The sequence below is a fragment of the Sturnira hondurensis genome, unplaced genomic scaffold, assembly GCF_014824575.4.
Source record: "Sturnira hondurensis isolate 20B ecotype Veracruz unplaced genomic scaffold, ASM1482457v3 Scaffold0010099, whole genome shotgun sequence".
Taxonomy (NCBI): domain Eukaryota; kingdom Metazoa; phylum Chordata; class Mammalia; order Chiroptera; family Phyllostomidae; genus Sturnira; species Sturnira hondurensis.
The window spans coordinates 201,634-345,812 of NW_028082730.1; the positions used below are offsets into that span (position 1 = coordinate 201,634).

General features: G+C 39.4%; 1 protein-coding gene and 2 pseudogenes across 1 annotated transcript; 1 reads left to right on the forward strand and 2 right to left on the reverse strand.

Moving 5' to 3' along the window:
• Positions 1–16,564: 16,564 nt before the first annotated feature.
• On the reverse strand, positions 16,565–72,770 carry LOC118995247 (lys-63-specific deubiquitinase BRCC36-like; annotated as a pseudogene).
• Positions 72,771–112,835: 40,065 nt separating this feature from the next.
• Positions 112,836–120,334, forward strand: LOC118995248 (histone-lysine N-methyltransferase PRDM9-like). The gene is made up of 8 exons (XM_037058199.1): positions 112,836–113,010; positions 114,058–114,095; positions 115,410–115,566; positions 116,190–116,291; positions 116,519–116,790; positions 117,201–117,268; positions 118,307–118,467; positions 120,078–120,334. The coding sequence occupies exons 1-8, from the start codon at positions 112,836–112,838 to the stop codon at positions 120,332–120,334; spliced, it is 1,230 nt and encodes a 409-aa protein (XP_036914094.1).
• A 16,520-nt stretch (positions 120,335–136,854) lies between these two features.
• LOC118995249 (lys-63-specific deubiquitinase BRCC36-like) lies at positions 136,855–137,785 on the reverse strand (annotated as a pseudogene).
• Positions 137,786–144,179: the final 6,394 nt, after the last annotated feature.

Sequence of the window (144,179 nt, forward strand, 5' to 3'; positions counted from 1 at the left end):
ATGAGAAATCATCTGCTCATCTTATCAGGGTTCCTTTGTTAGGTATTTCCTGTTTCTCTCTTGCTGCCTTTAAGGTTCTCTCTTTGTCTTCAAATTTTGCCATTTTTATAAGGATCTGTGTTGTAGTAGACCTCTTTGGGTTATTCTTCTTTAGAATACTGCTTCCTGAATTCATGTGACATTCTTTTCTCATCAAATATGGAAAGTTTTCCATCACTGATTTTTAAATAGATTTTCAATTCCTTTTATCAAGAAATAGCCCTGGTGTGTGTAGCTCAGTGGATTGAGCACGGGCCTGTAAACCACAAGATCATGGTTTGATTCCCAGTCAGGGCATATGCCTGGTTGCAGGCCAGTTCCCAGCAGGGTACTCATGAGAGGCAACCATATATTGACATTTCTCTCCTATCCTTCCCTTCCCCTCTAAGGATAAATAAATCAAATCTTTAAAAAAAGAAATAGAAAGTTCCTCTTCTGCTATTATCCCTATTATACTACAGGAGAAAAGGAAGAGGCAGAAACCCTGTCTTCAAATGTAATGAAGAAAATTTTTCTAATTTGATGAGGGAAAAAGTCACACAATCTAGAAAACACGGAGCTTTCCAATCAAGGGGAACCATAGGCAGCCCACTTCAAAACACATAATAATTAAATTGGCAAATAACCAAGACAAGGAGAGAATATACAAGGCAGCAGAAGAAAAAGGAAGCATCATACAAAGGAACCCTTTGAAGACCAACAGCTGACTTATCAACAGAAATGCTATCATGCAGAAAAGTCAGAAAAGGAGTATTCCAAGTGGTGAAAACAAAAAGAGTGCAACTGAGACTCCTTCATTCAGCAAGGCTTCAAATAAAAAGGAAGGCCAAATAAAGATTTACCAGATAAAAGAAGGCTCAAAGCATACTCATCCACAAACCACCTTTGCAAGACATGCTTAAGGGTCTGCCTTCAGAAGAGAAAGGAAAAGGAGTGTGAGAAACACAGATGTGAAAAGCTGGCAATGAGGAAGCACCCATCTATAGTAACCTTCAAAATAAATGGATTCAATGCTGCCACCAAAAGACAAAGAAGAGCTGAATGGTTAAGAAAGCGTGACTCACAGGTATGCTGCAGTCCAGAGACCCACCTCAGAACCAAATACCTACACAAACTGAAAGGGAAGAGTTAGAAACAAATATTCCAAAAAAATCAACAGGAAAGAATGGCTGCTAGCAATACTCATGTCAACTGGAATAGACTTCCAAAAAGAGGTCAGAAAAAAAAGAATCACAAGGCCAACACATAGTTCTGAAGGGATCAATGCACTAAGAAGCATTAAACACTGTACATATACACACACCCAACATGGGAGAAACAAATGTAAAACAGAAATCTTGGAGGACTTCCAGAACGATATTGATGGCAGTGCAGTTATTGTGGAGGATTAAACACATCACCCCCCACAATGAAATGTATAGATCTTCCACACAAAACATCAACAATGGTATTGTGACATTGAACACTGCCCTGCATCAAATGGAATTAACTCACATGTAGATGACCTTTCATCCCAGAAACACAAAATGCACGTCCATTTCAGATGCACAGGAACGATTTTCAAAGATAGAACACATGACAGGACAAAAAACAAACCTTAACAATTTGCAAAAAAAAAGGAAATTATATCAAGCATTTTCTCTGTCCACAAGGAACTGAAAGTAGAAAGAAACCTCAAGGAAAACACTCAGAAAAACTCAAACTCATAGAGGTTCTATAGCAGTGAAGGATCAACAATGAGAGGAAGGAAAAAAGCAAAAACGTTCTGGAAACAAATGTGAATGACCGCACAAAAAAAACAAAGCTTATAGCACACAGTTGAGGCAGTCCTGAGAGGGAAGTTCATTGGGGTACAGGGTTACTGAAACAAGACAGAAACTTTTGAAGTAAAGAGCCTCACCCTATACCTACCAGAACTGGAATAACAATTCAAAAGACAGCCCAGACGAAGTAGAAGGGAGGAAATAACCAAGATCAGAGTAGACTGAAATGACACAAAGATGAAAAGCACATTCTGAAGGATCAATAAATGCAAGAGCTGATTGTTTGCACACATAAAAAATTCCAACGAGTCTTCCAACAGCCCCATCGGAAAAAAAAAAAGGAAGAGGACACATAAATATGATCACAAATGAAAGAGAAGAGACTATAGCTGGTGCCACAGAAAGTTGAGGGTCAAAGTTGTTGTGGCTATTTAAGGTCATTTATCATTCCATATGAATTTTTGCAATATCAATTATATATCTGTGACATATATCATTGTTTTTTGATAGGGATTGCATTGCATCTCTAAATTGCTTTGAGTACTAAGAACTTTTGACGATGTTGATTCTTCCAATTCTACAAGCAACCTTCAGTGGGTGTCTTCCTCAACTTCCTCCTTCAATTATGTGTAGTTTTCTGAATACAGGTGTTTTACTTGCTTGGCTAATCTTATTCCTAGGTATTTCATTTTTTTTCATGTCATATCCAGTGAGATATTTTTCTGTAGTTTCTGTTACTGACATTTTGCTGTTGGTGTATAAAAATGCCTTTGATTTCAGTATATTGACTGTGTCTTCTGCTTTTTTGTCAAATCCACTTATTAGGTCAGGTTGGGTTTTGGTAGATTCTTTTTTTTTTTTGATGGTTTTCTTTTTGAAAAGTGTTTATGTTATTTATTTATTTATTTGTTTATTTAAATTACTTTATTGTTGTTCAATACAATTGTCTATGCTTACCCCCTCCACTACACGAGCTAAATCCATCTCCTTCTCTAGCTTCCACCCACCCCTTTGGTTTTGTCATTGTGTCCTTTATAGTAGTTCCTTTCCCCGCTCCAATGTCCCTTTCCCTCTCCCTCGGGCTATTGTTAGATTATTCTTAATTCACAGTATCTGGTCATATTTTGTTTTTGTTGTCGTACTTGTTGTTTCTGTTGCTGTTTATTATGTTGCAGCTAAAGGTTAGTTCGTATTGCATTTGTTCCTCACTGCCTGGCTTACTTCACTTAGCATTATGCTCTTCTGTCCCATCCATGCTGAGACAAATGGTTGGAGCTCCTTCTTTCTCTCTGCTGCATGGCATTTCATTGTGTACATGTACCAAAGTGTATTGATTCACTCATCTACAGATGAGTACTCAGGTTGTTTCCAGCACTTGGCTATTGTAAATTGTGCTGCTAACATTGGGATACATAGGTTCTTTGGATTGATGTTTTAAGGCTGTTAAGGTATGATCCCTAAGAGTGGAATTTCTGGGTCAAGGCAGTTCCATTTTTACTTTTCTGAGGAAATTCCATGATATTTTCCAGAGTAACTGCACCCATCTTCATTCTCACCAACAGTACACTAGGGTTCCCTTTTCTCAGCATCCTCTGCAACACTTGTTTGTTAATTTGTTTATGATCACAACTCTAACTGATATAAAGTGGTATATCATTGTGGTTTTAATTTGCATCTCTATGATGGCTAATGATGCTGAGTATGTTTTCATGTGTCTCTGGGCTGATTTCCTCCAAAGGAGCTGCAGGAATCTGCTCATAGGATGAGACCTAGAGAGGAAATGAAACCATACACAATTCCAAAGACTCTTTCCACATAATCCCTCTGAGCATTGATTCAGTTGGTTTAGTGGTGAGTGTTCCATGTATTGAGACGTACTTTCCACATAACTTTTCCACAGCAGTTAGAATAGGTTTTCTGATGAAATTTTTTAACTTCTGCATTTTCTTAGAACTATTGAACCATGTGACACAGGAGAGTGCTTGGCCATCTTGTATTGTTTTGATGTATACATTACTACAATTTTACTTTCTATCTTTCTTCTTTTCCCCTTCATCAGAATATATCTACCCACTGACTTATGTATCCAGTGTTATTGCTTAGTTGCTTATTGCCTTATCTCTGGATCTTGCACCTAATTTTAATTAAATTTAGAATTGTTCTTCCCTGGCTGGTGTAGCTCAGTGGATTGAGCGCTGGCCTGTGAACCACACGATCGTGGTTCGATTCCCAGTCAGGGCGCATGCCTGGGTTGTGTGCCAGTTCCTGGCGGGGGGCGGATGGGAGGCAACCATACACTGATATCTCTCTCTCTCTCTCCTTCCCTTCCACTCTAAGATAAAGAAAATCTTTTTAACAATTCTGTTAGAATTGTTCTAACAGCAGCTCCCTATGTGAAAACAAAAACTAATTCAAAATCTCTAGTCCACCAACAAAAGAACAAGCCACATAAAAATAATTAGTTTAGTTTGTTGGCTCACCTTAATGTCATCTAAAATTAAGACAAGTATGGAATACAAAACAAGCATAGTATTTTGGATTCATATTGGCATTTTGATAATATTTTTAGCACTTGACAAACTAAGATGACTGCCAAGTCTCAAAGTAGGGGCAGCTTATGTATATGAAGATGCCATTTGTCAAGAAACTGGGGTTTGCAGGCAGGTCAGTGGACAAAGAGGAGCAATATTTACATGTCTCAAAATGTTGTCCTGCTTTAGTTTATGTTAGATAGATGTCTAAGGAAAAAAATTGGTAACAGGGCTTTGCATTTAGAATGGGCAAATTTCCCAACATGGCGATTTCATTCCTTACTTCTTTCAATGCCTAAAAGCTACATTTTTTTTTAAATTTCAATGTTTCTCTCACACTTACAATCTAAAATTGGTTAAAAATGCAAAATTATCTACTAGAGAAAAGAGCCAAGAATCTAAGTAAAGTGTAAACTTCCACAATAATCAACAGTCCAGACAGAAGAGGTAATGTATGAGAAATCTGACTAAATGTAATGCCAACATTAGCAGAATCAAAACATGCCGCCCCCTCGACAAGCTTTTATGTGTCTCCCTTGGCTATCAAAGGAAATTTGGGGCCTAACTCTTTGCATAGGAGTCAGGATAGGTGACAGAGTTATAATTCGACTTGGAATTGATCCTAGTCATCAGATTGTACCAGGACCCAGCTGCTGCTAAGTTTTTAACACTTTACAAAGATGGCCCATTACACTTCTTTGTCACTTGTTTTGTGTGGAAGGTAAATCCTGGATTGAGATCAATGTGGTTGACTGAACTTGGTCTATCAATTGTTTTGGTTGCACTGGGTATATTAGATAATATTGTGTGAAATAGACTTTACAAGGATCTAGCTTGTTTGAGGAGTTTTTCTTTCCTTGTTAGCAAGCGGAGAAAGGTGGGGTCAGGTAGGGATCTGAAAAAATCATTCCCTTCTAAATGACTTGTATCATGCCCAGTATCTATTGTATTCTTCACCTGGAGTTAGCAAACCAGGACTGCATCTGGCTAGTCCTGCCTTTACCAGGGTATTTAAACAAATCTCAGATATTTGATATCTGGTCCTTTGGCAGCTATTGTTTGAAAATACAGTAGCTTGCCAAGGTAAGGTTTACATGCCATGATCAATTAAATTGTGAGCATTTGTTCCATTTTGTGGGAAGTTCTAGAGTTTTAAAATTTATAGTGGTAGTGGGTTTCAAAGTAGGGAAATCAAAATGGGTGTGAAAGAGCAGACTGTTTCATATTCCGAGATACAGAAATACATTACATGATTCATGAGTCATTTTTTTTGTTATTAGTAAATAAAGACATACAGTCACTACCATAAGATATAGTCACTGTCTTATTACACCAGTCATCATGGTTCACTTCCATAGGACTCATTTTCAAACTGTAAATGAGAATAACCAAAATAAAAAACAAAAAGAAAGGGATGCAGTACTACCTACACTGCCTTATTTTTACAGCTCATGCAGCTTTCATAGACATAACTAAATTGATGAGGCCGCCTTACTTCATTTTGCAAAGATATGTTGTACATTATATTGACTAATACAAATTTTGTTTTATTTTCTCCGTTAAGATTTAGTAACTGTGTAATAATTAACTTAATAGCCTCTCTGCATTTCTTATATTTAATTACTTTAATTGAATCACCCTCAAGTTCAAACATAATGACTTTTCTAGTTTTAAAATCTAGTTAATTATAGCACAATTTGGATAAGCAGTGGTAGAGGAATGTACCCTCAGGTTGTCTGGCAAAAGTCACTTAGCCTGAACTCCCAGCATATAAAAAAGCTGGAAGAATAAGGGTATTTTTGTTGTTGTTTGAACCTTATGCAAATTGTAACAATTACAGACAAAAGCTCTTTATGTTTGATATTTGAAATCTCTTCTTTTTTATTTATTTATTTTATTTACTTATCTTTAGAGGGGAAGGCAAGGAGAGAAGGAGAGAAATATCAATGTATTGTTGCCTGTCGTGAGTCCCCTGCTGGGAACTGGCCTGCAATCCAGGCATGTGCCCTGACTGGGAATCAAACCACGATTGTGTGGTTCGCAGGCCCAAGCTCAATCCATTGAGCTATGCCAGTCAGGGTGTGAAATCTCTTCTTAAAGAGTTAGACAGCATATTGCTAGAAACACTTGCACATAGAAACATGAATATACATGCTACAAATTGAATGACTTTTACATTTTATTTTCAAATATACTTCTACCTAATTTATTGTGCTGACATTGGTTAATAAAGTTATATAGCCTTGGGGTGTGCAGTTCTTGTAAAATATCATCTATATATTGTATTTTGTCTTCTCCACTGCAAGTCAATTCTCCTTCCATCACCATTTATCCCCCTTTATCTTATTTTGTGTCCACACCACACTTTTCCCCTGGCAGTTACATTACTCTTGTCTCTGTCTGTTACTGGGTTTTTTAATTTTTTGATTTTGCTTCAGTTCCTTCACTGGTTTCACTCAGACCCCAAATCCCATCCCCTCTGATAGCTATCAGTCTGCTCTCTATATCTATGCATATGCTTTTCTTTTGTCTGTTTTGTTCATTACACTCCACGTATGACTGAGATCATATGGCACTTGTCTTTCTCTGACTGGCTTATTTCACTTAGGATAACGCTGTCCTAGTCCATCTACTCTGTTGTGAAAGGTAAGCAAAATTCTATGTTCTAGCTGAACAGCCTGGGAGAAGGCTGATGATTTGTTTGAGTGCCTAGTTTAGGCACAGATGAAAAGAAGTCAAGAGTAATGTAATGGTTCCACATAGAGGTGAAGTCACATGATGTTTATCTTTTACTCCCTGGATTATTTTACTCAGCATATGCTCTCAAGTTCTAACCATGCTGTCACAAAGGATCCTGTATTTCTATCTGCTATGCTATTGTCCATCATGTAAATATACCACAGTTTTGGAATCCACTCCTTTACTGATGGGTGCTTATGCTGTTTCCAGCACATACACACACACACACACACACACACACACACACACACACAGAGCAAGCAAAATATATGAACAAATACATCCACCTCACCCTGTTCATGGGTGGCACACCTAGCCAATTTTCTGAGGAACTGAGGGAACAGCTAATGGTATCCCAGCATACATGATGATGGAGACCACAAATTGTAGAGGACATTGAAAACTCAGGGGGTAAGGAGAGTACTCCAAGTCAATAAGGTCCCTGGGACCAGTGTGGGGACCAGGTCAGCTGCTGAACCAGACCCGGCACCTGCTGGGTCTGCCCCAGGTTTCCAAGGAGAGATCCAGGTCAAGAGCTCCCACCCCTGCCAAACAAGGTTTGAACAGCATGGGGCCCTCCCACCTTCCTTCCAAAGTAGCCTCCCTGGGCGCTGGTTCCTAGAATTTGCAGGGTGGGAATGAGGATGAAGGGGCAAGCACTCAGGGGCGGTGTCCACCCTCTGAGACTGTGGGCACCGGCTAGGAAAAGTTGAACCTCGAGGGACCCTGCCCAGAACTGTTTTGGGTCTGGTTGGAGAGCTGGGCTGGGAGAGAGGCCAGGTACTTGTTTGGAGAGGCAGGCATGAGTAGGAGTGATTTTTCAAAAGCAAAACCAGAAAAGAGGTACTTGGAGGCTGTTTGGGGAATTTTCCTGTAGCAGTTGCCCCTGGCCTCCTGGATTTCTACCCAGGCCAGATGCATGGTGCTTCTGAAGTGACACAGAAGGTCCAAGCTCACCCCAAAGCCAAGAGGAGGGTGAGAACCTGCACCTTAGGAACAGATGGCTGACCCTACTGCCCCAATAGCAGTAGCCAAGTGCTCATGCCCACAGCCATGGCTTGGAGTGAACCTGACCTCGCCTCCCAGAGGTACATCAAACCCAATCCTTTTACCCTGGGGGAAGCCACAGAAGAGGCACATACCTGCATCCACAGCAGCAGCCATGGTGGTACCCCTGCCCTGCAGTGCCTCCTGATTTTGTAAGAGGAAAGGAAAGACATTCCCACAGAAAAGAACTGTGGGGCTCAGGGAGTCAGTAATCCCCAGAAAGACTTAACTTTGTGGGGGAGGGGCTGAACTACCCTGAAGGGACTCTGAGAGTCCCTAGTATCTAGTACAAGAAAGAGGGAGAAGGTGGTGTATGAACTACCCCCAATGGGTGCACCTCAAAGACAGCACCACTGGTAGACTGAAGGTGTAAGCTGGGCTCAGAAGGGCAATGGGGACCTGACAGGAAACTAAGGAACTGGACTGGAGGCTGGGCAAACTTGAAGAGTGAAGAGTGTGGTTAAGGAAGGCAGAAAAACCCAAAATGATTTCCCCCTCAGCCTGCAACAGGCAGACTACCAGCAGAAATGGCCTGGCCACTTTGAAATCAGCAGGAGCATTTTTTATTTTTTTATGTAATTTGTTTTTCTTTTCTTTGAACTCCTTCCTTTCTTTCCTTTTTTAAATTTTCTCTTCCTTCCTTCCTTTTCTTCCATTTTATTTCTCCCTCCCTTCTTCCAAATTTCTCTTTAAATTACTGCAAGTAAGACAGTAAAACCTGGAGCTGTGAAGGCCCAGAGTAGGACCCACAGAGGCGTCATTCAGTTAAGACACTGAGACAAATTTCACTTTGCAATTTATTGTATATTTGCATTATTTTCATTATTCTCACATCTCTTAGTTTACTAGTGTTTTGGTAGTTCTCTTTTTTCTGTATAGTTTGTGCTGGTCTTGTTAAATTTCATTGTTTGACTGGTTTCAGTTGTTCTGTTTTTCAAGATGTATTTTTAATTTTCTGTCTTCCACTTCACTTGTGATCCAATAGCACACATGTGGTCTTCCTTTCATCCCTATTGTTCTTATTCATATCATAGAGATTCTGTTGTAGGATATGTGATCCTTTACTATTGTAAATAATTGCCGTTTCATACAATTGTAAATTCTACACAACAACCCTCACTAATCGTATCCCGCCTCTTTCTTTCCTGAACTTTATTACTATTGTGGTTAGCTTTATTCTCTCACAAATTACACCTACACTCTATCCTTTGCTCTCACTTTACCTCATAACCTGACCTCCCACAAGTTCACTGCTTTCTACATCCAACTCAAAATCCTTTCAATCTCCTAACAAGAATCTAATCATTTTTCCAGGCTTTATTAAAAAGTGTCAAGTTGGCTGAAACTTCATGGTTAACACTATACATATACAAATGACCTTCTATCTCTTCTCTACAGGATGGCACTTTAAATACCATAGAATACACTCCTGCTGTCTTAAACCATTTTGCCTTCACCTTCAAATTGTCCACACAACAAAAGAGCTCGCAGGAGCTGTTAACACCAGTATACCTTGCAGGAGAGGAAACCCACCAGCAAAACAAAACAAAACAAAAGACCAACAGATAACAATGGTACAAGGTAAAGGAGAAAGTGGAAGTCACACTACCATCCACCCAGGACCAATCTGGAAATACAATTAAATGGTGGACAAATTACCCAGAACAAACAACTGAACAAGAGTGATAGAGAAGCCAACAAACCTGGTGCACATAGAAGAAACAGATTCAGAGCAACCTGTCCACACCTGCACATCTGAGTAGCAGACATGGTGAATGGAATGACCCTCAGTTAGTCAACTAAAGAGAAGAATTCACCAAAGAAGACCCAACAACAATCAAAACCCAAAGACATACAGAGAGCCAACCCAAATGATGGCCCAAAATAAGTGAGCTAAGGACATCAAGGAGTCTGCACCACTGAATCATACAGGTTTTATACTATAGAATTTCACACCACAAACACAGGGAAGTCATAATGGATCAATTTAAGAAGCAGAGGTTAAAAGAAGAGTCTCAAAAGCAATGAGAAGACAAAGCAACAATCCCAAAATATAAAAGGCAGTAGGAAGCTTCATAAAGAATTCTCCATCAAACAGAGGCAAGTCAATACCCAGATATTGAGTTCAAAGCAATGATTACAGGGAGCTCACAAATTATACCTACACTCACAGAAAACTACCTAAACCTACAGGGAAACTACAATGAACTCACTGTACATAATATTAACACGAATAGGAAAATGCAAAACTATCAAAAATACAAACTATCAACAAGGACCAAGAGGAAATGAAGAATAGAGTTTCTAATTTGAAGAACACAATAAAAGGAATCAGAGGCCAGTTGGATAAGCACAGAATCATAGTGAGCTACAGAAAAGGTTCGGGAAAAAAAACACCCAGAAATAGCAAGAAATGGAATAGAGGCACAGAAAAATGAACAGGAGTTAAGGGAATTACAGGTCAGAATGAAAAAAAAAAACACAGATGGACCCAATGAAGGTGAGGCATAAGGGGTCCAACCCAGAACACATACTAATTAAAATGGCCAAAATCAAAGAGAGACAGAGAGAGACAGAGAGAGAGAGATAATCTCCAAAGTAGCAAGGCAGAAACAGAAAGTAACATACAAGGGAGCCTCCATAAGACAGCATCTGACTTCTAAATGAAAACACTACCAGTCAGAAATATAGGCAAGAAACATTCTGAGTAATGAAAACCAGAGGCTTGCAACCAAGACTACTTTATACAGTGCGGCTCTCAATTAAAATGTAAGGCCAAATAAGAAGCTTCCCAGACAAAAGAAGTCTCAAAAATATACATTATCCAACAACCTCTGCAAGACATGCTAAAGTGTCTACTTTAAGGACAGGAAGAAAAAAAGTGCAAAAAATGGGCTAAATGCTCCCATTGAAACACATAGAGTAGATGAATCAATAAGAAAACATGACCCATACATATACTGCCTACATGAGACCCACCTGAGAACAAAAGAACTACAAAGACTGAAAGTGAAGGGCTGGAAACAAATATTTCCAGAAAGGGACAGGAGAAAGGAGCCAGGGTAGCAACACTTACATCACACTAAATAGAATTTAGAAATAGATCCATAAGTACAGACCCAGAAAGTCACCCCATAATACCCAAGAGAAGAACACATCAGGAAGACACGAACATTTAAACATATATGCACCTAAAGTGGAGCTCCCAAACACATAAAAAATTCTTGGAGGACTTCAAGATATGTATTGACAGCAACACTCTTATATTAGAAGATTTCAACAGCCCACTGTCAAAAATGAACAGATTTTTCAAACAAAATATCAACAAAGATATTGTTGCATTGAACAATGCATTACATCGAAGGGACTTAACTGATATATTAAGAGCCTTTATTCCCCCCAAAACAAATTCACTTTCTTTTGAAATGAGCATAGAACTTCATCAAATATAGACCACATGATAGGACACAAAAGGAGCCTCAAGAAATTCAAGGGAATTGAAATTAGAAAAAAAGCATTTTCTCTGGCCACAAGAGACTGAATCTCAAAAAAAAAAAAAAAAAAACCTTCAAGGAAAAAAAAAAACAAACACTCAAACACAGGGAGATTGAATACCATACTATTAAACAATAAATGGTCAGGAATGAGATTAGGGAACAAATCAAAATTTCTCTTAAAAACAAAAATGAACTCACAACAATCCAAAACTTACAGTGTTAGAGAATAACAGCAGACAAGTTCTGTTATGTCTGCAGCCTTATAGGAAAGACACCTCTCAATGCCAGAGATTTGTGAATAGAAAAGGAAATGTTTATTTAATGCTATAGAGACTTACAGTAGTGGCCTAACGTCTTCATTTCAAATATCGAAATCCTTTAAAGTATGCAATCAGGTACAAAATGCTTTCTTATCCTCCTGACCTAATGTGAGTGAGTGTACCATAACCCAGGAAAAGAAACAAACATCCGGCATTGAGACTCCTGTGACTGTCCACTGTGCTACCATCAGGCATAATTTCTAAATATTCTAAAGCCATGTGACACTTTTTCATGGACTACTAACAGAAATTGTTTGTACCCATTTTCCAAGCAGAGTCTGCCCTGCTCCGCAGGCCATATGGCTAAAGGGTGCACCATAAAAGCATGTAGTCCTCTTCTACCAAAGCTGCAATAGTTTGCAATCTGGAGAAAGCACGTGGATCTCTTTTACTGGCAAAGTCAAGAGGGGTCCCCCACTCTGACAAGGCCTCATGAGACTTTCTCTTGTTACATGGCTGCAGGGATCCCCACTCTGAAAAAGCCTCATGGTACTCTCCAGTAGCTCTCATGTCTGGGTTTAAATCCCCATGCCCACCTTCCTCTGTACCCCCTTTTCCAACTCCTCTTACAATGAGCTACACCTTCCAGCATTTCTGTATTAGTCCAAGTTTACTTGCTGCCATAGAGATTCTGGAAAGGTATGTCCCAGGTCATGAGTAAAAATTCTCCAAGCTCCCACACAGGAACTGTAATTCAAGGGACCTGCCACAGTTACATATTGGGGGGAGAGTTTCTTTCCATCCCCCAGCTCAGACCATGGCCACAGATATTTAACATATCTAAGCAACTTGCCAAAGCCTGTATATTTGTTAAATAGCCATGCCATGAATTGGCTGCAAGGCTCTGGCTTTACAAAAAAGACCTGCATGTTCCAGCTTCATGTGTGCTTTTTCCAAATCACACCTGTGCAAGAAGCGGGGAGGACATCTTATATGTCTTTCTAATATTTCCTAGACACCTTGAGTTCTGCACCTCTTTCCAAATTACTGTTTGGGGCCTGCCTCTTGGTTGACCCAGTTTTAATGGGAAATAGAGACGTGACTTTTGTGAGAGAAGCTCATACCAATACAGGCATACCTAAAAAAATAGAAACATTTCAAATAAACAACCTAACACTACGCCTACAAGAACTCGAGGAACAACAAGAAAGACTGCTCATAGATGGTAGGAGGAACAAAATAATCAAAATCAGAGAAGTATTAAAAAATATGAGAAACTAAATGACCAATTCTAAGTGTCTATTAACCCTGCAATGTTCCTTTGTAAAAGTAACCAAAATTGCCCTGGCTGGTGTAGCTCAGTGGATTGAGTGCGGGCCTGCAAACCACATGATCATGGTTCGATTCCCAGTCAGGGCACATGCCTGAGTTGCAGGTCAGTTCCCGGCAGGGTACTCACAAGAGGCAACCCTACATCGATATTTCCCTTCCTCTCTCCTTCCCTTTCCCTCTAAAGACAAATAAATAAAATCTTTTTTAAAAAGCAACCAAAATCAACAACCCTTTAAGCAGACTCAAAGAGAAAAAGAGAGAGAGGACCACAATCAGAAGTGAAAGAGGAGAGATTACCACTCACACCACAGAAATACAAAGTATTGTAAGAAATTACTCCAAAAAGCTATATGCCAACAAATTGGAAAACCTAGCTGGAGTAGACAAAGTGTAGAAACACATAATCTTCCAAAACTGGGTGAAGAAGAAGAAGAAAACCTGAAGAAAGCAATAACAGTTGGTGATGTTGAAGCAATAATCAAAAGGCTTCCAACATATAAAGTTCTGGACCAGATGGATTCATGGGAGAATGTTACAAAGCACTTAAGGAAGAGCTAGCCCACATATATCAGATTATTTCTAAAACTTCAAGAAGATGGAAGACTTTGAAACTCATTTTACAAAGCCAGCATCATCCTAATCCCAAAACTAGATAAAGATATAACAAAGGAAAAAAAACGTGAGGCCAATATTGCTGATGAACATAGAGTTTAAAATCCTCCACAAAATATCGGCAAACTGCACCCAGCAATACGTTAAAGAGCTCAGACACCCGCTAAAAGGAATATAACCCAGGGATACAAATATAGTACATTATTCACCAGTTGGTAAACATAATACATCACCTAAACAATACAAGAGACAGAAAGTACATGATCATGGCAATAGATTCAGAATAATCTTTGATAAGTCACAACATGCATTTATGATAAAAAAAAAACACTCAGCAAAGTGAGAAGAGAAGGAGCATTCCTTGACATAATAATGGCCATATAATATATGACACAACTATATCTAACCTCATGCTGAAAGGGGAAAAAAAAACAACCTTTCAGCTTTCTCACTAAGATCAGGAAGAATTCAAGTATACCGATTTTCACCACCGCTATTTAACATAGTATTGGAGGTCCTAGAAACAGCAATCAGAAAACGCAAAGAAATAAAAGGCATCCAAATTGTGAAAGAGTGAGCAAAACTATCATTTTTGCAGATAACATGATAGCGTACATTGAAAACGCTATACACTCCACAAAATAACTGATCAAACTTATAAATGAATTTGTCAGAAAAGCGAAATACAAAGTCAATATTTAGAAATCAAAGGCATTTTTGGACACCAACAACAAAATATCAGAAACAAAAATCAGGGAAATATCATTTGATATAGCAAGAAGAAAATAAATTGCCTAGGTGTAAACCTGATGAAGGCAGTAAAAGATGTGTACTCAGAAAAGTACACAACACTGAGGGAAGAAATGAAGAAAGACCCCCAACTAATGAAAGCATGACCCATGCTCATGGATTGGAAGAATGTACATCATCAAAATGTCTATACAACCCAAAGCCATTTACAGAATCAATTAAATACCTATGAAAGTGTCAATGACATATCTCAGAAATATATAACAGATATTGCAAAAATTGTATGGAAGCATAAACTATTCCAAATAGCTGCAGCAATTTTGAGAAAGAAAAACAAAGTAGGAGAAATCAAAATACCTGATACCAAAGTATATCAAAAAGGCCACTGTAATCAAAACAGCCTGGTACTGGCATAAAAATAGGCTCATAGACTAGTGAAACAGAACAGAGAGCCCAGAAATAAACCCAAGTGTCTATCGTCAATACATATTTAACAAAGGGGACAGCAACATTAAATGGAGTAAAAATAGCCTCTTTAACAAATGATGTTTACTTGTTGGCAGATCTGGACAGCTACATGGCAAAAAATGAAGCTCATCAACCAACTTACACCATACAGAAAAATGAATTCAAAGTGGATCAAACCCCAAAATATAAGTCATGACACCAAACAAGTCTTCAAGAAAATCATTAGCAGGAAAGTCTCAGACATTCCATGCAGCAACATCTTCACTATATGTTCCCTCCAGATAGGGACATAAAGAAAAGTTTAAACCAATGAGATCTCATCAAATTAAAAGGCTTCTGAATGGCTAAAGAAAAAAAAACACTACAATGAAAAGAGAACCAAATACGTGGAAAAACATATTTGCCGATGATACCTCAGACAAGTGTTTTATCTCCAAGATATGTAAAGAACTCACATGAGTCCACTCCACGAAGACAAAAAAATTTTCAAATGGGTAATATATATATATATATATATATATATATATATATATATATATATATTTGTTTTTTTTTTTTTTAAAGATTTTATTTGTTTATTTATCTTTAGAGGGGAAGGAGAGAGGGAGAGAAACATCAATGTATGGTTGCCTTTTGTGCGTCCCCTGCTGGTAGTTAGCCTGCAAGGAAGCGGCCTGCAACCCAGGCATGTGCCCTGACTGGGAATCAAACCGCGATCCTCTGGTTCGCAGGCCCGTGCTCACTCCACTGAGCTACGCCAGCCAGGGCAATATATATATATATTTGGCAGGGCAATTTTTTTTCATTTTGAAGCAGTCCAATATGTCAACTTTTTCTTTTAGGACTGTGCCTTGGGGTGAGAGCTGATAACCCATTGCCTAGCCCAAGCCAATGAAATTTTGTCTATGATTTTATTTTTAGGATTTTTGGAAAGTTCCCATTTATTAAAGCTCTCATGTATTAATTTTATATATCAATCAATGTATATATTTATTTATTCATGTATTAAGGAAGGGGAAAGAGAGAGAAAAAGAAACATTAATGTGTGAAGAATATATTGATAAGCTGTCTCTTGCATGACACTAACTTTGGAAAATGGCTGGCACCACAGGCATGTGCCCTGAAGGGGAGTCAAAGTGACAGCCTTTTGGTTCACAGGCCAGCACTCAATCCAGCCAGCCAGGGCTATTTCTAAAATTTTTATAGTTTTACATCTTACATCTAAGTCCATGACACATTTTGAGTTAAATGTTTATATAAGGTGTGCATTTTATGTCACAGTTTGTTTTCTTGCCTTTGTGTGTCTGGTTACTCCAGCATCACTTGTTGAATAGACTATACTTCCTCTGATGAATTGCTTTTGCAACTTGGTCAAAAAGAAGTTGGTTATATACTACGCCATCATTATTACTCCAGTAGTCTTGAAGTCAGGTAAGGTGAGTCCTTCCAACTTTTTCTTCAAAACTGATGGAGCTTACTTAATTTTGTACATGGACCCTTTCCATTCCCCCATTTTGTCTCCCACTTTATTCTAGAGCACTTTGTTCTAGAGAAGAAAGTTCTTGCATAAACTCTTCCTTTCCTTGTTGCAACTCCTGTAAATGCTGTTGGTTTTGCTCCAGTCTGTCCTCCAACCACTGCAGAAGAGTCACACTGATTGCTGACCTGACTGCACAGATTCTTGGTAAACACTGAATTATTATGGATCTTGGTTATTGAATCCAGATGTGTAAGACCATGATTACTTTTATAAGCATCCTGTTCCTCTTGGCACAGGATCTTGGGCAGATCAACTGCTGATTCAAGGCACAGTTTCCCAATGGTTACATGAGGTACAATATGGATTGGGATTTAAATTTTCTTACGCTCTGAGTTCTTTTGAGCCTGTATGGATAGAAAGCAAGTGTTGAGTTTCCACCAGGCTTTTTTGTTTGTTTGTTTTCTATCTTCTAAGAAACAAGAGAAAGTAAGTCCTACCAAGCCTGGACCCATCATCTGGTACTTGGCTTGTTTTGAAATATCAACACGAGCAGGCCAAACACTTATGTGATATCAGTCCACTATTCTCATGGGATGACCTGTTGGTTCAGCCACCTTCTCTGCCTCTGCTGAGGCTGCAAATAGCATCTCTGGAGAAATTTCAACTCGATATCTCCTCTCATCAGAACATTGCATGATGATGACAGAATGAATGTGAACAGTGTCAACCTTTTCAGCAATGGTGTGTATTTTATTTCTGGCACGTGTGAACTTAGAGTTATTTTTTGTGTCATCACTTATCTCTCCTATACACAGTCCCATCACCTCCTCCTTTTCTGTGCTCAGAGCATGGTTGAGACAAACTAGGAAAACATACAACTCAAGATGAACCACCTGCACCGCCGTCTCAGTCTGAATGACCTCACCTCTGCCTTCAGGACCACTCAAGCCTGATCGATCCAGAGGTCCGGTCACTCCTCTACTCTTCAAATTAGGTACTGTTCTCTATTCAGCTTCATATACCCTGAAATACACAAAATAGATTACACATTAGATTTTTGAACACTCTTGGAAACCTTCCCCATTTTCCTTACTAGGAAACCTTCAATTTAAACCAATTTAAAAGCCTCCACCACATGTGTGGTTCTCAATTCCGACTCTGTACCACATAGGAGCTGTTGGATTGATTAAATGTAACACAGTGTATCTACTCAAGGGGAATATTATACTGCATTAACGTAGCAATTAGGGAGGAGTATGTAGCAACACCATGAAATGTATAGAGTCCAGAATAAAAAGATACCAAAATATGTGCATTATTTTTATAATTAAGCAAAGGGTACTTATCATCAAACTCCAAAACACAATAAACAACATAAGACAATGGATGACCATTTAGGACTCTAGATCCTTTTCTGTTACTAACCATCTGTTTTGTATAAACTTGCCAGTCATTCCAAATTTACAAATGGATATACACTCAGGGTATAGTTTACACTTCTTTGGAGATTATTAGATAGCAGCACCTAGTATTCCTATTCAGTAATAGAAAAAAAAAACACCAAATAACCAAGGAAACAAAAAAATAAACCCTGAAAAAGTTCTGACAGCCTAAGAGACTCAAATGCACAGTTTTAAAAAATTAAGATTTCCCTTGGTTTCTAACCCAGGCTCCCATAAAAGACCTACATATTGTTCCTGGACAATCACATGTTGAAAGACAAAATAATCCTTGTGTGATACAGAGATTTGAGAAATGCTAATTTGGTAGATGCATCTCCACCATGGTACAGCCAAAAAGTCAAGCATTATTTGTGATGTGGAAGTAGTTTATCTTATATTGTGATATACAATATATGAGGTAGCAATATATTGTCAAAATCCACATTACTTTGGAAAGCAAACTGGAGATCACATGAACGGGTTTAGAAGGGAAGGGGGGCAATGGGGGAAAAGTGTTGGTATCAAAATGCATATTTGGCCCTGGCTGGTGTGGCTCAGTGGATTGAGAGAGGGCCTGCGGACCACACGATCATGGTTCTATTCCCAGTCTGGGCACATGCCTGGGTTGCAGGCCAGTTCCCGGTTCCAGGTGGGGGACAAATGAAAGGCAACCATACACTGATGTTTCTCTCTCTCTCTCCTTCCCTTCCCCTCCAAGATGGATGAATAAAATCTTTTTTAAAAATGCATATTTGGCAGGTACAAAGTAGACAGGGAGCTGCTGAGAAAAGTATAACAAATGGAAAAGCCAAAGGATTCACAAGCACAACTCAAGGACATGAAGTCATGGGTGGGACTACTGGATAGAATGGGAGTACTGAGCATAAGGTAGCAGGAAAGGGGGTAAAATAGAAATAATGGTAATGGCACAATCAATGCAATATTTAAAAATAGAAAAAGGAACACGAGATTTGCTAGTGAAAGGTCACCTCTTATACAATCTATTCCAGGATGTCCAGAGAGATATACACAAGGTAAATATGAAATTCTATAACTAAAAAAATGTTTTTAACAACATTTTCTAAATTTCACAGAATATTTTTAGAATTGAACCTATTAGACTAAAGTTGGAAAAGGAAGCTGGAAGAATTTTTTCATAGAGGTTAGAGATTTAACAGCATTTCTTCTAACAACAAAGTAAACTGGGAATTTTATTTTAGAGATTTGTGGTGTGGTCCAACAGACTCATGGACACAGAGAGATATGGCCAGATGGCTGGGCAAGAAGGAGGGTCCCAAAGCAGCACAGGAGAGGCTGTGTCTCTGGGTGAAGGGTAAACAAGAGTCACATTGGCCCAGTAACCAATGTAGTGCAGCATCTGGGATTTCTCCAACCTCTCCAGAGGTGCTACGGGAAGGGGTCCCTGCATGGAGTCTGCACAATGCAGAGTGTGATGAAGGGGAAATCCCTCCTATCCCCTTCTGGTTCCTGATTTAAGGAATAAACCACAGGTCACGCCATCATGTATATCTAAAGGTTAACACAATGGCAGGGAGCAGTGCTGACCTTCCCATCTAATTTGAGAAAATGAGGGTTTAGCTGTAGAGCACACAGAGGGGCTAGCCTCCAGGGGATTTAAATGAAGGGAGGGCAGAAACTTGCTGCTCTCTGTCTGGAACCCACAGGCACAGCCCCTGCACTACCAGGTACAAAAGATGGAAGAGGTCCTGCCCACCCCCTCCAGGTAGGAGGCTGCAGCTCAGGACCATTCGGATTCAAGGGAGGGAGCCTGAAGATGGAAAACTGCCCCCTTAGTAGCCTTGTGCTCCAGAAGAGCAGGCAGATAAGGATAGAGTGGAATTCTGGGGCCTGATTTAGGGTTTCAGCCTCTTGGGGGACAAACTGATCTTGTCTATGCTTTGCAGAAGTCCCCCATTTCCCCAAGTTGTGCAACATTTAATTAGAGACCTTTTTCCTTCCCCACCAACCTTTCTCCTATGCTTGTGTTTGATGGCAGGCAGCTGAACCCCACTTTTTTTCAGTAACAACATGACTAGAGACAGTTGGGAATAGAAACCAACCCTGTGAGATATTTGCAAACAGTTCTTGATCATAATGCTTCCAAAAGAGGTGCACCACAATTTTTTAAACTTGAAACATGTTCCATTTAGCCACAGAAAAGTGCTTACACTTTAAGCATATTATTTTTAAAAAGCAGTAATCTGACTAAGAAATCTACAGAAACCTAAAATCATTCAGCATCTTAACTTTTAGTATTAATCCACTTTATCTACATTCCCAAACACTTAATCCTAATATTTTATGAGATATAGTAAACAACTTATAGCAGTAATCAAAATTTAAAAAAAAGATTAGAAAAACAAAAAAATACATTCAAATTTGCTTCCATCCTTACCTAGCTACATTATTGGGAACAAATGATTCATCTCTCTGAACCATATCGTCTTTTGTAAAATGATGGACTATAAATAGTACCTGTTCTATTCTAGCTATAAAATTATCTAGTTGTGCTCTTGCTGAAAGGAGCACATAATTTCCACCTTGATCCCTTGTGATTCCTCAATACTTGCAGAGGTTGATGATGAAGGTCTGACCACACACTGATGCCACTAGGGTCTCTACAACTCTGGAGTTAAGTGAAAGGCCATGGTGAAGTCCAGTTAATTATTCACAATGTATTTAAGTGTCACACACAACAGTCTCCATGAGGGATGTACATACCTCAGTGGGGCAAGCACTAGGAGTTCTGAGTCAGAGGCCTGGGATTTCAGTCGAGCTGTGCCACTTAAGGTGTGTGGCCTTGGGGCAGGTCTCTTAAATCACATTGCCTCTCATTTTCCTCTCTTCGGAAATGCAGATCAGGGGAAGAATTAATTTAACCAAGTATTTGACAATGCTTTTGAAAGTGATAAAATATTAAATAAGGTACATTGTTTCTGACATGAGGAAAACACCAATATTTGTGTATTCCTTTACACAAATATTGTTTATTACTGTTTGTTTATATTTTTCATATTCATGATTGCTTATATTTGTTAAATATTGTTTAAAATATGTTTATTATATTGTTTTTCAAGGCAAGTTATGCTGACTTAACTTGAATTTTTAAGTACAGAAACATATTTGTTGTGAACATTCAAGCAATGCAGATATATAGAATAAAATTAAAGTATCTTATTCTTGCATCTCTATCTGTTCCCATCTATTTCCCCATCCACAGATTTTATTCACTAATAAAATAATAGGGGGAAGTAAACACAGACAAAAACACAGCTCAATTATAGGGCCAGCAAACACTCTTTAAAACTGGAGAGAAAATATAAGAAAACGAAAAAGTAGAAAATATGGCAAATAAGTAGTGAATGTTTTGGTAATTGTAACCTATAGTATGAATGCCTTCACTAAGTTATTACAGTCCATACTTTTATACAGAAACCATGGATACTTTTGGGGGGAGCTGAATATCAATAAACTTTTTCTAGATAAAATACAAAGTATGTTTTAGCAATAGCAGAATAGCTTTTCTGTGTAACACAGTGTAAAATTTTCTTGATGTACTGTGTGAGATTTTTTGTATAAAAAATGAGGCAGAATCTCTAATACTACCTTTACATCTGTCTAATATCTAACTTAAAAAACAAAATCCTAGACTTCCACTTAATCCAGTAAAGAAAGAAAAATCCTGGTACAAAGGGTAACCACAAATTAACTCTACTTGCAGGTTGTTAGAATCACCCATGAGCTCCTAGAGAATGAAGACCATATCTCATAATTTATCAAAGCCCTCTGCAGACATTTAGCCAAGTTCTCTTAGCAGAACATTCAATAACTCCTACTCACCAACATTTTAGTGTCTGCAGGGACTGGGAAGTTTATCATATTCTGCTTCACTTAGTTGGTGAAAAGTGACAAGATATTTATAATATTAAGTTCTGACAGACCTAGTTTAAATGTTATTTATTTATTTATTGAGAGAAGGAAAGGGAAGGAGAAAGCGAAGTAGGGAAACACCACCGTGCAAGAGACACATAGATTGGTTTCCTCTTGCATACTACAACTGGGGACCTGGCCCACAACGCAGGCCTGCACCCTGACCAACAATCTAACCAGCAATGCTTCAGGTTACAGCCCAGCACTCAGCGCACTGAGCCACATTATCCATGGCAAAATGCTCATTTGATCAAGTATTCATCCACAGGCACAGATTTTAAAACACGTAGAAACAAACAGTGGGAATTTGAATAGCAACAAAGTGTTGGGAATTGTTCTGCTTGGTTTCAGGAGTTGTAACTGACTCCATGGCTAAGACTGAGTGGTCGACCTCTGGAATGTGAGCCACAAGAAGGCAAAGCTTGTCTCTGCTTCATCCTCCTGTCCCCAATGCATGGTGGAATAGTCAATGACCCCTTAGAGCAGGGGCAACCTAAGCCACACATGATCACTTGGGAGGCCATCATGGAAGGACTCAGGGGACTGAGACAAAGAGGGAGCAATGGACACTCACCCCCCAGCTATTCTGACATAGCCCAACTCCCTATGTCCTCTGGGAGAAGCTCTTCCTGGCTCTAATCTACTTAAGCCTGAAAACCTGTGATGTGGGAGGTGGTGCAGCTTCTTGCAGCTAGAGGGGGATCAGGGGTGATCTGGGATAAGAAAGAATTCCTAAAATTCCTGAGAATCCAGCTTTGTTAAGAATGCTTTCATCCATATGTTAAGGGACTGAGCAGAAAATGAGTGTGTCTCCCAAAGTTTCTGCAACCCCTTTCCTGACAGATGGACTTAGACTAAGCCCTCAGAGTCCTTTGAAATGTTACCAACTATTTGATACTTACCTCCTGTATTCCTGTTTATTACAACTGAATAAAAGCCATTGAAAAGAGGGCTCTTGAGCTTTCCGCATTGAGAGATTGGCCACCACTCCTCCCTAGGTGGATGATGTGTTTGTAGTTTTACATTCATCCATGGTGGACTGGGGGAGTTGCTGGCAAAGTCGCCCCCACAGCAAAGTACAAAGCTATTAACTATGTCCAACAAATCAAAACTCTTTCTTTCTAAATGAAGGTGTGCCTTATTTTTGCAAAGTTCACCTAGGTGAGATTTATTCATGACCCCTCCAACCAGTGAATGATGCTGTTAATTTATAAATACTGACTTCTAAAAGACAGGTATATGGTAACCTCTGATAAAAATGGTGTGATTTCCTGACAGCTTTTTAACTTTAATTTTCAGGTTAGAATTTCTAACATTCATAAGTTAAATTGACATTAGGTATTTTACACTTCACACACTGAAGAATGTAGCTAATAAAAGTTGTGTGTATTTAGTTGATTACATAATTTCTAAATTTTGAGAATTTATTTCATTGATCAAAACCTATAAAGTCTTCTTTTTTCAATTTTTACTTTTTCATTTTATTTTTATTTCTTTCTTTATTTATTTATTTAGACTATTTATTTATTTATTTATTTATTTATTTTTTGGTCTATTACTCCTATCCCGTCCCACCCCCCATCCTCCCCCCTCCCTCCCATTTCCACCCTTCTCAGTTGTTGTCCATGTATCCTTTATATAGGTTCCTCTAAATCCCTCCCTTATTTCCCCTGAAATTCCCTCCCCTCTCCCCTCCGGTCACTGTCAGCCTGTTCTCTATTTCAGTGTCTTTGGTTATATTTTGCTTGCTTGTTTGCTTTGTTGTTTAGCTTCCTGTTAGAGGTGAGATCATATGGTATTTGTCCTTCAACACCTGGCTTATTTCACTCAGCATAATGCTTTCCAGTTCCATCCATGTTGTTGCAAAAGGTAGGAGCTCCTTCTTTCTTTCTGCAGCATAAAATTCCATTGTGTATATGTACCATAGTTTTTTGATCCATTCATTTACTGACGGGCACCTAGGTTGCTTCCAACTCTTGGCTATTGTAAATTGTGCTGCTATGAACATTGGGGTGCATAGGTTCTTTGGGATTGGTGTTTTAGGGTTCTTAGGATACAATCCCAGCAGTGGAATTGCTGGGTCAAAAGGCAAGTCCAATTTTAGTTTTCTGAGAAAATTCCATACTGTTTTCCATAATGGTTGTACCAGTCTGCAATCCCACCAACAGTGGACCAGAGTCCCCTTTTCCCCACACCCTCTCCAACATTTGTTGTTTATTGCTTTGTTTATGATAGCCATTCTCACCGGTGTAAAGTGGTATCTCATTGTAGTTTTAATTTGCATCTCTCTGATAGCTAGTGATATTGAGCATCTTTTCATGTGTCTCTGGATCCTCTGTATGTCCTCCTTGCAGAAGTGTCTGTTCAAGTCCTTTCCCCATTTTTTAATTGGGTTAGTTGTCTTCTTAGAGTGAAGTCGTGTGAGTTCTTTGTATATTTTGGAGATTAAACCTTTGTCTGAGGTATCATTGGCAAATATGTTTTCCCATACAGTTGGTTGTCTTTTTATTTTAATGCTGTTTTCTTTAGCTGCGCAGAAGCTTTTTATTTTGATGAGATCCCATTTGTTTATTCTTTCCTTTATAGTCCTTGCTCTAGGGGACATATCAGTAAAAATGTTGCTGCGTGAAATATCTGAGATTTTCCTGCCAATGTTCTCCTCTAGGACTTTAATGGTGTCATGGCTTATATTTAAGTCTTTTATCCACCTTGAATTTATTTTGGTGTATGATGTAAGTTGGTGCTCGAGTTTCATTTTTTTGCATGTAGCTGTCCAGTTCTCCCAACACCATTTGTTGAAGAGGCTATCTTTACCCCATTTTATGATACTGCCCCCTTTGTCGAATATTAATTGACTGTAGAGATTTGGGTTTATTTCTGGGCTCTCTATTCTGTTCCATTGGTCTATGTGCCTGTTTTTATGCCAGTACCAGGCTGTTTTGATTACAGTGGCCTTGTAATACAGTTTGATATCAGGTATTGTGATCCCTCCTACTTTGTTCTTCTTTCTTAACATTGCAGCTGCTATTCGGGGTCTTTTATGGTTCCAGATAAATTTTTGAAGTGTTTGTTCTATGTCTGTGAAATATGCCATTGGTACTTTAATAGGTATTGCATTGAATCTGTAAATTGCTTTGGGTAGTATGGACATTTTGATGATGTTAATTCTTCCAATCCATGAACACGGTATACGTCTCCATTTGTTTGTGTCTTCCTTGATTTCTGTCTTCAGTGTTGTGTAATTTTCTGCATACAGGTCTTTAACCTCCTTGGTTAGATTTATTCCCAGATATTTTATTTTTCTTTTTGCTATATCGAATGGGATTTTTTTCTTGATTTCTGCTTCTGCTGATTCATTGTTAGTATACAGAAATGCCTTTGATTTCTGGATATTGACTTTGTATCCCGCTGTTTTGCCAAATTCATTTATTAGTTCCAGCAATTTTTTGGTAGAGTCTATAGGATTTTCCATGTACACTATCATGTCATCTGCAAACAGTGACAGTTTTGTTTCCTCCTTTCCGATTTGGATGCCTTTTATTTCCTTTTCTTGTCTGATTGCTGTGGCTAGAACTTCCAATACTATATTAAATAGAAGTGGTGAAAGTGGACAACCTTGTCTTGTTCCTGATCTTAGTGGAAAAGCTTTCAGTTTTTGCCCATTCAGTATGATGTTGGCTGTAGGTCTTTCATATATGGCCTTTATTATATTGAGGAATGCTCCCTCTATTCCCACTTTGCTGAGTACCTTTATCATAAATGGGTGTTGTACCTTATCAAAAGCTTTTTCCGCGTCTATTGATATGACCATGTGGTTTTTGTCCTTGCTTTTGTTTATGTGGTGTATTACATTTACTGATTTGCGGATATTGAACCATCCTTGCATCCCTGGGATGAATCCCACTTGGTCATGGTGTATGATCTTTTTGATGTATTGTTGGATGCGATTTGCCAATATTTTGTTGAGGATTTTAGCATCTATGTTCATCAGTGATATTGGCCTGTAATTTTCTTTCTTTGTTGTGTCTCTCTCTGGTTTTGGAATTAGGATAATGCTCGCTTCATAAAAAGAGTTTGGGAGTTTCCCATCATTTTGGATTTTTTGGAATAGTCTGTGAAGAATAGGGGTTAGCTCTTCCTTAAACGCTTTGTAGAATTCTCCTGTGAAACCATCTGGTCCGGGGCTTTTGTGTGATGGGAGTTTTTTGATTACTGCTTCAATTTCATTTGCTGTTATTGGTCTGTTCAGGCTTTCTACTTCTTCTTCATTGAGTTTTGGAAGATTATATTTTTCTAGAAATTTGTCCATTTCACCTAGGTTTTCAAATTTCTTGGCATACAGTTCTTCATAGTAATTCCTTACAATCCCTTCTATTTCTGTGGTATCAGTTGTAATCTCTCCTCTTTCATTTCTGATTGTGTTTATTTGTGTCCTCTCTCTTCTTTTCTTAATGAGCCTACTTAAAGGCTTGTCTATTTTGTTTATCTTTTCAAAAAACCAACTCTTGGATTCATTGATCCTTATAATTGTGCTTTTGGTCTCTATGTCATTTAATTCTGCTCTGATCTTGGTTATTTCCTTCCTTGTACTTGCTCTGGGCTGTCTTTGTTGTTGTTCTTCGAGTTCTTGCAGGCGTCGGGTTAGGTTGTTTGTTTGAAATGTTTCTATTTTCTTTAGGTAAGCCTGTATTGCTATGAACTTCCCTCTCAGGACTGCCTTGGCCGTGTCCCATAAGTTTTGGGTTGTTGTGAGTTCATTTTCATTTGTTTCCAGAAACTTTTTGATTTCTTCCCTAATTTCAATCTTGACCCATTCGTTGTTTAATAGCATACCATTCAGTCTCCATGATTTTGGGTGTTTTGGGTTTTTTCCTTTGGGGTTGGTTTCTAATTTCAGTCCCTTGTGGTCAGAGAAAATGCTTGGTATGATTTCAATTTTCTTGAATTTGTTGAGGCTCATTTTGTGTCCTATCATGTGGTCTATCTTTGAAAATGTTCCATGTGCATTTGAAAAGAATGTGTATTTAGCTTCTTTGGGATGAAGCGCTCTATATATATCAGTCAAGTCCATTTCTTCTAGAGTTTCATTTAATGCTGCTATATCTTTGTTGATATTTTGTTTGGAAGATCTGTCCATTTTTGACAGTGGGGTGTTAAAATCCCCTACTATAATTGTGTTGCTGTCAATATCTTTCTTGAAGTCTTCTAGGATTTTTCTTATATATTTGGGTGCTCCTATGTTGGGTGCATATATATTTATGATGTTAATGTCTTCGTGCTGGATTCTTCCCTTGAGCAATATGAAGTGACCTTCTGGGTCTCTCTTTATGGCCCTTTTTTTGAAGTCTATTTTGTCTGATATTAGAATTGCTACCCCGGCTTTTTTTTCTTGTCCATTTGCTTGGAAAATTTGTTTCCAGCCTTTCACTTTTAGTCTGTGATGGTCTTTTGTCCTGAGGTGGGTCTCCTGTAGGCAGCATATGTGTGGGTCATGCTTTCTTATCCATTCAGCTATTCTATGTCTTTTGATTGGAGCATTTAATCCATTTACATTCAAGGTTATTATTGATAGGGACTTATTCATTGCCATTTTTGTACCACAGTTCCTCTCTGTCTCTCTCTTTTCCTTCCTTTCCTTAAAGCAGCCCTTTTAGTATTTCTTGTAGAGCTGGTTTGGTGGAGGCATATTCTTTTAGACTTCTTTTGTCTTGGAAGCTCTTTATTTGGCCTTCTATCTTGATTGAGAGCCTTGCTGGGTAAAGTAGCCTTGGTTGTAGGCCTCTGGTTCTCATTACTTGAAATATTTCTTGCCATTCTCTTCTTGCTTGGAGTGTTTCCATTGAGAAGTCAGTAGCTAACCTTATTGGGGCTCCCTTGTATGTTACTTCCTTTTTCTCCCTTGCTGCCTTTAGGATTCTCTCTTTGTCTTGAAATTTTGCCATTTTAATGATGATGTGTCTTGAAGTGGGCCTCTTTGGGTTCCTCTTGAATGGGACTCTCTGTGATTCCTGGATTCGTGTAACTTTTTCTCTCATCAAATTAGGAAAATTTTCCATCATTACTCTTTCAAATAGGTTTTCTATCCCTTGTTCTTCTTCTTCTCCTTCTGGTATTCCTATTATTCGGATATTATTACGTTTCATATTATCTTGCATTTCTCTTAGCCCATCTTCATTCTTTTTGAGCCTCTTTTCCCTTTCTTGCTCTTTCTGGGAGATTCTTTCTACTGTGTCCTCCAACTCACTGATCCGATCTTCTGCCTCATCGATCCTGCTTTTCATTCCTTCTACTGTGTTCTTCAGTTCCGAAATTGTATTCTTCATTTCCTCTTGTCCTTTGGTGATAGTTTCTATTTCCTTTTTCATGTTGATATAGTTTGCGGAGAGCTCATGGTAGCTCCCCTCTAGTTTCTGGTAGCTCATTGTGAGCTCTTTGAATTTCCTGATAACTAGTGCTTTGAATTCAATATCTGATAGCTGACTTGCCTCTCTTTCATCTAACATTATTTCTGAGACTTCCACCTTTTCTTTCATTTGGGCATTGTTTCTTTGTCTTCCCATTGCTTATGAGACTCTTCTTGTTAGCTTCAGCTTCTTAAATTGATCTGTTCTGACTCCCTAGGTTTATGGTGTGAACTTCTGTGGTAGAATTCCTGTGAAATTCAGTGGTACAGTCTCCTGCAGGTATCTTGATGTTCTCTGCTTCCACCTACTCCTTTCTTTGTGTGTGTGTGATCAGCTGGAGGGGGAGGCAAAATGGTTTATGACAGCAGGAGAGTACTTTATGATATTTACAGTCACAGCTGGCAGAGAAGAGATAGAAGATCTTTAGGCTCTATATAGTGTTAACTGTAATCTTCAACCCAATTTGCCACCTCTAGGAAAGGATAGACCAAAGATAAGCCTCTTGTTGGGGAGGGAAGGCTTGTGAGTTGTATCTAGAAAGCAGTGAGGTTGCGGGTGGTCAGATTTTGAGGTAAGGTGAGAGTAAAGAATAGTAAATAGACGTAGCGTGTGAGCAAGTAGAGTTAATCACTACAGTAATAGAATTCAGGAACCTGTAAAGTGGGCTAAGACTGGAGAGATGTGTTGTGAAGTATTTACAGTGCTATAGAAAGCAACAAACAAACAAACAAACACACAAAAAAAGGGCAAGAGAAGTGAGGAAAAAGCAATAAGTTTGGGGTGAAATGAAGAGGGACTAAAACAGGAAAAAAGAAAGGAGAGGAACAGAGTACTGAAAGATACAGCAACAATAAAATTAAAAAATATATACGATTACTGAAAAAAGTTTAAAAATAAAAGTAAAAAACAAAAACAAAAAAACAAAAAAAAACCAACAACAAAAACTCCTTCCTTGTTGGTTTCAAACTGTCCAATCCGGTTTTTCTGGTTTCGGTGGGACCCCTCTGTGGACTGGGTTGTAGGCCCAGGCGCACACCCGCCCACCAGCCAGGCTACCAGACTGGGGTGCAGGCGCCCGCCCACCTGACAGGCTGCCTTGGTCCCACGGGATCTGGTACTGTCCTGTGGCTGGGTGAGAAGCAAGTCAAGCTGCCTTCACAGAACACCTCAGTCCACTTTCCAGTAAAAACTTCTCCAGAAAGCGTGCCTCTCAGCCCAGCCCAATCCCCAACCTGACTGGTTAGGACAATGCTCCTCTCAAATTTCCTGGGCTGGCAGGCTGGTGGGCTGGCGACCACAGAGATCGCAACTGAACACGGCCCCCTGTCCTTGCCACCCTCCCTGCACACCTAGGCAGACAGGTCTCTGCCACCCAGCCCCTCCTAGATGGTGAGGGAGGGAGCCAGCTCTTCCAGGGACCCCGCAGCCGGCCCAATCCTCCACTGGGTGCTGGGCTCCCTATGAGTCCTCCGTGGCACTGGCCACAGACGGAAGCCTCTACACCCCTAACACAGCGGCAGTGGCGGCTCTGAGGCGTTTTGGGCTGGCCCAGGGCAGCCGGTCCTGCCACTGCCGCTTTTGTCTTTACTCACAGTTGCTGGGCTCCCGCTGAGTCCTCTGTGGCAGACGCCCCGACGCTGGCCGTAGACAGAAGCCTCTGGGCCCTGGAAGCTGCGGCAGCAGCAGCTCCGAGGTCTTTACGCGCCGGCCAATGGCTGCTGGTCCCGCCGCTGCTGCTTTTGACTTTACTCTGGGGTGCCTGGCTCCCGAGGGCAGCCGGCCCTGCCGCTGCCGCTTTTGTCTTTACTCACAGGTGCTGGGGTCCCGATGAGTCCTCTGTGTCAGACGCCCCTGTCGCTGGGCGCAGGGGGGAGCCTCTGGGCCCTGACCGCTGAGGCAGCCAAGGCTCCAAGGTTTTTATGAGCAGGCCAATGGCTGCCGTCCTGCCGCCGCTGCCACCGCTGCCACTGCCCTTGACTTTTCTCAGGGTTGCCGGGCTCCTGATGAGTTCTCCATGGCAGACGCCCTTGTCGCTGGGCACAGACGGAAGGAAGCCTCTGGGCTCCAACCACTGTGGCAGCCGCGGCTCCGAGGTCTTTACGCGCCGGCTAATGGCTGCCGCCGGTCTGGCCGCCTCCGTCCTTACTTGAGTCCCTGAGACCCCAACGACCTCCAACGGTCTGGTTAGTCACTATCTCTGGTCTCTTATTTTCATAAATGCTGGGGAATTGTTGGTTGGGTAATTGATTGTGCTGTTCTTCTGTAAATCTGCCAGGATTTTCCCCCAAGTGTAGGAGAACTGCAGTCGCTCCATCCTACTCCGCCGCCATTTTCTCTCTCCAAAACCTATAAAGTGTTAATAAATATGCAAATGACTGAAATGTAAGAATGAGCTCAAAGAAATCACTGAAGAAATGCTAGTGAAATGTTAGAGGAAAGATGACAAGGACATGAAAAAAGAAACTTTTTGATGACCAAGAGTTTTTTTGTGAAGACATAAACAAAAAAGCAAATGCTACAAAATTAATCAAACATGAATTGAACACAAGTAATCAAGAAGAAGTCATCAATGTGAAAGTGCATAGCACAGCATGATTCCACAAAGTTGAATCTTTTAATCCCAGACCATTCTAAATTGTTCTCTTGAATGAATACACATTAGACTTGTTAAGTGTAGTATTTGAGCTAATGGAAGAGTTCCATTATAAGAATAATATAGATGAATAAAATACATTAGTAGTTTATGAATAAACACAACAATATGCTAATCCAACACATAGTTTCACCAGATACAACTAGTCACACTAAAAATAAAATGCTAGCAACTGACTTCTGTGGAAAGCAACTGAGGGGAGTAAATCTACTCTACCATGTCCTCTGTGCTCACCACATCTAAGGAATCCAACATATTCAATCCAGACAGCACAAAAAAAATGTAATGGTCAAACTAAAAGAAAAAAAATATTGGATTCCATCTTTACTATCAAACCACTGAAGACTTTCTAATTAAGAATAATATAAACTCATTTCAATTTGCCAGTCAATTTAAACACAACTCTCATTTTGCAAAAGCCAAAAAGCAAATATACTCTAATTTGGTAAGAACAGTGAAACACTTTTTTTTCATTTTTTTAAAAAGTAATATTTTTTGCCCTGGCTGGTGTAGATCAGTGGATTGAGTGCAGGACTGCAAACCAGAGTACTGCAGTTTGATTCCCACTCAGGGCACATGCCCGGGTTGCAGGCCAGTTCCCAGCAGGGGACGCATGAGAGGCAACCATACATTGATATTTCTCTCCCTCTCTCCTTCCCTTCTCATTTAAAAATAAATAAATAAAATATTTTTTAAAAAGGAATATTTGGGGTTAACAAATCAGTCCTATTCATCTGAATGTACTGAAGCCTGTATATCAGTAGCCTAAAGTCTAAAAGTAGGTTTGAAAATCAATTTCTTGCACTTGTTCAGTACAAATAAAGTCAAAAGCCTGGAAATATATACAAAAATCTCAATTTTCACTAATTTGACAGAACTAATTATGCATATATCTGCTTCTTAATTTTTAGGGAATGTTAGAACAAACACATTTTTATTCAAATTTGTTAACAAATACTGTGACCTTACAAATAACTTATAATGGGTCTTAGAAAAAAACACTTTAAAAATACAAATGCATTTTAATTCAATTCTCTCAAGGAGGATCATTCTTTTATGGAAGGAAAACTATAAAACAATATTCACTCCCCCTCAAGACTTTCCTCTAAACTAGAAATCTAAACATTATGCTTTCATAATGTTTTGAACATATTACCTTAGTGATTGCTTACAAAAGAAGTGCATATAATCCAAAAACTAAGGAGTAAAATTGACCTTATTTGCAGAACACATGATACATTTTATATAAAACACTTAAGAACCCACCAAAAAAAAACCTAGTATGACTGATGGGTGATTTCAATAAAGTAGCATAATATAATATTTAGTATTCAGAAATTGGTTGCACTTTATATACTAATAATGAATTGTCAGAGATGGAACCTAGGAAATTAATCCCATTTACAATTTCAACAAAAAAATAAGGTACCTAGAAATAAATTTCAGCAATAAGGTAAAAGACCAGTACTCAGAAAACAATAAGGCATTATAGAAAGAAACAGAAGAAGATACAAACAAGTGGAAGGAAAAATTGTGTTGATGGACTGCAAAAAGTATCATGAAAATGTCCATACTACCTAAAACAATCTATAGATACAATCCAATTTCTGTTAAGATACCAGTGATGTATTTCACAGAGAGCAACAATTCCAAAACTTTAGAGGGAAACATAAAATATTCTGAGTAGACCAGCAATCATGAAAAAGAAGAATAAAGTGGAAGGAATCATGCTAACACCATGGTACTGGCATGAATCTAGACATATGGGTTGATGAAAGACTGTAGAACAGAGCCCTGGTGAGCATGGCTCCATGGCTTGAGTGAAGGCCTACAAACTGAAAACTGATGTGTTTTATTTTCAGCCACAGCACAAGTCTGGCTAGTGAACCAGGGCCCTGACTGGGGGCCCAGGAGAGGCAACTAGTCCATGCGTCTGTTGCACATCAATGTCTCTCACACTTTCTTTCTTTGTCTCTCCCATCTCTTCAAGAAAAATTAAATAAAATATTGTATTAAAAATGAAAAAATAACTACATGGCCCAGCAACAAACTCATGCACTTATAGTCTATTGTATTCACCCAAAGAGGCAAGAACATACAATGAAGTAAAGACAATGTACTCAGTATATATTTTTTGGAAAATGAGGTAGATGTAGGCCAAAAATGTATGACTGCCTTTTTACATCATGCACAAGAATAAACTCAAAACAAAGGCAAGAATTTAATGTTACACTTCCACTATAAAATACTGGGAAAAAATATAGGTAGCAAAGTCTCAGCCCTGGATGGTGTGTCTCAGTGGATTGAGTGACAGCCTGCTTGGTGGTTTGATTCCAAATCAGGACACATGTCTGGGTTACAAGCCTGGTCCATGATAGGAGCATGTGCAAGGGGCAACCCCACATTAACATTCCTCTCCTTCCTTTCCCCTGTCTAAATATAAATAAATAAAATATTTAATTTAATAAAATAAAATATCAGAACATCTCTGCTGTTGCTGACCATGTAACAATAAAAATATAAAAAGATATCTTTAAAATATTGGCTCCCTGCTATTTGAGTAGGTGGCACTAAGATGGAAGTGGAGTCATTGTCTGCATTTGGGGGGCAGCATTTCCCAGGCAGGCTTACATCTAAAATTCAGATGAGTGGAGCAGCTGCAGTTCCAATCTCTATATGATGAAACAGAACCAAGATCTCCAGTGAGTTCCTCCTGTGCAGAAGCAGCCAAGGGAAGAACAAGAAATTATTGCCCGAACCCTTACAATGTGAGAGCACCAGCCCCCTGTTGTTTGAATCAACCATGTCAGGTTCCAGCTACCCCTTTGGCAATTTTCCTCAGAGAAAGGGACACAAAGGGACAGCAGCTAAGAGTGGAGACATTTTATGGCCCACTTCCATTCGCAGGTGCAATGGAAGCTCTGCCCTGACAAGGCAAGGTTGGGAGAGTATCTGACTTTGGTGTGCAACAGAGCACACTGAGGAAGGAGGGACAGAAAATGGCCAGAGTCTGGTAAAAGATTGCAAGCAAAGTCGGAGAGGCTCCACATCCGGTGCACTCAGAAACTGATCTCACCCACTGGACCAAACTGCTGAGGACAAATACAACTTTTTTTTTTCTAATATTTTCTCTATATTCTCTTTTCTGCCTATTTCTGAATATCTCTTGCCTATTTCCACTCTATATTTCTCTTGTCTAGTTATTTTCCTGCTCTATTTTTAAGTTCCTTTTCCTTTTTCTTTATGCACTTTTTATTATTACTTTAGTATAAATATTTCTCTTTTTTCTTTCTTCTTTCCTTTCATATTCTTTTTTATTTTCTCTTTTTCATTTTAATTGCCTTTTATATAGTCTTTTATTATATTTTATATTTTTATTTATTTTTGAAAACTGTATTTTCTTTTTTTGCCTTAACACAACCTTTATTATTATTTTAGTGAACAATTTTCAGTATATTTTGCCACCCATATATATTCTACTATTTTTTTAGTTTTTATTTTTATTTAATTCTTATTCAAGTACAGTTTTCTGTCTTATATTCCCAGCCCTGTTCCCCCAGTGATCCCCACTTCCCTCCCATTTCCACCCCCCACCTTAATTATTGTCCATGTGTCCTTTATACTTTTTAATGTGAGTCCCTCCCCTTTTATCCTATGATTCTCTCCCCTCTGAACCCTGTCAGCCTATTCCATATTTGAGTGCCATTGGTCATATTTTGCTTGCTTGTTTGTTTTGTTGTTTAGATTCCTGTTAATGGTGATATCATATGGTATTTGTCTTTCACCGCCTGGCTTATTTCACTCAGCATAATGCTTTCCAGTTCCATCCTTGATGTTGCAAAAGGTAGGAGTTCCTTCTCAATGGGCAAAAACTAAAATCTTTTCCACTAAGATCAGGAACAAGACAAGGTTGCTCACTTTCACCACTTCCATTCAATATAGTATTAGAAGTTCTATAGTGATCAGACAAGATCAGTGATCAGACAAGAAAAGGAAATAAAAGGCATCCAAATAGGAAAGGAGGAAACAAAACTGGCATTGTTCGCAGATGACATGATAGTGTACATGGAAAATCCTATACCCTCTACCAAAAAACTGCTCGAACTAATAAATAAATTTGGCAAAACTGCAGGATACAAAATCAATATCCAGAAATCAAAGGCATTTTTGTATACCAACAATAAAAGAGCAGAAGCAGAAATCAAGAAAAAAAATCCCATTCAAGATAGCAAAAACAAAAATGAAATTGTATTTTCTTGTCTTGGTTTTAAGGCATTTCTTTCTCTATTTTTTTAAATTCTTTGTCTGTTTGGGGTTTTGTTGTTGTTGTTGTTGTTGGATAAGTTGTTTACACTTTTATTTCTTTGGTCATATTATGTACTGTGAGCACCTGTACGGCAATTTGTACAATGTGGTCAGGTTGAGCCTCACAGTCCACCAGCCTGAGTGTTAAGCTAGCCAACAAATGGACAACAGAAATCAAGAAAAACCACAACAGGAGGGCTCACTTAGGTATACAAGACTCATTCCTAGAGCACACAGCTCAGGTGCAAAGGAGACTGCACCACTGAGACCTAAAGGAGATCAGCTACAGAAGGACACACAACGAGTTCTGAAAGGCATATGAGGTCTCTAATACGCAGAAACAAACACAAAGAGACAAACAAAAATAGAGAAAGAAAGAGTTCACAAATAAAAGAATGAAAATAATTTCCATAAAAAGAGCAAAATGACATAGTGGTAAATTCAAAGAAATGGAAATAAGGATGCACAACAGGATGAACAGAGACATCAAAACCATGAAAATGAACAAGGTAGGAACAAAGAATAACATTTCTAAAATTTAAAAAAAAAACGCTAAAAGAATAATCATTAGCTTGGATAAATCAGAGGATCAAATCAGCAAACTGGAAACAAGGAAGGAAAAGAGCAAGTTCGTCAGAACAGCAAAAAATATAGTGTTTTAAAAGCAGAATATTCTAAGGGATCTATGGAGCAGGATGAAATGTAACAATGTTCTCATGTCAGAAGTACTGAAAGGGAAATAAAGACAAGAAAGGATATAATCCCTGATTAAGAAATCATGACAGTGTCTGGCCAAGACTGAGGCATAGGTAAATACCTTGCACTTGCTCCCACAACCAAAAGGAGGATGAAGACCTATCTAAAATGGATAAGTAGCTGAATGCCAGAAAATCAAACTACATGAAGGTCTAACCACTAAGGAATTAAAGAAGCAGTCAAACAGAAAAAAAGACACAATTTCTGTTATTTGGACTGTTTCCACTTCATGGAAATGCAGTTATATTTCCATTGTCCGAAAGAGGTGAGGTCCAGGATTCCTCTCCCCATTTTAGCCTATGAGAGGCAGCAGCAGCTGTGGTGACTCTGTTCTGTGGGGCCATTTCCTTAGATCAGATGCCCCATTTTACTGTAAAATACCTATGGAATTTCTCAAGAGTTTGTGTGTGTGTGAGTGTGTGTGTCTTCTTTCCTGTTTAGTTGTATCTTGTCTTCTTTCTGAATCCTTTTTAAACCTGTGTTATCTTATCATACCCATGACTCCCAGCAGTGCTTCTCCCTGGGGTTTCTCTAGACTACCTGTTGATCCATTTCTTGTGTTTGACTCTTTAAATGCTGTGGAAAATATTTTGTGTCTACACCAGGGTCTAAAGGAAAGTGGGAGATCCCAACTACAGTCTGGTGCAACAAACACTTGGCAGGCAGCAGGAGGGCCATGTCTACCCTGATGACCTGAACAGACTTGGGTCTCTGTGCTGGTGAGTGGAAGGTTCCTTCCTCATCAGCTGCATGAAAACAAGTCACAGAAACCACCACACCACACTCCTGGCTGAGGCTGAGTGAAGGGCACGCTCCAGACATAGAAGAGCCAATCCTGGTGGGGTGAGATGGGTCTTCCTCCTATCAGTTCCAGCACAGATCTGACAGACAGGCTCCACTCCTGGCCTGAACCTCCAGGTTCTTCTTACCACCCACTGGTGGGTAGGACCTCTGATGAAAGCACTGATTGGTGACTTGTGGCCACACAGTCTACCCTCAGGAACCTCTCCCTCTGTGGCATCAAGCCTCCAAGTCCAGGAAGAGCAGCAGTCCTGAGGGAACCCTCCTCCATGAGGGGAAGCTCTGTGGGGGATCCGTGAGGCAGAGATAAATGGCATACTTTGCTATATAAAACCCTTAGCCCCTGACCTTGAAAGCCCAGCCTAAGGAGAGCCCAGGTAACCTCTAGCTGAGTCTCCAGGGCGCCACCTGTCTGCTTATACAAAGGACACCAACACAACTCACCCAGGAAAACTCTGGATCCCCCAAGAGGGTAGACTACCAGACACCCCAAAACAGCCCAACCCCCTCATCCCAGGCCAACCTACCCTCTTATATCACAGAAACACCTAATCTCCCCATACTCAGAGACCTCGAATGCCTGTGTCCTGGGAATGCAGTGTCAGTTGACTGAAAGCCCATATTGAGAGGCCCCAAATCTACTCAGCCTCAGAGGTCGCAAAGCTTGTCTTTATAGGCACTGTACATGCCCTCAGACCAAATGGCCCCAGATCTTTTCTTGAAGGACCTCGAGTCCTGGGGCCTGAGAAATTTCCATCTTCTAGAGACTGCTTCAGCCTCTCACATGTTTTCCTTCAGAGCCCCTGTTGAAGATCAGAACCCCTTCCCTCCTAAGAGTGCATATTCTATCGCCATCACAGACCCCCAGAAAGGTCAGGGCAGCCTCTGCTCTAGAGAACCAAGCTTCTCTTGAGGCGGCCACGATGGGGTTAGTGTGGGAATAATGCACACCATGGAGGGCTGCTTTGTGTTTCCTGCTGGCTTATGCCCCATCCATCCCGTAGTCCCTTTAGGTTGCTACACTTCCTTCTCTGGAAAAACTACCAAAAAGAGAGGAAGGTGTATAGTTCTCCCTGCCATTTCCCCTTCCTCAGTAACCTCATCCTCAGGGCCTGGGGAAGAGCAATACTGATACCATGCCACCATAGTACACTGTTGAAGAAGCAGTGAGAGGCTGCAGAAGAGGACAGTGAGCGGTTATGTCAGTGAAAATCTTGGGGCCAGCGCTGGGGCAGAGCTGCTCCAGATCTCCACTGTCACTAGGCCCCTAGCTTGGTCCTCTCATGTGCTTATGCAGTGCGAACCAGGAGGAAGGAGGACCTGGCCACCTATGTTGCTATGAGTTCACTGGGAGTAGTCCCAGGGTGGTCTCAGGGACCAAGGACTCTATCCAGAGAAGCAGGTCTATTTACAGTGATGCACCAGTGATCAGCAGGCACTGGGCATCACAAGTGGAGCCTTTGCCCTTGACTGTATTGGACTAGGTGTGGGTGTGAACAGTGTCCACATGGCTGGACCTACTTAGGGGATCCAGGAGAAGGTAGAATGTGCCTCAAGAAATCAGGTTGCTAGCCAGGAGGTACAAAGCTGGTAAGCAAGCTAGCTCCCTTGGAATTGCAACAAAACCTAGCAGCAGAACTGGTCCACTCTGAGCATGTGCAGAATTATCATGTGGGGGTAGGGGGGCAGGAAGTATAATGAAACTAGGAATGTCAAGACTAGTGTGAGGCCACCTGGAAGAAGACGCAGATCAATCTCATGCACAAGGGGAAGTACCAGGAGGGACATCACTGGGAACAGACCTATTACAGCATTATGCAGATGTCTGGGCAGGGGATTAGCACTCTTGGTCCTTATGCAGGGTCCACTAGTTGTGTGAGAGAATAATGTTTGAGGTCACAGAACACTGCACTGCAAACCTAATAGAGAGCACTGAGAAGCCTGTCTTAGGAACCAAGAAGACTACTCGGAGGGACAGCTGTGGTGAAAGAGCTGCCCCAGTGCTATGCCTACACCCATATGATGGGATAGACCTCTCTGGGCATGGGGTGGAATAGTCATGGGAATGATGGGACTCAAGCTTGCACAGCAATGCTGGCAAAACCGGAGCAGGCCTGGAGTCCTGAGAAAACCTGGACAGAAGTAGAGGGACAGAGAGCTTCCTCTTCACTGAGCAGAGACCACCAGTGGCCTCAGCCTACTCCTTGCACTGAGGAGAAAGAGAAGGCCCTCTCCTTGTTCTCACTCACACTACTGAATTACTGATGAAATCTGCTATGTTCTCCATGGCAAAGGAATTCGGACGGACACTGCTGACCACAGAAGAATATATTCTGTGGAAAAAGTGGGAAGCGGTGGGCAACTGGGAGAAAAGATCATAGAGGAACATGAAAAGTAGTTACCATTGGCCTTATAGCCTTTGCACCAAGGGGGGAGGTTCAGGAAGAGGGTGGGGCAATGGTGCTAGAACAGTGATGCCTGGTAAACATGATGGGCTACTAGGCTGGCTCTGGCTTAGGTAGCTCTATCTGCTTCCAGCTCTCTTATGTGTGGACACCAACCTTGATGAATTTTGCTCCTTTGTGTCAGGGCAGAGCAGGCACAGGCAACACAGAGCTCACAGCACCTTGTGTGCTGGATCTTTACTAACCCATTAGCATCAATCCCAATGGTTTTGTGGTGGTTGATTCCCCCTTAAGCCCTGCATTTTCAGGAGAAGAGCTTTATGCTTGTTGTCCAGGTCTCTGGGCCCCATCCACCATTCATGTGTCAACGCTGGCTTTACAAGATGGTCCCAGTAGAGGACAGTGAGGCTTCTGATGAAGAATGTATTCTGAGGAAGCAAGGTGAGAGACCAGAGAGACTTGGCCTGTCCCCTTGATGTGGACCTGCATTATTCAAGTCAGGCTGCATCTCAGGAGATGGCAAGGGAAGTCTCTGCTATTCAACAATCAAACAAAATGCAAATCAGAGTGCTGTTAAATAAGGGGTTATTCATGAAAATTTTGTAAATGTGTACAGTAATAATACATACTTATACATATATTAACAAGCAATCAATGCATCAAACATAAAAACTTATAATAGAGGCACCTTCTTCATAATATCTGTCACCAGGAGGGAAGGTTGTATTTCTGGCCAGTGAGCACTGCTGTAAGAATTGACTGTCAGATGGCGACCTCAGGGTCAATTGACCTCAGGGTCATGTGGGTAAAATTATTAATCATGGTAATTGGGGAGTTGAGGTTGGGGCACAGGCGGTACTAGTTGTTTTTTGTATCACTTCCTTGTATCAGCCATGTCACCATGCTCTGTGTTTTTGTGAGTGAGTGCTAGGTAGGGGTGTTCTGTGTTCATGGGTCTGGGCTTGAAACACAGCTGAATTCAAGGTGATATCTTTTACTTGATGGAAATTTTGATGCTGTGGCAAAGACACTAGAGACTTCGCTCCTAGGAATTTCTGAGGCTGAGCAGAATCTATTGGTTCAGATACATGGTGAAAAGGCAATAAATAAAGGAGACGAGCCCCTCATGTGGCCTTGAGCCTTGGCCAGGAAATTTGGAAGGAGAAAGTGAGATTGGGAAAAGGATCTTGTTACACAAATAGAGTATGTGCAAGGATACATGACCTTTATTATAATTTTGTCCTGAAAGCCCAGTTTATTTTCAGAGATAGCTTATGAACAAAGGGAAAAGCTCTGATAATTCTTTGTTGAAATTCAGTATTGGAATAGTGCTAGGCGATGCCCACAAGAGAAGCATTGGCCTTAGTGATACCTCAGAAAACATTTTTTGGTCATCCTTGCACTGGCCATGACCTAGTCTCTGGTTCAGAATTTTGTGCACCTAATTAGCATCTACAGATTTTACAAACACATACCTACTGAAACCCTGATTTTTCATTTTCTTGCAGTCAAAGGTTCTGGGTGGCCTTCAGAAGGGGACAGAGGGTGAGCATTTCCCAAAGTCTTTTGACAAGAAAACCTTCCCCATAGGTACAAATGCAGGAAAGAGTAGGAAAATGCCAAGAGTTTCCAACATACAGCCATATTTGGTTTCATATATGAGATTATTGTATCTGTGGTACTGCATTTTAATCCATACCTCCTCTAAAATGCTTCAGAAGGCATTAAGCCTGTCACAGTTTTATGACGTTTATGCCATCATATCCATGTACCACTATATATTTCAGCAGATTGACAATTTCAGCCACATTTCTTTTCTTCTCTGACTGAGGCCAGATTATTGGTGTACAGACTATTTGAACAGTAAATGGTCCTACATGGTGGAGGACACAGCATCTTCAGCATCACAGGGATCCAGTCAAAAAAGTAGCTGCCATCCCTGCAGAGCATTATGTTTCATGATTGAAAAACAAGTAATTCAATGTGGTAAGGACTTCATAGAGGTTACACACTACTCAGTGGAAACTCATCCATCTGCAACTGACTTCCGATGTGCATCCCTGTAAAAAGAAGTAATAGCTTCTTTCTCTGAGTGATAATTAGGCCCATGCCATCTTTCTGTTTGGAGTCCTTTGTTAAGCCTGATGACCTCCACATTGGGAGCTCTTTGAGAAGCTGTTCCATATCTTATTCATATTGGAAGTCTTATGGTCCTGAGAGCCCCCTGAAAATTTGCTGTGTGAATGATCTCACATTACAATTTATACTAGATGTGGTCAAAGAACACTGATGATAATTTATTCTGAGGTGTCAAATGTGAAGACATCTGAGGATTAAATTGATAGCATGAGCATAAGCCCACATTCAGACTCTGATATTAGGGGATCACAAAGCATGTAAGTGAACATTCATACGGGTCATGGCCACTACGACACTATGATATAAAATATTACAGATCAGGAAACCAAAGACAATTCATTGCCAGTGGTACAGGTTTATTCCAATAGAACTTTGGGGTCCAACTAATCCAAGCACAAGTGTCCTTGCCAAGTTATAAAGATTTGTGAATTAGTGTCATTTCCTTAATTGTCTACATATGTTTCTGCCAGAAGTTGTCCCATATCTCGTCATCCCATATTCCTCACTCTCACTATTAGAGAGAACTTTCAAAGAACACTTCCTTAAGGTATGGGTTTCAGTTGACTTCAGTTTGCATATAGGCCCTCTTTTCCCCTGGTAATATTCATCCTTCTTAGGTATATCCAAGACTTGTTAAAGTAGTGATAAAAGCCATACACGGGAAAATATGTAATAAGAATTCTAATAAGTGCATGTAATTTTTTGGTATGCGACTCTTACATTAAAGGCAATGCCTAGGTCACCATTCAGTGATGAATCTAAGTTCATGAATATGTCTGGAAGAATCATTTTGCTGACCAGAATTGGCTCAAAGCAGGACCAGAAACCAGTGTCCCCTCTGGAAGAAGCAAGCATCTCTGCAGAGCACTCCAGAAAAGCATTGGGTAAGCACAAGTAATTTGGACACTACAGTTCCTCTAAGGCCTCTAGAACAGCTGATGTGTATAGTCTGGGCGTGTGGAGTGCACTACAGGTTGGCCTGTATCTATAGCTTAGACTGTAGTTCACCCTGGAGCTTTAGGAAAGCCTTTTAAATTCTCTGAGCTCCTAAATACTAATGTGGAAAGTAAAAGTAAGACTACATAGCTCATATATTATTTGAAAGCATTAAATTAAATTTAAAACAATGGACACATATAATTGCCCAAAAAGTGCATCTGGGGTTATGATGTCACATATGCTGTCTAGGTGTGTTATCCACAAGCCTTGGCTTAATGCCTTTCTCACACCATGGGCCAGAAATTACTATTTTGTGAAGAGTAAATGTTGGGAAGCAAAACCAGACAATAGGAAGATTTAGAAATTAAAATTTTATCAGCCATCTTCAAGCAGAGTTAGGTCTTAGTCTCTCCCAATGAAAATTTGACAGGAAAATATCAGACAATGAGGAAGGAAGGGGGAAATGTTGATAAAAGACACTGTGCATTTTTGGACCAAAGGGACAAAAACATTCCAGATGCCACCCATCTTGTTCATTTGCACTTCTCCAAATTAGAATGCAGGAGAAATGACACTGTCAGGAAGAGGTATATCATATGAGAAGGAAAAGACCATGTGTACAAAAAGGTCAGCAAGCCCCAGGATGATGACTACCTCTGTAAGTGAGCTTCACACACTATAGCTTGATGTGTCTAGGTATAGTCATTTCACATAGTCATTTGGTCTGTAAACCATCCCTTCCTCCAGTGGAGAATTTTCTTCCATGCAGAGAGTAGAGTAGAAAATGGAGGTTCTGTGATGTGAGTTTCCAGGCTGTCTCTGAAACTCTTCATGTGCAGGGAAACACCCTATACCTTTGCTATTGACTGCTTCTCTCACCTGGAAATTGTGAGACCTGTCAGGACTTCTTCATTGACATCCCTGTGCATAGGCCCTCTGCATATATAAAAGACCCTGCACTGGAAAAATGGCATTCCAAATCTCTCAGCTCTCACTCTGCCTCCTGGGTTCAGAATTGGACCATCTTTCATCACTGACTCTGGACTTGGCATGTGGAATGAGGTGTCTGATCTGCCAGTGGGTGTCTGGTTTGGCCCTTTTGAGGGCCAGGTCACATAAGACGAAGAGGCATTCAGGAAAGGATATGCCAGGATAGTGAGAAATGTTGTTCTTTTACCCTGTTTTCTGGCTTCCCACATCACTCTGTGGCTTGGTGTGTCCTCACCTCCCATGCTACCTATGGGTGGGGACAATATGTCTAGCCCTGTGTACTGAGTGGATTTTGCACTAGCATGGAATTCCTGTTTAATGGTCAGAACAGAAGTAGGCTACAGATGTGCAGACACAAATGAGTGGTTCCTCCCTTTGGGGCTTCCTGTTCTCCTGGGGCAGACAAACTTGGATGTGTAGATGAGAAGCAAGAAAAATATCTTGTGGTCACAGGAGGCTGGTGAATCCACAGAAGGGCTGAAAGGGCTTTGATGTCAGTACAGTAAAACTATTCTTTGAACAATTATGCGCCTGCCTAAGAATAACAAGAAAAATATTCTTTAACTTATTTTCTTCCATACAGATCACCAAAGGGAGTCATTGCCAGGAGTATGTGGATGGAGAGGACAAGTCCTGTTCCAACTGGATGCAGTAAGGTCTTTAGGTATCCAGGTTCCAGAGAGGCCTCTCATTCCCCATTTTCCCATGTTTCCTCCCCTGTCATCATACCTTCCTCAATAATCTTCCTCAATCCTCTGTTTGTCTTTGTTCTCCACACAGTATTCTTTCAAATCAAGAGATCGTTAGAGAGAATGAGGTACAAAAGAGTGTATGTCCTGACAATATAAATCCCTATGCCAGATGAAGTTTTGACCCTAGGTAAACTCCACAGGAACTGAGAATCCCCAAGGACACTGGACTGCACTCCTATTGTCACTGACTGAGTTCCAGGTTACAAGAATGAGTTCTTTGTTTGAACAGATCACACAACCTTTATTCATAAGAATAAGAGGACTCATTGTTGACAGACATGAAACATTGCTTTTGAAAACACATAACTATAGTGTTCCAAATTTCTGAGAAGTGCACAGTGCATCCCAGCATTAGTTCTAACTAGAACTGTGTTCTGAGGCCTTCGTAGGAATGCTCATGGGTCCCTTTTCTCCAAAGCTCCTCTTTTACTGTGGGAAGAGAGTATAAACCATAATTGTTCTGTGTTCTTTCGCTAAGACACAGAGAAATCCAAACTCTTATGGGCGCCTGCTGGAGGCAAGGGAGAAGTACCCCAGGTATGGTGAGGGGAGATTGGAGAAAGACCTGTCAGAAGAAGATGACCTGAGCTGAGAATGGAATGCTGTGAGCTAATCTGAAGTTGGAGTCTAGATCAAGCTTCAGATTCTATGGTGTGAAATAAATTTGGATTAGCTGTTACACAAGGTAGTGCTCACTAGATTTCATGGCCACTCAGGGTGGAGCTTAGGTCTGCAATTGTGATTTGGGGAGTGGTAACAGGGAGGATGAGCACAATAAGCAGGCCTTGGAGACAGACATTTGCCTGACATTCTGAGAGGAGCTCAGACATTGAACAGAAGGTTCTTGGCAGTGTTCTGGAAAGTGGATGACATCAAAGCCTGAGGACTTAGGTATCAATGATCAGCTGCATGTGGTTCTGACAGGTAGTGTGGCCTCATTGCTGTGGTCTCTTTCCCTCCATCTGCTTCAATCCCAGATATGTGAACTTTGTCCAGCATGATCCTTGTGACCTTTCAATATCATGGGCAGATTTTCTACAAAACCTTCCAGGTTGTCAGGCCCGGCTGTGAGCTGTTGGTCTGGTACAGGAATGAGTATGCCTGGCAGCTGGGCATCAAGGGAGTCTGTAAGTTGAAGATAGAGCTTCCTCCTGAGACAATTGGAACACCATTGTCCTGTTTCAATGTGGAAAACGTAATAGAGGCCTATCCTTAGAAATTGCTATTGACCAATACTGAAGTAGAGTGAAATTCAGTGTAAAGTGATTAAGTTTTCCAATCAAATGCTTCATAAATCATGGGTTCAGCCCATATGCGTCTTATCTTTAGGAGCAATATTTATTTTTTTTTAGTTTTGCTCTAATTTTTTGAATAATGCATGCACAAGTATGCCAATACATATAGCAATGAAGTGCTTATTTGCCTTGTGCAAAAAGGTTACAAGTGATAACCAGTTTTGTAAACAAAGCACTCTTTCCTGAACACTTTTTTCTGCTTCTTTTAATATCCTGTATCTATCTAAATTAAATGTGCATGTCCACATGCACTGAATCATCATTATATTTAGTTGTGCATTGAATTGCTAATAGAAGAACAGGTGCTGGAGTACACTTGAGGCACAGTCAGATGAAGGAGGGATAACCAGGCACAGGTGCTTGCGTGGTCCTAATATTGCACACAGATTAGTGCCTGGAGAATACAAATCCAGGACAAAGTGCCTAAATATCACTATGAGTGCAGGGCTAGAGCTGGGCCAGGGGCCATGCCGTGTGGCAAATGGTCAGGATAGGGCTCCCTCAAGAGATAAACATGGCCATGTTCCCTGTAGGCAAAGGATTGTGACAGAGGGGCTTGTTAGTGCAGGAATGATATGAAATGGGGTGTCAGGCTGGCTGAGGCCACTCAGGTCTCAGTCTGGATTTACAGAGTAGGAATGGGGGTTAAGTAGATGCCTAGCAGCTGAAAAATGCAGTGCCTATGCTATCACCTTAGACATCAGAGACATTTCTCAGTGAGATGAGACAATTGTGCAGTCTTCATGTGGAGACTACAGTGACATGACTCTGTCTTAAGATTCTGTGTTGCTAATATTTGGAAAATAAGTATAAGTAGGGGACCACCTCGGAGATTACTTCAACTTCAAGGGGGAGAGTCTGGCTGTTTGATTGGAGTTGTGTGGGAGTCAGCAGGGTCAGAAACATGTTTGGGTAAATATTTAGAAACCGGAATGAATGTGGATTTTTCTTTTTTTATGCAATGGCCTCACATGGGATCATTCATTCATGGGGAATGAAATCAGTTGTAGACACTTGGTGAGAGGTTTGCAGGAGGACATAATTTGACTTTATGATTTTGGTAAAGAGAGCAACCAGAGGCCCCTTTCTTTTGGGGCCTCTAGCTCATCTTTTTGACACTACTTAAAAAATACATGTGCATGGGAGAGGTTACTGCAGTTCCATTTATACAAGCTTGTCAAGTGGACTCCTATGGTCCTAGAAAACCCCTAGTCTGGAAACTGTAGAAAGGACCATTGGTGTGGGCTTTGTGCATGCCTGAAGATGATGGAGTGCTTGGGAATGAAAAGAAAACTAGACTGTGAAGGAATCATTTGTGTGACACACAGCCTGCATTACCACCACAAGGAGAATGATTCCTAGAGCTGTTCCTCCATTACGATGACAATGCTTGTGGCACTGCCAGGCTTGTCAGCATGTGCACTGACCCAAAATTTCTCTTTCAGTACAACTACAACCAGAGATACATTTCTATTCACCCTGCCCTCAGGCCTTCTCCAGTAACAAATTGCTCTGCGGACATGTGAAACACAGTCACCCCTCTCAGATTGCTTCCCAGACATCTGCAAAAAAACACCTCTAGTCAGTGGAGTGCTGCTTAGAGGATCACAGTCAGCAGCATAAAGATGCTGACACCCAGAGCTGGAATGACAGGGATGAAAGCCAAGAGGTGGAAACAGGGGCCCAGTCATTGCCTAAAAGGATCAGACAGAGGGGAATTTCAGGGGCCTGGTTGACAACACCCACTGCACCCAAAAGGAGCTTTAGTGAGGGTGGGAGGATTCTGCAGGAAAAGACAAACACACTGCAGAAAGTGCATCAAGAGGACACAGGAATATTTTTTTTGTTGGAGGAGGAGTGCCTAGATGTGAAATACTCAAACACAGAGGATGTGGGCAAGGCTTCAATGGTGGGTCACAGTTGAAGAGACACGAGAACACACACTCAGGGGACAGGGCCTATGCTTGCAGTGAGGGTGGACCAAGTTTCACAGGGGTGTCAGAAGTCATAACCCTCCAGAGGACTCATTCAAGGGAGGAAACCTATGTTTGCAAAGATGGTGGGATGGGCTAAACAGAGAAATCAGTTCTGATGGGAGACCACTAGACACACTCAGGAAAGAAACACTATGTTTGCCCAGAGTGTGGAAAACATTTTACAGTGCAGGCCAATCTCAACACACACAAGAGAACCCATGCAGGGGCAAAACCCTGTTTGCATGCAATGTAGGCACTGTTTCTCTTTGAAGTCAGGTCACCTTATACCATAAGACACACACTGGCTTTGCCCAGATGTCATATCTAATAAGACACCAGAAGAGACACTCAGAGAAGTAGCCTCAATTTTTCATGGAGGTCGATGAGTGATTAGCATTCTGTAACCTTCTCCATACCTCACATACCAATATAGCCCACACATTTCATACCATAGGTCTCATCAGGGCTAACGTAAAGTTATGTGGCCCCTTTCTCTCCCCAAGTGTGTCATCAGTAGATAGGTCACCTGTCAAACAGAACCCCCTCACCCTTGAAAAGAGATGTGATGGATGAACAATTCTGTGAAAACCATGGAAATGTCAACATCATTGTACTCCGGGTTTTTTCCACCTGTGTTCTAATACATTCTGTTGCATCACTAACTGGAAGCCCAGATACTTAATTATCCCCATCACTGAAGAAACAGGATTCTAGGAGGACCACAGACAATCAATATCTTCAGCCAACTCTACTGACCTAGTGCAAAGGCACGCATGTGCAGTAAATCTAGTTAGGTTATTGCCTAGGGAAAGGTAATAACCTAACTAGAGACAGACTCATCAGGAAAAAGAGTTTCCTAGAGTCCTGGGTACTTTAGGCTTTTGCTCCCTATTGAGTACACTCCACTATTCCCTTTGCTTTCTTGCATCCTGTCCTGGTATCTTCAGAACTCTAAACCCCAGAGGTGAAGGGAGGGGAGGGGCGTGTCTGAGGGCATGGATGTCAGCCAAGCTCTGTCTGGGCTCCTGATCTGCCTCATTCCTTGCTTGCCTTCAGTATTCGCATGTCATGATTTGCAGCATCTGCACTCTGGTTCATTCCTTACCATGTCTGACTCTCAGAAATGCCCCCTTCCACTGTGCAACTCAAAGCATGATTGTAACACCTTTTGGGCCAGCTCTATTTGGTACTGTGGGAATGGTATCAACAGCCTCCTGCTTTGGCATTTTAAATTGAAGCAGAACCTGGCACAAGGGGTCTTTGGTCTCAAGTCTCCAGCTATAATGCTTTCAGTGGTCAAGGCTCCATGGTCTTCTATGCTGGAAGGGAAGATATGGATCGGGGTGAGGGCTGGGTCCAAATTCACCCATTGAGCGAAACACCACTGCTTTCTCCACATAGATTTGGCTGCCCAGAGTAGAATGCATGAGTTTCGATAATTCCCTATTTTCAAGACAATACATTTTGTCACTGAGCCTGGGGAGCCTCCTATTGTTCACAATATACAGGTACAGTGTAATAAGTGAAACCTGTGGGACAGCTCCTTCTCCAGCCCTGGCTAAGAAATGAGCTTGGGGACAGCCTCTGCCCGAACTGGGAACAGCACATGGGCACAATGTTATTGTGAGCCTTCACATAGTAGCTTCTGTAGTCAATTTTCCTTCCAGCTGGGCTTCATAGATATTTTATACCCCAGAAGCCACATTGGAGTTTAACATGCTGCATGATTAAACCAAAGCTGCTTAATTGAAGTGCTATGGAAATATACACATACTATGAGCAGAGCAGATATGCACAACCTTTGTCATTCCTGGCCACATATCCTGAGTTAATGTCTACAATGACCAGGGGCACAGGATACCCAGGGACACACTAGGTGGGATATCACCAAGACCCAACATGAGGACATGGTAAATATTTATCTCTGCATGTGTGAGTGTGCCTACAGCTCACTGAAGCCAGGTTTCTCTTAGAAATAGACCTGAGTTCAGAACAGATGCAAACACAATCAGTAGATATCCATGTGATACCCTGACCCAGTAAGTGTATTAGACCTACCTATTAGGTCGTTACCTAATGAGATAATGACGTACCTGAGCAAGTTCCAGACTGATTCTGTGATTGTGGAATAAAAAAATGGGGATACCCAAGTTCCCTGAGAGATAAGGATGACTTCTGTGTTCCTCTTCATGGTCCAAGCTTGTCAAGGGTGTCTTGACAAAACAAGGTAGATTCCATAATAGGTATCAACTGTCGCTTTCTCTTTTATCTCTTCTATTTATAAAGAATGTTGTGTTTATTGAATTCATTTCCTTCCCTGGCCAGCCCCCATGAGAGAACCATAAAACTTTCATAGTACTGTGTGTTCAGCATGGGCCATGGCAGAAGGGCAGAGTCCTGGTATAATGCTGGCAGTGGGGCCAGAGCTGAATACAATAGGCTCCCTAACCCACCCCTTCCAACGCTACTGGTCCTGAAACTCTCCTAACCGTCTGAGTAATTCAAGATATATAAAAGTGTGTTCCCTCTCCCTAATTCTACATAACACATTCTTAGCTTGGCTACCATCCACCAAGATGTTCCCCAAAGCCTCCTTCTGCCACTCCTGCCCTTGAGCAATCCTGCCTTCACACTACACAGCTAACCTGTATTGTGGAAGTTGTGTTGGGACCCCAAAGCTGAATCACAATCAGGCTCTTGGCGTTCCAGCATTACTTGCATAGTTCACGTGGTTCAAATAACCTTGTGCATGAAGATGGGTGTTTCTCTATCGCACACCTAACACACACCTAGCATCTGGCTATCCATATTCCTCAGGTGGAAGAAGGACACTTCAAGGAATGAGTGAACCCCATGCATGTAGGATACCAAGTCTCTTGTCTCATGACAGGCAGGTGAGGACACTCTCTTGTCCCTGTGGCACCAGCTGTTTGGGCTCTTGGTTTGAGGTACTGGGAAGCTTTTGCTCTCCCAGATTTTCTCCCTGGCCCATGTGCTCTTCTCCAGCTTCTGACACCAAGGCAGTACCAGGCACCATGCCGCTGAAACTGTTTGGGAAAGAAGGACAAAATCCTGGAAGCACAGAGAATTGGAGATGTGAGACGTCTGATCACCACATCCCCTTACCTCATGTCCCTGATAGTTTCATGTGAATGAGGAACAGTGTCCCCGCAGCTACAGCCATGTTAAAAGAAGCCCTGTTTCTAGGCAAGTAAAGAAATAGATTTGATGTTGTTAAAATTATTGGATTGATTTTATCGCCTATGTCACATTATATGTAGTTCTAACCTAGGTATGAATAGGGAACATATGACATCTCAGATTTCCCTGCTAATTTGTATTGCCATGCTGCTTGCTAACAGCAGAGACATCAATTTCCATGTTTTCCACAACTTCAGGTACCACCAGATGCAAGCCACAGCAACAAACTCAAACATCGATGAGAACTCTGCCACTCAACCACAGCTCACATCACTTGTGCCTCAGCCTAACAAGATATTCATCAACAAATGGTCCCCGTCAGTGTACACTCTTGTTGGTCTGAAAACATAGCAAGAGAGGAGAGGCCAGTGTGTGGAGAGGAGGGGAACTCAGTGTACATTTGTCCCAGCTCATGGTTGCAGACACCGGCTCAAGGGAACGGATTCCAGGAAATCAGGACCCACACCAGCCAGTGAGACGAATCACTTCACATATTTCTTATGAATTCATTGTGCCTTACACTCTTTGGAGTCATGGTCTTTTTTTTATAACATTACTCTTGCCACAAAATGTCTAGTTAAACACATCTGGCCACACTTTCCAAAGGCACCAAGGAGATTTACAACAACACAAGTGGCTGTACAAGGCTAATGACTCCACTCAGACTTGCCAAGCCCTACAACCTGATCACCACAAGTGAAAAAAATTAGAGCTCATATGCATGGACATCTATTGAGGAGTCTTCAGAAGAGGAATGCAGAAGTTCTCAAAAATTGGTGAAGGTCGCTCTGGGTGTTCAGAAAGAATGGGAAGCCTTCCACATATACTGGTTAGATCTGCCCTACAGATCTGTTAGACTCAGCTAACAGATCTGTAGGGCATGGCTGCCATGTAGATGTGGGGTGCACAACCAAATCACCTGATAGTCCTCATACCGGTATTTGGCTTTGTGAGAAATGGAGATATGCGGTAGAATGAGGTCAGGCCAGCAATGTATCAGGCATCCTACTCTTTCTCAGGAGTCACTGGATGTATCTCCACTGGTCCTTCCAGGCTCAAGCATTTAGAATTATCATTTAGGGGCCCCTTGAGGAAGAGAAGCTTTAAGTTAACAAGAGCTCATTAGTATTCTGGCTAAAAATTACTTGGCCCCTGGGAAATGCACTTCTCTGCATGCCCTAAACTTTATTACAACACAGGAGCTGAAAGGGAATCTGAGGGTTTGTTAACTGATTTTTAAAAACAATTTGTGACCACAGTCCAGAACCCATAATAAATTCTCAGCATCTTCTTGGTTTTCACATTCCTGGGCTATTACAACATCAACAGAGTTCTCATTCACTAGGACTATTGCAGCTTCCAGATAATTCTCAAACTTCTGCAGTGCACTAGCATCCACGAAGTGCTCGATAGCCATAATTTCTCTGTGTCTTCACTGCTTTCTTACACATCATAGCATCTTCAATGACCTCAGACTAACACTTGGATAGTCAGCAGCATCTTCAGGGTGTTTGAACACCAAGCATACCCAAGTGTCTGTCGTGCTTATAAGCAAATGGTGAATAGGCATCTTTTTTTTTTCAATCATCTTTACTCTTCCAGTATCTGCAATATTCTGCTACATCGTCAATAGTCCAGCCCTTTTCTTTTTCTCAAACATCTGAGCCCTGTCAAGGTCTGTATGTTTCAAAACAAAACATGGTTTCATCCAGCATCAGAAACATTTTCAAACTCTTGCATTCTTCAACACAGGCTTTGATTCTGAAACCCTAAATTCTTCCATTATTTGCACTGCTTTGAGACAGATGCAGTACCCAAGCATCTTCTTGTGCTCAGAATATCAGATGTCTCTCAGAGTATGTAATGTCTTCAACCACCTGTTTATTCCAGCATCTGTACTGTTCTCATACACCTGGATTATCACAGATTGTTTAGTGTGTCAAGCCATAAGCTATCCTAGCCCCTGCAGTAAACTCTAACACATGGACTGTCCCAGCACCAGCAATGTCCTCAAACATTTTTACTATTTCAGCATTTGTACTGTTTTCCAACCCCTGGAATATCCCCTCATCTTCAGGAATCTCAATTACCTGAACAATTTCAGCCCTCTCTGTGGCTCACACTTAATCCATCACCAATATTGTGATATTATAAAATACAGGTGTGTCTCAGAATCTTCAACATATGAAATGCGGCACTATCATAACATCTATCTCAAACTGCATGATTATTCACATCTCCTGCAATGTTTTCAATATCTGAATAACCCAGCCTCTGCCACATTCTACAGCTACAGAACCAGGCAAGAAAATCAGCATTGGAAACAGCAAGACTATCCTAATGTCTGCTTGTTCACTTTGTCAATCACTACAAATGGAATCCACCCCCCCTCCCCGCACCACACATCACCTCAAATAGTGCAGCATTTTTAGAATTTTCCAGAAACTACATTTTCCTTGTGCTCCTTCTCTCAGATCTCAGGTACTATCCATTTTTTCATCAGTGCTCTCAAATCCCTGGATGATACAGCATCTTCAGTGTTGGCAAACAGCTAGGCAATTGCTGTGACTCCAATATTGCAAACACCTGGACTATCCCAGCCTGGACAAAGCTTTAAAGCACGGGGGCTATTTCATCATGCGCTATGTTCTCCAATACTTGTGCTTTATCAGCATCTTCAGTGTTCCTAAAACACGAGCATGACTCAGCATGTACAAGATCTCAAACATCCAATTATAGAAGAGTTGGCAGTGTCCCTGCTATATCAGAGTGAACCATGCTCTCACATACTTTGCCTCCCTCATCCTGTTCATGTGGTCCAACATACAGACTGGTCTGCAGTGTTCTCCAACTCTTGGGAAATTCGCAGTGCCTGCAAGTCTCAAAATCATGGACTCTCACAAAGTTGTAAAGTTGTCAAACACCCAGCAATCCAGCATCTTAAAAAAAAAATTCAAACACAACATATTCCTAGGATTTTCATTGTTCTCAAACACCTGGAGTATTTCAGCCTGCAGTGTTCACAATCACCTGAAATTCCTCTGGGACATTTTGTTCTCAAACACCTGAATACTCTCAGAGTATGTAACCTGTGCAAACTCCTGCAATATCCCAACACCTTTAGTGTTCTCAGATTCTTAGACTCCCCTACATCTGCAGTGTTCTCAATCATACGGAGTGTTGCAAGCATTATTCATTGTTCTGAAGCACTTGACTCAGTCATTTGTGTTGTCAAACATTATGACTATACCTGAGCCTGAGGTGTTCTCAAGTCCCAGAGAATCCCAACATCTCCAGTGTTATCAACACATGAAATACCCAGCATCTGCAGTGTTCTCAAGACCTGGACTGCTCCCAACATGCACCAAGTCCTCTAAGTGAGGACTAACTCAGTGCTTGCAATGATCTGAAACACCACGAATGTCACAGTGCTTGTAGTTTTCCAATGCACCTGGACAAGAGCTAGCATCACTGGAGTTCACAGATGCTTGGACACCTTTAACTATTCAATTTCCCATTCTCCTGGAATATCCCAGATTCTGCAGAGTTTTCAAAACCTGGGAGTATCCTAGTTTTGTTTTGTTCCCAACACCTACACTATTCCTTCCTCTATGATACTCCAAAACACTCACGATATCCCAGCACCTTCTGAGTTCTTGAGAACATGAACTGTTCCACTGTCTGCATCCTTCAAATACACCTGCACTTCTCATGGCATCTTCTGTCTTCTCAAACACCTCATTTATTCCAGGGTCTCCAGTAATGCATAGACCCCTGGCATGTCACTGCATCAACTGCATGTCAAACATCTGGATGATTCCAACCCCAGCATTATTCTTCAACATCTGGAATACCTTAGCATCTTTTTTTTTGTTCCAAACACTTGGTCTATACCAGCTATTTTAGTGTTCTGAAACACTCAGACTACCCCAGCATATTCATTGTTCTCACACACCAATACTATTCTCAGCTGCTGCAGTTTTTTCCAAAACAGATATCTTCTCAACATCCCTAGTGTTCCCATACACCTGGACCATTTCAACATCTGCTGTGCTCCGTCTCTTCCAGCATATGTAAGGTTCTCAGACTTGAGCAGTATACCTACATGTGTAACAGTGTCAGATAGCTGGAGTAGCCTAGTAGCCTGGCCCCTATCAGGGATATCTAAGAGCTGGAACATCCAAGTATCTGCATTGCTATCAAGCTGCAGTTGTTTGACAGGGTGTCCTCTTCTCAAACATCTACTACCCCAGCAATTTAAATGCTGTCAAACACACATAAGATTCCAGTGTCTTCTCTCATCTTAAACCCTGACCAATTTATTGTGATATCTGTATGGTTCAAGAACACCTGTTCTAGATAAAGCACAGGCAATATTCCCCAAATCCATGACTATTGTTCACATCTTCAGTGTCCTAGGTAGCTGAACTATCCCAACCTAACCAGTGCCTCAAACACTTTGCATATACAACAATATGTCAAATATCCCATCACTTGCAGTGTTCTCAAATACTTGAAAAATTACATTATCTGCACTGTTATCGACATCTGAATTATCCCAGCATCTTCTACATTTTCAACACATTTGCTTCCCCAGAATCGGTAGTGTTTTTCTGTACCTACACAATTGTGGTATTCATAATATCCTCAAACAAAATTAGCTTATCCTAAAGCTATCATTAGGATTTCTCTATTTGTTACAAAGTTTTGAAAGAAGAGATTGAAAGAGTGTTAGAAATATATGTTGGAAAACTATTTCTAGGTAGCACCTGTCATGGCATTCCAACAATAAAATAATTTGTAGTATAATTCTTTTCTATTTTGAAAGTAGATAATATTCAATACATTCTCATGATTGAATACTTAATACTTGTCAAAGGGTATACAGTGAAAGGTCTCTGCTTCACCTCTGACCGTGGTCACCCACTGCCCCTTCCTGAAGACAATTGCTTTTTTAGTTTCTTGAATATAATCCCATAGATATTTTAATCTGTATGTATCAAGCATGATAATAGTGATATAAATTAAATATCTGTAGAGATACACACTCAAGTATGTTGGGGTGAACTGGCATAATGTGGTGGATTCAATTTAGAATACATAAGCAAACCAAGAAGAGGAAGAAAAAAAGGGGGAAAAAAGAAGAGAAAATAGTAACTGATGAATCCAGAAAGGAAAAAGGGGTAAAATTGTTGAATTAGAGTGATATGAGGAGTGTAATGCCATTTGAGTGTATAGGAGAGTCCATTTAGCATTTTGTACTTTTGGGTATGACTAACATTTTCATATAAACTGTCTGTTATAAAAAGAATGTGTGTTCGAGATATCTCCTTATCAGTACATGGAACACAGGACTACTGCATTGAACCCCAGTGTATGATTGTGACATAAAAATTTAACCTACCCCTTAGTGATGGAAATTGAAGTTATGTCCAGTTTTTTAGGATAACAAACAAAGAATGGTGCAATGAACTACATTATTCACATATCCACAGCACTTTGCATATGTGTGAGTATGTCTTTAGGAAATATTCCTAGAATGAGAATTAGAAATATTCCTGGAAGTAGAAAGGGGTATATGAATATGCATGTAATATATTGCCAAGTTGTGTTTTATAGACAATTTGTAATATTTCCCCACAATTTTATCATTAAAAATACTACTTAAACTTGGGATTCTTTTTTTGCCAGTCTGATTGGTGTACAGTGTTACTGTGCTATACTTTTAAAGTTAATTTGTTCTGTTGTAGATGGAGGTTGAGCATTATTTCCTATGTTTGGCAATGTCTCTCCATTATTATCTTTTGGGTGTCTTTCCAGGTTAATATTTTCTAATCCAGAAATGGCTGGGCTTAACTAACTTACCATCATAGGGTAACTTGGGTCTATGCTAGAAATTTATATTCGATCATAGTAATTTTCCCCACACCAAAACCAGAGCCTTCCTAATTCTCAGCACAGGACTCCAGTAACAACCCTCTGTCTACTAGAGTTGGCTTGAAGGCTGAAATCTATATGATGTCTCTGTACTACCCATTACTTCATCTCTGAAACACAAGTGCTAAGTTAGATCCCCTCAGTCTTTAGGGCAGCCAGGTAGGCCTGGAGCAGTCTCATCTGTTTTCCCAAGTATGCCTTATAAATATCAAGTTTTTATCTTTGTGTGCCAAAGTGAAAAAAGTTGGGAACTCCACCTTCCAGAGTCACCCCTCAGGTTGTATGAAATTAAGTCAGTGGCCAAAGCTACTCCAGCACTCTTTAAATCCGGGATTAATGGAGAAGTATACATAGTAATTTCCAATGTCTTAGACAGAAGGAACAGGGGCCAAGAGAACAAATTTAGTTGTCCAACCAAAAACATTTCTCGAAAGTACAGTGCTTGTTTGTTGTACCCCAGGATTCAAAGTAACATTACACCTGCTTACTGGTAGGTGGACTTCAATCAAAGCAGCTGTGACATGAATGTAGACAATATACCTGAAATATACTAAAATTTCTGTCTTCATAGATTGTTTGCCTACTACTGTTAATAACTTGCACTTCCATAGTGCATTTTTACTGTATAACGATCCCTCCTGTGTATTATCTCACTTAAGTGATAGTGAGACTTTAGTGTCTATCACAGCCCTGCTTGGTAGTGGAGAGCTGTCATTATGCACATTTTAGTGACTAGGAGATTCACACCAGCAAAGGGTAGGAGTCTTTGTTCAGGTGGTAAAGTTAATAGTGTTTTCTAAAGGAAGCAGCTGTCAGCACTGGCAATCATTTTCAGGCCACAGTGAGATTGAGCTGGAATCACTAGTTAAAGGACTATGTATTTTTCAAGCAAGTCTATAGCTGCACTTTTTAAAATCAACATGTAATTACTTGTTAGTTTAGTTGAACTTAACTCTTTCTAACTATTTCTTGGATGCAAGAAATAGTTGCATCCAAGATGGATGCATGAATCAAAATATAGAGTGCTGATTATTACAAGTTTGTTCATATTATAAGCAGTTAAAATGTATTTGTCATATTTATGTCATTTTTTCCTTTTCCAAAAGAGTTACTAACATGGAAAATGATAAACAGTAATTTCCTCAACCAAAGATACCTTTTAGTTAGTGGTGACTTTGTGTTTTAGAAATATGTGTTTATTTTGTCAGGTTACTATTTAGTAGCTGTAGCTGGATTATTTTCTATATGAATTTCTTCCAATTTAATAGGAAAAAGTGGGTTTCTTTTTAGGGGGTAGACAGAGTAGTTAATGTTATTAAAATTCCTTTAAACACAAATTTATTTCTGGGCTATTTGCTCTTAGCTCATCACCCTGGTACTGATGGCTGACAGCTGGACTAAGGATAGATGCAGACTCAGAGCACATACTTAATAATAGTACGAAGTGATCAGGTCACATAACCTCATAAACTTGAGTTTACTCTCTGTGATATAACACCTACCATGTCTACCTCAGGGGAAGTGTCCTGTGCACCCTATAAGATAATACCCAAGAAAGTACCTTGTAGATTGCAAAGAAAATGTTTTGTTGTTTCCTGTGAATATCAATCATTGCTAATAGTACACTAAATGTTGGCCTTAAAAAAATAATTCTACAAGTATACTTTATTTCCTTGTAGAGTATATTTTGCATATTGAAATATTCTTAGACTATAATAAAAAAACTACTTAGCATTGCTTAAAGAAAACATAATGGTTATTAACGAACTAAGCTGTGTAAAATATTAATTTACATAGAGATTATACAGCTTATGGCAGTGCCTTCTAGTCAGTTAAAAGCAATACTTAGTAAGTTCTTTTGGAATGCAACATTGCACTATCTTAAAAAGGTTTATTTTTCAGGTAGTAGCAAGAATCAATCTCCCACTTCTGTTTGAAGCACAATAAGACCTAATAGGAAAACCAATTTCTTGGTTCTCCTGTTTTATTCATAAAGCAATATAAACATCTCTAGTTTCATATTTCTTAATTTCCCTCAGTTCCTTTGCAGACAACTGAGAGGCTGATATATCTCCCAGCCATGCCACCAAGTTGTATGTCTTCCTTCTTTGCATTTTAAGTCACTTCATTTTCTGTCTAGGGATCAGTTTATTTTTATCTTTTTATTTCTTTTTCTGCTATACTTTTGCTTCTTATTTATTCACACTTTGTGTTCATCTCATTTTGGAGAGGAAGGAATGCATGTTACTTACTGTTAGGATATACAGGTTTTCCTTCCCCACACTACAGCCCAGAAATAGAGAATGCCTTTTTCTTACCTCAAATAGCATGCCATAATTTTAGCCTGCAGTTGTGTAATATTGTATTTAAGTGATTTGCCTATAGACTAGGAGTTCCAAATGAATAAATAAAAGATTGCTTTCTGTATAGTGGTCTCACTGCAGCTGATCAAACTGTGGCAAAAATAAAACAACAAAAACACTTCCCTAATTACTTAAGAGAACAGTTTCTTCAGGTGAAGTTCCAACAGCGAATAAGACTCTATAAAAATCCATTGGATAAAGATTCTGCTTTTCTGGGACACCTGATTTTTAATTCAAAAACTAAGCCAACATCATATATTTGTTTTAGATATTAGCACTGGCTCCAGGCCTTATGTTGTTAAATTTTTTCACATTGCTTTCAAGGACTTTTTGACACAGCTACATGGTGCTTCATGGTCATTTCTGAGAACACTGGGGGAAAATGAAGGAGGATAAATAAAGTGTCAAAAGATAATAAAATGACAACACTATTAAATTTATTATACAAATATAAATTATTGAATGTAAATATATTATTGTAGCCTCATAATTAAAGTACCAAATTAAGCTTATTATTTCATGCAGAATATGTGAATGAGTAACACAGACTTTCTGCTACAAATACAGAACATCTAAAAATGTATTTGATACCCTCTTCTGTTTTCCAGGCTTTTATTATGGGGCTAATATTTTCAGGCTGGTCCTTTGTATAAGCTTGGCACCATATACAGCAGATACCACTAAGTGGCACCTGAGGCACTTTGTCAAGCCTGTAACAGTGACATTAGTGGGTATCATTAGCCCCTATCACTCAGAGGATGTGGTTAGATGAAGTTAATTCTTTTTAGGAAGTTTCTCAGTAATCATAGAATACATAATGTTTAGACAGTTTTAATATGTCCAACAATAGACTTATCCTTGGAAAATCTATTGCTGAAGATCTATTTTAAATTCTTGTTCCACAAATTATAACAAATTATTTTTCTTTTTTTTAAATATTCTAGTTTTAGTTATATTAACAATAGTAATGAGAAAACCTTAAACACAAGATGAAAGACTGCACTATGAAAATGTTACATAGTTGTTACATTTTCAATTTGTAGAACTGAGTATAGAAAGTCACTTTCTCAAATTTTCAGCTTTCTACTACTACTATCTTAATTCTTTTACTCCATGCAAACCAAACTGCTGATTATTCTGCTTTAGTACATTTCCAAGTAATCACATATATTTTGGCTTATTTCACCTTTCATTCTTTGAAAGATTACTGTGTTCTTAAAAAAATTATATTAATGTTTAGAGTTGAGGGTACAATTTTGTGATGATAATAATACCCTGACTTTTGAATTGTAAAGAATTAATTACTCTATATTCAATGATAACCTCCACTACTTATTATATCCTAGCTTATACTTGTAAAAAATGGAAATATCTATTTATCTCACTGTATATCCTTTTGTTATTATTAATTTATTTAATTGGTGTCTATATCTTGAAATAAAATATATTTGTAAGCACTAGTTATTGGATTCAAATTATTTATTTTACTTCATTTTTGTTTTTATTCTTATTTAATTGTTGCTCAAGTTCAGTTTTTGGTCTTTTAAACCCATCCCATTCCTCCCCCAGGGGCTCCCAACCACCCTCCCATTTCCATCCTTCTTTGCTTTTGTCAGTGTGTCCTTTATACTAGTTTCTATAGCTAAAACAAAGAAATTGTTTTGAAGAAAAAAAGAGGACAAAGTCTATGCTTTTAGTCCATGCGTATAAAAGCACCCAGCAAAATATAACCAAAGATACTGCAACAGAGAACAGGCTGACAGTGACCAGGGAAAAGAGAAGAGGAAATTTCAGAAAAAAGAAGAAGGATTTACAGGAACTTTTAGCCAAAAGTGGGAGTACCCACTTATTTCTTAACAATTCCTCATCATTGTCATTGTTATAAACTACAATACCACTATAAAAAGTTAAACCATGTTCTCTTTTAGTATTTTTATGGTTACATGTATTAATTTAACAAATTATACCACTCATATATTTTGACCCACCCTGGAGATCCCTTCAGGATCCACTCAACCTACAGACCCACTCAAGCTGTTAACAGTGGCTTTTCCATATGAATAGATGGTCTTGGATCATGCTTTACAACTTTCTAAATTTTTTCATACAGGAAACAGTTGATCTCAGCAATCCCCAAAACCTTGTTACCCTTGCTAAGAGGCCCAAAGGCCAGTAAGACCAATAGGCAGCTGTGGTGCACAGCTTGACTTTACCTGGGAACCTCCTAGAACAGCACAAAGATCAGTCATCTCAGATTGATTTGTAGTTCAGGCTAGGTGGCCCAGGGCATGGGTCATGGGTGAGGTCTGACCTTGGCTGGTACCACCTTGGACACCCCAGAACTTGCAAGCCCTGCAGACAGCTACAGACCACAGTAGCAGCACAACCATGCTGCACCTGCATAGCCAAATAATAAAAGCAGGGAGTTTCTTACACAGGAACACCAATTAGGGTGCCATCAGATTACTCAACAGAAATATTTCAGGTCCGAAAGAAGTGGCTTGAAATACTCAAGGTGATGAAATGCAAGCACCTACAACTAAGGCCACTGTGCACAACAAAGCTGTCATTTGAAATCAAGAAGCTTCCCAGATTAAAAAAAAAAAGCTAAAGGAGGTTGTTAACACCAAACCAATAGTGCAGCAAATGGTAATGGACTTGCTTTATAAAGGTGAAAGAGAAAAAGAAAGGGAAAAAAAGGAAAACAGCCAAAGAAAATGGCACTGTGCACATATCTATCAATAATCACCTTAAATGTAAACGGCTTAAATGATCCAACCAAAAGTCATAACATAGCCTAATGGATGAGAAAGCAAGACCCATATATATGCTGCCTCCATGAAACCCACCTCAGATCGAAAGATACACACAGCCTGACAATAAAGGGATGGAAACAGATGTTTCATGCAAATGAAAGAGGGAAAATAGCTTGGGTAACAGTACCTCCCTATTTTGTCATACTCAACAAAACAGGCTATATTTACTAAAACCAAGGCTATAGTAAATACAAAGAAGGACACTACATCATGATACAGAGAACAATCCAACAGGAGGATGTAACACTAGTAAACAATTGCACACTGAACATACAATCACCTCTGTAAAACATATAACTAGGTAAAGCATAGGAGCATATATATGTAATGCAAATATTAATGGACATGAAAGTGAAGATAGATGGAAATACAATTTTAGTCAGAGACTTTAACACCACATTGACTTCAGTGGATACATCTTCCAGGGAGAAAATCAACAAGGAGACAGTGGTCTTACCCATTATCTAGATCAAATGCATTTAATTGATATCTTCAGAGCATTGCAACTCAAAGCAGCAGAATATACACACTTTTCAAATGCATGTGGAATATTTATTAGGATATACCACATGCTAAGACACTAAACAAGTCTCAATAAATTCAAGAAGCCTGAAATTATAGCAAGAATCTTCTCTAACCACAGTGCTGTGAAACTGAAAATGAACCACAAGAACAACACTGAAAATCACAGAAACACATGGAAGCTAAATTACACTTTATTAAACAACGAGTGGGTCAACATGGAGATCAAGGAAGAAATCAAAAGAAACCTTGAAGAAAATGAGAACACAAGAATCCAAAATATGTGGGACACTCAAAAACAATACCAACAGTGAATTGCATAGCATCATAGCCTTGTCTCTAAAGAATAGAATAAAGCTCAAATAAACAGCCTAACTTCACACTTAAAGGAACTTGAAAAAGAACAACAAAGCCCAAAGAAGGTAGAAGGAAGGAAATAATAAAGGTCAGACAATAAACAAATGAACTAGAGTCTACATGAACAATACAGAAGATCAATGAATCCAAGAGTTGGTTCTTTGAAAAGATACAAAGTATAGACAAAATTTTAACCAAATCTTTAACTGAACTCATCAAGAAAGAAGAGAGTACTCACATAAGTAAAATCACAGGTGAAAGAGAAAAAAACAACTGACATAAAAAATACAAAGGATTGTAAGCAAATATTATGGACAACTGTATGCCAACAAACTGGACAACCTGAATAGAATGAATGAATTCCTAAAACATACCATTTTCCAAAATAAAATAGAGGGATCACAGAATATAAATATAGGGATTACACCAAGTGAGATCAAAGCAGTAATAAAAAAAATTCCCAACAAACAAAAATCACACATGAGTTTTTCCAGACATCCTGAGAATAACTAACATGTTTCCTTCGCAAATTATTTCATAAAATTAAAAAATGGAGAGCTCCCCAACTCTTTTGCCAAAGCCAGCATTACCATAATTCCAAAACGAGATTCGGACACTACAAAGAAAAAAAAATACAGGCCATTATCCTTGATGTACATAGATGATAAAATTTGCAATAAAATACAAGCAAACCCAGTACAACAATACACCAAAAGATCATATGCCATGATCAAGTGGGATTTATTCTAGGAATGCAAAGTTGGTACAACATTGGCAACCAATAAATGTGATTCACCATATAGACAAAAGAAAGGTTAAAAACTGCATGATCACATTAATAGATGCTAGAAAAAATACTTGATAAAACCCAGTCCTGATTTATGATAAAAATTCTCAACAAAGGGGGATTAGAGGGAGGATACCTATACACAGCAAAACCCATGTGTGACAAACTCACGGCCAGCATCATACTCAATGGGCAAAAGTTACAAGCATTTCCCTGAAGATCAGGAAGAAGACAGGGATGCCCACTTTCACCTCTAGTATTCAACATAGAACTGGAAGTCAAAGTCACAGCAATCAGTCAAGAAGAAGAAATACAATGCACTCGCATTGAAAAGAAAGATGTAAAGTTGTCTTTATTTGTGAGTTAGATGATACCCCAAGATTCCAGCAAGAACTTACTAGTCTTGAGAAAGAAATTCAGCTAATAAGCAGGGTTCAAAATTACTATCCAGAAATCAATAGCATCTTTATATACCAATAATGAACTAACATTATGGGAAATTAATAAAACAATCCCATTAAAAATTGCTTCAAAAAGAATAAAATACTTACAAATAGAGCCAAGAGATCAGCCCACACCTTTATAATAAATTAATATTTAAAAGAAGAAGCAGGCATATACAATAGGCTAACGATAGTTTATTCAATATATGGTGTTGGGTAAATTGAACATATATGTGCAGACAAGTAAAACTAGTCCACCTTCTTAAACCATACACAAGAATAAATTCAAGATGGATTCCAGGCTTAAATGTTAGAAGAAAAATCATAAAAATACCAGAAGAAAACATAGGCAGCAAAATATCTTGGACACTAATCATAACAATTGTTTATTGGATATATTTCCCCAGATAAGGGAAACAAAAGAGAAAGTAACAAAATGCGACTACATCATACTAAGAAGTTTTTCCCTGGCCAAGGAAAATATCAACAAAATAGACAACCCACACAATGGGAGGACATAGTTTAATATACATTTGATAAGGGGTTAATACCCAAAATTTACAAAGTAGTTACAAAACTGAACACCAAAAATACAAGCAACTCAAGCAAAAAATGGGGAAAAGACCTGAATAGACCCTTCTCCAAAGAGCACACACAGGTGGTCCATAGACATAAGAAAAGATGCTCAATGTCACTAATCATCAGAGAAATGCAAATCAAAACCACAGTGAGATTCAATCTCACACCTCTCAGAATGTCTATCATCAATGAATCAATACACAGCAAGTACTGGTGTGGAATGTGGAGAAAAGAAATCCCTTTTGTACTGCTGGTGAGAATGCACTGTAGAAAGCAGTATGGAGAGTGTACCTTGAAAGATTAAAAACAGATCTGTCTTTTGACCCAGCAGTCCCATTTGTGGGATTATAGCTCAGGAACCCCAAAAACTAATTCAAAAGAGCAAAAGCACCCCTATGTTCATCACAGTATTATTTACAATTGCCAAGATAGGGAAGTGACCCAAGTGTCCATCAGTAGATGAGCAGATAAAACAACTATGGCCCATTTACTCAACAGAATAGTACTCAGCCATCAAAAAGAACTAAATTTTACTTTTTGAGACAGTATGAATGGGCCTGGAGACTATATGCTAAGTGAAATTAACCAATTAGAGAAAGACAAATGATGTATGATTTCCTTCATATGTGGAATCCAATGAACAAAGTGAACTAGAAAAATGAGTGCAGTCTTATAGCTGGAGAATTGATGGCAGGCAATGGAGAGGAAAGAGTAGCGGGTGGAGGTGTTGAGCAAAAATAAAAAATGATTCAAAGAAATGAAAAACAGGCTGGTGATTGCTGGAGGGACTCAGTATATGTGAACTAAATGGTAATGGGAAAATATGATAAAGATTGCATCAAAAAAGAAAAGGAAACAGTGCTAGAAAAGAATGATGTGATGATGTGTATACATACAAAAATCAAGGGAACATTCCATTCATTCCTAATATTCTTAGGTATTATGAAATGATATAATGTAATGTTCTGCTACATTTCTTACAAATTTTGAAAAGCTAAGAGACATGTTGGAAGAAAATGTGATTAACACTTTTAGGGAAGAATAGAGATTGATGTATGTTTTAAACACATTTTGATACAAAATTATTGACCTATATATATTTGCAATAAATCTCTACTAATTTGTTATATATGAACCATTTTACTTTAATATATGGAATTTAGTTATATGAAAACACCTTTATTTTTTCATCTTAATGATCACCTTTCTTCTTCTAGGTTTTAGGTAGCTTTTTGTGCTTCAAGTGAATTTTCATTTATATTTGGACACTATGAAATCTCAGATAACAATTTGAAAGATTGTTTTATTCCCTTAAGTAACTCAATACTTAGATTTATAAACATAAATAATGTTAAGAGGAAAAGATTATATGAAAAAAACAATGCTTTAAATAAGAGGAAAAATAAAGGGTTAATGTGGATTGGTTTCTATCTTACTATTCAACAATATTTTTGAAATTTTACATATGAAGAGGTTAGTAAAGAAGAGAAAACAACTAATAATGAGTTGAACACCATATCAAAAAAGTTGACACATAGGTTTAAACAGAGGAAGCCTTCAGGGAAATGGTCAAGCCCAGTTCCCAACACCAAGTACTCTTCCAGAAGAAGTTGTAGATTTTGAAAAATTCCTTCAGAAAACAGGAGCTCATCAAGGGGGCTGGATGGTTTTGATCACCAGAGCTTTGTAGATGTGAGAAACAAACCTAAAGGGAAGTCAGATTTTTTGGGAGAAGTCACAAATTAGAAATCACATCATCTAGACAAGAAAGGTTATTTTAAAATGAAAAAGGGTACAAATGAAATATAACTATTATGAATATAATTTATAAAGTGACATATGCATCAAAATACATAGGAAAAAACTCATAAAGCAAAAAGTAAGGGAAGTACAAGAATCAGAAACACTATTAGTGGAATTTGTTTTATTCTCTATTAAAACATCCCCCTAGATTACAAAATGCCTCTTTCCTCTAAAAACAGATAGAAGGCCACATAATAAAAGACATAGAAACTGAAAATCTATGACACAAAAATATGAGAGGTCTAAAACCAGATATACATGTATTGATAAGTGAAAGTGCACTTAATTTTCCTATTAAGAGAAAAGCTGTTTCAATTGAGTGATAAAATAAGAGGCAAAGAAAAGAAGGTGACTCTGAAAGGATGTGCATGTAATATGTTCAAAGAAAGTAAAGCCTTTATGAGTGTTGGAAAAGACCAATACTGAAGGAATGTCAATATTTAAGGTGATTTTATTTTACTGTGAAGCAACAAAACTTTGAAAAAAGTCTGTTATTTTAGTTTCTTCCTTTTTAGATTTTATTTATTTATTTTTAGAGAGAGGAGAAGGCAAGGAGAAAGAGATGGAGAGAAACACTGGTCTGCTGCCTCTTGCTGGCCCCTAACCAGGCCTGAAACCCAAGCTTGTGCCCCGGTCGGGAATTAACCCTGTCACCTCTTAGTTTGCAGGACAACACCCACCCTACTAAGCCACACCAGTCAGGGCTCTAACTTTTGAAATGTGATCATTGTTTGCTGTATATGTTTTTTAGGACTTACATAAACTTGAATTGAAAATTCTTGACAGACAGACAAAGGGACATGAAAAGACAGAAAAACTAAGAAGACTAGCAAAATTAAAGAAAAATATTCTGTGCTGAAATTAATTTATTTTATTGGTATTACCCTAATTTCTTGATTTATAAAAATAAAAACATCAATTTTCTTTATATCCAGATTTATTTCTGTATCATCTCCTTTAAAATTTATACTTATTTACATAAGTATGGTATAGCTTAGTACACTAAGCAACTATTATTTGAATTCTGACATTTCACATTATAAGCACCTTTTCTTTTATCCTAAGTTAATCATCTCTTTCTACTCTATTCTTTTCTCCTTTGTTCCTGTATGAACCTCTTTTTTATACCAATGGCATTGCCGAATCTCAGTGGTAATATGCACAGATAAAGATGTTGGTAAATCTTATGGATAATAAAAGAACTTATGACTGTTTATTTATCCTGATGTTATTGTCTGTATTGATGTTATTATGCCACTATCACACTTTGCTGTGTCACATTTCCCTCATAATAGAAACAGAATAAAATAAGTGAACTAGAAAAATAAAGAAACAATTTATTAATAGGTTGAAGTAGTCCAAGTTTTATTTTAGCTACATAAACACAGTGAAAAGTTTGCTGGAGACATCATTAACAGTTTCATTATTTAGTTAATATCAGGTATTTTTCTTAAACTGCTGTCTGAGTAAAATGCTTACTTAGATCTTCCTCAAAAGTATGAAATTCACTGGCACTCATATTACTTCTCATTTCAGGTTGAAAGCAGTGTTAGCAGTGACCCCTCTAGGCTTTACAATCCTACCAAAGGTGGGGAAGAACAGGCTAAGAAGATAGGATCAACAGGCTCTGGACTGCTTCTACATATCCCACATCTGTAAAAAGGAGTTAGAATATGTGTTTGCTTTAAAATAATATAAAAACCACATGTTTATGTTTTATACACCTTCTGTATGAATGCTATATTTTATAGGAAAATGTTGATAAAACAAATCCATATGTATTTTTACAAGTTGACATTTAATGTGCACAACTCACTCGAGAGGTGGCCCACACTGACTCAGATGTGTGCTTTTCACTTCTTTCACATCAACGCCTGCACTCTGGCTTTNTTAGAATATGTGTTTGCTTTAAAATAATATAAAAACCACATGTTTATGTTTTATACACCTTCTGTATGAATGCTATATTTTATAGGAAAATGTTGATAAAACAAATCCATATGTATTTTTACAAGTTGACATTTAATGTGCACAACTCACTCGAGAGGTGGCCCACACTGACTCAGATGTGTGCTTTTCACTTCTTTCACATCAATGCCTGCACCCTGGCTTTTTTCATCTACTTGAATTAAAACTATTTTATGAAAAATATAAAAGTTAATGTTTAATCAGTTAGGGTTTTTAACATTTTCCCATGTATTTATAATTGCTATCCTCTTCTTCTTCTTGTGAAGAAGAAGGAAATTGGTATTCAGTTGAAGAGAATGTTAGCATATTTAGCTACATCAGGACAGAGTGACTAACCAGGTTTTTTAAATATCACTAGCCCAGATAGAGGTATGATTGTGTTATGTGTGAACTGGCAGTAATTAGGTTCCAAGTAGTACTGTCATTAGTATTTCCTGCTTATAATAAGAGGGTAGTTGACATGTATATTGGCCTATTATTGATGTAAAACTTTCTTGAATGAGTTTATGTTACAAACAGTATTTTATTTAAAGTACTGAGAACAACTTCAAAGATGTTTTCTTCTTGTCATGCCACAAAATAAATTGGGACAATCACAGAGTGACATTTTTGGAACCAAAATTTGGTAACATTTATATTTGGGAGGTAAGTTAGCTTGAGTAACAAAAATGGATGGTTTTATTTTTTGTTTCAGGCATGACTTAAGTTAATACTTTTTCTTAGTCTAACAATTGGACCCTGGCTGGTGTAGCTCAGTGGAACAAGCGTGGTCCTGTGAAGAAAAGGGTTGCCAGTTCAATTCCCACTTAGGCACATGCTTGGGTTGCAGGCAAGGGCTCCAGTACAGGACACATGAGAGGCAACTCCACATTGATGATTCTCTCCCACTCTTTCTCCTTCCCTTGCCCTCTCTCTAAAAGTAAATAAATAAAAATATCCATTAAAAATTGGTAGTTTGTCAGTTACTAAATGTTTGTATAGTAAATGCTTTGTATTTTTGAATCATGTTTTATATAAAGAATATTAATTTTCAAACTGTGCCTCACAGCTCACATGTCATACCATCTCTGTTATTTTTATTATTGATAAAAATCATTTTGATTTTCTTTACTTTTTTATAATTTCACTCCAGTTTTACTGAACTTCACACATGTATAAAATCTTTGTGTCTTTCCCATCTTCCTGAATGATTCAGTTTTCTTCTTCTGTTTGCCTCAGTATATTTGGTAAAAAGAATTAAATTTCAAATTTCCAAACTTTTCTACATGAAAACACAGTATAACAATTTGACTCAATTTATTGTATTATAAAATCTTAGTTCCTAACTTTAATTATTTCTCATCTTATAGAAATATTATGATATGCATAATAAACATAGGAAGCTAATTTCTTATTACTATAGAGTGTCCTTTAATTATAAATTGGTAACTTTTTAGGTCAGATGACGCAGAGATTTACTATGTGTAGTGGTTGGAACCTCTTCTTCTGTTACATTTACTATCTAAAGTAGATATACTTCTCTTTCCAAAGGAAATCTAATTCCAATTATATATTTATTGGTGCAAAATATATTAATTAACATAAAACATCCTTCATCAGGAATGTCCACTAGTATTCAGTTTCCATGCCTTTTTAAAATTATTTGAGGTAGTTTAGAAATAAAATATAGAACAGGAAAAGGGAATTTACAAAAATAGAATTGAACAGCTATAAGATACAGAAAAGGATAGGTTTCGATGTGCTGCTTACTATCATGATGCTCTGTTTTGCACGCAAATGCAGCTTTCAATTATCTGCATGTAATGTAAGCATACGAGGCAATGTGATTCTTACAATTATTTTTGTTTACTTTTGAAACATATTTTATTTATTTATTTTTAGAGAGTGCAGAAGGGAGGGAGAGAGAGAGGGAGAGAAACATCCCCCTGTAGTTGCCTCGTGAGCCCACTACTGGGGACCTAGCCTGCAGCACCAGCATGCACCCTGCCCTGCCTCAGAATCCAGAGGGTGACCCTTTGGTTTTCAGGCCAGCACTCAATCCACCTGGCCACACAAGCTACCCCTTTTGTTCTATTCTCTTTTGTTTTAAATAAAAGAAGCTGTGGAAGCTGTTTTGAGAAACATCATTCTACCTGAATCTAAAATAAATGAGGAATTTGTTACATGGATACTTTACATGGACTATGTATAATTAAAAATATATAAATGTCTGAAGTTGCAAGCTCACAGAAGAGATGTGAAATAAAGATTAATTACAGTGGTTTTAAAAGTACAGTAAGACATTTAAGAAAAAAACACTAATAAATGTTATAAACCACCTATACTTTCTCCACCCCAGAGTGAATTTTTGTTAATTCATTCTGGGACTTGTTGACAAGTTTGAAAGCTGATGAGAACCAAGCAAGCAATGAATGATAATCATTTTCTTTTATGGGGTGGTGGTGTGACTCATACAAGCTCTAGCAAGTGCAATGAGTCAAAATCAAGCTCCAAGTGCTGAAACACATTTCTCATCTCAATGGGACAAGCACAGGATTTGATGAGTTCTGAAAGTGAAGAGTATAGAGGTGTGACCATTGTTTTGCAGGCCAGTGCTCAGTCTACTGAGTCATGCCAGTTAGGTTTGACTGCATTTTTAAATAGCTACCATCATTGAGTGTATTTCAGTTACTGTAGTGTAAGCACTTATGTCACATTTCACATATCTTTGTATATTTCTATATAATTCAAACATTATCATTTAATGGCTAAATAACATTCCATAAATGGGTGCTTTGTCAATCTCACTCCTTGAAGGCTGGAGCTATTTTACACACTTTAGCTAATAATGTGGCATGGCATTTTAAGTAGGGGTTAGATGAATTTCATCATGTGTATGTCAAAATCCTTATATGATCAAAATCAGCCACGAAAAAAGCCTTTTATTTACCTAATAATATATTATATTATTTCTCAGTGTGTCCATCATAGAAGTATTTCCTCCACATTTGTATCAGACTGATCATTGTTGAGCTAAGAATCAGATGAAATAATTGACTTACCTTTAAGTGCCAGATTGAATAGGATTGTCTTTCTGAGCACATACAGAGTGTGCAGAGTTGATTCTACCTATGTATAGTAAGTTAAATGCATGTGATATGACTTCACTTTGAACAACTCAGACATCGGTTGTATGTGTGTAAGAGACATCTTAATTGTAGTAATGTATTGAAAACTACTCTGATTTGACATACCTGAAGGAGAAGGATTATGGCCTCCACATGTCAGAATCATGAAGGACAGCCCTCTGCTTGTACTCAGCTTCTTGATTAAAGATACACAGGAAAAACTGTGAAGGAGAAAAGTACTTAAAATTATGTAAGGCACTTTGGATTGTTGAATAAGTGTAACTCCAGTCCACATGGTACATATTTTTAGAAAATACATTTTCTAAGAAAGGTAGTAATTATTAAAGTTATACCCGAACTTCTATAGCTCAAATGATTATTTCAAAACCAAAAAGCAAAAACTATTTTAGGCGTGATCCTTCAGTTGATTTTTTTTAACTTAAGGTGTCCTTATGAAGTTTTATAGAGAACATGACTGAAACAACTTATGTCCCTCTGTTGTTAGACAAATGCTATTTCATTTTTGTAGTAAATGGGTATATGGAGAATATGCGGCGCTTACTTGGTGTTGCAAATAAAATAGTGATAAAACGGCGATGCTGAAGTCAAAACAATGGCTAGAGCAGAGTACAGTCTGACGACTGTACTTATACAAGTAGTCTTGTATAAGAAGAGTGATGTAAGCGGTCACACGTGCGAACGTATGTCTGAATACTGCATTGAGATACATCTTAGAGTGATTTCTAATGTAGAGAGGATTGGGAATGACTCAATTTTTATAGTGTCAATAATAATACTTAATAAGCGATTATTTCCATAGTTTGATTTGTAGCATTATTTTCGGTACCCATTTTGGTTGAAACCGTGGGCTCCTCCAAAGTGCGTCTGTTGGAAACTTTATACTGTCATTCCTGTTTTTATATATACATGTCCTCACGTTCTTTAGGTCCTTTATCTTGTCAAAGCTAACTTAAATCTGTCCCCACTGTGCTCCCTCCAAAACACCAAAGGAGTAGAGAAATTTGGGTCGTGCGCCACCTAGGAAGAAATCGGAATGGTACAGGGCTGCGAGCGACTTCCCGCTGACTGTGTACAATAATCGCATTCAAATTGAAGTGCGGGTTCATTAGTTCCGCTCAACAATTGTTTCCGGGTCACGGAGACATCGCTTCCAGGGCAACGGCCGCAGAGGTGAAGTGCAAGGTGAGTGTTGGTGACTGGGAGGGTTTGGGTTTCTGAGGGGTCAGCAGGAGTGGTTTTCCCAATCCCAGCTTCAGGTTTTGCCATAGTTCAGTTGAGACCAGCTGGTAAGGAGTGACCACAGTCCACAGGGCCGCTCAGGGGACTGGGCTTCGGTGCAAAGGGGCCCTGGAGCCCTACGTCCTACCTGAGGCCCAACCCAGCGCCCACAGCGGGCTGCGCCGCCACCTCCTATTCTGCACTCTCCTGTGCCTCCCCTCTCCAGGAAGCCCGTGGTAACCACTTCCCTCCGAACCGGGGCCAGCGGGTTTGGAGCAGTAAGTCTTGGGATTTTGGAGTCACAAGTTTCCACCTTTTTCATATCTCATTTTTCCTGTCAACTTTGATTGCTGCATCTTTCTTTCTTTTTTTTTTTAAGATTTTATTTACTTATCTTCAGAGGGGAAGGAGAGAGGAGAGAGGGAGAGAAACATCAATGTACAGTTGCCTTTTGTGCGTCCCCTGCTGGTAGTTAGCCTGCAAGGAACCGGCCTGCAACCCCCCAGGCATGTGCCCTGACTGGGAATCGAACCGTGATCGGCTGGTTCGCAGGCCCACGTTCAATCCACTGAGCTACGCCAGCCTTTTGTTTCATCTTTCTGACATCATTCTTTTAGAGAAGAAAAAGGAAAAGCATTTGCCATCTCATTTTAAGTAAACAGTGTCTCCTGTGATTCCCTTTTCTCAGTCATTGATTCATTTCTTTTTACTTCGAGGTAACACAGATTAATAACGTATAAGTTTTATCATTAATTTCTACAACTTGATAATTCGGTTTTTATATATACTATTGCCTGTTAACCTCTAACGCCTATTTTTTCCGTTGCTAGATATTGGACTGATTAACTCGTTGTCATTTAACTGATTGCAAGGTTGTCAAACTCTTTTCACTTTCAAATGGCCAAAGGCAACTTTAGAAGTGTATAAATATAACTACTCTCCACAGCTAAGTGAGAGCTCGGTGCTGCAGCCGGGTAAAGAACAAGGTACAGGGAGAATACAGAAACGTGGCAGGCCTTCTCTTTGCCACCTGTGACTTGTTGAATTACTGTATTGCATTTGATGTCTTAGAGAAGGGATTTGAGCAGAAATTATCTTTCCAGGAACTATGAGTTTATGGAAGAGAAGAAAGTTGGAAAAGGAATTATTATGTTGCATTAAGCAGCTTGGTAAAGTTTATTTCCAAAAGTATATCTGCCGGCTTGTAAGTTGGAGGTGCTGAGGAGTATAATCTGGCAGAAGCAAAGAAGCTAAGAATTATTCAAAGGAAAATTCTGGGGATGAGAAGAAGAGGAGGAGGCAGTCTTTGCCTTCCTGTGTTTTGAAGCAAGGCTCTAAAAAGCTGCATGGTACTACCTGTTAAGAAAGAGAAGATTGCTTTCTCCAGACTTTGAACTCTGGAGTCTAGTGTATTTTTAGTGCTGCATGACTAGATTTGTTTTGGAAATGTTGTAGAATACTTGTGCATACTTCCTGGAGAAATATTTGTGTTAGGTGCTGGAGAACAACTCAGGGAGGCAAGCAGTTTTGGTAGGGTCTGTGCTATGCTTGCATAGGGTTTATAGGAGCATATAGGAAAGGCGGGTACCTAATCCACGTTTCTGTACAAATGCTTTCCCTAAGCACACTTGGCAGAAGACACCACTCCAAACAGCACCAGGAATTAAATATTTAAGATTTTACTTTCTAGTATCCTTTCTTGCACATTGGATTGTAAACTTCATGAAGATAGAGTCTTTGTTGACCTTGTTTGTTGCAGACTCTGTCCAGCAGAGTCTGCCTGTTGTGGTTGACAAAGAGAATCAATGCACAGGTAACAATAATCCTGTGTGGAAAAAGGGCACAGGCATGACTACTCTCTCAAGGGGAGAGTGCCTATGGTGCCTTGGTCACTCCCTCAAGAGCGGAGCACCCAACCCTTGCCTAGACAGGCTTTTATTGTTTTCCTTGGGTCTTACATCAAAGAAAGACTTATTATCTTTCACATAGAACATTATCATCTACATTTTAGGTACTATCAAGGAAATAAAAATAACATGCTGAGGGGAGTGGCAATAAGCTGATTAGTTCTGTCCTTGGGAGAGCTCACACAGGCTTTGCAAGTTACCTTGAGGATGAACAATATACATTTGTTGCTTTAGACCAGGGTGAGGGAGTTTTAGCAAGAGCAAGCCATAACAGTCTGTAAGCATTTTGTAGGCCTGATTCCCATGGGAAAACTCGGTTTGAAGATCTGGCTTCTACCAACCAATTTGTATCTGTAGGTTTTCCAAAGTTAAGTCATATTTGCCAGGCCAAGATGGATTGGTCCTCTACAGTCCTCCCCCCCTTTTTTGTTTTTTCTTTTTTGTTAAGGCTGTTGTGGTTATACATCCCACAAGACTTGTTACTTGCTGGTCTCTTTTGAGACCCTGGGCAAATAATTTGTAAATGCATCATAATAATACAAAACATTATTAAAATCAGTAAACAATTAGCAGCTCCAATGACCCACCATCTTATGTTGAGTCCATCAAACCAGTGTTTTAGATTTAAGGAGACAAGATTATCACTAAGTGTTTGAGGAATCTCCTGTTTAGTTAAGCATTGAATGTCCTGCGACTGTTTGTGTAATTCCAGTTGCAATTTATTGATTTATTCCTTTAAATTAGTATAAAAAACTTCTCTTAGGTGATGTTGAATATCACTCCAGGAATATTGGCTTGAGTTCCATTGTAGTGGGGTGACACAGTTTCAAGAAACCAGGATCACAGGTCACCTGCTAATGGATCACTAGCACATCCTGGCGTTCGCCGATCAGGTTGAGTGCTGATTCAACTTCAGAAAGTCGAGTCAGGTTTTCTTGATCAATCTGGGCCTGTTGAAGCATTTCTGGAGTGGAATTGGTTAAGGGAACATCAACAGTATGAGCAGTTTGAATGGACCCAATGAGGGCAACAGTTGCCATGGCCACATTAGCTGTGACAACTATAGCAGAGACAATAAATGAAAATTACCACCAAACCATCAGACTCTTAACAAGGCCAGTGCATTGTTAAGCACTATTATGCCACGGGGATCTTCCCATTCTCTGGTTATATTAACTGGCACCCATATCTGAGTCTGTCTTCTAACTATATAAACTGTAGTGAGACTTAACTGAGTAATATTGAGATGAGTAATACAGCTGGCATATATGGAGCCTGCAGGAACAGACAAAGAATCAATTTTTGCTGATTTGTTATAAAAGACTGGAGTTGTCCCTGGAATTTCCAAAAACAAGTAAGGGTGAGAGTTACAAACTGTGACCCAATCTTGTTTTAAAGAATCAATTTGATAAAAACACCCTTGGATACCTTTAGGGTCATATATAATTCTTATGTACATATGCAGTCTAGTAATAAAAGTCAAGCCCATTTTCCATGAGTTGAAATGCCAAGGGCTAGTGTATTTGGGAGAAATGATTCTGATAATAGGTGCCCTGGTGCCGGGCCCCTCCCACCACATATTGGTATATAGGATTTCATGCAGAGCTGAAATTATTGTTTTGTCAGACTTAGCCAGTGCTTTCCAATTAGCTCCCCAATTCTCTGCTTAAAAAGAATTTTGGGGAGAAAAGAAAGAGTAGCATTTGATCCTCTGCACAAAGACCAAGAGACTGAATCTCTGTGGCTTATACTTATGTCTAAATTAAAAGGTGGAATCGGAGAGGGATTGAGAGTCTGATAAATCCTCTGCTGGGTATGCAGGCCAATTATAGTTACTATGGAACACTGATAGTAATTACTGTATTGCTGGTTGCTTGCAGCATAAAGTTGCTCTTTTAAAGGAAAATACAAAGTGTCAATAAGAATAGACAAATGAACTAGTAAGTACTTAGTAACATAAACTCCCCTTTTGGCACCGGAATCCGGTGCTTGTTTTCTTCTAGTTGGCCACTGTCAGCAGGGCCACCTGGTCTGCTAGCTGATTGGTTTTCATCTCCAGGTGTCAGAGCTTGATGTCTGTTTTGTTACAAAGCTTCACTCTTTTAGCTGGAAGCCAGACAGGACCTGTAGGGATGGAAACATATGCATTAGCACTTCCCCACGTTAAGAGATCTACAGGACTCTGCCAAGTACTGTCTTCCATTGGATCTCTATATAAAACTTGAGGATATGAAGACTTTGGTTCTTTCTTCTGAAAATGTTTCTCAATTGACATATAGAGTGATTAATCACACTTTAGAAAATTATAGGTAAACATAGTTAACATAATCAAATTTTGGGGGATAGACTCCTGACTCCCCTGTTTTTGTTTTTTAAGAAGGTTTTTAAAGGTATGATGTGCCTGTTCAATAATTGCCTGACCAGTTGGATTATAAGGTATTCCTGTTTGATGTTGGATATTCCAATGCTGAAGGGAAGCTTGAGTAGAATGGGCAAGATATCCTGGGACATTATCAGTTGTAATTGGCTGAGGCCAACCCAAATGACTGAAGGCTTCTAGCCAATGGGCTTGTATATTTGTAGCAGATTCTCCTGTTAAAGCAGATGCATGTAGGGCACCAGAGTAAGTATCAATAGAAATATGAATGTATCTGAATTTTCCAAAGTGAGCATAATGAGTGACATCTGTTTGCCAGATTGTTTGAGAGCTTAGTCCTTGAGGGTTCACTCTTGTGGGTGGAGGTACCTTAGTAAGGGCTTGACAGTTAGGGCATTCTTTAAGAATTTTCTTAGCTTGAGAAAGATAAACAGTCTTTTAACTTTTTCTATTACTTTTTCTGTTTAGCTTCAGGGGTATGAATTTTTGCCCTTCTGGAAGGGCTCCTTTAAGCTCTTAACCTTTGGCTTTCTGGTTTGCAATAGGTAGGGAGCAGTTGGCTGAAAAATAGCCACAGTTTTAAAAGTGCCATTTTTTTTACTTGGAAAAACAGGCCCTCTGCTGTTTTTGCAAGTTGCAAAGAGTTAGAACAGCAAGTTAATTGTCTTGTTGTTTTTAGGACTTAGTAGTTCTTCAGTTTAGAGTTTGCAAGGAAAATGAGTATGAGGGACGTTCTGCTCAAACATGTTTCAGGAAAAAGTGGTTATGTGCCAAGGGCCTTTCATGACTTAATAGACTAATCATTTTCTTCTGAAAGAATAGCCAGTTCTTCTGCAAGGAAACAGTCAGTGTTTACAGGTACTGAGTTAAAAAATGGTGCTTTGTTTTCTGGGGAGAAGGGCTAGTTCCCCCAGGAAGACAGTACACCTATATCAGTTTTACAATAAAGGGTCGCAGCTCCAGCATAAACAAGGAGGATTCTTAATATTCCTTAACACATCATACCTCCTATCCCACTTATAGTATGCTTTAGATTGACAGATTTATGAACATATTTCGAACTTTTAGAAACATTTTTTCGCTACTGGCAAATGCATTTTTTTTGTGATTACTGCATTCTTGCAATGTGCTAAAAAATGAGCTTTCTCATTATCTAGTGCCCTTTAAATTTTTTATGGAGGTTGAAGAAGAGGGAAGGAAGATATTAAGCTCAGCATAGCTTGTTGTCAGGACTGAAGCAGTCCCTGGGTCTTCAGAAGATGATTCAGAATGGTTAAAAACCACATTTCCTCATTGTGGTTTCCTCACTATGGTTTCCTCATTTCCTCTTTTTCTTTCTGACCTTTTTATTGTCTATGGGAAGTGAGATCTTTTTCTTTCTTTAATAATCAATTTAAATTCTTTCCAAGTAGAATCTTTATGATGTAACAATATTAGAGATTTCATTTTATTAAAACATTTTGAGACTGAGATGTTACTTTTAAAACAGAAACAAAAATAAAATTCAAGCAAATCAGTATTTTCAAATTAAATCCTATAAAGGAGGGAGTGAGACATTAGTCTATCTCACACCACCTGGTACCATTTCAATTTCTGCCCAACTTTTCCAAATAACTAAGCCTAATGATCCCTTATCAGGGAGATATTTAGTAGCTTTAAAAAACTGCCAAATTGGTATCAAACTTCTCTTATTCTTTAGAGAGCCTATACTTGTTAAAAACTTTCCATTTTTACTTTCAATTTCTGCCGTTTCAGATTCCACAGTCCATATTAAACCCTAACTAATTAACTATTGGGGAGTATAGTGTGGTGGGTCAAAATGTACTGTTGGTGAAAACTGTGATGGAGGGCTGCCTGGTATTCAGGGTACCATAACCCTGCTTATAGGTTTCAGGTTCCCACTCACCTAAGACTTCGAGGGAGGGCTTGAAGCGCCAGGTGACCAACCTTTATACCATGCTCCCTGACCAAGCCCAGAGTTAAATTACTATGATTAGAAGTCTCAGTGAGGCCCCTACAGTTGCAGGGGTTTGACCCCAGACACCTCCGCAAGGCCCCTACTCATGTAGGAACGCTTGAGATCTCAAGCCCAAGGGAGGATTTGCCTCTTATCTTCCATGTCTGAGACACTTATAAACAATCCTGTTAACTAACTCAGTTCTCAAAGCAATCTTCGGAGTCTGGTTGAAACTGAAACACTCATTTACTATCTGCTTTTTTTTTTTAATTTACAGGCAGGTGGAGGGAAAAGGCAGAATCAAAAGGGCTGCAAAAAGCAGCTTTTAAAGAAAGAATGCACAGAGCCTCTTGTAGAAAAAGCTAGTTGAAAGGAAAGTTCATTGCTCTCCCTCCCAAACCTAAAACATGATGGGGGATTGTGCTGCAGGGATGGGCTTGTGAGTGTTTTTCACAGTGTATCTCTTGTTGCCTGGGCTTTTGCTTGCAGTTGGCAGGAAACCTAGTGTTCTGTCCTGGCCCACATCCAGCTCATCCTGTCATAGGTGTCTTTGTTGAGGTGAACACCCTTGTGGCTCTTAAATGCTTGACCTGTGCCTGTGGGGTGTGGCAATTGCCAGAGAGAGAGCGTGGTTTCTGCTTACTAAAAAACATGCAGTTGCAAAGAGAGTGTCCTTGGGAAAATACCCCTTTTTCCTAAAATAAAGCACACCCTACGCCCTCCAAAAAGCACTCGGGGTCATCTGCCCTTACCTGGGCTTTTGAGTGCATTCCACCTATGTTGGTGTGTTGACCACAAGCTGATAGCCTTGGCTCATGGCCTTCGCATACCTGCTCCTGGACACCAGATGTTGCAGACTCTGTCCATCCTAGCCCACCTGTTGTGGTTGATGACTGGAATCAGTGCACAGGTGACAACAATCCTGTGTGGGAAAAGGGAACAGGCATGACTACTCTCTCAAGGGGAGAGTGCCTATGGTGCCTTGGTCACTCCCTCAACAGGGGAGCACCCTGTCCCTGGCCTAGACAGGTTTTTATTGTTTTCCTTTGGTCTTATATCAAAGAAAGACTTATCTTTACATAGAACATTATCATCTACATTTTAGGTACTATCAAGGAAATAAAAATAACATGCAGAGGGGGGTGGCAATGAGCTGATTAGCTCTGTCCTTGGGAGAGCTCACACAGGCTTTGCAAGTTACCTTGAGGATAAACAATATACATTTGTTGCTTTGGACCAGGGTGAGGGAGTTTTAGCAAGAGCAAGCCATAACAGTCTGTAAGCATTTTCTAGGCCTGATTCCCATGGGAAAACTCAGTTTGAAGATCTGGATCCTGCCCACCACTTCACATCTGCAGGTTTTCCATACAGAGCTGAGTCATATTTGCCAGGCCAAGACAAACTGGTCCCCTACACTTGTTCATTTCTGTAGCACTAGGGTTGCCCTGTCCGTTGTGGTAGCCATAAGTTTTATTTGGCTATTTAAATTTGAATTAATTAAAATTAAATCAAATTAAAAACTCAGTTCTGTTTTCAGTAGGCACTGCATTACATCTGCTCCATCAGTAGATTGACCAATGGCTTCTGCTTCTACTTCAATATTTCCATCACCTCAGAAACTTACTTTGGTCAATGTTGCATTGGGACATTGAACAGTATTTGGAGTATGTAGTGAATATTTGTTGAATAAATTTGATCTGAGCTCTGAAAGATGAAAAAAATCTTGTTTAACGCAAAGTGTAAAGCATTGTGCATGTGCCTTTCTCTATCCATAGGTATTGACTCACCAGAACAACCTGTACCTAGGCTTAAGATTTCTGTATATATAATGTCATTAAGCACTGTTACCTCATTAAACTTAGGATATCGTTCCAAAATCGCATGATATAGGATGTTAAGAAATACCTTCATAAATCACATTTATATTTTGGGGGGTTAATATTATGTGAAGTAGTAGCATTTAAATAAAAATATTTCATTGTGTTGTGATTGTTGAAATTTGCTTATAGCTATTATTATGGTTCTGTGGTTTCACTTTCAAAATGCAGGTGTGTTTGACTCGTCTATTCTTTAAAATTTCAGCCTGGGCAAAACCATCTAGACTAATGCTTGTTGATAGTAGACTCTATAATCCTGGTCACAGCATAAGTAAACAGCAAAATTGTTTGAACAACCAGTTGTCAAAATTGATTTAATAACCATAGTATAATTTTAGGACCAGGCATTACATATTAGATAATAAATGTATCATGTTACATTATATTAGTGAGGAGATTTTATATCTTGTTTTAGGCCTTGGGTTTGTCGCTTGAGTAGAATTTTTAAAAACCATGTTTTGTTTTTTATGGTTCAGTAACACATTTAAGATAATCTTTGCATATCATTTTGTACTGATTTTTAAAGTTTTTATGATTTACAGTCGTTACTTTCCTTAGTTTAGTATTAAGTTATTTTGTGGTATATGTGATTCATAACTGACTTTAAGATACTTGTGAAGAAGCTCCAAACTTTTAAGCAAATATAACTGACCAAAAAATTCGACTATTACCAGAATTTTAAGGTAAAACAGTAGGTGGAAAAGACACAATTCTTACCTAGTACTGTAGTTCAATTCCACAGGCATTTATTGAATGCCTACCATGTGCCTGGGTATACAGATGTGGTATGAAACCAAGGATTTACTGATAGGTATGAAACAGTATATTCTTTATAAGACTACCATTGTACCTTATTTTTTTACCCATCATTTTGGAAAAATTATTTCATTTCCCTGTTTCCTTTAGATTGACTAATAGGAATAATTATTTTCTTTTCTATGAGTGGTTTAATGAAAATTCAAACAAATTTTTTGTTATTTCACTTGAGGTTTTTCTTTATTAGCTTTGAAAAGTGGTAGTTACTAATTACCTCAAGGGAATCGGGAACCTTGAATTTTGATCTTTGTCAAACAACAGGTTACTTGTGGGTGGCTTGGAAAAGTTCTTTTGATTATGTGTTATTGTTGCCATTTGTATTTAGTTATGAGTAATTACAATAGGCTTTTTTTATTGAGTAGCAAAATATTGACCATTTTTTCTATTGTTATTTTTACAGATTCAACTGTTCAAGGAGAAGGGTTTAGATACTTTTGTATTATAAGACATTCAGAATCTATATAGTCTTTCTGCTTCTGAATCCTTCCATGTTCCCCTCTGCATCATTCGTGGCAATTGTGGCTGCCAATTATCCCAAGAGTACCCTGCCTTTTCATTCCATCCCTTATGTGAAGGATATCAAAGTTTTGCAATGTATCCCTCAAAGTATGACAGTGATGCTGGGAGGCTCTTAACCAGTGACATTGGGGTAGTTATAAAACTTCATGTACCTGGGCCTGTCCCCAGGTCTACATTGGACATTGTGTAAACTTGGGAGTCGGCATTATTGCAAGCATCCCAGGTGGTTGTGGTACACACTTAAAGACTGACATTGTTTGCCTGTTAGGAGAAAGAAATATACAGACCAATTGGAATGGTGCTGCCCAGCCCCACTGTGCATGGGAATCACGTAGAATGTTTTGAAAATGTAGGTGTCACAGATAGGCACAGGTAACAAGGTTCTTGGTGATTGCCTGCAAAAAAAATGAAAGGAACACACAAAGTTTACAGCAGAAAGAGAGAGAGAGTGAAGATTGTTTAGGCAATGGTACAATCCACAGAGCATGGAACAGGCCAGCTCATTTCAGCAATTTATCTAGGGCTCTGGAGTGGTGCTATTCTTATACAGTGGATCCTTTCTGGCTAGTTTTGGTGGGCTTTCACTGTGCATGTGCCAGTGGTTGTATTTTAAAGCCACTGTGCATGTGGTTTCCCCTGATTTTTCTTGATTCTCCTACTGGGTTGCACAATGTTAATGTATTGTAATGCTATTATCATGAAGCAGGGGTCATGTAGCATCTTCTACACATGAACAGATGTTTTCATGAGTCACCATAATTCAGCACATTTCCAGAAGGGGAGAACAGTTAGTCTTAGAACAGGGTCTTTGTCCTGTATCAGTGTTCTTTATCTTATCCCTAGGCCACCTCTTGGGTTTCCTCCTTCCTCACTGTGTCCTGCGCCATAGGTTCTGATTGCATAGTTCTGGGTGGGTTCTGAGATATTGCAGTTATGACTAGCTCTCTAGTGACAACTGATGCTGCAGATCCACTGACCAGCTTGAGTTTGTTGCACAGTAATTGTTTGATGCCTAGGCAAGAATGTAATCCACTGTTAAAGACACTTGGAGATGCCATGAAAGAGATTGTACTAGAAAGTTGCAGAGCAAGAGATTCAAAGTTTGGGAATATAGTCAACTTTCATAACTCAGTGTTCCACTATACTCTAATGACCACTCACCTGCTCTAGTCTAACAACATACTAGAGCAGGTGGCATAGGAAAATCATTTTCATGTGGCTAAATAATTATTTCCACTGCAGAGATTGATTTTTCTTCAAAAAAACTTTTGAGATTCTATTTAATCTTTGTTCCTTTTTGTGCTTCTGCTTTCCCCTCCCCAAACAATTTGTTCTTAAGCCTGAATGTTTTGAGATCTTTTGGAGACATCATTCATCATCCACTGGTGAAGCAAGTTGATGTAGGGGTAGAAAATGTTACTTTTTCATCCATGAGGTACCGTATTTTTTATGTGCATTGGTTAGAGTAGAAGAGGCATGGAGACCTGGCTTGCTTTGATTTTTCAGACTACACACTCTGAATTATATTCTAAGGGAAAGAAGAAAGGAAGAGAATATTCAGATGATCTCCAAAGGAAAAGTAAAACTAAAAATAACCTCACTAGCCTGACATTAGGTACATGTATAACAAGATTATCCCTCTATATACCCACAACAAGGCTGGTTGCACAGTAATGTATATCCCAAATAGCAGCCATTGGGGAATTATAAAATCCCACGTTATTCCTCTCAGAGGCCCACAACCCAAAATTCCTCTGTATTTTCTGTTGCCTGTTTATTTTTCAGCTTCTCAAAATTTTAGGACTACTTGGGAACTCTAGTGTGGGAACTCTAGAGAAAAGGAACACTTTCCTAGCCTAATTTGGGGGAGGTCCCAAGTGACTTGTTGGTCCCTTCTGCCATCCACTGCTCAGAGCTTCACATTATAAACATAAGTTTTGCTCTGTAGCTGTGTTAGTATTACAAACCTTAGTGTTTACTGCTATTGTAATGGGGTGTAGGCTTCAAGGGGAGAGGCCCAGGGCTCCCCTCATGTCTAGCTTCGGGAATGGGAAAAGTAGCACCGGGGAATTGATAATTATTTTCAATAACAATAACAGCAGACTGTCCGCCTGTCTGGCCTGCTGGAAAGTAGATGTGACTTTGTCCTTTGGTGCTACTGAGAGGCAGCTCCTTGGTTGTACTTCTGATGTGTGCCTTTGCCTGCAGTACCCATGACATTATAGATGGAAAATAAGAAAAATTTGTAAGGACTACCAAGTCCTGTGGATGAAAAGGGATGATGTCAAGGCTACTCCCTCAAGATGGGAGCACCTCAGAACAGCCTGGCCACCCTTTCAAGGGGAAAGCACTCTGACCTTTCCCTATACAGGCTTTTATTGTTTTGGGGTTTTTTTGCACATGAGTTCAGGTACAACTTATTAATCATTTTCAGGCAGTAAACAGTAGATAGCGTACAAAGAACTATTAGGGCTTCTTCCAAGTCAGGGTCTATCAGCTAAAAGGCTACAAACCTTTAGGAAAACAAACTCATTTTCCACTCCAGACTTTATCATTTAAATAAGAGCATTCTTAGCAAAGCAGGTGTCCCTGGATTTTACACATCCTTTCTCAGGCCTAATCACCTAGGGAGCCTGCCATTCCCAGCACAGGGCTGCACCACCCTCAGTCATTGTTTTTGGGCTTAAGTCAGGCAGAGGAGGCAGATACCTAAGGAATTGCAGACTGAGGACTCAGGCCTCATCAAAGTTGGGGGTTGTGGTTCCATCCCTTTCTTTATGTCTTCCCCCTCCAAGTCTTTCCCTGGACCTTTATGGGATCATGCCTGTCTTTTGTGTTCCCTCCTTGGGGAATATTACCCATCATTGGCTAACTGATCAAGCATTGACATCCAGTTATGGAAAAAGGAGCAGAAGATTTTCTTCTGCCAGGGAGAGAAGCTTTGTCTCCTCAGTAGCTCACGGTAGGAAGGTCACTCACTCAGCCTTATCTGTAGGGGTTTCAGCTCCTGAAATCAGGCACGGCAGGTCCCAACATAGCACATGTGTGAGAGCTTGAAGATGGTTCCCTCAGTGCCATGGGGCCACCCCTGTCCACAATTACTACAAAGCCAAGGAAGGTGGAGAATACAGAAAAGCTAGCAATTCTGGGAGGAGTCAAATGGGGTTACAGAGAAAGATCCACATGGGATTGAAACCTAGGCATCACAGCCATAGGTGGAGAGGTGGCTTAACCACTTGGTTTTGGCAAAGGAAGGGGGGCTCTCTTGACCATTTGGCTTAAGATGCAGGAAGGCCAGATGTAGCAGCCATGTGGAATGCTGTCTTACTGATTTGAAAGGATGCAGAAAGATTCCCTGGCTGGCCACGAGGAGGAGGTTTTGTATTAAGAACAGGAGCCTTGCTAAGCAATGGACTTCTGTTTTCTTTCCCTGAGATAGGGTACCCCTTACTGGCCTGGTTTGGCAATGGAGGGACAGCACTGTGTTTGTATCTGCAGGTGCTTTATAGGGACTTTGGGATTTAATGGTGACATGCTGCCATTACTCTAAACCTGGGTAACTTTAGAATAAATAGTATCTCATTTTTACCAAACTACAATTTGAGCTACAATTCCTGCCTGGCAGTGGTAGGCAAAGAAAAAAACTGAATTATAAGACTCCCCAGGGGCAGGGAGTTTGTTTGTGTGCACTGTAAGTTGAAAATGCTAGACATTTATAAGGCTTGAATAATTTAAAATACAAAATATTAAGATAATATGTCATTAGATGACTAATTCATGGTATTTGCCTTCATTCCCAAGAGAAAGTAAAATGAGCAACAGATCATTTAGATAACACTTATAAACAGATAATAGGACTTTAAATCATGGTTCCTCAACCTCAGCACTTTTTACATACCTCTTATGACTACATACCTGTTTATTTAATGGGATTGACCTGTGCAATGTAGGACATTTAGCATCATCCTGGCTTTTACCAACTAGTGAAGCAACCTTCCCTATTTATGAGAACCAGGAATATGTTCAGAATGTTTCTGAATGTCCAAAGTGCCTTAGCACTTCTGCCTTATGGCATTAAGCCTTAATCCTTTGAGAATCTCCATTAAAGAGTTAATGCCTCCAGTGGCCCTGCTATAAGTCTTTAGGCCAGACAGTTTGAAGTATTAATTTATTCTTATTAGTCATAGGAATTCCTAGAATGTGCTAATGGGATAACCATGCTCAGCTAAACAACATTCTGGAATGGATCTCAACATGAAGGGGGATTACACATAAGAAGCTCTTTATGAGAAAAGCAGTCACTAAGGTACTGTGTTCTAAGCATTATCAAAGTATAATGTTTAGATTTCTGGTTTAGTTCACAGTCTTGGATAGGGGAATGGATATCGTTTAACAGTTTTTCCTTCCATAAAAGAATGATCCTCCTTAGGAGAATTGAATTGAAATGCATTTGTATTTTTTAAAGCGTTCCTTTCTAAGATCCATTATAAATTATTTCTAATGTCACAGTATTTGTTAACAAATTTGAATAAAAATGGGTTTATTCTGACATTCTCTAAGAGTTAAGAAGCAGGTATAAGCATAATTACTTCTGGCAAATTACTGATAATTGAGATGTTTATATATATTTCCAGGCTTTTGACTTTATTTGTGCTGAGCAAGTGCAGGAAATTGTTTCTCAAACCTACTTTTAGCCTCCAGGCTACAACTGATATACAGGCTTCAGTACATTCAGATGAGTAGGGATGATTTCGTAAGCTCAAAATATCAATTTTTAATACATTGAAAGGTTTGATTCTTATTACTAAAGTATAAGAATGTATTTGTTTTTTGGCTTTTGCAAAATGTGAGTTGTGTCTAAATTGATAGGGAAATTTAAATGAGTTTAATATTATTCTGAATTAGAAAGTCTTTAGAGTTTTGATAGTAAAGATGGAATCTTACATTGTTTTTTCTTGAATGTTGCATGTTGCATGTTGCAGGTTGAATGTTGCATTTTTTTTCTTCTGTCTGGACTGCATATGTTGGGTTCCTTAGATGTGGTGAAAACACAGAACATAGTAGAGTCCTTTTCATAGAAGATAGTGAGTGAGTTGTTAGCATTTTATTTTTAGTGTGACTAGTTGTACCTGTTGTAGCTATGTTTTGGAATAGCATATATTTGTGTTTATTCATAATCTATTAAAATATTTTATTCATCTATATTTTCTCATAATGGAACACTCCCATTCCATTTAAATACTACATGTAACAAGTTTGATCTGTAAACTCTCAGGAGAATAATTTAGAATTGTCTAGCTTTAAAAGAGTCACAGTTGTGGCATCATGCTCTGTTATGCACTTCTCATTGATGACTGCTTGTTGATTACTTGCATTTGATTTATGTTTGATTAGTTTTGTAGCATTTGCTATTTTTTGTGTGTCTTCACCAAAAACCTGTTTGTCATAAAAAAAGTTTCTTTTCAATCTCCTGATCATGTTCCCTCTAATGTTTCACTAGTATTTCTTTAGTGATTTCTTTGAGCTTGCTCTTACGCTTCAGTCATTTTTATACATCTTAAGACTTAACAGTTTTCATCAATTAAATAAATTCTCAAAATTTAGCAATTACCTGATCAACTAAATACACAAGAGTTTTATAAACTACATTGTTTACTGTATTAAGTGTAGAATACTAATGTCAGTTTAACTTATGAATGTTATAAATTCTAACCTGGGAAAGATGAAGCTAATAAGCTCCCAGGAAATCACACCATTTTTATTAGATGTTACCATATATCTGTCTTTTAGGAGTCAGCAGTTATAAATTAACAGTGTATTTCATTGGTTGGAGTGGTCATGAATAAATCTCACCTAGATGAACTTTGCAAAAATAAGGTAAACTTTCATTTAGAAAGAAAGAGGTTTGATCTGTTGGGCACAATTTATGGCTTTGCACATTGTTGTTACTGAAATTTCTATTGTTTGTTTTTATGTGACTTTTAAAATCTTTGCCTGTGGATGAATTCTTGTTCAAAATGATTATTTTTCTTGTGCTGATGTGGCTCAGTGCATTCAGTGTCAGCTTGCAAACTGAAGATATTGATACAGTTCAGTTGGTTAGATTTGTGGTTGGGGCACAGACCTGGGTTGTGGGCCAGGTCCCTAGTTTGGTTGTGCAAGATGCAAACAATCAGTATGTGTCTTGCACATTGATGTTTCTCTACCTCTCTTTTTCCCTCCCTTTTCTTCTCTCAATAAATAAATAAATAGCATTTGAACTAGGTCTATCAGAAATTAATACATAAATAACTAGTCACTTTGCAACAGTGGTGTGAAGCAGCATATGTGAAGCAGCATATTGCTCAGTCCCTGCAGACTCTAAAATGTTGGTGAGTAGGATTTATTGATGTTCTGCTAAGAGTACTTGGCTAAATATTTGCAAAAGGGCTTTGATAAATGATAAGATATGGTCCTTGTACTCTAAGAGCTTATGGGTGATTCTAGCAACCTGCAAGTAGGGGTAATTTGTGTTTTCCCTTTGTACCAGGATTCTTCTTTTTTTCATAGCCTAAGTGGAAGTCTGGGATATTGTTTTTTGAGTTGGATATTAGACAGATGTAAAGGTAGTATCTGACTTTTGTTTTTATACACACTAGTGTCTTAAAGAAATATATCTCATATAGTACATATAGAAAATTTCACAGTGTTACACAGAAAATCTCTTCTGTTTTTGCTAAAATATATGTTGTATTTTATTTAGAAAAAATATTGATATTCAGTCCCCGAAATAAAGTCGTTGTTTTTTCTGTATAAAAGTATGGACTGTAATAACTTAGTAAGGACACTTATACTACAGGTTACAATTACCAGGAAATTCACTACTCATTTGCCATGCTTTCTACTTTTGTCTTTCTTATATTTTCTCTCCAGTTTTAGGGAGTGTTTCCTGACTTTGTGATTGAGCTTCATTCTTGTCTATCTTTAGTATGTATTTATTTTCCCCTACTATTTATTATATTAGTGAAAATAAATTTCTCACCACCCTTTAATATAAATATTCTTTTATTGGCTGCTTCCTTTTCTTGTTGTTTGATCTTTAGTTGTGAGAGATTTGCTGACTCTTTTAACTTTGACATTTTCCATAATAATTGTGTTTCCTACATAGTCACTACAGTGGCTAAAATGAAGAAGGTGGGGGGAAAAGTATTGATGAGAATGTAGGACAACTGGAACTCTCATACAATGCAGAAGGAACTTTATAAACATCATTTATAACTACCATTTGACAGTATTTACTAAAGCTGAACATAACATACATTCTGTGACCCAGCAATTCCTGCCCCTAGGACATACCCCAAAGATACTACACTAGAATGTTCATTTCAATACTTTTTCCAAGAGCACAGAATAAGGAGCTACAAGAACTGCTCATCATTGGTATAATTGATAAAGGATGTATTAGGTTATTTATATATTGGAATACTGTGCAGTAAAAGGAAAGAAAGTTACAACTGCATGCAAAATTTGAATGAATGTCACAAATGTGCTTTGAGAGGAAAAAGGACATAGTACCTTACTCCATTGATATAAAACATAAAAATAAGCAAAGGTAAACCTAACTTTTTAAGGACTGTACAGAAGGAAGTAGGGGGAGGCTTTCTATTTCTGTCCTGTCCTTTTTCTCACTCTGTGTGCTGGTTTTACAGGTGAGTTTACAATTCTTCATAGTAGTTCATTGAGCTGTTTCATGAGCATAGGTGCACTTTTCTGATATTTACTATAATTGATGAAGGTGTTTAAACTTTTTAAAATTACATATGGTACTCACCATCTCTCTTGAAACCAATCTCTGTCTTCTGTTCTACATTGTACTGTCATCTCTATGGACTCCATTGACTTGAAGCCCATGGCAATTTTTTTGAACAATTATTGCTGCTTAACTCTTGCTTAAAATGCTTTTGCTTATGTATTAATTGTAAACTTCTGGAGGACTGAAAATATGTTTGGCTTACATTTGTCTTCCCTCTCAGTGCATAAAGCATTGCTGCATATCAGCAGTTAATGGATTGCTCAATCACTTGTACCTTCTCCAACTTTACTGTTCCATTCAGCCTAGAGCATCTTCCAGGATCCTCAGTATCTTCTTATTCATAAGGCGTGTTCAGGCTGAGTAGAATGTGCTTTCTGTGACTCATAGGTCTGCATTTGTCCTACTTTGTGATAGTGTATAAACTCTTAAAAATCTATTGGGTTGGTGAAAAAGTTCCTTTATTTTTCCCATAATGTAAAAGACACACTTTTCATTTCACACTTTTCATTATTCCATATTCAAAATATGGAATAATGTTGATCTCAGTTAATGTCTCGATTTGATCACTGTCAACTTTGACTGGTCTGCCCGACCATGGAGCATCCATCCATTGAGAAATCTCCAGCACAAAGCTTCACAAACCACTTCTGATACCTCTAATTCCACAGCATCTTCTTAATGCTCTGCACAAATCCTTTTTAGCATTTCAGTTGCATTTGTTCTTGAAATAATGAAGCATAAAATGCTGAAAATGTTGCATATTATCTTGCATCTTTTTAAAAAAGTTTTTAAAAAATTAATCTTTTGAGAGTAAGGGAAGGGGAGAGGGAGAGAAATATCAATATATGGTTGCCTTCTGTGTGTCCCCTGCTGGGAACTGGGCTGCAGCCCAGGCATATGTTCTGATGGAGAATCAAACCATGATCCTCTTGTTTGGAGATCTGCATTGAGCTACACCAGCCAGGGCATATTTTCTTGCATCTTTAATATTGAAATGGCCAGTCAAAATTTACCAATTTTGATGTGTGTGTGTGTTTTTAATACACACTGACATGATAAATATTGACTAAATAAATATTTTAATTTTTCTGCTGCAAAAGGTATAAAGTTAGACAAATGACAGTCTTGGAAGAAATTGTGGTAATGTATTGTGGTCTGAAATTGTGGTCTGTTATTACAGACTTATTTCTGGGACATGCTCTAGCAAGGGAAGGAGCTGCACCCCTCCCCATCAGGTTTTCTGGCTTAAGAAGATTAGAGCCATCGATCTCTTCTTTCAGAAGACATGGGGACTCCTGCTATGTCACATAGCCAGAGGGCATGGGTCTACTGCTTGCTCTTTGTTGCAGCCCCTGAGTCCTTCAAGGATGGCCTCCAAGTGGTCCAGTCAATGATACCACTAGGGTCACACAATGTGTATCCCAAGTGGTCCAGTCTGGCTTAGGTTGCTCCCCGCTGTGAGTAGATTTACCCATCATGGACTTCCAACCATGCTTTGGGGCAGGCAGGAAACTGAGGCAGTGTTTACTACCAGAGACAGGCTTTGTCTCCTGTGTATCATGTTCCAGAGGTCACTCACAGCCTTAGCCATGGCAGGGTTAGGTTTACAATCCCTGAAGCCAGGCAGAGTGGTCTGCAACACTAAAGGTGAAACAGTCAAACTCTGTCTAGTAAAGAAAACTCTGTGCTAGTAAAGTGGTTGAGGTAGATCTGTATATGTACTGGCATTTCATGTACTGACATGAAACTTCTCATTATACATGGTTAAATGATAAATACCAGCATACACAGAGGCACATTTGGTTTTAACAGGTTGTAAATATAAATGTATAGGAAAAATTCTAAAAGGATACGTAGAAAAAATATGTGGATAGGGAAATACATGGGAGCAGATGGGGGTGCAAGAATAAGATACTTTAATTTTATTCTGTAAATTTGCTTTGCTTGAGTGTTTACAAGAGACATACTTTCATATTTAAAAATTCAAGTTAAAAAGTCATCTTCTTTTAAAAACAATAAAATAAACATTTTATTTTATTTTTAAAAATATTTTATTTATTTATCTTTAGAGGGGAAAGGAAGGAGAGAAGGAGAGAAATATCAATGTATGGTTGCTTCTTGTGAGTCCCTGCTGGGAACTGGCCTGCAATCCAGGCATGTGCCCTGACTGGGAATTGGACTGAGATCATTGGTTCACAGGTCTGTGCTCAATCCACTGAGCTACACCAGCCAGAGCAACATTCTTATTTTAAAACAATATTTAAACAATATAAACAATCATGAATACAAAGAATATAAGCAAACAAAGACAATATTTATATAAACTAATATATAAATATTTGTGCTTTGTTCATGTCAGAAATAATGTACCTTATTTAATATTTTATAAATCTCAAAAACATTGTCAAATACCTGGTTAAATGTGTTCCTCCTCTGATCTGCATTTTCTGTGAGAGGAAAATGAGAGGCAATGTGATTTTAAGAGACCTGCTCCAAGTCCACACACGTTAAGTGGCAAAGCTAGACTGAAATCTCAGGCCTCTGACTCGGAAGTCCTAGTGCTTGCTTTACTGTTGAAGTATATGTGTCTGTAGTGGAGACTGTCATGTTGACACTTAAGTACATTGTGAATAATTAATCAGATTTCAGTGTGCCCTTTCAGTTAACTCCAGAGTTGTAAAGACCCTAGTGGTATCATTGTGTGGTCAGACCTTCATCATCAACCTCAGCAAATATTGAGGAATCACAAGGGATCAAGGTTCAAATTGTGTGCTCCTTTCTGTCAGCAAGAGCACAAGTAGAGAATTTTAGAGCTAGAATAGAGCAAGGATTATTATACTCCATCATTTTACAAATGACAATATTAAGATTCAGAGAGATGAATCATTTGTTCATGGTAATATTTTTCTACTCCTTTGTTATTCTCATTACTGCTATCTTTTGCATACTAGATCTCATAAAGTATTAGGATTAAGTGTTTGGGTATGTATGTAAGGTTGTTTACTATTAAAAGGTGAGATGCATAGTGATTTTAGGTTTCAGTAGATTTCTTAGGTTAGTGGTTTTTTTCCTTAAAGATTTTATTTATTTATCTTTAGTGGGGAAAGGAAGAAGAAAGGGAGAAAAGTATCAAGGTACCGTTGCCTCTCATGCATCTCCTGCTGAGAATTGGCCTGCAATCCAGGCATGTGCCCTGAATTGGAATCAAACGGGGACCTTTTTGTTCGTAAGACAGCACTCAATCCACTGAGCTACACAAGTCAAGAGATTACTGACTTTTTAAAAATAGTATTTTCTTCCACCCAGAAGCAGTACTCTTAAATAAAAAGGACAGCCAAATAAAGATTTGCCAGTTAAAAGAAGGCTCAAAGCATACTCTTTTCCAAATCAGCTCTGTAAGAGATGCTAAAGTGTTTGCTTTCAGAAGAGAAACAAAGGAGTGAGAGAGAGAGAGAGAAACACTGCGGGGGACTAGCAATTAATAAACACCCAGCCATGATTAGCTTCAATGTAAATGGATTCATGCTGCAACCAAAAGACCAAGAAGAGCTGAATGTATGAGAAATCATGACTCACATGTATGCTCCAGACCACAAACCAGCCTCAGAACCAAAGACCTGCACAGAATGAAAGGAAATAGCTAGAAGCAAATATTCCAAGCAAAGAGATAGGAAAGAAAGGCCACAGTAACAATACTCCTGTCACATCACATTGACTTCTAAAGAAGGGGCAGAAAAAAATCCAGCAGATCAAGTTATAATACTGAAGGGAGCAGTCCACCAAAGAGCCGTAAACTGTGTAAATATACATACACCCAACGTTCGAGCATCCAAATATAAAACAGAAATCTTGGAGAAATTCCAGGACAGTATTCACAGCAATGAAGGTAGAGTAGGGGATTTGAGTACCCCACTGTCAAAACTGAATAGAACTTCCAAACAAAACAATCAACAATGGTATTGTCATACTGAACACTGTCCTTGATCAAATGGACTTAACTGATATGTAGAGAACTTTTTATCCCAGAGATGCAAAATGCACATTTGTTACAGGTGCACTGGGAAGATTTTCAAAGATAGAGCACATGATAGGACACAAAACAAACCTCAAAAATTTTAAAAAAATGGAAATTATACCATTTTCTTTGAGCATAGGGAACTGAAAGTGGGAGCAAGTTTGAAGGAAAATACTCAGAAACATTCAAACTCATGGATGACCTATAGCAGTGAAGGATCCACAATGAGAGGAAGGAAGAAAGCAAAAAATGTTCTGGAAACAAATGTGAATGACCTCACAACAAACCAAAGCTTATGGCACACAGCGAGCCAGTCCCAAGAGCGAAGTGTATTGGGGTACAGGGATACTGAAACAAGACATAAACATTTTCAATTAAGAGCCTGAGCCAAAAACTATGAGAAATGGAGGAAAAGTGAGAAAGACAGCCCAGACAACGTCTAAGGGGGGAAATAACCAACATCAGAGCAGTCTGAAATGACACAAAGGAGACAACCACAGTTTGGAGGATCAGTTAATGCAGAAGTTGATTGTAGGCACACTTCAACAACATCAACAAGCCTTTAAGGAGAACCATTAAAAGAGAGGACCCATATAAACATGATCAAAAATAAAAGAAGAGAGACTAGAGCTGATGCCACAAAAATACAAAAATTGTAAGAAACTATTATGAAGAATTATATGCCAGTAATTTTAAAACCTAGGTGAAACAGACATGTTTTTCTAGAAAAACATAATCTTCCAACAATGAGTGAAGAGACAGCAGAAAGCCTGAACAGCTGATGAAAGTGAAGCAGTGATCAGAAAAACACTGACACACCAAAGTCCTGCACCAGATGGTTTCACTGAAGAATTTTAAACAGGAAACAAGGAACAGCTAAACTGTGTCCTTCACTGGTTATTCCAAAAAAATTTAAGAAGGATAAAGACTCCCAAACTCTTTTGATGCTGCTGCCATCAACTCAATCCCTAACATAAAGACAACACGAGAAAAAGAACCTTCAGGCCAATATCGTCAGTCAACATAGACACCACATTCTAAACAATACATTGGGAAACTGTATCAGGCACTACGTTAAAAAGGTCATACACCATGATCAAGAGGGATTCACCCCCGGATGCAAGGGTGGTACAATATTCGTCAATTGGTAAACATAATACATGACATAAACATGATATAAACACGACGAACAAAAATTACATGATCATGGCAGTAGGTTCACAGAGAGCATTTGATAAGACACAACATGTTCGTGGGGGAAAACTCTTAAGAGGGTTGCAATAGAGGACATATTCCTCAACATACTAAAGGCCACATTAGAGAAACCTATAGGCAGCCTGCAGCTCATAGTTCAAAAACTTGCAGCTTTCCCACTAACATCCAGAACATTGAAAGGATGCCAGTTTTCACCACTTTTACAGAACATAGTATTTGAAGTCCTAAGCACAGCAGTCATACAATAAAAAAGACATAAAAAGAGAAAATTGGAAAGGAGGAAGCAAAACTGTCATTGTTTGCACATGGCCTGAGAGTGTACATGGAAAATTCTATAGACTCTGAGAATAATCTGCTGTACTGAAGAAGTGAATTTCTCAAAACTGCAGGACACAGAGTCATTATTTAAGAAATCAAGAGCATTGTTTTAAACATTTAATGAAATCTCAGTAGAGAAAACCCTGGAAGTAGCCCTTTGATAAAGCAGCAAGGGAACTAAAGAACCAAGGAATAGACCTAAGCAAGGATATTAAAGTCCTGTACTCTGAAAAGTACACAACACTGAGGAAAGAAATGAAGGAAGACACAAATGAGTGGAAGCATGCCCCATGCACATGGTTTGGAAGGGTTCACATCAACAAGATGTCTTTATATCCCAAAGCCATTTATACATTCAGTGCAGTCCCGGCTAAAGTACCAATGACATATGTCACATATAGAGAATAAGTATTTCAGACGTAAATGTAAGCACAAATGACCTCAAAGAGCTACAGCAATATGGAGAAAGAAGAACAAAGTAGAAGGGATCAAAATGCCTGATATCAAACTGAATTACGAGGCCACTACAATAAAAAGAGCCTGGAACTGACATAAGAACAAAAAATATAGACTCATGGAACAGAACAGAGAGACCAGAGATAAAACCAACACTCTGTGGTCAATTACTGTTTGACAAAGGGGGCAGTGGCATAAAATGGGGTCAAAATTGACTCTTTAATAAGAGTTGTTGGGAAATTAGGACAGGTACATGTGCCAAAATGAAACTCCATCAACAACTTACATCATGCAAAACACTACAGTGAAGGTGGAGAAAGGCCTGAAATGTAAGTCATGACACCACAGAAGACTTTGAGGGAAATAATGGCAGGGAAATCTGAGACATTCCATGCATCAGTATTCTGACTGATAGGTCCTCTAAATCAAGGCACAGAGAGAAAAGAATACACACATGGGACCTCATGAAATTGAAAAGCTTGTGCATGGCTAAAGAAAGCAGCATTAAAATGCAAAGAGTACCAATTAATGGGGAAAATACCTATGCCAATGATCCCTTCCACAAGGGCTTGAAATCCAAGATGTGTAAACAAACCACACGATTGCACTGCAGGAAGGCAAACAACTCAATGAAGCAAGGGGCTCATGCATTGAAGAGACTTCTCTCAGGAGCACATAGGAAAGGCCCACAGTCATATGAAAAGATGCTCAACATCAGTAGCCTTCAGAGAGTCTGATGCAATTTAAAACTACAGTGAGAGATTGCTTCACACAGGTAAGAAGGGCAATCATAAACAAAGTTGGAAACGAGTGTTGGAAAGGAGGTGGAGAAAAGGGAATCCTAGTGTAAGTGCACTGTTGGTGGGAAGGCAGACAGTTACTCAGATGGTGGAAAACGTGGAATTTTCTCAGATAACAATAAATGCAACTGCCCATTTACCCAACAGTTCCACTCTCAGGATTACATCCTAAGAAGCAGAAAAGGCAATTTCCAAAAGCCACGCACGTCAATGTTCATAGCAGCACCAATATAGTAGCTGAGTACTGGAAGCAACCCAACAGATTGTTAGTTATTGAGATTATCCAAATACCATGGATATACACCATTATACACCATTTATGTATAATGTACTCTACTAGGAAATAAGGTATACTTGTAAAATTCCTCTTTAAGGCTAATATTTAGTGCACTATTAACAATGATTGATATTCACAGGAAACAACAAAACATTTTCTGTGCAATCTACAAGGTACTTGCTCAGGTATTTTCTCATGGGATGCACAGGACATTTCCCCTGAGGTAGACATGGTAGGTCTTATATCACAGAGAGTAAACTCAGGTTTATGAAATTATGAGATCTCATCACTTCATGCTACTATTAAGTACTGGCTCTGACTCTGTAGCTGTTCTCTCAGTCCAGCTGTCATTCATCAATACCAGGGTGATGAGCAAAGACCAGATATCCTAGGAATTAATTTGTATTTATTTGAAGGAATTTTAATAGCATTAACTACTTTTTCTACCCCCCAAAAGGAAACCCTGTTTTTCCTGTTAAATTGGAAAAAATTCACATAGAAAATAGTCCAGCTCCAGCCACAAAATAATAACCTGAAAAAATAAACACATATACATAAAAAACAAACTCGTCACTAACTGAAAAATATCTTGATAGAAAATGTAACCATCAAAGTACAAATACCAAGCACAGGGAAAACCTTCAGCTTTACATCACTTAACAGTTTTTGTTCATCATGAACTCAACTTCCTTTCTCTTTTCCTGCTGTTAACTGATTTTCCAATTCTTCCAGCATACTATGCTCTATTCTGAAGTCACTTTTTTTGGTTGTAGAATTTACTGTTTGTCTTTTTCCATACTAATAACTCTTTAGGAAATAAGCATATGACATTAATATGACAAATACATTTAACTGCTTATGATATTAAGCATTAATATGACAAATACATTTAATTGCTTATGATATGAAGACACTCATAATAATCAGCACTTTGTTTTGATTCATGCATCTAAAGTATCAGAAATAGAGTTAAGTTGAACTAAATTAACAAGTAATTTGAATTATTTAAATTATAAACATGTCAATTTAAGAAATTCACCATAGAGTTTCTTGGAAAATACGTTTACTGCAGCTGTCTGATACCAGGTGCTGGTATACTGCTCAAGTCTGAGAACTTTACAGATGTTGGAAGAGGACAGGTGAGTGGAACTACAGAAGATACTGAAATAGTCCAGGTGCATGAGAACACTGGGGATGCTGAGGAGGTACCTGTTTTTGGGAAAAACTGCAGCTGCTGAGAATAGTACTGTTGTGTAGTAACAATGAATATGCTGGGGTAGTCCGGGTGTTTCAGAACACTGAAGTAGCTGGTATAGACCACGTGTTAGAGAACACAGAAGGTACTAAGGTATCCTAGATTGAAGAATATTGCTAGGATTGGATCATCCAGAATTTTGTGATGCTGTAGGTGCAGCGACATGCTAGGAATCTAGGCATTATTGCAGAACCTGGGATAAATGAGATGTTTGAGAAGATAGAAGATGCCCTGAAAAGTGCAGGTGTATTTGAACGATACAGACGGCAGTACAGTTTATGTTTTCAAGAACTCAGAAGGCACTGGAATATTGTGTTTTTGGAATGTCATAGATGAAGGAATAGTGTAGGTTTGGGGAACAAAACAAGACTAGGATACTCCCAGGTTTTGAAAACACTGCAGAAGCTGGGATAGTTCAGGAGTTTTGGTAACTGAAGAGTTGAAGATGACCAAGCATCTGTGAAATCCAATGATGCTATCTCTGGTCCAAGTGCATGGGAAAACAGCAGACACAGCGAGATTCTTGGTGTTTGAGATCATTGCAGGCACCAAGTTAGTCCTTATCTACAGCACTTGGAGCATTTTGGGAGCAGTTCAGGTGTTGAGAACACTGCAGATGCTGGATATTCCATGTATTGATAATACTGGAGATGTTGAGATTCTCTGGGATTTGAGAACATCTCAGGCTCTGGGATAGTAGTAGTGTTTGTCAACACAAATGCTGAGGCAGGTAGCTCAGAACAATGAAAGATGCTTGGAATAGACCTTGTGATTGAGTATGCTGCAAATGCAGGAGACTAAGAATCTGAGAACACTGAATATGTTTGAATATTGCAGGTGTTTGCACAGGTTACAGACTCTGAGAGGATTCAGGTGTTTGAGAACAAAAAGTTGCAGAGGTATTTCAAGTGATTGAGAACACTGCAAAGGCTGCAATACACCAGGTGTTTGAGAACATTGAAGGTGCTAGGAAGATGTTATGTGTTTTAATTTCTTTAAGATGCTGGATTGCTGGGGTGTTTGAGAACCTTGTGACTTTGTGAGAGTCCGTGATTTTGAGACTTTGCAGGCACTGGGAATTTTCCAAGAGTTGGAGAATACTGCAGACCCAGTGTAGTCTGTGTGTTTGACAATATTGAACAGGAAGAGGGCCGCAAGGTGTTTGAGAACATGGCACACTTTGAGATAGCAGAGACACTGCCAACTCTTCTATAATTGGATGTGTGAGATCTTGTTCATTGTGAGTCATGCTCATGGTTTGGGAACACTGAAGGTGCTTGGATACTCCGCAGATGAGAACAACACAGATACTGATAATAGCACAGGTACTGGAGAACATAGCAGATGCTGAAATAGCCCCCATGTTCTGAAGCTTCGTCCAAGCTGGGATAGTCCAGGAGTTTGAAACTTTGCAGTCACAGCAGTTATCCAGCTGTTTGAGAACACTAAAGATGCTGTATCACCCAGGGATTTTAGAACACTGCTGACAAGCAGACAGTACCTGAGATCTAACAGAAGGAACACCGGTATAATCCAGTTGCTAGAAAATTCTGCAAATGCTTTACTATTTGAAGTGATGCTGTGTGGCAAGATGAGGGGTTGTTTTTGTAGTGATTGACCAGGCTGTGAACATGCAGACATTGGGATAGTCTTGGTGTTTTTGATGCTGAAGTCCTGGTCTGGTCATGTAGTTGTAGAATGTTGTGGAGGCTGGGTTATTCAGGTCCTGAGAACATTGCAGATGTGAATAATCACCCAGTTGGATAATGCCATTTTTCAAACATTGAATATGCTGGTATACACCTGTGTATGATAATACCACAGGCTCAGTGATGACTTAGGTATGTGAGCAGCAGGGAGGGCTGGATTTGTTCAGGTGATTGAGGTCCCTGAAGATGAGAGAATATCTCAGGTGGTGGAGAACAGTGCATATGTTGGAATAGTCAAGATGTTTGAGGACATTGCTGGTGCTGGGAGAGTCCATGTGTTAGAGTTAAATGCAGAGGCTAGGATAGTTCATGGTTTGACAACAATAAAGACTGTGTGACAATCCAGGTATATGAGAACAGTGCAGATGCTCTAATAGCCAGGTTGTGGAAAACATTGAATACTCTGAGAAAGACCTGATATCCTAAACACAAGAAGATGCTGGGATACTACATCTGTTTCAAAGCAGTGCAAATACCCACAGACTTTAGGGTTTTAGAATCTAAACTTGTATGGAACAGTCCAAGAGTTTGAAAACATTTCTGACAATGTATGAAACCCTGCTTTTCTTTTTGAAACATATAGACCTCTCATGGCTCAGATGTTTGATAAAATGGAAAAGGCTGGAGTATTGCAGGTGTAGAAGGATAGCATGGGCACTTGAAGAGTAATGATGATTGAGAACAAAAGACACCTGTTCACCAGTTGCTTGGGAACAGGGCAGACACTTGGGTATGCCTGGTGTTCAAACACCCTGAAGATGCTGTTGACTATCCAAGTTTTAGTTTGCTATTATTGAAGATACTGTGATGTAGCAGTGTAAGAAAACAGCTAAGACACATAAACTATGGCTGTTAAGGGATTCATGGATGTTGGTGCACTATAGGAGTTTGAGGAGTTTCTGAAAGCTGCAATAGGCAAGGCAAGTGAGAACTCTTCTGATGTTGTAATAGTCCAGGTGTGTGAAAACAAAGAAGAGGGTGGGAATTTATTAGGGGATCTGGACTTTGGTCACAAATTGTCCTTGAAAATCAGTTAATGACACCTCAGAATTTTGTCAACTCTTGTGTTATAATAGAGCATAGGGTGTGCAGACAACGGCATTTCCCAGGGGCCAGGTACATTATTAGCCAGAGGACTAAAGGGCTCTGGATAACTTGAAGCCTCTTTCCCTCAAGGGGCCCCAAAATAATTCTAAATACTTAAGTTGGGAAGTACCATTGGAACTATATTCAGTGACTCCTGAGAAAGAGTAGGATGCCTGATACATTGGTGGCCTGACCTGGCTCTACAGAATATCTCTATTTCTCACAAGGCCAAACACCTGGATGAGGACTGTCAGGTGATTTGTTTGTGCACCCCACCGCTACATGGCAGCCGTGTCCTACAGATCTGTCAGTTGAATCTTCCCACCAGTATTCCTGGACAACTCCCTGTTTTATATGAACACCCACAGTGAGCTACACCAATCCTTGTGAACTTGTGTGTTCCTTTTCTGAATACTCCTCAATAGATGTCCATGATATAATGAGTAGTGGATGTCCATGCATATGAGCTCTGTTTTTTGCACTTGTGATTATCAGGCTGTAGGGCCTAGAAGGTCTGAGTGGAGTCATAAGCCTTGTGCAGTGACTTGTGCTGTTACTAATTTCATTTGTGCCTTTGTTTGTTTTTTTTCTTCAATTTTTTTATTTAATTATTTTTCAAGTACAGTTTTCTGTCTATTACTCCCATCCCGTCCCACCCCCCATCCTCCCCCCTCCCTCCCATTTCCACCCTTCTCAGTTGTTGTCCATGTATCCTTTATATAGGTTCCTCTAAATCCCTCCCTTATTTCCCCTGAAATTCCCTCCCCTCTCCCCTCTGGTCACTGTCAGCCTGTTCTCTATTTCAGTGTCTTTGGTTATATTTTGCTTGCTTGTTTGCTTTGTTGTTTAGCTTCCTGTTAGAGGTGAGATCATATGGTATTTGTCCTTCAACACCTGGCTTATTTCACTCAGCATAATGCTTTCCAGTTCCATCCATGTTGTTGCAAAAGGTAGGAGCTCCTTCTTTCTTTCTGCAGCATAAAATTCCATTGTGTATATGTACCATAGTTTTTTGATCCATTCATTTACTGACGGGCACCTAGGTTGCTTCCAACTCTTGGCTATTGTAAATTGTGCTGCTATGAACATTGGGGTGCATAGGTTCTTTGGGATTGGTGTTTTAGGGTTCTTAGGATACAATCCCAGCAGTGGAATTGCTGGGTCAAAAGGCAAGTCCAATTTTAGTTTTCTGAGAAAATTCCATACTGTTTTCCATAATGGTTGTACCAGTCTGCAATCCCACCAACAGTGGACCAGAGTCCCCTTTTCCCCACACCCTCTCCAACATTTGTTGTTTATTGCTTTGTTTATGATAGCCATTCTCACCGGTGTAAAGTGGTATCTCATTGTAGTTTTAATTTGCATCTCTCTGATAGCTAGTGATATTGAGCATCTTTTCATGTGTCTCTGGATCCTCTGTATGTCCTCCTTGCAGAAGTGTCTGTTCAAGTCCTTTCCCCATTTTTTAATTGGGTTAGTTGTCTTCTTAGAGTGAAGTCGTGTGAGTTCTTTGTATATTTTGGAGATTAAACCTTTGTCTGAGGTATCATTGGCAAATATGTTTTCCCATACAGTTGGTTGTCTTTTTATTTTAATGCTGTTTTCTTTAGCTGCGCAGAAGCTTTTTATTTTGATGAGATCCCATTTGTTTATTCTTTCCTTTATAGTCCTTGCTCTAGGGGACATATCAGTAAAAATGTTGCTGCGTGAAATATCTGAGATTTTCCTGCCAATGTTCTCCTCTAGGACTTTAATGGTGTCATGGCTTATATTTAAGTCTTTTATCCACCTTGAATTTATTTTGGTGTATGATGTAAGTTGGTGCTCGAGTTTCATTTTTTTGCATGTAGCTGTCCAGTTCTCCCAACACCATTTGTTGAAGAGGCTATCTTTACCCCATTTTATGATACTGCCCCCTTTGTCGAATATTAATTGACTGTAGAGATTTGGGTTTATTTCTGGGCTCTCTATTCTGTTCCATTGGTCTATGTGCCTGTTTTTATGCCAGTACCAGGCTGTTTTGATTACAGTGGCCTTGTAATACAGTTTGATATCAGGTATTGTGATCCCTCCTACTTTGTTCTTCTTTCTTAACATTGCAGCTGCTATTCGGGGTCTTTTATGGTTCCAGATAAATTTTTGAAGTGTTTGTTCTATGTCTGTGAAATATGCCATTGGTACTTTAATAGGTATTGCATTGAATCTGTAAATTGCTTTGGGTAGTATGGACATTTTGATGATGTTAATTCTTCCAATCCATGAACACGGTATACGTCTCCATTTGTTTGTGTCTTCCTTGATTTCTGTCTTCAGTGTTGTGTAATTTTCTGCATACAGGTCTTTAACCTCCTTGGTTAGATTTATTCCCAGATATTTTATTTTTCTTTTTGCTATATCAAATGGGATTTTTTTCTTGATTTCTGCTTCTGCTGATTCATTGTTAGTATACAGAAATGCCTTTGATTTCTGGATATTGACTTTGTATCCCGCTGTTTTGCCAAATTCATTTATTAGTTCCAGCAATTTTTTGGTAGAGTCTATAGGATTTTCCATGTACACTATCATGTCATCTGCAAACAGTGACAGTTTTGTTTCCTCCTTTCCGATTTGGATGCCTTTTATTTCCTTTTCTTGTCTGATCGCTGTGGCTAGAACTTCCAATACTATATTAAATAGAAGTGGTGAAAGTGGACAACCTTGTCTTGTTCCTGATCTTAGTGGAAAAGCTTTCAGTTTTTGCCCATTCAGTATGATGTTGGCTGTAGGTCTTTCATATATGGCCTTTATTATATTGAGGAATGCTCCCTCTATTCCCACTTTGCTGAGTACCTTTATCATAAATGGGTGTTGTACCTTATCAAAAGCTTTTTCCGCGTCTATTGATATGACCATGTGGTTTTTGTCCTTGCTTTTGTTTATGTGGTGTATTACATTTACTGATTTGCGGATATTGAACCATCCTTGCATCCCTGGGATGAATCCCACTTGGTCATGGTGTATGATCTTTTTGATGTATTGTTGGATGCGATTTGCCAATATTTTGTTGAGGATTTTAGCATCTATGTTCATCAGTGATATTGGCCTGTAATTTTCTTTCTTTGTTGTGTCTCTCTCTGGTTTTGGAATTAGGATAATGCTCGCTTCATAAAAAGAGTTTGGGAGTTTCCCATCATTTTGGATTTTTTGGAATAGTCTGTGAAGAATAGGGGTTAGCTCTTCCTTAAACGCTTTGTAGAATTCTCCTGTGAAACCATCTGGTCCGGGGCTTTTGTGTGATGGGAGTTTTTTGATTACTGCTTCAATTTCATTTGCTGTTATTGGTCTGTTCAGGCTTTCTACTTCTTCTTCATTGAGTTTTGGAAGATTATATTTTTCTAGAAATTTGTCCATTTCACCTAGGTTTTCAAATTTCTTGGCATACAGTTCTTCATAGTAATTCCTTACAATCCCTTCTATTTCTGTGGTATCAGTTGTAATCTCTCCTCTTTCATTTCTGATTGTGTTTATTTGTGTCCTCTCTCTTCTTTTCTTAATGAGCCTACTTAAAGGCTTGTCTATTTTGTTTATCTTTTCAAAAAACCAACTCTTGGATTCATTGATCCTTATAATTGTGCTTTTGGTCTCTATGTCATTTAATTCTGCTCTGATCTTGGTTATTTCCTTCCTTGTACTTGCTCTGGGCTGTCTTTGTTGTTGTTCTTCGAGTTCTTGCAGGCGTCGGGTTAGGTTGTTTGTTTGAAATGTTTCTATTTTCTTTAGGTAAGCCTGTATTGCTATGAACTTCCCTCTCAGGACTGCCTTGGCCGTGTCCCATAAGTTTTGGGTTGTTGTGAGTTCATTTTCATTTGTTTCCAGAAACTTTTTGATTTCTTCCCTAATTTCAATCTTGACCCATTCGTTGTTTAATAGCATACCATTCAGTCTCCATGATTTTGGGTGTTTTGGGTTTTTTCCTTTGGGGTTGGTTTCTAATTTCAGTCCCTTGTGGTCAGAGAAAATGCTTGGTATGATTTCAATTTTCTTGAATTTGTTGAGGCTCATTTTGTGTCCTATCATGTGGTCTATCTTTGAAAATGTTCCATGTGCATTTGAAAAGAATGTGTATTTAGCTTCTTTGGGATGAAGCGCTCTATATATATCAGTCAAGTCCATTTCTTCTAGAGTGTCGTTTAATGCTGCTATATCTTTGTTGATATTTTGTTTGGAAGATCTGTCCATTTTTGACAGTGGGGTGTTAAAATCCCCTACTATAATTGTGTTGCTGTCAATATCTTTCTTGAAGTCTTCTAGGATTTTTCTTATATATTTGGGTGCTCCTATGTTGGGTGCATATATATTTATGATGTTAATGTCTTCGTGCTGGATTCTTCCCTTGAGCAATATGAAGTGACCTTCTGGGTCTCTCTTTATGGCCCTTTTTTTGAAGTCTATTTTGTCTGATATTAGAATTGCTACCCCGGCTTTTTTTTCTTGTCCATTTGCTTGGAAAATTTGTTTCCAGCCTTTCACTTTTAGTCTGTGATGGTCTTTTGTCCTGAGGTGGGTCTCCTGTAGGCAGCATATGTGTGGGTCATGCTTTCTTATCCATTCAGCTATTCTATGTCTCTTAATTGGTGCATTTAATCCATTTACATTTAAAGTTATTATCGAAAGGTACTTATTCATTGCCATTTTTGTACCACAGTTCCTCTCTGTCTCTCTCTTTTCCTTCCTTTCCTTAAAGAGGGAATCCTAAAGTCAGCAAGGGAGAAAAAGGAAGTAACATACAAGGGAGCCCCAATAAGGTTAGCTACTGACTTCTCAATGGAAACACTCCAAGCAAGAAGAGAATGGCAAGAAATATTTCAAGTAATGAGAACCAGAGGCCTACAACCAAGGCTACTTTACCCAGCAAGGCTCTCAATCAAGATAGAAGGCCAAATAAAGAGCTTCCAAGACAAAAGAACTCTAAAAGAATATGCCTCCACCAAACCACCTCTTCATTTGTGCCTTTGGATAGTGTGGCCAGATGCCTTTAACTAGACATTGTAGGGCCAGAGTAATCTTGTGAAAAAGGCCATATCCCCAAAGAGTATAAGTTGCAATGGTTTCCTAAGAAATATGCCAAGTAATTGCTCTCATTGGCTGGTGTGTTTCCTGATTTCCTGGGGTTTGTTCCCTTGGGCCGGTATCTGGACTCATGAGCTGAGAAAAATGTACATTTGGTGCACCACACAGTGACCTTTCCTCTCTATGTGTTTCAGACCAACAAAAGAATACGCTGAGGTTGACCTTGTATTGTTTACTCACCTAGAAACAGGGCTTCTTCTTACATGGATGTAGCTCTGAATACACTATTCCTCATTCACATGAAACTATCAGGAGCGTGAGGTAAGGGGATGTAGTGCTCAGACGTCTCACATCTCCCCCTCTCTGTGCTCCCAGGTCACTGTTCTTCTTCCCAAACAAATTAAGGGGCATCCTGCCTGGTACTGTCCTAATTTTAGAATCTGGGGTAACACATGAGCCAGGGGAAAGAGCTTGGCTGGGGCAGTGGTTCCTGGTGCCTCAAACCAGCTAGTGTCACAGGGACAGGAGAGTGCCCTCAGCTACCTGTCATGAGATGAATAACTTTGAATTCTGCAGTATCAGGCTCACTAATTTCTTGGAGTGCCCTTTTTCTAACTGAGGACTATGGGTTGCCAGCTGCTGACAGGTATGTGTTAGGGGAATGTAACATCCAGCTCCATGCACAACGTTAATTGAACCACGGGGAACCATGCAAGTGATACTGAAACACAAGAGCCTGATTGTGATGCAGCTTTGGGGTCCCAACACACATTTCACAATGTAGGTCAGCTATGTAGTTTGAAGGCAGTATTGCACAAGGGCAGGAGTGGCAGGAGGAGGGTTTAAGGAACATCTTGTTGTATGGTAGCCAAGCTCAGAATGTGTTTTGTAGAACTAGGGAGAGGGAACACATTTTCATATATTTTGAATCACTCAGTCTTTTAGGAGAGTTTCAGGACCTGTAGTGGTGGAAGGGGTGGGTTACAGAGCCTATTGTTAGGAAGTTTCTCAGTAATTATAGAATACATACTCTTTAGACAATTTTAATATTTCCAACAATAGACTTAGATCTATTTCAAATTCTGGTTCAACAAATTATAAGATATTGTTTTTCTTTTTTTCTTAAATACTTCAGTTTTAATTACAATAACAGTAGTAACAAGAAAACCTTAAACACAAAATGAAAGACTGCACTATGAAAATGTTAGATAGTTGTTGTATTTTCAATGTGTAGAACTGAGTATAGAAAGTCAGTGTCTCAAATTGTCAGCTTTATACTAGTCCTATCTTAATTCTTTAACTCCATGCAAACCAAACTGCTGATTATTCTGCGTTAGTACATTTCCAGGTAATTAAACATATTTTGGCTTATTTCACCTTTCACTCTTTGAAAGATTACTGTATTCTTAAAAAATTCTTTGCCCTTGCTGGTATAGCTCAGTGGATTGAGCGTGGGCTCTGAACCATAAGGGTCACCAGTTTGATTCCCAGTCAGGGCACATGCCTGGGTTGGGGGCCAGGTCCCTAGTAGGGGCCACGTGAGAGGCAACCACACACTGATGTTTCTCTCTTTCTACCTCCCTTCCCCTCTCTCTAAATACGAGTAAATAAAATCTTAAAAGAAAATCCTTCTACTACTGTTTAGAATTGAGAGTACAATTTTGTGATGATAATAATACTCTGACTTTTGATGGAGAAATAATTAGTTACTGTATATTCAGTGATCACCTCTACTACTTATTGTATCTTAGCTTATGTTTGTAAAATGGAAATAGTTATAAATTTATCTCACTGTATATCCCATCGTTATTATTGATTTATTTAATTAATGTTTATATCTTGAAATGAAAGATACTTGTAAACATTATTAATTGGATTTGAATTATCTATTTAATTTTAATTTTTATGTAATTGGTGTTCAATTACAGTTTTCTGTCTTTTACTCCAATCCCAGTCCTCTTCCCCAGTGCTTCCCACTTCCCTCCCACTTCAACTCCTCTTTGTTTTTGTCCATGTGTCCTTTATACTAGTTTCTGTAAATTAAACAAAGAAAAACCTGTTGAAGAAAAACACGTGACTATACCTATGCTTCTAGTCCATGTATTTAACTTAGTGTCCAGCAAAATATAACCTAAGAAACTGCAATAGAGAACAGGCTGACAGTGACCAGGGAAAAGAGGGGAGGAAATTTCAGAAGAAAAGGGGAAGGATTTGCAGGAACAAGTATAAAGGACAGATGGACAAAAATTAAGGGGGTTTGGAAATGGGAGGGAGGTGGGGGGCACTGAGGGGATAGGCTAGGTTGGGAGTAAAAGAAAGAAAACTGTACCTGAAGAACAATTAAATAAATAAATTTTAAAAAGTGTTCAATAAATCAATCTCCACAGTGATTAAAAAAAGAAAGAAACACATTTCTTTTTGGCACATGTTGTGGTAGATTTAACCCATTGTGCTTTTAAATATTGAAGAAAAAAGAGAAATGCTTTATGTAGAGCAAGGGTACTTACTAAAATATTCACGCTGTTTTGATAGGTAAGGAACCATCTTCTGTTCATTATTTCATTGCTCTTGGCTGTCTTTTACCAAGTGAAGATTGTGTGTCTCAGTTGTAGGATTCTGAGTTTTAACCGTATTTGACATAGAATTATTATAAACTAAGAACTTCTTCCTTATAGGAGCAACAATTGGCCAGAGTACATTGTATTCTAAAGAAGTTTCAGCATCAGGTAAGAGATGTGAAGTCTACACCCAATTGTAAGAACTTTTAGATTATATGTGCTCTCTGATGCATTAGTATTTTTTTGTTTTTCATTGGACAAATGTATACTTTATTTAAAAGATTTTATGTATTTATTTTTAAAGAAACATCAATGGAAAGAGACCTCTCACACACTCCCTAATGGGGACCTGGCCCACAACCCAGGCAGTTGTCCTGACTGGAAATTGAACCGATTTCTTTTTGGATCACAAGTTGGCACTCAATCCGCTGATCAATCCAAAGTGTTCATGATGAATGCACTAGATAAGATGTTCAGTCAAATCTATCAGTTATGTGATTTGGGGCTAGATTTTGATTTATCTGAGTTTTCTTTTCCTCATCTGTGAAATGGAAATAACTGCAGGACCCAATTCATGGAATTGTTGGGGTCTCAAAGTGAGAAAATTTACATAAAGCTCTCATGCAATGCTGGCAACATAATAAGCAAATAAAGTAGCAAATATGAGTGCTATAATTTGTTAAATTACTACATAGAACTATAAAAGTACTAGAAGAGAATATGGGCTAGCTTTTTTATACTGGTATTGTAGTTTATAAGAATGACAATTATCAGGAGTTGTAAAGAAATAAGTTGGTACACCCACTTTTGTCTAAAGGTTGGGTAACACTGTTTGCCCCACCCTAGAGATCACCTGAGGCTCCACCTAACTTACAGGCCCACCCAAGCTGTTAACAGTGGCTGTTCCATATGAATGGCTGGTCTTGGCTCATGCTTTACAACTTTCTAAATTCTCTCAAACAGGCAACAGTTGACCTCAGCAAATCCCCATACCCTTTCACCCTTGATAAGAGGCCCAGAGGCCAGTAAGAGCAAAAGGCAACCTAGGTTCATAGATTGACTTCACCTGGGAACCTCCAAGACCAGCACAAGTATCAGCCATCTCAGATTGTTTTGTCTCTCAAGCTGGGTGGCCTAGGACAGAAAACAGGTGGGGGCTGACCTTACCTGGTACCACCTGGGACACCCAAGGGCTTGGAAACACAGCAGACTGCTGCAGACCACCGGATTAACACTACCATGATGCACTTGTACAGCCACGAGAGAAAAGCAGGTAGTTTTCTACACAGGAACACCAATTTGACTGTCATCAAATTACTCAACAGAAATATTTCAGGCCAGAAGGGAGTGGCTTAAAATACTCAGGTAATGAAAGGCAAGGACCTACAGCCAAGGTCACTGTACACAGCAAAGATATAATTTAAAATCAGGGATCTTCCCAGATAAGAAAAGGCTAAAGGGACTTGTTAACACCAAACCATTTGTGCAACAAATGGTAAAGGACATGCTTTAAGGAGGAGAAAGGGTTCTAAGGATATAATCCCAGGAGTGGAATTGCTGGGTCAAAAGCCAGGTTTGTTTTTAGTTTTCTAAAAAATTCCATACTTTTTTTCACAGTGGTTGTACCACTCTGTAATCCCACCAACAGTGGATTAGCATCCCCTCTTCTCCACAGCTTCTTACAATTAAGAACCCTAAAACACCAATCCAAAAGAACCTATGCACCCCAATGTTCATAGCAGCACAATTTACAATAGCCAAGAACTGGAAGCAACTTAGGTGCTTATCAGTAAATGAATGGAACAAAAAATTATGGTACATATATGCAATGGAATTCTATGCAGCAGAAAGAAAGAAGGAGCTCCTACCCTTTGCAACAGCATTGATGGAAGAGGAAAGCATTATGCTGAGTGAAATAAGCCAGGCACTGAAAGACAAATACCATATGATCTCACCTTTAACAGGAAGCTAAACAACAAAACAAACAAGCAAAATATAACCAAAGACACTGAAATAGGGAACATGAAGACAGTGACCAGAGTGGGGGAGGGGAGGGAATTTCCTGTGAAAGAGGGTAAGTATTTTCAGGAACAGGTATAAAGGACATGTGGACAAAAACAAGGCAGAGTGTAAATGGAAGGGAGTTGGTGATGGCCGGTGGGTGGGCTGGGGTGGGGTAAAGGGCAGAAAACTGTATTTGATCAACACTTAAAATAAAAAGAAAGTAAAAAATTACAAGAAATGTACAATGAAAACATATCAACACTGAAGAAATAGATAAGAATATGAAAATGATTTTAAGTAAATACATGCAAGAAAATTTGCTAATCTGAACACAATGAATAAATTTCTAGAAACACAATCTTCCAAAATTGAATCAAAAGGAATCAGAAAATCTTTCTTTATTCTTTTTTGTTGTTGTTGCTTTTCAAGTACAGTTGTCTGCATTTCCCCTCCACCCCCCACTCCCCATGTAAATAGCCATACCCATCTTCCTTTCTTGATTCCATACTCCCTTGGTTTTGTCCACGTGTCCTGATAGTTATTTATGTAAACCCTTCACACTTTCCTCCCATTGTTCTTCCCACCTTCCTCTGGTTACTCTTGGCCTGTTCTCAATTTCAATATCCCTGGTTATATTTTTCATGCTTATCTCTTTCCTTGATTATGCTCCAGTAAAAGTTGAGATCACATGGTACTTGTCTCTCACCATCTGACTTATTTTACTTACATAATGCTGTCCAATTTCATCCACCCTATCACAGAGGGAAGTAGGCCCTTCTTTCTCTCCGCTGTGCAGTGTTGCATTGTGTAAATATACCACAGTTTTTTTATCCATCCATTTACTTATGGGCACTTCTAGGTTGTTTCTAGGACTTGACTGTTGCGAATTGTGCTACTATGAACATGATGATGCATCGGTTTTTCTGGATTGCTATTTCAGGGGTTTTAGGATAGAATCCCATCAGTGGGAATGCTGGGTCAAAAGGCAGTCCATTGGTACTTAATCTAAGGAAATTCCATATTGTTTTTCACAGTGGCTGCACCAGTCTGCCTTCCCACCAACAGTCCACTAGGGTACCACTTTCTCCACATACTCTCCAACACTTGTTTCTTGAGTTGTTTATGATGGTCATTGTCAAAAGTGTGAAGTGGTATCTCATTCTGGTTTCACTGTGCATCCCTCTAATGGCTAATGATGCTGAGCACCTTTTCACATGTCTCTGAACCAGATAATTGGATTAGAATAATTAAAACTAATGAAGTTGAAGCAGTATACAATGACAGCAACAACAAAAATAATAACAATTTGTTCAAAACAAAAGGCTGGTAAGCAAGTTAGCAGCCTTGGAGTTGTGCCGACACCTGGCAGCAGCACTGGTCTTCTTTGAGCAAGTGCAGATTCATCCTGTGGGGGCAGTGGGGTAGGAAGTATAATGAAACTAGAAATGTCAAGAGCAGTGTGAGGCCACCTGGCAGAAGACACAGAGCAATCTCATGCACAAGGGGTGGTACCAGGAGGGACAGAGCTGGGGACAGAACTATTACAGCGTTATGCAGATGTCTGGGCAGGGGATCAGCACTCTCAGTCCTTATGCAGGGTCCACTGGCTTTGTGAGAGAACAAGATTTGGGGTCACAGAACACTGCACTGCAAACCTGAGAGAGAGCACAGAGTTCCCTCTCGTATGGACCAGGAAGACTACAGAGAGGGACAGTGTTGGTGAATGAGCTGCCCAATTATACCCATATAATGGGATGAACTTCTCTGGGCATGAGGTGGGATACTCATGTGAATGATGGGACTGAGCCTTACACAACACTGCCAGTGGTGGTCTGGAGTCGGGGTCTGGAGCAGGCCTGGGGTCCTGAGGGAACCTGGACAGAAGTAGAGGCACAGAGAGCTTCCTCTTCACTGAGCAGAGACCACCAGTGGCCTCAGCTTACTCCTTGCACTGAGAAGGAAGAGGAGCCCCTCTCCCCATTCTCACTCACACTACTGAATTACTGATGCAATCTACTATGTTCTCCATGGCAAAGACTTCCAAAATAACATTTCTGATCACTTCACCAAGGAGAAGTGATAGGAGATGGGAAAGTGGGAGAAAAGCCCATACAGGAACATGAAAAGTAGTTTCCATTGGCCCTGTAGCCTTTGTAATAGGGAGGGGGTTGGGTTCAGGGGGAAGAGCTAGGATCCTGAAGCTGTGATGCCTGGTAAACATGATGGGTTACTAGGCTGCCACTGGCTTAGGTAGCTCTGTCTGCTTCCAGCTACCTTATGTGTGGACAGCAACCTGCGTGAATTTTGCACCTTTGTGTCAGAGTAGAGCTGGCACAGGCAACACACAATTCACAGCACCTCGTGCCCTGAATGTTTTCCAACCCATTGACATCAATTCCAATGGCTGTGGTGGATGATCTTCCCTCAAGCCCTGCACTTTCCGGAGAAAACATTTTGTTTGTTATCCAGGTCTCTGGGCCCCATCCACCATTCATGTGTCAACGCTGGCTTTACAAGATCGTCCCAGTAGAGGACAGTGAGGCTTCTGATGAAGAATGTATTCTGAGTCAGCAAGGTGAGGGTCCAGAGGAACCAGGGCTGTCCTCCTGACATGGAACTGCATTGTTTAGGTCAATCTGTATTTACGGGGTGGCAAGGGAAGTCTCTGCTATTCAACAGTCACACAAAATGCAAACCAGAGTGCTGTAAATTAAGGGGCTACTCATGTAAATTTTGTAAATGTGTACAGTAATTATGCATACTTATACATATATTAACAAGCAGTCAATGCATCAAACATAAAAACGTATAATACACACACTTCTTTGGAATACCTGTCACCAGGAGGGAGCATTCCATTCTAGCCAGCTACTACTGCTATAAGAATTGACTGCCAGGTGATGGCCTCAGGGTCATGTGGGTAAAAGTATTATTCATGTTAATAAGGGGAGTTGAAATTGTGGGTAGTTCTAGTTGATTTTTGTATCACTTCCAGGTATCAGCCATTTCATCAAACTCTGTGGTTTTGTGACTAAGTTCGAGGTAGGGGTGGTCTGCTCTCATGGGTCTGCGCTTGAAACTTAGCCAAAGTCAAGGTGGGATCATTAGCTTGACTAATGGGAATTTTGATGCTGTAGCAAACACACTAGAGACTTGGTTCCTAGGAACTTCTGAGGCTGAGCAGAATCTGTTGGTTTAGGTAGGTGGTGAAAAAGTAAGAAATAACAGAGAGGAACCTGTCATGGTTCCATGACCCTTGCCAGGGCAATTTCAAGTAGGAAGTGAGATTGGAGAATGAATCTTGTTACACAAATGAAGTATGTGCAAGGATACATGGCCTTTATTATATTTTTGTTCTGAAATCCCACTTTATTTACAGAGATAGCTTATGAACCAAGGGAAAAGCCCAGATAATGCTTTGTTGAAATTCAGTATTTGAATACTGCTGGGCGATGCCCACAAGAGAAGCATTGCCCTTAGTGATAGCTTTGAAAACACCTTTTGGTCATCCTTGCACTGGCCATGACCTAGTCTCTGATTCAGAATGTTGAGCACCTAATTGGCATCTCCAGATTTTGGAAACACATACCTATGGAAACCCTGATTTCTCATTATCTTGCAGTCAAACGTTCTTGGATGGCCTTCAGAAGGGGACAGAAGGTAAGTATTTCTCAAAGTCTTTTGACAAAAAATCTTCCCCATGGGTCCAAATGCAGGTAAAAGTAGGAAAATGCCAAGACTTTACAACATACAGAAATATTTGGTTTTATATATGAGACCACTGCATCTGTGTTAATGCATTCCAATCCACTCGTCTAAAGTGCTTCAAAACTTGTTAAGACAGTCACAGTTTTATAACATTTATTGCCATTGTATCCCATGTACTACTATATTTTTCAGCAGATTGGTGATTTCAGCCAGTTATTTTCTTCTCTGACTGAGGGCAGATTATTGGTGTACAGGCTATTTGTACAATGAGTGGTCCTACATAGTGGAGAACATAGGATCCCCAGATCACAGGGACCCAGTCAAAAAAAGTAGCTGCCATCCCTGCAGAGCATCATGTTTCATGATTGAAAAACAAGTAATTCAATGTGGTAAGGACTTCATAGAGGTTACACACTACCCAGTGGAAAGTCATCCATCTGCAACTGACTTCCAATGTGCATCCATGTAAAAAGAAGTAATAGCTTCTTTCTCTGAGTGCTAATTAGGCCCATGCCATCTTTCTGTTTGGAGTCTCTTGTTAACCCTGCCTGGCCTCCGCATTGTGAGCTCTCTAAGTAGCTGGTCCATACCTGGTTCATCTCGGAAGTCTCATGGTCCTGAGGGACCCCTGAAAACTTGCTGTGTGAATGATCTCACAATTACAATTATAGTAGATTTGGTCAATGAAAACTGAAGATAATTTATCCTGAGGTGTCAAATGTAAAGACATCTGAGGAGTAAATTGATAGCATGACAATAATCCCACATTCAGACTCCAGTCTTTGGTGCTCACAAAGCATGTCAGTCAACATCCATATGTGCAATGGCCACTGCAGCACTATGGTATAGCATGTTACAGATCAGGAAACCAAAGACAACTCATTGCTAATGGTACAGCTTTATTCCAATGGAACTTTAGGGTCCAGCTAATTCAAGTACAAGTGTCCTTGCCAAGTTATATAGATTTGTGAATTAGTGTAATTTCCTTTATTGTCTACATATGTTTCTGCCAGAAGTTGTCCGATAACTCTTTTACCCATATCCCTCACTATAGTATAGAGAAGTTTGAAAGAAACTTCCTTTAAGGCATGAGTTTTAATTGAGTTCAGTCTACATATAGGCCCTATTTTCCCCCTGTAATATGCATCCTCCTGAAGTATATCCAAGACTTGTTGAAGCAGTGATAAAAGCCATATATAGAAAAATATGTAATGATAATTAAAATAAGTGCATATTATTCTTTGGTATGTGACTCTTAAATTAAAGGCAATGCCAAGGAAACCATTTAGTGATGAATCCAAATTCAAGAAATTGTCTGGAAGAATAATTCTGCTGACCAACATTGGCTCAGAGCAGGGCCAGAAACCAGTGGCCCCTCCTAGAAAAGCAAGTATGCCTGCAAAGCACTCCAGAAAAGAATTGGGTAAGTGCAAGTAGTTTAGACACTACAGTTCCTCTAAGCCCTCTAGAATAGCTGATGTGTATAGCCTGGGTGTGTGGAGTGCACTACAGGTCGGCCTGTATTCATGCTGAATGGAGCTGAGACTGAAGTTCACACTGGAGCTTTAGGATAACCTTTTAAATTCTCTGAGCTCCTAAAATGCTAAAGCAGAAAGTGAAACTAAGAATACAAAACTCAAATATGGTTTGAAAGCATTAAATTAAATTTCAAACAATGGACATATGCAATTGCAAAATAAGTCCATCTGTGATGATGATGTCACATATGCCATCTAGGTGTTGTATACATAGGCCTTAGTTTAATGCCTTACTCACACCATGGGCCAGCAATTAGTATTTTGTGAAGAGTAAATGTTGGGAAGTAAAACAAGATGATGGGTAGATCTAGAAATTAGAATGGAATTAGCCATCTGCAGGCAGAGTGAGGTCTTGGTCTCTCTCAAACAAAATTTAACAGAGGAGAATATGAGACAATGAGGAAGGAAGGAGGAAATTTTGACGGGAGGACACTGCATTTTTTGGACCAAAATGAGACTAACACTCCAGATCTCACCCACCTTGTTAACCTGCACTTCTCAAACTTAGAACGGAGGAGAAATAATACTGTCATGAAGAGGTATAGCCTACGAGAAGGAAAGGGCCATGTGTATGAAGAGGTCAGCAAGCCCCGGGATGATGACTACCTCTGTAAGTGAACCTCGCGCATGATAGCTTGGTGTCATTTGGTATAGTGACTTCACATAGTCATTTGGTCTGTAAATCATCCCTTCCTCCAGTGGAGAATTCCCTCCCACACAGAGAATGGAGTAGATGATGGAGGTTCTGCGATATGAGTTTCTGGGCTGTCTCTGAAGCACTTCACATTCAGGAACATGCTCTATACCTTTCATATTACCTTCTCCTTTCACCTGCAGATTGTGAGACCTGTCAGGACTTCTTCATTGACAGCTGTCCTGTACACGGGACTCCTGCATTTATAAAAGACACTACAGTGGACAAGGGGCATCCCAATCGCTCAGCTCTCACTGTGCCCCCTGGGTTGAGAATTGGACCATCTGGCATCCCTGACGCTGGGCTTGGAGTGTGGAATGATGTGTCTGATCTGCCGGTGGGTGTCTGCTTTGGCCCTTTTGAGGGCCAGGTCACACAAGATGAAGAGGCCTCCAAAAGCGGATACGCTTGGGTGGTGAGGAGTGTTTTTCTTTTACCCTGTTCTCTACCTTCTCACATCACTTTTGTGGCTTGTTGGGTCCTCAACTCCCATGCTATCCATGGGTGGGGACAGTATGGCTAGCCCTGTGTACTGAGTGGACTTTGCATGAGCACGGGGCTCCTGTTTAATGGTCAGAGCAGAAGTAGGACCAAAGACGTGCAGACACAAAGAGTGGTTCCTTCCTTTGAGGGCTTCTGCTCTCCTGGGGCAGACAGACTTGGATGTGTAGATGAGAAGCAAGCAAAATATCTTGTGGTCACAGGAGGCGGGTGAATTCTCAGGTGGGCTGAAAGGGCTTTGATGTGAGTAGAGTAAAACTAAAAATTATGTACCCACCTAAGAATAACAAGAAAAAAACCTTTACCTTACTTTCTACCATACAGATCACCAAAGGGAGTCATTGCTATGAGTACGTTGATGGAGAGGACAAATCCTGTTCCAACTGGATGAGGTAAGGTCTTTAGGTATCCAGGTGCCAGAGAGGACTTTCATTCCCAGCTTGCCCGTGTTTCCTTCCCTGTCATCATGCCTCCCTCAATAACCTTCCTCAATCCTCTGTTCGTCTTTGTTCTCCACAGAGTATTCCTTCAAATCAAGAGAGGTTTAGAGAGGAGATATAAAAGAGTGTATATCCTGAAAATTTATATCCCTAAGCCAGATCAAGTTTCAACCATAGGAAAAACCCAAAGGAACTGAGAATCCCCGGGGACACTGGACTGCACTCCTATTGTCACTGACTGTGTTCCAGGTTACAGGAATGAGTTCACACAACCTGTATTCTTATGGAGGACTCATTGTCGACAGACAGGAAGCAGTTGCTTTTAGAAACTTTTAACTGCATGTTCCAAATTTCTGAGAAGTGCACAGTGCCAATGCATCCCAGCCTTAGTTCTAACTAGAACTGTGTTCTGAGGCCTGCATGAGAATGCTCATGGGCCACTTTTCTCAGAGGCTCCTCTGTAACTGTTGGAATGGAATATAAATCATAAGTTCTCTGTGTTCTTTCACTAAGACATAGAGAGATCCAAGTTTCTATGGGCACCTGGTGGGGGTGAGGGAAAAGTACCCCAGGTACATTGGAGAGAGATTGTTGAGAAAGATCTGTCAAGAGAAGATGAACCTGAGCTGGGAATTCAATGTTATGAGCTAATCTCAGAGTGGAGTCTAGATCAAGCTCCATGTTTTCCAGTGCGAAATAAAATTAAATTAGCATTTAGAGGAGGGAGAGCTCACTGGGTTTCATGGCCAGTTAAGTCTGCAATTGGGAATATGAGCACCATCAGCAGGCTTTGGAGACAGGAATTCGCCTGGCATTCTGACAGAGCCTTAGACACTGAACAGAAGGTTCCCAGGGAGTGTTGTGGGAAGTGGGTGACATCAGAGCCAGAAGACACTCCTGGAAAGTGTCAGCGAGGAGCTGCACATGGTTGTGAAAGGTAGTGGGGCCTCATTGCTGTGGTCTCTTTCCCTTCATCTGCCTCAATCTCAGGTATGTGAACTGTGCCCGGCATGATGAAGAGCAGAACCTGGTGGCCTTTCAATATCACGGGCGGATTTTCTACAGAACCTGCCAGGTCATCAGGCCGGGCTGTGAGCTGCTGGTCTGGTATGGGGATGAGTATGCCCGACAGCTGGGCATCAAGGGAGTTGGTAAGTGGAAGAGAAAGCTTCTGCATGGGACAAGTGGGGCTCCATTGTGTTTCTTCAATGTGGAAAAAAAATAGAGGCCTGTCCTTAGAAATTGTCATGGACCAACGCTGAAGCAGAGTGAAATCTGCTGTGAAGTGAGTAGTTTTTCCAGTCATACTCTTCATTAAACAAAGCTCATACACCTTTCATCCTCAGGGGCAATATTAATTTTTTAGTTTTATTCTAATGTTTTAAACAAAGCCTGTGCAAATATGCCAATACATATAGCACTGAAGAGCTCATTTGTCCTGTTCAGAAAAGTTACAAGTGATAACCAGCTTTGTGAATAAAGCACTCTTTCCTGAACCCTTTCTTGCTGTTTCTTTTTAATGTCATTTATCTATCTCTATGAAATGTGTATGTCCACATGCACTGAATCATCATTATATTTAGTTGTGCATTGAATTGCTAATAGAACAGGTGCTGGAGTACACTTGAGGCACAGTGAGATGAAGGAGAGATAACCAGGCACAGGTGCTTGCGTGGTCCTAATATTGAACACAGATTAGTGCTTGGAGAATACAAATCCAGGACAAAGTGCCTAAATATCACTATGAGTGCGGGGCTAGAGCTGGGCCAGGGGCGGTGCCATGTGGCAAATGGTCAGGATAGGGCTCCCTCAAGAGATAAACATGGCCATGTTCCCTGTGGGCAAAGGATTGTGACAGAGGGGCTTGTTAGTGCAGGAATGATATGAAATGGGGTGTCAGGCTAGCTGAGGCCACTCAGGTCTCAGTCTGGATTCACAGAGTAGGAACAGAGGTCAGAGAGATGCCTAGCTGCTGGAAAATGCAGTGCCTATGCTATCACCTGAGACACCAGGGACTTTAGTCAATGAGATAAGACAATTGTGCAGTCTTCAGGTGGAGACTCCAGTGGGGTGTCTCTGTTTTAAGATTACATGTTGCTAGTATTGGGAAAATAAATATCAGTAGGGGACCCCCTCAGAGATTACTTCATCTCTAAGGGGCAGAGTCTGGCTGTTTGATTGGAGTTGTGTGGAAGTCAACAGAGTAAGAAACATGTTTGAAGAAATATTTAGAAATCAGTATAAATGTGGGGTATTTTTCTTTTTCTTTTTTTCTATGCAGTAGCCTCACAGGGAATCATTCATTCATTGGGAATTAAATCAGGTGTAGACACTTGGTGAGAGGTTTGCAGGAGGACATAATTTGATTTGACGATTTTGGAAGAATAACTAGAGGCCCCTGTCTTTTGCGGCCTCCAGTTAGTCTTTTTCACACTACTTAGAAAATACATATGCACAAAAAAGGTCACTGCAGTTCCATTTATACTGGCTGTCAAGTGGACTCTCATGGTCCTAGAAAGGCCTTACTCTGGGAACTTTGTAGAAAGGACAATTGGTGTGGGCTTTTTGCATACCTGAAGATGATTCAGTGCATGTGAATGAAAAGGAAACTAGACTGTGAAGGAATCATTTGTGGGACACACAGCCTGCATTGTTACCACAAGGAGAATGATTTTTAGAGCTATTCCTCCATTCAGAAGACGAAGTGTGTGGCACTGGTAGGATTGACAGCATGTGCGCTGAACACAAATTTCTCTTTTAGTACAACCAAAACCACAGATGCACTCCTGTTCATCCTGCCCTTGGGCCTTCTCCAGTAACAAATTGCTCTGCGGACATGTGAAACGCAGTCACCCCTCTCAGATTGCTTCAGGGACATCTGCAGAAAAACACCTCCAATCAGTGGAACCCTGTTCAGTGGATCACAGTCAGCAGCAACAAGATGCTGATACCAGAGCTGGAATGACAAGGATGAAAGCCAAGAGGTGGAAACAGGGGCCCAATCATTGCCTAAAATGATCAGACAGGGGAATTTCAGGGGCCTGGTTGACAACACCCACTGCACTCAAAAGGAGCTTTAGTGAGGGTGGGAGGATTCTGCAGGAAAAGCTGAACACACTGCAGAAAGTGCATCAAGAGGACTCAGGAATATTTTTTGTGTGTGTTGGAGGAGGAGTGCCTAGAAGTGAAACACTCAAACACAGAGGATGCGGGCAAGGCTTCAATGGTGGGTCACAGTTGAAGAGACACCAGAACACACACTCAAGGGACAGGGCCTATGCTTGCAATGAGAGTGGGCCAAGCTTCACAGGGGTGTCAGATGTCATCACCCTCCAGAGGACTCATTCAAGGGAGGAAACCTATGTTTGCAAAGACGGTGGGATGGGCTACACAGAGAAATCAGTTCTGGTGGGAGACCACTAGACACACTCAGGGAAGAAACACCATGTTTGCCCAGAGTATGGAAAACACTTTACAGTGAAAGCCAATCTCAACACACACAAGAGGACCCATGAAGGCGCAAAACCCTGTTTGCATGCAGTGTAGGCACTGTTTCTCTTTGAAGTCAGGTCACCTTATACCATAAAACACACACTGGGGAGAAGCCCTATGCTTGTAGGGACTGTGGGCAAGGCTTTTCTCAGATGTCATATCTCATGAGACACCAGAAGAGACACTCAGAGAAGTAGCCCCAATTTTTCATGGAGGTCAATATGTGATTAGCATTCAGTAGCACCTCACATACCTCACATACCTCACATACCAATGTTGCCCACACATTTCATACCACACGGCTGAGCAGGGTTCACATGAACTGATGTGGCCCCTTGCTGTCCCCAAATGTGTCATCAGTAGAGAATTCACCTGTGAAACAGACCTCCTCACCCATGAAAAGAGATGTGATTTTATAAAAAAATCTGTGGATGTTTTTGCTGTGGAAAGGTCACCAGTAATGTACTCCAGGTGGTTTTTTTTCACCCTGTGTTCTAATACATTCTGTTGCAACACTAACTGGATGCCCAGATACCTCATTCTCCCCATCACTGAAGAAACAGTTCCAGTAAAACCTCAGACAACCCATATGCTCAGCCACCGCTACTGAACTGCAAAGACTGGCATGTGCAGTCAATCTAGTTAGGTTACTGCCCATGGAAAGGGAATGAAGACAGACTCACGAGGAAAGGGGGTTCCCTAGAATCCTGGGTACTTGGGGCTTTTACTTTCTATTGAGTACATGCTCTACTTTCCTTGGCTTCTCCTGTATCCTGTCATGGTATCTTCAGAACTCTGAGCCTCAGAGGTGAAGGGTGGGAAGGGGCACGTCTGTGGGCATGGACGTCAGCCAAGCTCTGTCTGGGCACCTGATCTGTCTTATTTTTTGCGTGCCTTCTGTGTCCATATCTCATGATTCGTAGCATCAGAACTATGGTTTATTCCTTACCATGTCTGACCCTCAGAAATGGCCCCTCCCACTGTGCAACCCAAAGCAAGATTCTGGGCCAGTTATCTATTTGGTACTGTGGAAATGGTAACATCAGCTTCCTGCTTTGACATTTAAAATTGAGGCAGAACCTGGCACAAGGGGTCTGTGGTCTCAAGTCTCCAGCTATAATGCTTTCAGTGGTCAAGGCTCCCTGGTCTTCTATGATGGAAGGGACGATGTGGATTGGGGGGAGGGCTGGGTCTAAATTCACCTATTGAGCAAACACCACTACTTTCTCCACATAGATTAGGCTGCCCTGAGCAGACTGCATGAGTTTTGAAACTTTCCTCTTTGCAGACCACCACACTGTGCCTGGGCAGCCTCTTTTTTTCACAAGATACAGGAACATTGTAATAAGTGAAACCTTTGGGAAAGACCCTTGCCCAGCCCTGGCTGAGAAACAAGCTTGGGGACAGCCTCTGCCTGAACTGTGTACAGCACATGGGCACAATGTTATTGTGAGCCTTCATATAGCATCTTCGGCAGTAAGTTTTCCTTCTGGCTGTTCTTCATGGATTTTAATACAGCAGAATCCACCTTGGGACTCTAACATGTTGAGTGATTAAATTCCAGCTGGCTAATTGAAGTTTAATGGGAATATACACATTCTATCAGCAGAGCAGATATGTACAATTTTGGTCATTCCTGGCTACAAATTCTTAGTTAATGTCCACAGTGGCTCAGGTGCACAGGATGGACACCCATGGATGCACTAAGTGGAAGACCAGTGAGACTCAAAAGGAAGACATGGTAAACATCTACCTCTTCAATGTTCTGTCTTGTTTCAGTACCCCTGGGTTCCAGTGAACCTCCATTTCAGGACCAATTCCTCTGTGTGTCATAAGCTTCAGTTTGTTGTAAGTTTATGCATTTGTTTTTAGAAACATTTTGATTTCTTTCTGACTCTCATTGTTGACCACTTCACTGCTATAGGGCCTTCAGGAGTTTGAGTGTTTCTCGGTGTTTTTCTTCAAATTTCTTTCCACCTTCAGTTCCTTTTTCACAAAGAAAATGCTTGATATAATTTGCATTTTGTTTTGATATTGTTGTTGCTTGTTTTGTGTCCTATCATGTTTTGTATTTTTCAAAGTCTCCTGTGTGTATGTGAAGTGAATGTGTATTTTCCATCTCTGGGATGAAAGGTTTTCTATATCAAGTAAGTCCATTTGATCCATGGCATTGTTCATAACCACAATATAATTCTTGATATATTGTTTGGAATATTCATCCATTATTGATATTTTGTTTGGAAGATTTATAGAGTGGGGTGATCAAATCCCTCACTCTAACTGCCTTGTCATCCATATCATTCTGGATGTCCTCCAAGACTTCTGTTGTATTTTTGGGTGTTCCCATTTTGGGTGTGAGTGTATTACACTATTTGTGGCTTCTTGGTTAATTGCTTTCTTCAGTAGTATGAAGTGACCTCCTGGGTCCCTTTTGCTGCCTCTTCTTTGGCAGTGTGTGACAGTTGCCAAAATGATTTTTACTCATTCCTTTGTTTCCTGTCTGTTTGCTTGGAATATTTGTTTCCAGGTCTTCACTTTCATTCTGTGTGGGTCTTGGTTTCTGAGGCGGGTTTTCTAGATGACAGCTTATGTGTGAGTGATGATTTCTTACCCATTCAGTTATTTTTTGTCTTTTGGTTTCAGCATTGAATCCATTTACTTTGAAGTTCATTATTGATGGGTGTTTATTCATTGCCAGCTTTTCATACCTGTGTACCACTCTCTCTCATTCCTTTTTCTTTCTCTTTGAATGCAAACTCTTTAGCATCTCTTGCACAGCTGGTTTGAGGAGTAGTATGCTTTGAGCCTCCTGTTATCTAGATCAGATCTTTATTCACCCTTACTTTTCATTTGAGAGTTTTACTGGATATGGGTTCCTCACTTGCTTGTTTTTGGTTTTCATTACTTGGAATATTTCTTGCTGTTCACATTGGCAGGTAGTTTTTCCGTTGAGAAATCAGCTGCTGGTATTATCAGTGTGCCTTTGTATGCTACTTTATGTTTCTCCCTTGCTGCCATGAAGATTCTCTTTCCCTTGTGTGTTGGCCATTGTAACTAATATATTCTTAACTGGCCTCCTTATAGTTCACCTTTATCAAGCCTCTCTGTGTTTCCATTCATGTGTGGTTTTTCTCTCTCATCAAATTATGGAAGTTATGCATTATTATTGTTGGAAAGAGATTTCCTACCTCTTGTTCTTCTCCTTTTTGTAATGGTATTTCTAGTGTATAAATAACCTTATGCTTCATTTTGTCCTGTAATTCCCTCAACCCTTCTTCATCTACCTGAGCCACTTTTCCCTAGGCTCTCACCGGCTCACTGATTCCAGCCTATGGTTTATGGATTTTGCACTGGAATACTTCTCCTGTGTTCTTCCACTCGGAAGAATATCAAGGGGGTGTTTTCTTCGTTGTGTATTGGCCCTTGTTAATAATTACTATTTCCTCTTTCATGATAATATAATTTTCAGTGAGTTCATTGAGGATCCTTTTAACCGTTGCCTTGAATATAGTATCTGACAGTTGATTGTTCTGTATTTCATTTTGTCCTGTGTCTGTGACTTGCACCTGTCCTTGTATTTAGAGATTGTTTCCGTATTTACCATTGTTTTTTACACACTTCTACTTACCCTCATATTCTTAAATACATTTTTTGTGACTCCCCGTGTTTGACATATGAACCACTATGGCCAGAGACCTGTGAGATTTAGTGGTGCAGACACCTTGGCCTGTGGAACTTCCTGTTCTTTTGTTGTCGATTATGTTAGATCTCTGTATATCTCTGGATTTTGATTAATGTTGGGTCTTTGGTGGGACTTTTTCTCTAGCTGGTAAACTGTTGGTCACTCCGTCTACCCCATTTTGTATGCAGACTGCAGGTGCAACATATTGAGTCAAGGGTGCTTCTTTTGTGTGCCTGAAGTTTTAGGAATTCTCTCTAGCCATATCTCAGTTAGTTGTTCCAGGTAATGTGTTCACCGTGGGTCATACTTCTAGACTGGTTGTACGTGGAGGTGAAATTGGTTTACACTCACTACTTCACCCTGTTTTCTTATACTTTCTTGCTGGTTCCTTGGATGGTGTGTCACATTTCCAGCAGTTACCCTCGTGTTCCCAGCTCCCACTGACTCTTTTACATGATCAGTAGAAAGGTGGAGGGAATGTGTAGTAAGAAACAGAGCCTGTGTTCTCTTAGATTAAACCTAACAAACATGTGAAGAAGAGATAGGAGATCCTTTGTGTAATTATGGTGTTAAACGTGCTATTTAACCCAAATTCGCACTTCTTGTTGTAGTTGCTGTTGTCATATTTTCACCTATTCTTATTGTTGTTTTTATTTTTTGAAATCATATTTTTGTTTATTTATACTTATTTACACTTTTCCCTCGTCATCACTCTGGGAAAACTACAACCTTCTCCCTCCCTTGTTTCCACCTGCAAGTTGTTTTTGTCCATGTGTTCCTTGTAGTCATCTCTGAAAGCCTTCTTTCTTTTGGCCTTCAAACTTCCCTCTGGCGACTCTCAGATTCTTTTCACTATTTAGTGTTTCTGCTTATATTTTGCCTGCTTTGCTAGTGTGTTGATATGATTCCAGTTAAAGGTGAGATCCTATGGTATATGTCCCTCACCGCCAAGCCTATTTCACTTAGCATAATGTTGTGCTATTCCAAGCATGCTCTTTCTGAGGGTAGGTGAAGCTTCTTTCTCTCTTCTGCCTAGTATTCTATTCTGCGTATGTGCCATCATATTGGGAGGCACTTATGTCCTGACAAGCTGTTGGGTTGCTTCCAGCACTTGGCGACTGTAATGGTGCTGCTATAAACATTGCAGTGCATGGTTTGTTGTGATTGGGTTTTCAGGATTTTTAGGTTATATATAATCCAGTGAATGGAATTGCTGGGTCAATGGGCTGTTCAATTTGTAGTTATCTGAGAAAATTCTATTTTGTCATGGTTACTGACCTCTTTAACATATTTGTGGATGCAGTTTGCCAATATTTTGTTGAGGATTTTAGCTTCTATGTTCATCAGTAATATTGGCCTCAAGTTTTCTTTCTTTCTTATGTCTTCATGTGGTTTTGGGACTAGGATAATGCTGGCTTCATAAAATAAATTTGGGAGACTTCCATCTTCTTGAGTTATATGGAATAATCTATGAATGATGAGTGTTAGCTCTGTAACATTAAGTGCTTTGTGACATTCTCTTGTGAATCCATCTGGTCCAGCGTTATCTGTGTTAGTAGGTTTTTTATTACTCCTTCAGTATCATCAGGTGTTATTGCTTTGGTCAGGCTTTCTGCTTCTTGATCACTCATTTTTGGAAGATTATTTCTACACTTTGTCCATTTCAGTTAGGTTTTTCAATTTGATGGCATATAGTTTTTTTTGGAGGTTTTTTTTTTACAATGCTTTGTATTTCTGTAGTATGAGTTGTAATCTCCTCTTTCATTTCTGATTGTGTTTATTTGGGTCCTCTCTCTTTTTCTCAATGAGCCTGCTTGAAGGGTTGTCAATTTTGTTTTTTATTTCAAGGACCACTGGAGGATTAATTGACAGAATTGGCCTTTTAGTTTCTTATATTGTTTAATACTGCTCTGATCTTGATTATTTCCTTCCTACTATTGGCTGTGAGCTGTCTTTCTCATTGTTCCTCAAGTTCTTGTAGGTGTAGTGTTAGGTTGTTTATTTGAAATGCTTCTATCTTTTTTAGGTAGGCTTGTATTGGTATGAGCTTCCCTCACAAAAATGACTTCACTATGTCCCATTAAAACACGTTGCAGCCATGAGGGGGGACCCAAATTGATATTTGGAGTGTCCTCCAAAAGTCAAAGTGTCTAAAAAATATTTAAAAGACATATAAGATATCCTCACCCCTTTCTTCAACAGTGTGATTTGGAGGAAGGGACACATGGAATAGGGACATGTAGGGCTATTTTGTACAGCCAAAGCATTGAAGCTATTCCATGGTCTGGTCATTTAGCAAATCTGAAGCCTTTTTTGGGTTTTTTAGATATGTTAATTAGCTGTGGCCATGCTCTGAGCCAGGGGAATGGAAGGGACTCCAACCCAACATGTAACTGCAGGGCAGGTCTCTGGAGTTACAGCACCTGTGTGGGAGCTTGGAGAAGATTGGCTCCATGACACGGGGCCATAATACCTGTCCAGACTCAGGACAGCACCCTGATAGACTTGGAATAATACAGAAATGCTTGCAGGTGAAGCTCATTGTAGGAGGAGTTGGAAATGGTGGTGCAGAGGAAGATTGGTGTGGAGACTTAAACTGAGACATGGCAGTCATTGGAAAGAGTACCACATGGCTTTTCCAGATTGGGGACACCTGGAGCCATGTAAGAAGAGAGAGTGCCATGAGGCTTTTCCAGAGTGTAAACCCCCTCTTGGCCCTGACAGGAAAGGAGATCCATGTGCTTTGGCCAAAGTGCTGACTTTTTCAGCTTTGGTAGAAGAGGACTATGTGGATTCGGGGTGCTCCCTTTGGCCACGTGGCCTGAGAAGCAGGAGAGATTTTGCCTGGAAAATGGGTACAAAGAACTCTTGCCAGTAGACCATGAGAAAGTGGCACATGGCTTTGGATTAATTAGAAATCCTGCCTGGACAGCATGTGAATTTTGTTTGGGAATATAGAATGTTTTTTGTTTTTTCTTTATATATCAGCTAAGTCTATTTCATGTAATGCATTGTTCAATGCAACAGTATCTTTGTTGATATTTTTTGGAAGATATGCTCATTTTTGATAGTAGTCTGTTAAAATCCCCTAGTATAGGAGGGTTGCTGTAAATATAATTCTTGAAGGCCTGTGAGATTTTCTTTGAGTTTGGAAGCTCCAGTTTGGGTGCATATGTGTTTAAATGTTCATGTCTTTTTGATAGGTTCTCTCTTGGGTATTATGGGGTGACCTTCTGGGTTTGTATTAATGGCTCTTTTTCTGAATTCTATTTAGTGTGATGTAAGTGTTGCTACTCCAGCTCTTTTCTCCTATCCCTTTCTTTGAATATTGGTTTCTAGCCCTTCACTTTCAGTCTATGTAGTTTTTTTGTTCAGAGGTGGATTTCATGTAGGCAGCATATGTGTCAGTCAAGTTTTGCTATCCACTCAGCTATTCTGTCTTTTGATGGGAGCATTTAACCCATTCACATTTCAGGTTATTATTGATAGGTACTTATTCATTGCTATTTTTTATACCTGTGTTCCTCTCTCTCGCACTGTTTTTCCCCCCTGTCCTTAAAGAAGACACTTTAGCATGTCTCACAGTGCTTGTTTGGAGGAGTATATTCTTTGAGGCTTCTTTTGTCTAGGAAACTCCTTATTTGGCCTTCCATTTTAATTAAGAGCCTCACTGGATAAAGTAGTCTTGATTACAAGCCTCTGGTTTTCATTACTTCGAATATTTCTTGCCACTATTTGTGGCTGGTAGTGTTTCCATTCAGAAGTCAGCTGCTGGTCCTGTTGAGGCTCCTGTGTATGTTACTTTCTGTTTCTGCCTTGCTACCCTGAAGATTATATCCTTCTCTTTGGTGTTGGTCATTTTAATTATATATTCTGGGCTTGGCTCCTTATGGTTCACCTTCATGGAGAACATCTGTGTTTTAAGCAATGTGTGTTCCATAAAATTGTAAATAACTGGCTTCCTTCTTGTCAAATTGTTTCTTTGTTTGGTGCACCCTTCTGCCCAGCTGACTAACTAAAGGTAACTCTATCCACAGCATCTTGTATTCTGATGTGTAGGTGTGCACAGGTTGCATTGAAGCTAATTCTTCTGTGTGTACAATCTTGTGGCTACTCTCTCACTCTTGTTCAGTTTTTTTTTCCTGGATAATTTGTCCACCATTTAACTGTATTTCCAGGTAAGTCCTGGGTGTAGGCTAGTGTGGCTTCCACTTTCTTTTTCACCTTGTACCATTGTTATCTGTTGTTGGTTCCTTTGCTTGTGGGTTTCCTCTCCCAGCAGGTATACTAGTATTCACAGCTCCCATCTGCTCATTTTTGTGAACAGTTGGAAAGGCGAGGAAAAATGGTTTAAAACAGCAGGAGTGCATTCTATGGTATTTAAAGTACCATCCTGCAGAGTATAGAAAGGAGGTCCTTTGGTTATGTATAGAGTAAACCATGGAGCTTCAGCCAACTTGCCACTCCACCAGAAAGGGTGGAAAGAGAGTTAGACTCTTGTTAGGGGTGTGAAAGGATTGTGGGCTGAATCCAGAAAGCAGTGAGCTTGTGGGGGGTCAGATTATGAGGTAAAGTGAGAGCAAAGGATTGAGTATAGGTGTGATTCATGAGAGAATAGAGTAAACCACAACAGTAATAATGTTCAGAAAACAGGAAGGTGGGCTAAGATCTGGGAGGGTTGCTTTGTAGAATTTACAAATGTATGGAACGGTGATTACAATAGCAGTGGAGCACATATCATATGACAGAATCTCAGTGATCTGCATAAGAAGCATCATAAACAAAACAACAAACAACAAATGTTCGAGAGGTTGTGGGAAAAAGGGGACACTAGTTCACTGTTGGTGGGATTGGAGACTGGTATAACCACTATGGAAAACAGTATGGTATTTTCAAAATTCTAAAACTAAAATGAAATTTCCAAAACTAAAATGAACATACCCTTTGACCCAACAATTCCACTGTTTGGAGTATATCCTAAGAACCCTAAAACACCAGTCCAGAAGAACTTATGCACACCAATGTTCATTGCAGCACAATTTACAATAGCCAAGAGTTGGAAGCAACCTACATGCCCATCAGTAAATGAATGGATCAAAAAGCTATGGTACATTTACACAATGGAATTATATGCAGCAGAAAGAAAGAAAGAGCTCCTACCTTTTGCAACAGCATGGGTGGAACTGGAAAGCATTATGCTGAGTGAAATAAGCCAGGCAGTGAAAGACAAATACCATATGATCTCACCTTTGACAGGAACCTAAACAACAAAACAAACAAGCAAGAAAAATATGGCCAAAGATACTGAAATACAGAACAGGCTTTCAGGGACCAGAGGGTAAAATGGAGAGAATCATAGGGGAAAAGGGGAAGGATTCACAGGAACAAGTTAAAAGGGAACATGGACAATAACTTAGGTGGGGGGTGGAAATGGGAGGGAGGTGGGGAGCACTGGGGGGGCAGGGCTGGGAATATAAAACAAAACTGAACTTGAACAATAATTAAATTAAAAAAAGAAGTATAGGCTCTAAAGTATACACTAGTGTGCAATTAAAACACAAGTAAACTGGAAGACAGAAAACTAAAAATACACTATGAGAGACAGAACTGAAACCAGTCAAACAAGGCAATTTAACAAACCAAGTGACGATTATACAGAAAGAAGAGAACTACCAAAATTCTAGTACACTAAACAATGCAAGAGTAATGAAAAGAATAATACAAATATACAATACCTTGAAAAGTGATAATTGTCTCTGTCTCAACTTTGGAATGACTCCTCTATGGATTCTTCACAACTCCAAGTTTTATTGTCTTACTTGTGGTAATTTGAAAAGAAATTAGGAAGGAAGGATGGAGAAATAAAAGGGAAGTATGGGGGAAAGGAAGAAGGAATTAAAAAAGAAAGAAAAAGGAATTAAAAGAAAAGAAAAGAAATTACTTTAAAAAATAAAAGAGCCTCCTGCTGGCTTCAAACTGTCCAGGCCCCTTGTGCTGGTGGTCCTGGCTGCAGCAGGCCAGGTGGGAATTGGTTTTGGGGTTTTCTCCCTTTCCTGCATTCTTCACTCTTTGTGTTTGCCTAGCCTCCAGCACAGTTCCTCAGTTTACTGCCAGGCATCTAGTGCCCTTCTGAGCCTATTCTCCACCTTCAGTCCACCAGTTGTGTTGTCTTTCAGGTGCACCCATTGGGGGCAGTTCACATACCACCTTCTCACTCTTTGTTGTCCTACATGCTAGGGACTCTCAGAGTCTTTTCAGGGTACTTCAGCCCCACCCCTACAAACAGTTAAGTCTTTCTGGGGATTGTGTACTCTCTGAGCCTATCAGTTCTCTTCTGTGGGGATGCCTTCCCCCTCCTCTTAGAAAGCCATAGACTCCTCAGGGCAGGGGCACCACCATGGCTGCTGCTGTGGATGCAGGTGCATGCCTTTTCTGTGGCTTCCCACAGGGTGCAGGGGTTGGGTTCAAGGTGCCTCTGGGAGGTGGGGTCATGTGCACTCCAAGCCATGCCTGTGGGAATTAGCACTTGGCCAGCAGAAAAAGGGCAGGGGGGCAGCCACTAGTTCTGCAGGTGTGGGTTTTCACCCTCCCAGAGGCTTTTCATGTGAGCTCAGGAACTTCTGTGCCACTGCAGAAGCACCATGCAGCTGGGCAGGATAGGGATCCAGGAGGCTGGGGGAAAGGAGGCTGCTGCAGAAATGGTCCCCAAACAGCCTCCAAAGTTACGGTGTTCTCTTTTTACTTTTGAAAAATTTCTCCGGCTCAAGACTGTGTTCCTAACAAGTGTCTGGCCTCTCACAGTGCAGCTCTCCAACCAGACCAGGGAGTATTCTAGTCAGGGTCCCTCACAGCCCAACTCCTCCCAGCTGGCACGCACAGTTTCAGAGGGTGCACACAGCACCTGAGTGCTTGCAACTTAATCCTCATTCCCACCCTGCAAATTCAAGTTACCACGACTCAAGGAAGTTACTTGTGAAGGGTGGTTGAAGCACCCAGTGCTGCTCAAAACTTGTTTGGCAGGGGTGGGAGCCCTATTTCTGGCTCTCTCTCATGAAACCTGTGGCAAAACTGAGGGGCGCTGGGTTTGGAGCTGCAGCTGACCTGGTCCCGATGATGGTTCCAGGGACCTTAGTGTCCTGAAGCACTCTCCTTACCCCCTGAGTTTCCAATGTCCTCTACAATTTTTGGTATCCAGTCTTCATATATGCTGGGTTAATGTTGGCTGTTCTCTCAGTTTATCAGAAGATCGGCTAGGTATGTCACCCATACACAGGGAAAGGCGAATGTATTTGTTCATATATTTTGCTTGCTCATTTTATTTTATTTGTGTGTGTTTGTGTGTGTGTGTGTGTGTGTGTGTGTGTGTGTGTGTGTGTGTGTGTGTGTGCTGGAAACAACCTAAGCACCAAACACTAAAGGAGTGGATCACGGAACAGTGGTATATATACAGGATGGACTATGGCACAGCAGATAGAAAGATCCTTTGCCACAGCATGGTTGGAACTGGAGAGCATTATGCCAGTGAAATAAGCCAGACTGTAAAAGACAAACAGCATGCGACTTCAACATTATTTGGAACCATTATGATACCCTTGACTTCTTTTCATTTGTGTCTAAATGGGGCACTCAAATAAATCATCAACCTTCTCCCAGGGTGTTCAACTAGAACATTGAATTTTTCTTACCTTTCACAACATCATGGATGGACTTGTAGAGCATTATCCTAAGTGAAATAAGCCAGTCAGAGAAAGACAAGTACCATGTCATCTCAGTCATATGTGGAGTGTAATGAACAAAACAGACAAAAGAGAAACAGATGTATGGATATAGACAACAGACTGATAGCTGTATGAGGGGTTGGGATTTTGGGGCTGGGTGAAGTGGGTGAAGGGACAGAAGCAAAAGCAAACACACAGTACCAGAGACAACAGAAAGGTAACTGCCAGAGGAAAAGTGGGATTTGGAAACAAAAGAGGGTAAAGGGGGAGAGATGGTGATGGAAGGAGAATTTATTTGGGGTGGAGAAGACAATATAATATGCATATGATGTTTTAGAAGAAGTGCACACCTTAACACTATATAACTTTATTAACCAACGTCAGCACAATAAATTAGGTAGAAGTATATTTGAAAGTAAAAATTAAAAGTCATACAATTTATAGAATGTATATTAATGTTTCTAGCACCCTGCTGGCTAACACTTTAAGGAGAGTTTTCAAATATCAAAAATAAAGAGCTTGTGACTGTAATTCTTACAATTTTCATAAGATTCAAGAACAACAAAAACAACAACATTATTCTTCTACCTTTCTATTTGCTGAGAGTTCTGGCTGAGTGGCTTTTGCCAGGCAAACTGAGGGTATGCTCTCTACCCACCGCTTATTCAAATTGTATTATAATTAACTAGGTTTTAAAACTGGAGAATTCAGCCTTGGATGGTGTAGCTCAGTGGATTGAGCGCGGGCCTGTGAAGCAAAGGGTTGCCGGTTCGATTCTGAGTCAGGGCACATGCCTGGGTTTCAGGCCAGGTCCCCAGTGAGGGCCCCTTGAGAGGCAACCACACATTGATGTTTCTCTCCCACTCTTTCTCCTTCCTATCCCCTCTCTCTAAAAATAAATACATAAAGTATTTTTAAAAAACTAGAGAATTCAGCTGTTTACAAAAATAAATATGTTAGAACTCGAGAAACATTAAAGTCATTAAAGTCATTAAAGTCATTAAATGTAAAGAATACACTGAGGCTATTAAGTTAATCATTACAGTTACTAACCTTAACAGAGAAGATAAAATAAAATTTGTATTAGTGAAAAATTTGTACAACATGTCTTTGCAAAATGAAGTAAGACTGCCTCATCAATGTAGTTAGGTCTATGAAGGATGTGTGAGCTGTAAAAATCAGGCAGTGTAATTGGTACTGCATTCCTTTATTTTTGCTTTTTTTTCATTATTTTCATTTACGGTCTGAAAGAGGTAGTTATTTCTGAAAATGAACCCTAAGGAAATGAATCATGATGACAGGTGTAATAAGACAGTGACTATGTCTTATGATAGTGACTATATGTCTTTAGTCACTAATAACTAAAAAAAATTCTTGTGAATCACATAATGTATTTCTGTACCTCTGAATATGAAATGACCTGCTCTTTCACACCCATGTTGAGTTCCCTACATTGGAAGCCACTACAACTATAAATTTTACAACTCCAGAACTCCCCACAAAATGGCACAAAGGCTCAGAATTTAATCAGTTATGTCATGTAAGCCTTTCCTGGACTAGCTAAGGTGTTTTCAAACAAGGGTTGCCAAAGGGTAATATATCAAATATTTGACTCTTGTTCAAGTACCCTCATAAAAGCAGCACTAGCCAGTTGCAATCCTGGTTTGCCAACTCCACTTGAAGAATACAGTGGATACTTGGCATGCTCCAGGTCATTTAGAAGGGAATGCTTTTCATCAGGTCCCCACCTAACCCCATCTTTCTCCACTTGGTAAGGAGAACACAAAAGCTCCTCAAACAGGCTAGATCCTTTCAATGTCTTATTTCACAGAATATTATCTAATACAACCAGTGCAACCGAAAGAATAGAGAGACCAAGTTCTGTCAACCACATTGCTCTCAATCCAAGATTTACCTTCCACACAAAATAAGGGACAAAGAAGTGTGATGGACCACAGAACTGTCTTTGTAAAGTGTTAAAAACTTAGCAGCAGCTGGGTCCTAGTACTATCTAATCTCTAGGATCAATTCTAAGTCAAATTATAATTCTGACATGTATCCTCATTTGTATGCAAATAGTGGGGTCCCAAATTTCATTTGATAGCTAAGGAATAAAAACATAAAAGCTTGTTTTGGGGGTGGGGATGAAATGTTTTGATTCTGCAGATGTTGACATAATATATAGTAATATTCCACATAAATTTTCTTTTTTTTTTTCTTTTTTTTTTTTTTAAATTTCTTTTTTTTTTAAATATTTTATTTATTTATCTTTAGAGGGGAAGGGAAGGAGAGAGGAAGGGAAACATCAATGTATGGTTGCTTCTTGTGCATCCCCTGCTGGGAACTGGCTCCTGCCGGGAACTGGCCTGCAACCCAGGCATGTGCCCTGACTGGGAATCGAACCGCGATCGTCTGGTTCACAGGCCCGCACTCAATCCACTGAGCTACACCAGCCAGGGCATCCACATAAATTTTCTATTCTGTCTGGAATATTGATTATCATGGAAGTTTATGCTTTACTTAGATCTTGGCTTTTCTCCCTAGTAGATATTTTTGCATCTTTAACCAATTTTAGATTTTAAGTGTGAGAGGAACATTGAAATAAAAAATGTAGCTTTTAGGATTGAAATAAGTAAGGAATGAAATCACCATGTTTGGAAATGTGCCCATTCTCAATGCAGAGCCCCATTACCAATTTCTTCTTAAACATCTAACTAACATAAACTAAAGCAGTACTATGTTTTCATATATGTGAATGTTGAGCCTATTTATCCACTTACTTGCCTGCAAACTTCAGTTTTTTCACAAATGGCATCTTCATATACATAAGCTGTCCCTACTTTGAAACTTGGCAGTCATCTCAATTTGCCAAGTGTTAAAAATATTACCAAAAATCTGATATGAATCAAATGTACTGTGCTTGCTGTGTATCCCATACTCGTCTTAATATTAGATGGCAGTAAAATGAGCCAAGCCAAAAAAAATCATTTTTATATGGCTTGTTCTTTTGTTGGTGGACTAGAGAGTTTGAATTAGTTTTAGTTTTCACATAGGAAGCCACTGTTAAAACCAATCTAAATGTAATTGTAAGTAGGTGCAAGATCCAGAGATAAGGCAATGAGCACACTAAACGATAACACTGAACCCACAAGGCAACGAGTACACATATTCCAATAAAAAGAAAAATAAGGTAGATTGGTAATACAAATGTAGAGATGTATACATCAAAACAATGCAAGATGGCCAAGCACTTTCATGTGTCACGCAGTTCAGTACTTCTAAAAAAAATCAGAAGTAGAAAACTTTCATCAGAAAACCTATTCTAAATGGTATGGAAAAGTTATATACAAAGTATGTCTCAATACATGAAGTAATCATCACTACATCAACTGAATCAACACCCGGAGAGGTCGTATGGAAAGGGTCTTTGGAACTGCATTTGGTTTTATTTCTTCCCTTGGTCTCATCCTTCAAGCAGATTCCTGGAGCTCCTTTAGAGGAAGCCATCAAGTCTTTCTGAGACTCAACAACAGAAGAGGGCTGTATCCCAGGTGTTGCTAAATCTACATCTGCTGCTTTCACAGGGCCCTGCTCTTTCAAGGCTTCCACTTTCTGACTGAGATAATTTCTTTCCCCTTGAAGTGCTCTAGAGAGCTTCTCTAATTTATGTACAAGTTTTCTAGCCCACATAGGTTTTTGCTTCCCTGTGATAAATGTCTAGGAGTTAACGGTGGGTCATATAGTACATGCATGTATAAATTACACCTCTTCTTGGGCTTCCTTGCTGTTAAGTGAAATATGTATTTAGGCACTTTGGTCACTTTCTAATTTTAGGTTTGGTTTTTCCTGTTATATATTCTAGATTAATTAAACATGTGGTTTGCAAGTAAATCTCTCAATAATTTATTCCTCTATAATTTTTGGCAGGGTGGTTTTTCATTTTGATGAAGGCCAATAGATGAAATTCTCCTTTTACAACTGTGCCTTGGGGTGAGGGCTAATAACCTGTTGCCTAGCTCAAGACAATAAAATTTGTGTAGGGCTTTATTTCTAAAAGTGTTGGTAAGTTTTGATTTATTAAAGCTCTTACATATTAAATTATTTATTTATTTATTTACTTACTTAATTACTTAAGAGGAGGGATAGGGAGAGGAGAAGAAACATCAATGTGCAAAGAATATATTGATAAGCTTCCTCTTGCATGCAAGAGGAAGCTTATCAATTCCTTTTCTAATAGTGGAACCTGGCTGGAAACCAAAGCATGTGCCCTGACTAGGAATTCAACTGGCAACCTTTTGGCTTACAGGCCAGCACTCAAAAGACCCAGTAAGATCTTATCATCCATGGCTATTTCTAAAATTTTTTAGTTGTACATCTTACATCTAAGTCCATGACAAATTATGAGTTAAATTTTTATTTAAGGTATGAGTTTTAAAACAGAGATTGTTTTGTAGTTTTTGTGTGTCTAGTTCCTCCAGCATCACTTGTGGAACAGACTATCCTTCCTCCGTTAAATTGCCATTGCACCTTTGTCAAACACCAGCTGGTTATATACTATGCCATCTTGGTTACTTCAGTAAGTTTTGAAGTCAGGTAATGTGAGTCCTTCCAAATTTTTCTTCAAAACTGACTGAGCTAATTTAATTTTATACATGATCCTTTCCATTCCCCCAGTTTGTCTCCCACTTTGTTCTAGAGCACTTAATTCTATAGAAGACTTGCAGAAGCTCTTCCTTTTCTTGTTGCAACAACTGTAAATGCTGTTGATTTTGCTCCAGTCTGTCCTCCAACTGCAGAAGAGGCCCAGTGACTTCTGGCATCTTAATGCAGATTCTTGATAAACAATGAGCCATTATGGATCTTAGTTACTGAGACCAGATGTGTAAGACTGTGGATTCTTCTATATGCATCCTTCTCCTCCTGGCACAGGATCGTGGGCAGATCAACTGCTGATTCAAGGCACACTTTCCCAGTGGTTACATAAGGTACAATATGAATTGGGATTTCAATTCTCCCATACACTGAGTTCTTTTGAGCCTGGAAGGATTGAAAGCAAGTGTAGAGTAGCTCGCCAGTTTTTGTGTTTTTATCTTTTAAGAAACAGAAAAAAAAAATAAGTCCTACAAAGCCTTGATCTAACATCTAGTACATGGCTGGTGTGTAAATATCAAATACTTATATGAGGATGGGAATTATTTTTTAAATAATATGTGAAGGCCAAATATTTATATGAGGATGGGAATGATACCAGCCCACTATTCTCATGGGACAACTTTAGTTCGGCACCCTCTCTGCCTCTGTTGAGGCTTCAGATAATGGCCCTGGAGAAATTTCAACTTGATCCTTCCTCTTATCAGATCGTTGCAAGATGATGACAGAATTAATGTGAACAAAGTCAAACTTTTCAGCCATGGTGTGTATTTTAGTTCTGGCACATGCAAACTTAGAGTCATTCTTTGCGTCATCATTCATCTCTCCCATACACAGTCCCATCACCTCCTCCTTCTCTGTGCTCAGAGCACACTTGAAACAAACTAGGAAAGCATTTGACTCAAGATGAACAACCTGCACCACCATCTTTTTCCGACCCTGCTCACAACTGCTTTGGGCCAACTCAGCCCTACCAACCTAGAGCTCCAGCCACTCCTCTATTCTTCAAACTGGATACTGTGATCTATTCAGCTTCATATGCCCTGAAATACACAGAATAGATTACACATTAAGTTTTTAAACATTCTTGGGAACCTTACTCAGTTTCCTTACTAGGAATCCTTAAATTTAAACCAATTTATAACTCTCCACCAAGTGAGTGGTTCTCAGTTCCAACTTTGTGCCACACAGGGACTGTTGGATGGATTAAATATAACATAATATATCTAATCAAGAGGAAGGTTATACTGCATTAAAGTAATAATTAGGGAGAAGTATGCAATAACACCATGGAATTAATGTATACAGTCCAGAGTAAAAAAATACCAAAATATGTGCATCATGTGTATAATTAAGCAAACGGTACTAATCATCAAAATCTAGAACACAATAAGCAAAATAAGACACTGGATGACAAGTTAGGACTCTAGATGCTTTTTTGTTACTAACCAACGGTTTCATATAAACTTTCATTCATTCCAAATTTACAACTGGATGCATACTCAGGGTATACTTTAAACTTCTTTGCATATAATTAGATAGCAGCACCTAGTATTCCTACTCAGTAATAAAAAATAAAAACCCAACCAAATAACCAAGCAAACAAACAAACCAACCCTGAAAGAGTTCTGACAGCCTAAGAGACTCAAATGCACAGTTTGAAAAAAATTAACATGTCTCTTGGTTTCTAACCCAGGCTCCCATAAAAGACCTATGAGTTGTTCCTGGGAAATCACATGCTGAGAGAAAATAATCCTTGTGTGATACAGAGAATTGAGAAATGCTAATTTGGTGGATGCATCTCCACCATGGTACAGCCATAAAGTCAAACAAGCATATTTTGTGACATGAAAGTAATTTATCTTATATTGTGATGTACAACATATGGGAGTAATATATTGTCAGAATCCACATTACTTCAGAAAGAAAAATGGAGATCACGTGAATGGGTTCAGAAGGGGGACAATGGGGGAAAAAGTTTGGGGATTAAAATGCATGTTTGGCAGGTACAAAGAAGACAAGCAGATATTGACAACACTGCAGTAAATGGAGAAGTCAAAATATTCATAAGCAACACCCAAGGATGTGAAGTCAGGGGTGGGACTATTGGAGTCGATGGGAGTTCTGAGCAGAGGGAAGCAGGAAAGGAGGGAAAACTGTGATAACTCTACTGTCACAATCAATACAATTTTTAAAATAAAAAAGGAACACGAGATTTGCTAGTAAAGGACACATCTTCTACAGCCCATTCCAGGATGTCCAGAGAGATACACACAAGGTAACTGTGAAATTCTATAACTAAACAGTGTTTTTTAACATTTTCTAAATTTCACAGAATATTTTTAGAATTGAACCTATTAGACTAAAGTTGGAAAAGGAAGCTGGAAGAATTTTTTCATAGAGGTTAGAGATTTAACAGCATTTATTCTAACAACACAGTAAACTGGAAATTTTATTTTAGAGATTTGTGGTGTGGCCCAACAGACTCATGGACACGGAGACATGGCCAGATGGCTGGGAAACAGGGAGGGTCCCAAAGCAGCAAAGGAGAGGCTGTGTCCCTGGGTAAAGGGTAAACAAGAGTACATTGCCCCAGTAACCAATGTAGGGCAGCATCTGAGGACAGATTTCTCCAACCTTGCCAGAGGTGCTGCAGGCAGGAGCCCTTGCATGGAGTCTGCACAAGGCAGAGTGTGATGAAGGAGAAATCCCTCCTATCCCCTTCTGGTTTCTGATTTAAGGAATAAACCACAGGTTACACCAGCATTGTATCTAAAGGTTAACACAATGGCAGGGAGCAGTGCTGACCTTCCCATATAAACTAAAAAAAAAAAAGTGATTAGCAGCAGAGCACACAGAGGGGCAAGCCTCCAGGAGATTTAAAGAAAGGGAGGTCAGAGACTTGCTGTTTTTTTCTGGAACCCCCAGACTCAGCCCCTGCACTACCAGGTGCAGAAGTTGGCAGGGGTCCTGGGCCCCCAGTGTGGGAAGCTGAAGCTCAAGACCATGCAGATTCAAGGGGGGCGGTGGGGGGCAGTGCCTGAAGATGTAAAACTGCCCAGTTAGCAACATTGGGCTCCTGAAGGGCAGACAGGTAAGGATAGAGTAAGATTCTGGGAGCTTAATATTGGGTTTCAGGCTCTTGGGGGACTGCCGCTGTCTGGCTGCAGCAGGGTCCAGGGGTCCCTCGAGGTGAGGATAGATGTTGGCCATGGGTAACAGGCAACTACACAGCTCAAAGGCAGGTGAAGCACTGTTCCGTTTATTGTAAGTACAAGCAGGTTTTTATATTTTCATTTCTAATAGTGATTTAACATTTACAGGTGCATAGCATGGTCAGTTAAGCAGAAAAAAATTAATACAAAGGTAATCAGGAAAAGTACAAAAGTTCCCATAATTTCAATTATGTTGAACAAAATTGTTTTGACCAGGAGAACCATTAATCAGACAACTTAAAATAGCTCTATGTACAAAGTTTAAATGTCCTATTATTTATCAAAGTTCTTAGAGTTAGTCATGGGGCAAAATGATACGCTAGACTGAGCAGAGGTTAGGAAACTCATTATAAGCCTTTGTGATGTTTAGTTTAGCTATCTATCTTTCTGTATAAAATATTTCTCTGTGTACTATAAACCCTATCTCCCTAGTAACTGTTTTCTAGATGCTTAATAGCTTACCAGCTTCTCTTATTTATTTGCCTGTCTAATTCTAATAGATATATATCCCTATTCAAGGTAAAGGAGGGGCTGTTATTCCAACAACTTTAGACATTCAGGGGCTATTTCATTAGAGGGGATTTGCCTCAGAACTTACTTAAGGGGGCTGCCTTGGGTATTCCAGGCCCCCTACTAGCTGATATCATCATATCTTACGATTGTTTAATCAGGCCAGGAAAGGAGGTGTTATTTTGGGGAAAGGCCAAGGTGATATTGTTCTCAGCCTGACCTAGTTGCTGTTCAGCTCTGAGAATGGTCAGCATTTCTAGGAGATTCCAAATTATCAGAAAAGTAAAGGTTAGAACAACAATAGACAGCAAGACTAAGATCAACACCACATATCCATTCATGCCATGTCCACCAAGCCAGAACACACTTCTTTGAAGTCGTCCTCCCCATGCTCGGACTTTGTCAGACAGCATGGTTGGCAGAGCTGGACATGGCAGGGGACAAATACATTTGTCTGTTTTTTGTGGACAACTTCCATTTCCCCAAGTTGTGCAATATTTTATTAAAGACCTTTTTCCTTCCCAACTAACCTTTCTCCTATGCCTGTATTTGATGGTAGGCAGCTGAACCTCACTTTTTTCAGTAACAACATGACTAGGGACAGTTGGAAATAGAAACCAAACTCTGTGAAATCTTTACAAACAGTTCTGATCATAATTCTTTCAAAAAATGTGCTCCACAATTTTTTTAAACTTGCAACATGCTCCATTTAGCCACAGGAAACTAATTACACTTTAAGTGCATTTTTTAAAGGCAGTAATCTGACTAAGAAGTCTCCTGAAACCTAGGATCATTAAGCATCTTGCCTTTTAATATTAAACCATCTTATCTACATTCCCCAATCCTAATATTTTATGATGTCTAATAAACATCAGATAGCAGTAATGAAAATTCAAAGGATTAGAAAAACTAAAAAAAAACTGTATTCTAATTTGCTTCTGGCCTTAACTAGCTATATTATTGTGAACAAATGATTCATCTGTCTGAACCTTAATATGTCATTTGTAAAATGGTAGTATTATCATTTTAGCAGGACTATAGTATTCCCTGCTCTATTCAATCTCTAAAATTCTTTACTTGTGCTCTTGCTGAGAGAAAGGAGCACACAATTTCCACCCAGATCCCTTGTGATTCCTCAATATTTGCAGAGGTTGATGCCGAAGGTCTGACCACACACTGATACAAGTAGGGTCTTTACAACTTCGGAATTAAGTGAAAAGCCACGGTGAAGTCTGATTAATTATTCACTATTTACTCAAGTGCCACACATGGCAATCTCTACAGACATGGACACTTCATCAATGAAGCAAGTACTAAGACTTCTGAGTCAGAAGCCTGGGATTTCAGTCGAGCTGTGCCACTTAAGGTGTGTGGCCTTGGGGCAGGTCTCTTAAAATTACATTGCCTCTCATTTTCCTCTGTTAAAAAATGCAGATCAGGAGAACTCATTTAACCAAGAATTTGACAGTGCTTTTGAAATATGTAAAATATTAAATATGGTACATTATTTCTGACATGAGCAAAACACCAATATTTGAGTGTCAGTTTACACTAATATCATTTTTGTTTGCTTATATTTTTATATATATGATTGTTTATATTGTTTAAATAGATGTTTACTTTTATTGTGTTTTTAAGAAAAGTTAAGCTGACTTTTTAACTTGAAGTTTTAAATACAGAAACATATTTATTGTAAATATTCAAGCAATCCAGATACATAAAATACAATTAACATATCATATCCTTGTATCTCCATCTATTCCCATCTATTTCCCCATCTGCAGATTTTTCTCTGTGTATTCTTCCAGAGTTGTTCCTATGCACTTATATTTACAGTACATTAAACAAATTGTGCCTCTGCATATGTTGGCATTTATCACTTAACTATGTATCATGAGCAGTTTCATGTAAGTACATATGCAGATCATGTCAGTACATATACAAGTAAAATATAACATAACATCAATACTTCTATTACATCTCCATGATTTCTAGTAAGGCTATTCCTCATTCTATGTATTTCTTGACTATCTATACTCTTTAGTGAATTACTTATTCATACATGTTGTCATTTCTGAAGTTACTTATCACTTTCCCTTTCGTCTTTAATAACTCTTCAGGCTCTGGCAGGCATAGCTCAGTGAATTGAGTGCAGGCCTGCAAGCCAGAGGATCGAGGTTCGATTCCCAGTCAGGGCACGCGCCTGGGTTGCAGGCCAGTTCCTGGTGGGGGCGCATGGGAGGCAACCATACATTGATGATTCACTCCCTTTCTCCTTCCCTTCCCCTCTAAAGATAAATAAATAAAATATTAAAAAAATAATTCTTCAGTATAGACAGACATGTGGTGGCAATATAAAGAATATTAGTATTTTGTCTATTACATATATTACCACAATTACTTCCAGGTCTGTCACTTGTCTAACTTTTTATCTTTCTCTACCAAAAATTTTAAACATTTATTTAGTCAATTCTATCAATTTTTTTTATTTATGTGTTTCATGTGACATTCTTACCAAGTTGGCCAAAAAGTTCCTTTGTTGATTTTTTTTTCTCTGTAAGATAGTTTTAGTTGCACTTAGTTCCCTTTAACCTCAAGTGGAACAATTCTGTTAGCTTATATTGTGACAGCTGTCATTCCAGTGTGTATTAAAACACAAAAACACCAAAACTGTGAATTTTTTGTGGCCATTTTAATATTAAGAATGGAAGAACATATGCAACATTTTCAGCATTTTTCAGAATTCAAGAAAGGTAAAAAAACACACAACTGAGATGCTATAAAGGATTTGTGCACAGCATTCAGAAGATGCTATGACACTGAAGGTGTCAAAAGTGATTTGTGAAGTTTTAGGCTGGAGATTTCTTACTGGAAATATGTCCCTTGGCTAGGCAGACCAGTAAAAGTTGACAGTGAACAAATTAAGACATTAATGGAGATAAATATTATTCCATGTTATTGGTGAAAATGAAAAATGTGTCTTTTGCTTTACAGGAAAAATAAATGAACATTTCCACCAACCCAATGCATTTTTAAGAGTTTATACGCTATCACAAAGTAGGAAAAATACAGACCTAGCAGTCCCAGAAAGCACATTCTGCTCAGTCTGCACATGCCTTATGAATGAGAAGATTGTGGGAATCCTGGAGGATGTTCTAGGCTAGCTGTAAAAATATAGGAAGGAGGAACATTAAAAGTCAAGAAGGTATAAGTGACTTAACAATCCATCAACTGCTGATATGCAGCAATGCTTTATACACTCAGAGGGAAGACAAATGTAAGTCAAACACATTTTCCATCCTCCCGAAGTTTACAAGTAGTACATAAGCAAAAACATTTTAAGCAACAGTTAAGCAGAAATAATTGTTCAAAAAATGCAATGGGCTTCAAATAAATGGAGTCCATGGAGATGACTACAATGAAGAAAAGAATTCTAACTGGTTTCAAGAGAGATGGTGAATACCAATGGTTGTTTTAAAAAGTCTGAACGCTTTCAACAAACTATAATAAATATGAGAAAAGTGCACCTATGATCATGAAACAGCTCAATTAACTACTACAAAGTACTGGAAACACCTGTAATACCAGCACACAGC

Excerpts from the sequence above, each read along its gene's own strand:
- LOC118995248 (XM_037058199.1), top strand. The coding sequence starts at position 112,836 with ATGGCTGTGGTGGATGATCTTCCCTCAAGCCCTGCACTTTCCGGAGAA. Across the intron at positions 116,292-116,518 it reads CCGGGATGATGACTACCTCT|ATTGTGAGACCTGTCAGGAC; the intron begins GTAAGTGAACCT and ends TTTCACCTGCAG. Across the intron at positions 117,269-118,306 it reads TCCTGTTCCAACTGGATGAG|GTATGTGAACTGTGCCCGGC; the intron begins GTAAGGTCTTTA and ends CCTCAATCTCAG.